At 39.6% G+C, this 141,927-nt stretch overlaps 12 protein-coding genes, 2 long non-coding RNA genes, 2 other non-coding genes and 1 pseudogene across 25 annotated transcripts in view; 7 read left to right on the top strand and 10 right to left on the bottom strand.

Moving 5' to 3' along the window:
- The window catches only part of LOC121779132 (receptor kinase-like protein Xa21), a 5,927-nt gene extending 3,399 nt beyond the window's left edge, over positions 1-2,528 (bottom strand). Inside the window, exon 1 of the mRNA XM_042176467.1 lies at positions 2,408-2,528. Coding sequence (XP_042032401.1) covers positions 2,408-2,528 — 121 coding nt within the window. The remainder of the gene's footprint in view (positions 1-2,407) is intronic.
- A 10,785-nt stretch (positions 2,529-13,313) lies between these two features.
- LOC121778342 (AT-hook motif nuclear-localized protein 9-like) lies at positions 13,314-17,098 on the bottom strand. Its single transcript, XM_042175670.1, has 5 exons — positions 15,904-17,098; positions 15,215-15,282; positions 14,776-14,907; positions 13,946-14,107; positions 13,314-13,869 (listed from the first exon to the last, which is right to left on the bottom strand). The coding sequence occupies exons 1-5, from the start codon at positions 16,418-16,420 to the stop codon at positions 13,639-13,641; spliced, it is 1,110 nt and encodes a 369-aa protein (XP_042031604.1). The 5' UTR covers positions 16,421-17,098; the 3' UTR covers positions 13,314-13,638.
- A 23,799-nt stretch (positions 17,099-40,897) lies between these two features.
- On the top strand, positions 40,898-42,432 carry LOC121779130 (serine/threonine-protein kinase BSK7-like). The gene is made up of 5 exons (XM_042176466.1): positions 40,898-40,957; positions 41,203-41,256; positions 41,513-41,704; positions 42,140-42,197; positions 42,254-42,432. Exons 1-5 carry the CDS (start codon positions 40,898-40,900, stop codon positions 42,430-42,432), a joined length of 543 nt encoding a protein of 180 aa, XP_042032400.1.
- A 2,053-nt stretch (positions 42,433-44,485) lies between these two features.
- LOC121779846 (tubulin beta chain-like) lies at positions 44,486-46,571 on the bottom strand. Its single transcript, XM_042177303.1, has 3 exons — positions 46,123-46,571; positions 45,477-45,746; positions 44,486-45,348 (listed from the first exon to the last, which is right to left on the bottom strand). Exons 1-3 carry the CDS (start codon positions 46,514-46,516, stop codon positions 44,657-44,659), a joined length of 1,356 nt encoding a protein of 451 aa, XP_042033237.1. The 5' UTR covers positions 46,517-46,571; the 3' UTR covers positions 44,486-44,656.
- Positions 46,572-49,483: 2,912 nt separating this feature from the next.
- On the bottom strand, positions 49,484-51,354 carry LOC121779796 (5-amino-6-(5-phospho-D-ribitylamino)uracil phosphatase, chloroplastic-like). The gene has a single exon (XM_042177224.1). The coding sequence runs from the start codon at positions 50,808-50,810 to the stop codon at positions 49,683-49,685; it is 1,128 nt and encodes a 375-aa protein (XP_042033158.1). The 5' UTR covers positions 50,811-51,354; the 3' UTR covers positions 49,484-49,682.
- A 4,852-nt stretch (positions 51,355-56,206) lies between these two features.
- LOC121780251 (T-complex protein 1 subunit gamma-like) lies at positions 56,207-62,372 on the top strand. Its single transcript, XM_042177793.1, has 13 exons — positions 56,207-56,364; positions 56,899-56,960; positions 57,756-57,828; positions 58,037-58,104; positions 58,302-58,371; positions 58,883-58,951; positions 59,029-59,100; positions 59,721-59,794; positions 60,030-60,692; positions 60,782-60,907; positions 61,385-61,489; positions 61,564-61,638; positions 61,869-62,372. Exons 1-13 carry the CDS (start codon positions 56,340-56,342, stop codon positions 62,055-62,057), a joined length of 1,671 nt encoding a protein of 556 aa, XP_042033727.1. The 5' UTR covers positions 56,207-56,339; the 3' UTR covers positions 62,058-62,372.
- Positions 62,373-62,889: 517 nt separating this feature from the next.
- On the top strand, positions 62,890-72,229 carry LOC121780463. 2 transcript variants are annotated; one of them, XM_042178098.1, is made up of 8 exons: positions 62,890-63,300; positions 68,224-68,286; positions 68,952-69,671; positions 69,790-69,924; positions 70,374-70,454; positions 70,956-71,015; positions 71,135-71,221; positions 71,711-72,229. In XM_042178098.1, the coding sequence occupies exons 1-8, from the start codon at positions 62,968-62,970 to the stop codon at positions 71,996-71,998; spliced, it is 1,767 nt and encodes a 588-aa protein (XP_042034032.1). In that variant the 5' UTR covers positions 62,890-62,967; the 3' UTR covers positions 71,999-72,229. The 2 variants fall into 2 exon arrangements, with proteins under 2 accessions (XP_042034032.1, XP_042034033.1); XM_042178099.1 differs by lacking the exon at positions 68,224-68,286.
- Positions 72,230-78,748: 6,519 nt separating this feature from the next.
- On the top strand, positions 78,749-82,534 carry LOC121779464. Of its 3 annotated transcripts, none has more exons than XM_042176792.1 (3): positions 78,749-78,889; positions 79,850-81,734; positions 81,853-82,534. In XM_042176792.1, the coding sequence occupies exons 2-3, from the start codon at positions 79,875-79,877 to the stop codon at positions 82,177-82,179; spliced, it is 2,187 nt and encodes a 728-aa protein (XP_042032726.1). In that variant the 5' UTR covers positions 78,749-78,889; positions 79,850-79,874; the 3' UTR covers positions 82,180-82,534. The 3 variants fall into 3 exon arrangements, with proteins under 3 accessions (XP_042032726.1, XP_042032725.1, XP_042032727.1); XM_042176791.1 differs by lacking the exon at positions 78,749-78,889 and adding an exon at positions 78,961-79,183; XM_042176793.1 differs by lacking the exon at positions 78,749-78,889 and adding an exon at positions 79,168-79,298.
- Positions 82,535-83,053: 519 nt separating this feature from the next.
- On the top strand, positions 83,054-83,125 carry TRNAD-GUC. Its single transcript has one exon. It is a non-coding gene; the product is annotated as a tRNA-Asp (tRNA).
- Positions 83,126-83,195: 70 nt separating this feature from the next.
- On the bottom strand, positions 83,196-83,269 carry TRNAV-CAC. The gene has a single exon. It is a non-coding gene; the product is annotated as a tRNA-Val (tRNA).
- Positions 83,270-83,338: 69 nt separating this feature from the next.
- On the top strand, positions 83,339-83,445 carry LOC121780496 (annotated as a pseudogene).
- A 279-nt stretch (positions 83,446-83,724) lies between these two features.
- Positions 83,725-91,704, bottom strand: LOC121780203 (kinesin-like protein KIN-14J). 2 transcript variants are annotated; one of them, XM_042177733.1, is made up of 19 exons: positions 91,511-91,704; positions 89,995-90,139; positions 89,196-89,260; positions 89,022-89,105; positions 88,823-88,900; positions 88,654-88,746; positions 88,536-88,565; positions 87,720-88,061; positions 87,563-87,644; positions 87,375-87,470; positions 87,122-87,301; positions 86,820-86,926; positions 86,556-86,734; positions 86,239-86,403; positions 85,900-86,153; positions 85,605-85,768; positions 84,353-84,909; positions 84,106-84,203; positions 83,725-84,024 (listed from the first exon to the last, which is right to left on the bottom strand). In XM_042177733.1, exons 2-19 carry the CDS (start codon positions 90,104-90,106, stop codon positions 83,951-83,953), a joined length of 2,760 nt encoding a protein of 919 aa, XP_042033667.1. In that variant the 5' UTR covers positions 90,107-90,139; positions 91,511-91,704; the 3' UTR covers positions 83,725-83,950. The 2 variants fall into 2 exon arrangements, with proteins under 2 accessions (XP_042033667.1, XP_042033668.1); XM_042177734.1 differs by lacking the exon at positions 91,511-91,704 and adding an exon at positions 91,298-91,316.
- Positions 91,705-97,912: 6,208 nt separating this feature from the next.
- LOC121779876 (GMP synthase [glutamine-hydrolyzing]-like) lies at positions 97,913-100,327 on the bottom strand. The gene is made up of 6 exons (XM_042177327.1): positions 99,693-100,327; positions 99,230-99,480; positions 98,728-99,103; positions 98,508-98,639; positions 98,250-98,425; positions 97,913-98,164 (listed from the first exon to the last, which is right to left on the bottom strand). Exons 1-6 carry the CDS (start codon positions 100,236-100,238, stop codon positions 98,041-98,043), a joined length of 1,605 nt encoding a protein of 534 aa, XP_042033261.1. The 5' UTR covers positions 100,239-100,327; the 3' UTR covers positions 97,913-98,040.
- Positions 100,328-100,583: 256 nt separating this feature from the next.
- Positions 100,584-104,364, bottom strand: LOC121778327. Of its 4 annotated transcripts, none has more exons than XM_042175653.1 (8): positions 104,212-104,364; positions 103,931-104,110; positions 103,565-103,623; positions 103,166-103,298; positions 101,847-103,073; positions 101,692-101,765; positions 101,401-101,590; positions 100,584-101,309 (listed from the first exon to the last, which is right to left on the bottom strand). In XM_042175653.1, exons 2-8 carry the CDS (start codon positions 104,079-104,081, stop codon positions 100,741-100,743), a joined length of 2,403 nt encoding a protein of 800 aa, XP_042031587.1. In that variant the 5' UTR covers positions 104,082-104,110; positions 104,212-104,364; the 3' UTR covers positions 100,584-100,740. The 4 variants fall into 4 exon arrangements, with proteins under 4 accessions (XP_042031587.1, XP_042031588.1, XP_042031589.1 ...); XM_042175654.1 differs by having other exon boundaries at positions 103,931-104,096; XM_042175655.1 differs by lacking the exon at positions 104,212-104,364 and adding an exon at positions 103,735-103,849 and having other exon boundaries at positions 103,931-104,033.
- Positions 104,365-112,533: 8,169 nt separating this feature from the next.
- Positions 112,534-113,078, bottom strand: LOC121779129 (B3 domain-containing protein At2g24670-like). The gene is made up of 2 exons (XM_042176465.1): positions 113,058-113,078; positions 112,534-112,893 (listed from the first exon to the last, which is right to left on the bottom strand). Exons 1-2 carry the CDS (start codon positions 113,076-113,078, stop codon positions 112,534-112,536), a joined length of 381 nt encoding a protein of 126 aa, XP_042032399.1.
- A 7,811-nt stretch (positions 113,079-120,889) lies between these two features.
- On the top strand, positions 120,890-138,342 carry LOC121778835. 3 transcript variants are annotated; one of them, XR_006045733.1, is made up of 4 exons: positions 120,890-121,583; positions 121,651-121,723; positions 136,165-136,552; positions 136,864-138,342. It is a non-coding gene; the product is annotated as an uncharacterized LOC121778835 (long non-coding RNA). The 3 variants fall into 3 exon arrangements; XR_006045734.1 differs by having other exon boundaries at positions 136,165-137,745; positions 137,817-138,342; XR_006045732.1 differs by having other exon boundaries at positions 136,165-138,342.
- Positions 134,985-138,021, bottom strand: LOC121778836. The gene is made up of 2 exons (XR_006045735.1): positions 137,886-138,021; positions 134,985-135,186 (listed from the first exon to the last, which is right to left on the bottom strand). It is a non-coding gene; the product is annotated as an uncharacterized LOC121778836 (long non-coding RNA).
- Positions 138,343-141,927: the final 3,585 nt, after the last annotated feature.

The raw sequence follows: 141,927 nt of genomic DNA, 5'->3' as shown, positions 1-141,927 counted from the left end.
GAGGGGGCAACACTTAAGCGGCCACAAAGGCGGCGGCCCAACGCTCATCCTTGAAGCAGTCGCCGACTATCGCCTGTGGATTTGACAAGCATATTTCAGCTCGGCCGGATCCAACAACGACTTGAACGTGCTCTATTCTTCACCCATCTTAAATGATCTTTTGAATGGTTTAGCACCGGTGATTGACTTCACCGTCAACGGAAATACATACCAAATGGGGTATCATCTCGCCGATGGTATCTACCCAAGGTGGTCGACTTTCGTGAAGACGCTCAACATGCCGCAAGACCCGAAACGGGTTCTTTATGCGCAACGTCAAGAGGCTGCTCGGAAATACGTCGAAAGAGCTTTTGGGGTCCTTCAAGCCCGATTCAACATTGTGAAGACCCTGTCCCGACTGTGCCGCTGTAATACACAAAGAATATTGTCGACATCATGTACACGTGTATTATCTTGCAGAACATGATTATAGCTGACGAAGGACCAAGGGCGACTAACTTTTCCGACGAGGATGAAGTCGGAAGCTCAACCGCAAGGTCTCCCCCACGTCAAGGTGTGCATACGACGGTGCGCGAGAGGATTGAAAGAAGATTGACAATGCGCGAGACCAAAGCCCATATTGAGCTACAAGAAGACCTAATCAAACACATTTGCGAAACGGGTTCTTTATGCGCAACGTCAAGAGGCTGCTCGGAAATACGTCGAAAGAGCTTTTGGGGTCCTTCAAGCCCGATTCAACATTGTGAAGACCCTGTCCCGACTGTGCCGCTGTAATACACAAAGAATATTGTCGACATCATGTACACGTGTATTATCTTGCACAACATGATTATAGCTGACGAAGGACCGAGGGCGACTAACTTTTCCGACGAGGATGAAGTCGGAAGCTCAACCGCAAGGTCTCCCCCACGTCAAGATGTGCATACGACGGTGCACGAGAGGATTGAAAGAAGATTGACAATGCGCGAGACCAAAGCCCATATTGAGCTACAAGAAGACCTAATCAAACACATTTGGGCGAAATTCGGCCACGAGTAGTGGGTTTTTTAATTTTATGAATTTAATTATGTAATTTTTAATTTTTAGGATTTTAATTATGTAATTTCTAATTTTTAGTAGTTTGTAATAGTATTTTAGGTATTTTTAATGCATTTTAATATTGTGGAAATGTTTTTAGTAATTGAAGTATTTAAATTAAATAATAGAATGGTGAGACCCTTGAGCATGCTCTTGCGGAAGAGCATGGATGTGAGTGTTGTGCTCTTGCGGAAGAGCAATAAAAGTGGGTCGGGCCCACATCCATGCTCTTTGGCAAGAGCGTGGATGGGGATGCTCTAATAGTCGACGTACCGATTTAATATAAAATAGATAAATTATGAGAAGGTGAAAAAGTACTAGTTTGGGTATTAGTACTCCCTCGAGTCCCTAATAAATATCCTACAAATCCTTATTTAGACGGATCCCAAAAAATATTTCATTTCACTTTAAATATGAAACATTGCGTTTCTGCATGAAATTTTATATTGTGTTATTTTCTTGAGTTAAGTGAACAGAGAATAAAGTGAGGGTGAAAAAATAGTGATGATATTATTTCAATTTAGGAAATATTTCATTTTTAGTGGGACAACTTAAAAAAGGAAAACGTCACTTTTATTGTGGGCATGGATTTTAAGAAATGTAAAGAAAAGTTTGTTGGAAAAGTTAGTGGAATGTGAGACCCACTTTTTATATTAGTTTTATAATAAAATGTGAGTGAAGTGAGTGAGTTAGTGGAATGTGGGACCTACTTACCATTTATGGTAAAAATGAAGTGTGACAATTATTGTGGGACGAGCCGAAATGGAAAAGAGTGACAATTATTGTGGGACGGAGGGAGTATTATATAAAAATAGCGCACACATTGTACTAACTTTTTTTTCACAAGTCATACAATTTCTTAAAACTCACACTGGTCAAACATGAGACATCTATTAGGGACCGAGAGAATATAAGCAAAAAAAAGTAGGAGATGAAGTGAAAAACAATGATGAGCCATGTTACCAAAAATGGAAGAATACTACTCCCTCCGTCCCATAGAAATAGATAATATTTTCTTTTTAGTCCGTCCCATAGAAATAGTCTATATTCATTTATGGAAGCCTTTTTCTCCTTCTCTTTTCTTTATTATTTATGGGTCCCACAATCCACTAAACAATTTTAACTACTTTTTCTTATTCTCTCTTACTTTACCAATTACACATTAAAACCTGTGCCGACCCCAAATAACTTATTTCTATGAGACGGAGGGAGTAGTAATTTTTGTGGATTGATAAAAATGAGAAAAACTAGATTATTAATTATAGAATGATGGGAGTATCATTTTTGATGAGATGATACAAGGAGCATGAAAATCACTAGGTCTTCTTACCTGTCATGCAGTTTTCGGTGATTTCAAACTTTGTTGAGATTGTAAGATTCCCAGTGAAACTGTTGCACCATAGTATTATCTTAGCCATGAAACATGCACCACTTATTTCACTTGCACACATCGCTTTTAGATTATCCTTCTTACTCTCTCACATGCAGCAGAGAATTCTTGCATTTTAATTATAGATGAAAGATAATGACAAATGAGATTTTTTATTTATTTTTATTTACTATTAGTGGTAGCCTTGAAACACCCAGAAAATTACTGTTCATGAAACATTCTCTCGACCCAGTAAAAAACACTCGGGTTTCAGGCTCCAAGTACTATCTTTGTATGCTGTTGTGAAAGTACGCAAAAGTTCGATGATGACAACCATGCGAAAAAGAAAGAACACTAGAGTTTTACGTGGTTCGATCGTAAGATCTACGTCCACGGCCAAAGGCAATATGATTCAGTATATTGAGAAATATGCAGAGATTTACAATCACTCAAGAACTCTCTCCAAGAACTCAACACCTCTAATCTAATTCTAAACCAAGAACTAATCAAGTGATAGTTTGGAGACTCTTTTCTTGAATACCGAAGTAGCTGATTAACTATTTCAGATGCAGCCTTCGTCTGCTTTATATCAGTCCCTTCATCCTCCAACGGCTCTCTTGAGATGTTAGTTATCAAATCAGTTATAACTGTTCCAACGGCCACTTCCCGTTTCTTGGTTTGCATCAACATGCCGAAGTGCTGCATGATGCCGAAGTGCTGCATGATGCCGAAGTGCTGCATGATGCCGAAGCTCAATGAAATGCTGAGCTCAATAAACCGCCGAGCTCAATAAAACACCGAGCTCACCGAGCTCAATAAAACACCGAGCTCACCGAGCTCAATAGAACGCCGTGCTCAATAATATGCCGAGCTCAATAATATCTTGAACGAGCTCAACCTCTAACAAATCTACAGCTGTTGAGAATGACATTGATTTTTAGCTTGCTGCATCCAACGGTGATTGTGAGATTATACTCCAACAAACTCCACCTTAATCTCAGAATCAACAATGAATCATAATCCTCTGACAAAACCTCAAACTCATCACTCCACAAGTCCCACCAGCCCCAAGCAGTATTTAAACTTCATGGCTGGCAACGGCTTTGTCAACATATCAGCCGCATTATGCTCAGTAGATATTTTCACCATCTTGACTTCGCCTCTCTGTATTTCATCCCTTATGAAGTGCATCCGCACATCTATGTGCTTACTTCTTTCGTGAAACACTTGGTGTTTGGCAAGGCATAAGGCGCTGCTGCTGTCACAGTTTATCTCCACTGTATCTTGCTTCTCCCCAAAATCTTCTAGGATTCCCTTCAGCCATATTGCTTCTTTCACAGCCTCTGTCATTGCCATGTACTCGGCTTCCGTAGTAGATAAAGCAACCACATGTTGTAATCCAGATTTCCAGCTTATAGCAGTGCCATTTAGGGTGAACACATATCCAGTTTGAGATCTCCTATTATCTCTATTTGATGCATAATCAGAATCGCAAAACCCCACCAGTGCTCCACCTTGATCCTTACACTCTGCCCTGTACAACAGACCATAATCTGAAGCACCCTTCAAGTATCTGAGCAACCACTTCAATGCTATCCAATGCTCTCTCCCATGGTCTGACATAAATCGGCTAGTAACACTTATAGCCTGAGCCAAATCTGGTCTTGTGCACAGCATTGAATACATTATGCTTCCTATGATGTTTGCATAAGGTATCTTGCTCAGCTCTCTCCTCTCTGAGTCATTCTTTGGTTTCTGATCCATGCTCAACTTAAAGTGACCAGCCAATGGTGTAGAGACAGGTTTGAAGTCATCAGCCTGAAATTTCTTCAAAACTCTCTGGATGTAATTCCTCTGCAACAACCTGAGCTCTCTCTTTGGCCTATCCCTCAGTATATCCATGCCAAGGATTCTCCTTGCATTTCCAAGATCCTTCATTTCAAACTTGGATTCCAGTTCAGCCTTGATTCTCTCAATCACTCCCAGATCTGCTCCTGCCACAAGCATATCATCAACATACAAAAGTAGGAAAGCAATTGGTACACCATTCCTTTCTCTGATGTAAACACAGCTATCATACTGTGATTTTCTGAAACCAATACTCATCATATGCTCATCAAACTTGAGATACCACTGCCTACTACTTTGCTTCAATCCATACAAACTTCTCTTGAGCAAACACACTTTGTCTTCATTCCCAGCCTCCATGAACCCCTCGGGTTGATGCATATATATTGTTTCTTCAAGTTCACCATGCAAGAAGGCTGTCTTGACATCGAGTTGGTGTAACTCCCAATCATACTTTGCAACAAGAGCAAGCAATATCCTGATGGAACTGTGTTTTACAACCGGAGAGAACACATCATTATAATCAATCCCCTCTTCTTGAGTGAATCCTCTAGCAACAAGCCGTGCCTTAAATCTGACACTCTCAACTTCACCAACTTCAATCTTCATCTTGAAGATCCATTTGCAGCTAATAAGCTTTTGGGTCCCTGGATTCTTCACCAAAATCCAAGTGTGGTTTTTGAGTAGTGACTGGATCTCTTCTCTCATAGCTGCAAGCCATTTCTCCTTTTCCTTACTCGACATAGCTTTAGCATAGGTGGATGGCTCTAAGCACTCCAATACCTCAGCAACACAGAGAGCAAAAAAACTCATCTCATAATCACTGAACCTAGCTGGCTTTCTGATCTCTCTTCTGTTTCTGTCCCTGGCTATAATATGTGATCTTTGATCATCATCAATCTGATCTCGTTGCTGGGGTTGCTGTGGACTTGAAGCTTCATGGGAACTTGAAGCTCCACCTCCATTCTGATCATCTGGATCACTAGGTGGTGGCTGGCCATGCTGAACTTCTTGATCAATAGATACTCTTTCACCCATCTGATCCTCAGTCTTCAAGAATGGCATATGATGCTCATGGAAGACCACATCTCGGCTCACAATTATCTTCTTGTTCCCCTCTTCAGTGCACCACAACCTGTACCCTTTTACTCCATGTTGGTACCCAACCATCACACATTTCTGAGCCCTTGCATCAAGCTTTCCCTGCTTGCAGTGGGCATATGCTCTACAACCGAACACCTTGAACTGGTTGTACTCTCTATCTCCACCATACCATCTGACATCTGGGATTTCATTTCCTATAGCTGATGATGGAGAGCTGTTAATTAGCACCGCAGCAGTACACACTGCCTCCCCCCAGAACATCTTTGGCAAGCCTGATGATAAAAGCATGCATCTGACTCTATCGAGGAGTGTTCGGTTCATTCTTTCAGCAACTCCGTTTTGTTGCGGATTAGCCGGGACTGTCCTATGCCTTTGTATCCCATTTGTTTTGCAGAAAGACTCAAAATCTTCAGATAAGAACTCCAGCCCGTTATCAGTCCTCAAGCACTTGAGAGTGGTGGATTTCTTCAACTTCATCTCTGTGCACCATTCTCTGAATTTTTCAAATGCTTGTGACTTCTGCTTTAGGATGTATATCCAGACCTTTCTGCTATAGTCATCTATTATCGACATGAAATACCTGCCTCCTCCCATAGAAGCAGGCTGAGCTGGACCCCATAAATCACAATGCGCATAGTCAAGAGGTAATTTTGAGGTGTGTTTACCAGCCTTGTATGGTAGCTTCTTGCTCTTCCCCAGAGCACAGTGTTCACATTCCTTGAACCTCTGATCACTTCCAGCCGGAATGACCCCTTTCTTGATCAGTTCTCTCATCCCACTTTCTCCAAGATGGCCGAGCCTCTTGTGCCACAGACCTATATCAGAGTCCTCTGCAAGATTCACTGAAGCAACAACAGTTTCTGCTACTAGATAGTATAAACTGTTTCTTCTCTCAGCAATCAGCAAGATTTTTCCATTAAGTGAGACATTCATATAGCCTTTCTCAGAAGAAAACCTGAAACCTCTAGATTCAAGCATGCCAAGTGAAATCAAATTCCTCTTAATCTCAGGAATGTACCTGACTTGAGTAAGCAGTTTTGTTGATCCATCATGAGCTCTCAATCTGATATCTCCAATGCCTTTGATGTAGCACATCTGATCATTCCCCAACATTACTGACCCGGTTGCCTCAGAAAGGTTTTCAAACCAAGCTTTGTTGGAACAAATATGGAAGCTGCACCCGGAGTCCATTATCCAAGAACTCTCTATCCCACCACTCACCACATTCATGATCTGGGGTGGATCTGTGTCTTCTGCAAGATCAGCCTGATTTTGGGTAGCCTTCTCTTCGTTTTGCTTCCTTTTCCACGAGTAGCAATCCCTTTTGAGATGCCCAGGTTTCTTGCAGTAATGACAGCTTCGCTTCTCCTCATTTTGCTTCTGATACTTAGGCTTTTGATTCTGATTGAATTTCTTTTTCTTGCCTTTGAAAGCCTTTACATTCAAGGCTTGACTGCCACTTCCTTCATTTGTCTTCGAAGAGTTCTTTTCAAGCTCCTTTGATCGAAGAGCACACTGAACTTCTTCATATGTGATGCCAGATTCTGCATTCCGGCCAAACAGCATTGCATCTTTAAGATGCTGGAATGTTTTGGGAAGAGCATTCAAGAGCAAGATGGCCTTGTCTTCATTCTTCATGGGGCCATCTACATTCTCCAAATCATCCAGATTCTTGCTGAAATCATCAATCTGCTCTGCGAAGGGTCGGTCTTCAAGAATCTTGTATGAAAAGAGGCGCTGCTTCATGTATAGGCGATTAGCAAGCGACTTGGTCATGTACAGCGCTTCGAGCTTCGTCCATACCCCATGCGCTGTGGTTTCCTTCGCAACCTCGCGCAACACCTTGTCCGTGAGATTGAGAATAATGGCGCTATGGGCTTTCTTGGCAATCTCAGCCTTCTTCCTCACGCTCTTCTCATCGAGATCTTCTTTTTCTTTCCCCTTCGGATCAATTGGCTCGATTGCTTCATCGAGCCCTTGCTGGATCAACAGAGCCTTCATCTTGATCTGCCACAGACCAAAGTCATTCTTCCCCGAGAATTTCTCCGCTTCGTACCTCGTCGTCGTCATCGATATCAACTCCGATTGCGTTTCCCACAGACGGCGCCACTTGTTGTGAAAGTACGCAAAAGTTCGATGATGACAACCATGCGAAAAAGAAAGAACACTAGAGTTTTACGTGGTTCGATCGTAAGATCTACGTCCACGGCCAAAGGCAATATGATTCAGTATATTGAGAAATATGCAGAGATTTACAATCACTCAAGAACTCTCTCCAAGAACTCAACACCTCTAATCTAATTCTAAACCAAGAACTAATCAAGTGATAGTTTGGAGACTCTTTTCTTGAATACCAAAGTAGCTGATTAACTATTTCAGATGCAGCCTTCGTCTGCTTTATATCAGTCCCTTCATCCTCCAACGGCTCTCTTGAGATGTTAGTTATCAAATCAGTTATAACTGTTCCAACGGCCACTTCCCGTTTCTTGGTTTGCATCAACATGCCGAAGTGCTGCATGATGCCGAAGTGCTGCATGATGCCGAAGTGCTGCATGATGCCGAAGCTCAATGAAATGCTGAGCTCAATAAACCGCCGAGCTCAATAAAACACCGAGCTCACCGAGCTCAATAAAACACCGAGCTCACCGAGCTCAATAGAACGCCGTGCTCAATAATATGCCGAGCTCAATAATATCTTGAACGAGCTCAACCTCTAACAAATCTACAGCTGTTGAGAATGACATTGATTTTTAGCTTGCTGCATCCAACGGTGATTGTGAGATTATACTCCAACATATGCAGTGTAACTCAATCAGGGGAAAGTAGGGTCGTTTCTCCATTCTACTGAAAACAAAATGTTTTCCCATTTTTGCCCGATTTAAAGATTGTTGCTCTCGACTCCCTTCATTTTTGCCCGTCGTTTCTCCAATTGACGGAATCGACATCGTCGTGGTTGAAATTTCAGTCCTTCGCTGAAGCGGAGTTGATATCCGAATCAAAGTTTGTGTTAAATCCTAATTTATGCGTTCAATTCCTATAAATCCAAAAATGTTTGTTTTAATTTTTACCACCATTATTTTGCTCAAATTAGAACAGATGCTTCGGTTGTCATTAATAAACCAAGTCTAGGGCAATTTATTCATATTGTACTTATTTTCACATCATTGAGCTTTCAACCAAACAACTACAATTGGGCTTCATGGATGCGTTTTTTTTTACCAAATGCAATATTATCACCAAAAAGCCTATCCATATATATGTGAAAAGCCCACTATCTCCTAAACCATGAAAATCACTTCCATGTACCAAACACCCCCTTAGAGCATCCACAATGGCGGCGAGCGGACCAGCTAGCCGATCTGCGGCGCTCGCCGGTTCGCTCGCCGAACCATTGTAACCGGTGAGCGCCATTTCGGCGAAAAAATCGGCTAGCGCACGCCGGTCCGCTCGTCGCCATTGCAGGCTCCGGACCGGCGAGCGATCAGCGAGCGATTTTTTTTAAAATTTTTGAAACAATATATATGCGCTTTGCACGTCATTTTCATTCGCACCACTTGTTTTAACGAGTACTCTCTCTATCTTAATTTCTGTACAGGATCAACAACGGGAAATGAGCAACGTTGGTGGTAGTAGTGGTGGTAGTGTTGGGGATGCTGAGGAGTACGAACGTCGAAAAAACGAAGCGTTAGAGGCCTATACGAACAATGAGATTGATCGGCTGATGCAGAGGGCCTTGCAGCCGGCGGTACCTCGACCTCGACCACGACCAGTTGGCCACCGCCGAACAGTGATTGAACGTGATCACGTAGCTGCACATCAGCGCCTATACGAAGACTACTTCACAAAGGAGCCGCGGTTCAATGCCAACCTTTTCAGGCGCCGTTTTAGGATGAGCAGAGCCCTGTTTATGCGTATTGTTAACTCCTTGGAGCATCGATATATGTATTTCCGCTTCAGGCACGATGCGGCTGGCATACCCGGCCACACACCTATTCAAAAGTGCACTGCGGCAATCAGGCAGTTGGCCTACGGAGGCGCGGCAGACATGTGAGACGAGTACCTCCACATCGGTGAGACGACTGCCCTTGAATATATGATGTATTTCTGTCAGTGCGTGATTGAAATTTTCCGTGATCAGTACCTTCGAAGCCCTACCCCCCGAAGACTACCAGGATCTGATGCAGATGCAAGGGGAGAAGCATGGGTTCCCGGGTATGTTAGGAAGCATAGATTGTATGCATTGGGAGTGGAAGAACTGTCCCGCTGCCTGGAAGGGGTTCTACACGACCGGCTACAAGGGAAAGAATCCCACGATGATCCTCGAGGTCGTAGCTGACTACCGGCTGTGGATTTGGCATGCGTATTTGGGGATAGCCGGGTCGAACAACGACCTTAACGTCCTCAACTCGTCGCCCCTTTTCAACGAGCAGTGCCAGGGCGTCAGTCCGGCCATTAGTTTTGTCGCCAACGGCAACCGGCATGATATGGGCTACTAGTTGGCGGATGGGGTATACCCTAGGTGACCCGTCTTTGTGAAGACGATCAGATGCGCATCAGATGAGAGGAAGGCGTACTTTGCAGAACGGCAGGAGTCGGCGTGCAAGGACGTGGAGCGCGCATTTGGTGTGCTCCAGTCTCGATAGGCGGCAATTAGGGGTCCAACGCGTTTGTGGCATATCGACTGCATTGCTGATATAATGTACGCCTGTATTATCATGCACAACATGATTGTCGAAGATGAAGGTGTACAACTGACTAGTTGGGCCAACGACGATAATAAAGTCAGTCCAACTGACTAGAGGGAAATGTTTGGGATCCAAAAATTCAAAAGATTTTGTATAGAACCAAAATCATAAAATGGGCATATGTTCAGGACCAGTTTTAGCCTTTACTCAAGTTATTAAAGATGTTGATGAGTAGGAGAAGAAGAACGACAATTAGCACGGCGTTGAGAGGAGCAAAATCAAAATAAATCCTTTAAATACTTTATAAGGGTTAGTGATTAATAGTTAACTAATTAGCAATCCTAAATTAAGAATAATTCTTAGCCATTAAATTAGGAGATGTAATAATTAAAATAATGTCAAGTAAATTATATTTTAAATTTAAAAAATTATTAAATAAATTTTAAAGGATATTAATGTCATTTTTTATATATGGTAGGTAAAACTAACCACTTTCTTTTTTCTCAAAATCATCTTAGAACTTTATATTTACGTAACTCTCTCGATTTAAATTATTTTTTCATAAAAAATATATCAAGTTAAAGGTAATTTTATAAGGATTCTAACGAGATATCAATTGCATATGTTCCGATGATCAGATGATGAAATATTATAATTTTTATTTCAATTTTTTGTATATGTTGATAAATATATTTTATATCAATAAATGCATCAACAAGTTTCAATACAATGCATGTATGAAGTTTTCGTGTACGTATGTTGAAATATCTATATCATTGTTGATATTTTTCGTATCTGTAGATAAATGCATGTTGATATTTTTAATACGATATGTTGATATCAGAAAAACCACAAAAATTATTATAACAGATTGACTTATTTACCCTTTTATTGATATTTTAGCTACTATTTATTGAAATCGGTGAGATTTAATCTCATCCACTAATTTTAAGATCTAAAGGTGTATGATTGTTCTTAGTTTTAGATTGGAATACTATATACATTTTAACATTACCCTACTTATGATATCTGAACTTTTACTATTATTTTGTTTTATTTAATTTTTAATTAAAATTATTTATTTCTATTTAATTTTACTATGTTACTATGTAGTAGTATTTTCTTTGTTTTAATTTAAAAGTAACAAGTTATTAGTTTATTCCAATTTAAAATTAACATTTTTGTCAATAAAGGAATACCACTCAATTATATCTAAACTCGATGTTTTTGTACGTCAGTCTTTTGAGATGAGGTTCCTATTAGGCCCATAACATAGATCACTTTTTTTTTGTAAAATTCAAAACGTTACTTCTTTCGGAAATCGATGGATGGATTAGTGAATGGCCTACAAGGAATGGAGGGATTCCTCCACCGCTACGACCTGACAAGCTTGTTCCACAATCCACACCGACGACGTAAATGACCATATTCTTCAGAGCTTAGCAGCTGCAACCATGCAAATCGTTCGAGCACAAGCAGTCATATTCAACACTTGCTCTAATTGACTATATTAAGTCATTGATCATAACTTGGTAAGCATTGGTAATGTAAATCTCAATTTTTTGTTTTTGTCACATTCTTGGGTGTAGACGGAAAGTATTACTTGTGATAAAATTAGTAAAAATAAAATGAGATAATTAATAAAAGATATTTTAAAATATTAAAATGAGTTATAAAAGGGGACCGAGCCCCGAGGAAGTATTGATTTTGGGCCGTTGTGTTGGGCTCTAGCATTGCAAAGAAATAAGAACAGGCCCACTAGTTCTAGCTTAAAGGGAGAAAATATTTCACGTTATTTTCTCTCTAACTCACTGTAGATACACACTAATCCTTCGATTCTCCGGAGAGGATCCCCTGCTGTGTAAAAAACCACAGCCGAGGCTGTTGTGGCTAAACGCAGACACTTTCAAATGAAACGTAGCATGGGTTTAGAGAGAGAATGGGCCAATGAATGAATATACTCCCTCCTTTCGTGAAATGTTGTCCAGTTTTGTCATTTTGATCCGTCTGTGAAAAGTTGTCCACTTTACTTTTTTTTTTTCTATTTTTGATAAATGGACACCACTTTCCACTAACTCTTTCCACTCACATTCTATTATAAAACTAATACTATAAATGTGGGACCCTCATTCCACTAACTTTTTCAATTCACTTTCACATTTCTTAAACTCGTGTCGAGTCAAACTTGGATAATATTTCATGAACGAATGGAGTAACAAACAGTGCATCTTTTGTTTCTTCTTTTTTCTCATTCCTTTATTTGATGAAATATCTGTCGGGTAACTTTTTCCATGGAGTAGCTGTTAAAAATATTATGGAAGACTTTTCTATTTTGTTTTATAATCATGATATAAAAAATTACTAGTATTTGTTATTACCTATTAAAAAATATTACTTTTAACACACTGAAAAACTAATTAATAATCAGACATATTAATTAATACCATTAAGTTAATTACATTAACCTCATTTGTAAAATACTCATATTTCACAAGCTATTAAAGAACAGACTACAATATTTTTATTTTGCCATATTTCTGTTATTCAAATAAAAATATATTATAAAATTCAATTTAAATTATTATTAAAACACTTATAAATTTTGATCACGATATAATAAAATGTACTCCTAGTACTTATAACTTTAAGGGAAAAGGGAGGATTATATAATTTATATTTACACTTTTCAGTGTTTATATATTCAAATCTCATCATTTATTTTAGAAAATATACAAAATTTATTACATATATCTGGTAAATAGCTAGACCCTATCGTTACATCAATTAATTAATATTAGTAATTCAACCAAATTAACGTTTGTGTTTGTGTGTTTAATGTTTATGCATCACTAACAAAAACTGCAAACTTGTGTTTTTGTGTTGGATATTTAACAAATGTGGAGCAATTTATTGTAAAACAAAATAAACAAGTCTTCCATATATTTTTAATAGCTACTCCATGGAAAAAGTTACCCTGGCTGACGGATATTTAATCAAATAAAGAAATGGGAAAAAAGAATGAACAAAAGAAACAGAAGAGTCTGTCTTACTATATTCTTTCATTTGGCCAATTTCTCTCTCTGAACCCATGCTGCGTTTCATTTGAAAGAGTCTGCGTTTAACTACAGCAGCCCACCCCCTGCTGTGTGTTTTTACACGGCAGGGGATCCTCTCCCGAATATGAGACATTTAATAGAGACAGGAGGAAATATAATTTAAACAAGATATAGTTAAGTGTTAGGATATGCAATGAACTCCTAAGTTGAACAAATCAAGTTAAATGCACGGTCTACAATTAGGTTTATAGCTACAACAATGGCCACAACAAGACACAAATCCCACCAATTTTACTAGATAAAACAACACAACCTATAAAGATGTCAATCCATCCTTTTTCTTTTTTTTACTTCCAATTTCTCCATCCATATTCCTACTAAACCCTAAAGATAAACACTAGTTAGCATGAAACTGGCTGGCTGGCCCGTCCCTCGCGCGCTTCATTTACAACAACACATATATACAGAAAAAACTTACATGTGCTTATTGTTATCCCTCTCATCCGCGCATCAGGTCAATATCCGTCTGGGAATTTTTTACTTCTGACCGAGCAACTGGCGGCCAAACACTTGTTCCAGTGTTAGGTGTATAGTTTTGACTAGAAGCAGCAGTTATTGGGGTCAAGGACTTCTCTGCAGATTTCTCTACCAGATGTTTGTCATCTTCAGCAGCCGACTCGACCTTGCCTTTTGGCTTAGTTCCACCATAAACGAAACTACATGCGACTACCTGCATGTGATAAGTTTAAGTTAGGGGTTATTACCGAAAAAAGGTAGGAATTTGCCGGTGAAAGCATGGACTATACCTGTACTGGGTTTGCTGCTACGAGTCTACCACCTATCGCACCCCCAATGATATGTCCGTCGGGACTGCAAACTGAAATGCTTATTCCACCAGTACGATTGCGAGGGCCACCGCTTTCAGCAACCAAGTAAGACCCCGATAAGCAAAGTATCTCGAAACGGCCCTGAAATAAATAACAAGCTAAATTAGCTCCTTCTAGACATAAAGCAAAGATCTCGTATGAGCTGGAATAACAGTGATTTCGAGAAAAGCTCATGAAGATGATTGGGGGAAAGACAACAAAGATATTTCGGAAAGTGTTCAGGTCAATATCTATCAGGCCAGATACAGTGAGTCGATTGTCAGAATAACTTAGATTATCACAATTTTCTGCAGGATGTTTGGAGTTCAACGCCTAACTTGTTTAAGTGCAAGATCCATGGAACACGTTTATTGATCCATTGCTCATACAAAACCAGCTTTTATGAATCATATACAACATTTGACAATATAAACAACAAGAACTTGGACTACCACATACACTAGCAGAATGGGTCTACTTACAAAATCCAAATTCACAGGCAGAGCGGAAGGAAAAACTCTCAGCTACTATTGGACTCAATTTGGTCAAATGACATTCAGAATAAGGTTAGCTCTTAAAGAAATATCAATGCAGTAAATTTTTAAATATTACTATCAAATATAATACTGTAAGAGCATTAGTAAGAAAAAGAATTTAGTGTAATATCTGTAATTCATCATCAACAACATTAGCACTACAAGTCAAGCAATTAAGATGCAGGGCCAGGATTACTGAATGTAACTAATGAACTGATCACAGGTGCTTCAAACCTCATAGGTAACGGTGCTATTAGAAGCTGTAGGTTGGCGCAGTGTAACTGCAGAAACTGATCCGTTAGCAGACATAATGCATAGAGCTCTTGGCCTCTGTTGAGCAAATGCCAGAATTTTTTCTGCAACATCCTGTTAGGAAGAGCAACCAATACTTATCATGACATGTAATATGATAAACATAAAATGTACTTTTGTACGAGTACGACCGGGGCGCAGAAACAAAACACCCCACATTTTTAAATAAGGAAGGGTACAGCTCTAAGATGGAAAGAGTATCAAAGAGATTTCACAGTCAAGGTGAACAGTGGATCACTAGGTATCGAACTGGATAAGATCTAAAAAGCGAAACATTTACCACACTATTTAATAAGAGTCCAAAGTGTATTTTGTGATAGCCAGAACAGAAATTATTAGAGAAACTCGAGATGAAATATACCTCACCAACACCAACATGCAAGACATGAGGTGTAAAGGCTAATCCAGCTGAGTTGTTCATCCATTCGCCTAATCAAGGAAGAAACCTTAAGCTCAGCAAGATACCATACAAGATGAAACATAAGTACAATTATGGATATACTAATACTATTGAGTACAAGTGTACAGCCAAGAATTCATATTGATATCCAGGTAACACATGGAGCAGCGTTATTTTAGGGTCAGGGTCGAAATGAAGGGGGTAATAAATGCATCATCAATAAAATATAGCATTTCTGGAAATGCAAAAATAGTGAAAATGAGGCACCATAATCATGAGATTGGTACATCTATTAAGGCAACTTTCTATAAATCACAGAAAATAATCTATATTGGGTAGTGAAAGTAACATCAAAACACAAATCATGGAATACAACCTTTGGATATTTAAATTGAATTTAAATAGAATTTAACATCTACATTAAATTGAATTTAACAGACATACAATACTACAATATTTTGGAATGCAAAAAACAAAAACATAAGGTTGGAGAGCAAACAAAAAACTTGAATCCACAATATCTTCTATTTACTCTTCTAATTATATCACACCATTAATATCTATACAGGTTGCAATCAAAAAAGGTAATGAAAAAGAACTACAGTTCATAGAATAAAATAATAAAGTAATCAACATGAACAAAACATTACCAAGGGGAGCAAGCTTCTGCTTCCATCCAGTCCCGGGAGGTCGGCCTCGTCTTGCTTTTTCCCCAGGGCTGACCACCAAAGTGGAAGAAGGCTTAGGTGCAGACATGGGGGATAATCCTAAGCCCATGTTAGCTCCATCGGGGGCATACTTCCTCGGCCTACCCCTCTTCTTCTTCTGCACCAGTTCGCCGCCCGGTAATGCAACCGCAATGCCTCTGCTGTAAGAAAAATGCTGCGATGGGTTCTCAACATGGAACGATGAACCACTCGCAGCAACAGCAGGACCACCACCACCACCCCCTGCATTGGGCTGCACCTGAATGCCGGAGTTTGCAAGATTCTTGAAAGCAGGGGAAGAGTGCATTAAGCCGGGCTGAGCAGAAGCAGAGCCACCACCGCCACCTCCACCGCCATGAACAGTATGGCCAGGCCCTGAACCACCAGATCCACCAATTCCCCCTCTATGGAGGTAGTATGATGCTGACCCTTGTAATGCCATCCCATCTCTCCCATCCATGAATTTAATAGGCCAAATTCAAACTAAAATGATCCAAAATTTCAAGAACTCCGCAGTGAAGACACTACTTCTAATACACTAACTCAACAAATCTGAAACTAACGCAGCCAAAGAGATCACACAAAATCCTAACAGAAAATGAAGAACATACACTAGAACTCATAATTGTAACACAAACCTAAAAAAGGCCGGGCCTTTAACATGGTTTTCCATGAATCACGGAAACTAACCAACTAAACCAACAGAAATTACACTACTTTACAGTCTCAAACTACAAAATTGCTGCAATACAAAGAAAAGGGAACTCAAAAGACTGAATTATTACTCAAATGACTGCCAAGAACACACGCCGAAGCTCATTGTGAAAAATGTAGAGGAGATTCCATACCCACCAGCTCCTCAAACACTCAGCTCAGAATTCCCCACTGCACTCACCCACATAAATGAAGAGGGGACAATAAATGAAACCCTAGATTTAGAATGTTCAAGAGAGAGAGAGAGAAGAAGAAGAGAGGGTAAAGAAGTTTTGAGAAAGAGGAGGGAGGGTAAAGACAAAAGTGATCATGAATAGAAAAATTAGAGCTTTTGAATTAAAGGTACTATGACTCCTTGACTACAATTCAAGAAAAGATTTTTCCAAAAAAAAAAAAGAAAAAGAGAAATTCAATGGGGCTGGTGTAAGTTTCAGACTCAGAAACCCATTGGAGTACAGTTGGGTGCACCTAAAGTACCAAGATGTCATTATCGAACAAGCACAAGTTGCAACTGTACTACTCAATTACTCCTACCATCTTCTTCTTCTCAGAAAGTATATTCAATTATTTCTTTTTACTAATTCATCAGTCTTTGACCAGATTCCTTGCATCAATGCTTTTCCTGCTATGAAATCAGGCAATGGACCATAGTTCAGGCCCTTTTTGTAGGTGGATTTGGGAGGAAAAATATTTAATTCTATCAACAATTTTAATTTTGTTCTCATATGACTGTCTGCGTACGACATCATATGGTTGTGCTAAATAAATTCTTAAACTTATCGCTTATTTATATTCTACTACTCCTTCAAGAAAAAAAAATTGAAATAATTCTAATTTTATTGGACAAATTATGATTATAAAACTTATTTATACTCTACTGCTCCTTCAAGAAAAGAAAATTGAAATAATTCTAATTTTATTGGACTAATTATGATTATAAAAAATGAGATTATCCACGGACTCGTGGCTGAAGGGATGACCTTGCCCGACAACTTCACAAGGTGCACGATCATTAAGAAGCTTCCTCTTAGTTGGAAGGACTTCAAGAGCTACCTCAAGAACAAGCGAAAGAGGATGACTCTCTAAGACTTGATTGTGAAATTGCGCGTTGAAGCTGATGTGCGCAAAACCGATCAAAAGGCTAAGGGCTACAACCCACTTGATGCAAAAGCCAATCTGTTGGAGCGGGGCAGTCCCTCCAACAAACGCCCTCGCCCAAGTCATCCCAATGAGAACGACAAAGGGAAGGGAAAGCAGCCTGCAAATAAGTTTGAAGGCAACTGCTACAAATGTGGCAAATCTGACCACTTTGCCAAAGACTGTCGCAGCAAGAAGAAGAAGTCGGCTGCCCATGTCGTTGAGAAGGAGTTCAAAGACTGGGATGAAAGTGACCCTGTTGCTGTGGTCACTGAAGAAGTTAACCTTGTTGATAACAAGGATGGCTGGTACATTGACACCGGCGCTACTGCTCATGTCTGCTCAGACAAAAGCAAGTTTGCCTTCTACACTGCTGTTGAATGGAGGAAGATCAATATGGGGAATCAAGCATCATCCGAAGTCCTCGGCATTGGAAATGTGATCCTCATGATGACGTCCGGCGTCTCAATCACTTTGAAGGATGTGTTGAATGTCCCGGACATCCGCAAGAACCTAGTGTCAGGATCAATACTAGTACTAGTTAATAAGGGGTTTAAACTTGTATTTGAGTATGATAGGTTCGCATTGTATAAGTTTGGGAAGTCCCTCAGAAAAGGTTATGTAACCGATGGACTTTTCAAGCTTAGTGTGGCTACACGCCTTGTCCCAAAGCCTTTGGCTAATAATAATAAAGCATCTACTTCCTCTTACTTGGTAGATTGAGACATGTAAATTTAAAAGCCATTAAAATATTAGTAAATTTAGATTTACTAAAGGCAAATGAAGTGGATACCTGATACGAGACGTTGCCATATCTTCCCATATCTTCCATATCTTTTATTTAGTCATCTTTTTGATTCATAGTATCTTTTCCATATCTTTGTTTTCTTATTCAATAAGTTATGGTAGTAGTATTCTAGTATTATAAATAGGAGATGATATTATCATTTTAATCATTCAATGAATATATGATTTTGGCCAAGTCCCTTGCATAATACGTTGAATCCTTAATCCCTACGCCACCTGCTGCCCGACGGAATCTCACCGCGCACAGCTGGGACGTATATCTGATCTGCAGTCGCTGCCCGACGGGTTGGAACCCGCGCACAGCCACCCAGATTCTTCCTCCGCCGACCCTCACGGGCGCCGGATTTATCTCTTCATAGTTGTTCTCCGTTCTACCGAACGTTAGGGATTTAGGTCCTTAACAACTGGTGCTTTCATTGAGAGTTGACCCTCCCACCATCTCGAACCGAAGCTACACCACTGCCCGACGGAAAACATTCCGCGCACAGCAACTGGTTTGGTTGTCGAGTCCCGCCTGTCCGCCGAGCTCTAGCCGCAGGACAACACTACTTCTGCAACGCCCGACGGGAAGGATTCCCGCGTGCCGCTTCGAAGTCAGACGATCATCAACCACCACAACCACGCCTCAGTCCGTCAACATGTCATACGACTACGCCGGCTATCGTCGTCGTCAATACGACTTCCCTCAGGCCACACAGCCATTCCGTCCCTACCAGCAGGCCCAACTTAGCCGTGTAACCAGTTGGGACCCTCCGAGCAGCCGGGTGGAAGTACTCCGTCCGCCGTCGTGGCCTGATCCAGAATCACCCTACGTCTCACACCACTTGGATCCACCTGATCGTCGCCCACGGCCGAGATACCAGCCCATCGGGTACCGCGATCGCGCGCAAGACGCTTGGCCCCGACACCGCGGTGGCTACATCGAGAGGGGTGGCATCCTATCTGATCGCGGAGATCATCAGACCCAATTAGGGTTTGATCGCTACACGTCAACCGCAACGCAGCGGCACCGCCCAACGTGCTGGGACCCACCGGCTCAACAGCAGGACCGCGGCTACCCGACCGTTGACCGGCCCCGACGCTCGGAGACATGCTGGGACCGACCTCGCCCTCGGGGGGAGGTGAGAGCGCGAGTCCAGCCCGCCTCCCACCAGCCCCGCTACTCCATCGAAAAGCCAACGCGGGACCTGTACAGTCAGCCTGCGCGTGTGACCAGTCAAACTATAGAGCAGCCACGCCTGCCGCTAATACGGGTCTCCCAAGCGGAGAAGTCAGAACGGTCCAGGTTGGGTCTCTGCTGGCACTGTCCCGAGAAATGGGTGAGGGGACATATGTGTAAACAACGCATTCTATGTTATGCGGATGATGGGGAGGAGTTTGAGGAGAACATTCAAGATGAAAATTTAGCCGAAGAGAAAACTGATAATACTCCCACGATAGTATTCGGTGATGATGTTCCCAATGACATTACTGATGTTCACAATGATGGCGCTCCTCTTGATGTTCTAAACAACGAGTCCCCTGGAGAGTTCGTCAAGAACAAAGGGATTGTCAAGAACGACAATGAGTCACCGCAAGTGCTCGTTGGGGTTAGACTTGCCCACGGTTCGAAAACCGGCGGTTCCGGTTCGGAACCGCCGGTTCCGGTTTTGGCGGAAGCGGAACCGGAACCGGACCGTGAGGCTATTTCACGGTTCCGGTTCCGGTTCGAAAACCGGGCGGTTCCGGTTCCGGTTCGGAACCGCCGGTTTTCCGGCGGTTTTGGCGGTTCCGGTTTTTGAACCGGCGGTTTCGCCGGTTCAATTATTTTATTTTATTTTATTTTTTTAAATTTGAAATTTGGCTTTATACAACAAATCGGAACAAGACAATGCATAATTCAAGCACAAATAAGACGAATAAGGAGAAAATGAAATAAATTTTATTGATTTTGAGTTGTAACGGACAACGATACATTACAATTTACAATACATAAGTATACAATACAACAACATACAACAATGTAATATAATTTACAAGTGTCGTCGGCTCGTCGCCTCGTCGGACTCGGAAGGTAAATTAAAAAAAAAATGAAATGGGGGGGAAAAAGGAAAAATTGAAAAGGGCTTGAGATCAACTTAAACTTTCAAAGTTAAACTTTTCAAATTTAAGTTGAGTTGCCTACGTATCCACAATTTTATTGAGGAATCAAAGCCCACGTAGTTCTCTTACCTTGGGATCAACCCTTTTTTCTTGCAAAATGTTGCCCATTTTCTAAGCAAACACATATCAACACGCTATATACACATTGCTGCATTTCTAATAGGGGCAATTTGATCTTCCAAAGCAATCAATGCATCTCGAACACACATAGTCAGAATATTATTCAAGCATCTAGCATGGAAAAAATTAGTACTAATAGATAGTTTGTTCTGATTTTTTCCATGCTAGATGCTTGAATAATGTTCTGACTATGTGTGTTCGAGATGCATTGATTGCTTTGGAAGATCAAATTGCCCCTATTAGAAATGCAGCAATGTGTATCAGTGTATATAGCGTGCTGATATGTGTTTGCTTAGAAAATGGGCAACATTTTGCAAGAAAAAAAGGTTGATTCCGAGAAAAAATTTCATAGATCATTCAGGATGCGGCTAAGTTGTACTTGAAGATCATTAAAATATATTCCGCATTTGATATTTATCAAATGGGGAATATATTTTAATGATCTTCAAGTACAACTTAGCCGCATCCTGAATGATCTATGAAATAGGGGGGAAAAAAAAAATTTGAAAAGGGCTTGAGCTCAACTTAAACTTTCGAAGTTAAACTTTTCAAATTTAAGTTGAGGTGCCTACGTATCCACAATTTTATTGAGGAATCAAAGCCCACGTAGTTCTCTTACCTTGCTTACCTTTTTGGTCGGCAGTGCTCGCCGTTCACCGCCCCCGTCGACTCATTGCTAATGTTGAGTGCTATCGCTTCTGACCTCGTCATCGCCATCGGAAGAAAATTCTTCACCATCACTCTCTACACGGAAGTCGAAATCCGGCTCTTGTGCTCTCATGTCCGCCTTTGCCCAATCGTCAAGTAACATAGTGGCTTCCATGTTCTTGGCGGAGAGATTGCTCCTTTTGTCGTCTAGGACACAACCGCCGACACTAAAAGCTTATTCAACGGCGACGGTGGAAGCGGGAACGGCGAATATCTCCTTAGCCATGATGGAGAGTATAGGAAACTCTTTGTCATGTGTTCCCCACCAATTAAGGACGTCAATTTGTTGAGTAGGAGGACCTGCATCTTGAAAAATAGAGCGCGATTCCAAATATATATCTAATTCACTAGTCGCTCTAGTCCTATTGGTTGTAGTACCGTATAGATCTTGCAATTGTGATACTACGTCGGGATCGATCATGACATTGGAAAAATCCCCTCCACCAAAATCAAATGTAGAAGGACTAGGAGGAGCACGTACCTGGTGAGCGGTGTTATACCGCATTTCATATTCCGCGTAGAGAGAACGAAGTGCACTATCTAACCTATGTTTGATTTCATCAACATCCGGAATACTTAGTTCGAAGCATTCTCCTCTTGTCAAGCCCATTTCGCGGAGTTGAGAAAAATCCAAAGCGTGCAAACAACCATAGTACATGTCTAAAATTTTATAAACACCATGCAACTTCCACTTTGGATCCAAGCATTTTGCAATCAAAAACACATTTGGAATACTTGAAAAATATTTTAACCATTTTTCAACCATGTAAAACAAAATAGCCTTCAACTCAACGAATTGAGTATTTTTCACACAAGTTTTAAAACCAATTGCCACATACATGCAATGCTCCAAAACGCGCACAGAAGTAGGATAATAAACACCGGATAATTCAACAGTGGCATTTTTGAAAGCGCGGAATAATCGAAATAAATCCATGCTGTGGTCCCAACAAGCGGGTATCAAAATCAAATCAGAAGGAACATGAGGACAACTTCTAAAAAAATCACATAAATACTCAATGTGGTTCAAAGTCGACTCCAACATATCATATGTCGAGTTCCACCGAGTTGAAACATCCAAACGAAAGTTGGTGTACCTGCATTGCTTACCATGACAATATCTCTTCCAAGCTCTACCAATAGGAGCTTTGTTATGAATCAACTTCACAGCAGTTCTAATAGGATCAACATACTTTTGCCACAAATCGATGGCATCTTGAACACACAAATTCAAAATATGGGCAATACATCGCACATGGAAATATTTACCATCAATAACAGGAGAACATGCACTGATTAAATCATCTATGCTAGCAGTGTTAGAGCTAGCATTGTCAAAACCAATAGAAAAAATTTTATTGATCATTTGAAATTCATTCAAAACTTGAATGATCAATTGAGCAATTGCTTGTGCAGTGTGTGGTGCGGGAAATTCCCGAAATGCAATCAAACGTTTGTTTAAAGTCCAACTGTGATCAACGAAATGCACCGTGATGCCCATATACGAATTTTTACAAAAACAATCAGTCCACACATCAGAACAAATAGAAACTTTATGCCCTAAGTTAATAATAAACGTACCTAATTGCGCCTTCTTTTCCATGCATTGTCGAACAACGGCTCGCGTCATTGAAGTTCGACTCAATTTTCTTGCAGCGGCATTATATACTTGCCGCATACTCGACTCAAAAGCATCGTTATCAAAAGCATTGAATGGAAAATGTTTCATAACGGCAAATCTAGACATCACATTAAGAGCATTTTTGTGATCATATTTCCAAAGAGTATTGCTACACATACCTGATGTTTGGGATGAACCCGTCGTCCCACTTCCGACTCCATGTTGAAAGTTGAGTTGAGTTTGGGTTGGAGCGATACCAAACTCGACCGAATGCGCTTTCTCCAGGTGACGGGTAAATGTACCGTACCCTCCACCCTTTCGGAATGTGTATACGTTTTCGCAATAGTTGCAATACACATTATAAGTGTTTGGATCGTTACTATCTTGTACCCTCTTGAAATGTTTCACGAAGATGTTTGAGGTTAAAGACCTTTCAGCTGGTCTAGGAGGTTGAGGAGGTTGTCCACGTCCACGACCACGACCACGCCGACTCCTTGGTGGTGGTGGGGGTGGCATTTCTTGAACCTCTTCTATCTCCTCCCCCTCCTCCTCGTCGTCATCATCATCATCGTCTTCATCAACATTCACAGGGGTTGGACTTTGTTGGGAATAGGCACCGCGACCGGGAGCACCACTACCGGTACCAACATAAGCATCGCCTTGGTATTGAGAGCGAGAGAGAGCAATAGCATGTGCCACATCTTGCTCTTCTCGAGCCTACAAAATAATATTTGTATTGTAAATACAAAATAAAATTATGAACAATAATGAAATGTAATTCAAAATTAATGAAATTAGTAGATAATAAATATTAACCTGCCACTCATCCATGTTCATTTGAGAAATTTCATCAATAACGGATCTCCGAGATGGCCTCTTGGCCTTTCCCTTTCCCTTATCAACACGACCTTCTCGGGATGAAGACATATTGGAATGGTATGTAGAAATGTAGAAATATGAAATAATATATTTTTTTTTGTTTTAGTAATTGAGAAAGAAAGACAACTTATAGAACTACGGGAACAAGTATAACTGTATAAGTGTATAACAATGCGTAATAAGAGTAGCACTTGCGTAATTAAATGGAAGCACAATAGCACAAATGAGAAATTGGAGACAAAGAGAGAGAATTGGGAGATTGAAGAGAGAAACTCTTATTAACACAAGAGTTGGGTGAATGTAAATGAGGATAGAGGGGGGTATTTATAGAAAAAAATGAGGGGGAAAATGGAAGAATTCGAATTTGAAATTTAAAAAAAAAAAAAATTGAAATTTCACAAAACCGGCGGTTTTGGCGGAAAACCGCCGGAACCGCCGGAACCGCCGGTTTCCGGGCCAAAACCGCCGGTTTCCGAAATAAAACCGCCGGTTCGGTCAACGAACCGTCTGCAAAAGCTGCTCCATTGTCGCCTCGTGCTCCACGCCGCCTCGAAAGCCACTAAACCGGCGGTTAACCGCCGGTTTTTCCGGTTAACCGCCGGTTAACCGCCGAAAAACCAGCGGTTCCGACCGGTTTGGAAGATCAGCACCGGCCCCCATCCCTCTGCCTCGATTTAAGCGCCGGAACCGGCGGTTCCACGGTTAACCGCCGGTTCCGAACCGTCCCAAACCGCCGGTTCGGTGACGGTTCCGGTTCGAAATATCTTGAACCTGAACCGGACCGCGAAACGAATTGCGACGGTTCCGGTTCGGGAATATTGCGCCGGTTCCGGTTCCGGAACCGGAACCGGTGGGCATGTCTAGTTGGGGTATATGATGAGAAGATTGGTGAAAAGGAGGAGACATTGCTAGAAGATAAAGAGGAGGATGGTTCTATTGGTAAAGTGGAGAAGATAATCACATCGTTCACTATTGCTCAAATGTCATCGACGGAGGTTACGAATTGTTGGTTTAAGAGAGGAAGTGTATTGTTGAGAAAATTTTCCAAGGATTCACTTTATGTTGATAAACGGAAATTTACATGCGATTCGGTAGTTGATGACAATGGATCTGCATTGGCTCGAATACAGCGACTGTGCACATTTACATTTGATCCCGGAGGAGATAAATCGCCAAAGCTTCTTCTTTCAACTCTTCGTTGCTTCGTGGTTCCCACATTGAGGACAAGGTGGATTTTAATCGTGGGGGAGTTGATACGAGACGTTGCCATATCTTCTCATATCTTCCATATCTTTTATTTAGTTATCTTTTTGATTCATAGTATCTTTTCCATATCTTTGTTTTCTTATTCAATAAGTTAGGGTAGTAGTATTCTAGTATTATAAGTAGGAGAGGATATTATCATTTTAATCATTCAATGAATATATGATTTTGGCCAAGTCCCTTGCATAATACGTTGAATCTTTAATCCCTACGCCACCTGCTGCCCGACGGAATCTCACCGCGCACAGTCGGGACGTATATCTGATCTGCAGTCGCTGCCCAACGGGTTGGAACCCGCGCACAGCCACCCAGATTCTTCCTCCGCTGACCCTCATGGGCGCCGGATTTATCTCTTCATAGTTGTTCTCCGTTCTACTGAACGTTAGGGATTTAGGTCCTTAACAATACCCAAGATAAATGTGAAATATGTCTTGAAGCAAAAATGACTAAGTTACCGTTTCACTCGGTTGAACAGAAAACAAAACCCCTTGAATTAATTCACACCGGATGTATGTGATTTAAAGATGGTGCAAACTAAAGATGGTAAAAATTACTGAAGGTTGTGCCCGCGAGTGCTCGCTAAGATATGACTCAGGAGCGGAGTGAGCAAGTGTGCACAGAGAAAGTTAATGCAGATACTCGGTCAAGACTCCGCGCTTCTTAAATCCACTGGATCACTAGGTCCAGGAACTCAAGGAACACAGAGTGTTTCTGTCGTTGGACACACTCGACTCCCCTTCAACAATTAAATCCCTCAACCCCAAATACTATGGATTAGTATAGGGAAGCGGGGTCGATCCCACGAAGATGGATTCGTGAAGTAGTGCTAGAGACTTTGGAAACAAGCGGCTGCTGCCACGCAAAGGGTTGAGAATTTTACCTAACTCTAGTCCTAGGCACGAAATGTAAATGCTAGACCTAGGAAACTGTAAACACACTGACAGCAAACATCGTCATGATCGCGAGGTATTAAAATCACTTCCTAGACCGTGTAAACGATTCACAAATTAAGACTAGACAGAGAGAATAAAAGCAGTGGGGACCACGACTCCAAATATAGCAAGTACGGTAAAAGCTGCAAACAACCAACTCATGCCCTGACTAACAACGACATACATTTCCCTAACCGACTCAAGTACGTAAATGGAGAAAACAGAGCACGTACCTAGATTCAAACAGGATATAGAAATCAGGACGCCGGAAACTTGCTACGAATCGGAAATACATCAGATCGACATAAACTAGGCGAAGCGAAATGAAAACACGTAAACTAGGCATGAAATTAAATCAACACTGCTCAGATTCACGTTGAGTGCTCAATCCACTCCGGATCCAAGCCACCCGAACTCAACAGCCATCAATATCAACTCCATAACTCTGATTCTTACAGATCTGCTCCGATCAACTCCGAATTCCAACAATCACAGACAATCCTACAATATCAGCAAGACAAAACCCCGATTCATCCACAAACAAACTCCATTCTCCCAGATCCAACCACGAACCTGAAATAATCCGCGAAAACAACCAACTCCAACAATTCCAACTCCAGAATTCAAGTAAACACAATCAACAAACAGAAATCAACACAATCAACATAAGCGAAAACAAAACTTGATAAGAGAAATATTCAGCAAAGTACGAAACGGAAATTAAATTATTTCTTCGCCCCACAGAAGGACGGTGTTACAACCCAATTGAGAACGTGAGAAAGCTAGATGTGAACCCAAGGTGCGTCACCCTAAATCTCCCCTCCAAAAGAACCCAAGTGTGTGAAAAGTGAACTAAGGTACAAGCTGTTAGTGAGGCCTCCAACCGAGAAGGTCCCTCCAGCTTGCATGCTTCTTCCTTTTATAGATGCGGACATAGCCTTCTAGAGTCTTCGTAGAAATCCCTATTCTACCCTTCAACTCCGAGGCTTCCTCTGTCAAGCAATTTTCTTCATAATGTCCACTCTTTCGCCAGTTTCCTAGGACCATGCAAGCGTTATCTTCCTTTCCTGGATCTAGCGAAAACCTTCACACACCTGGCTTTAAACATGCGTTAGACCCAGCGTTTTCATGAAATAAAATCCCTAGACCGATGCATGAAATTGGCCTTATCAAACTGCTCACACTTAAATCATGCTTGTCCTCAAGTATGAATGACAAGAAAAGAAATAAGGCGAATTTCAATGCACGGTCCCCAAGTACGACTCTACAAAACAACAACAGACTCCTAGACCTAGACAACTAACAGACTCAAAAAAAAATATCACAAAAACAAAAAACAACAAACATAACAGATAAACATGAACTAGTTTCAACTTTTAGGCGGCCGTCCCCACAAGCTTAAGTTCAATCTGATCATCTGCAGTCTTCAAATCCTCCCCCTTCCTTCTTCTATCTAAACGGTCTGTCAGTTCGTCAAGATACCCTTTTGATTTCCCAGCGGTTAGGTTCGCTCGATCACTCATTCCTCACCAGGGATGTTAGGATCAACACGCTCCACAGTTAAAGTTATACCACTGATGCGTTGGGTTATGAGAGTTTCCCCTTTCTATCATTTCCTTGCCCCCTTTTTTTTCCTGGGTCAGGTAATATTTTCTTCGTGCCCTTAGGTAATTAATCTTCTTTTTCCTCTTTTTATTTTCCGCTTATACCTCCATTTTCTTCCCCCCCCCCTTTTTTTCTATATATATATATATTTCAATATACTCCTCCCCTGGACTTCGTCCAGCTTATACCTCATGTTCTGGACTTCGTCCAGCTTATACCTCCTGTTCTGGACTTCGTCCAGCTTATACCTCCATAACCCATTTTTTCTCCTTCATACTCTACTCCCTAAGCATCAAGTGGTAGCCCATTTTACATGTTAGCACAAAAGGTGTTTAGGCTTACAACTCACTCTTATAGTAGGGTTGCATAGCTAGGTTATCTAAGGCTTTTCCATCGTCCTAACTTCATTCAGACCGCTTTTAGTTTATTAAGGAAGAAGGTGTCAAAGTTGACATGCATTCTCTCTTTAATCGCTCTCACTAAGGGAAACTTGTCTTATTATCTTGCTAGCTCATGCGAAACACACATCCTAAAGACTCTAAAACAGAAAAACAGACACCATACTTACTCCCCTCCCCCCCCCGCCCTCTTCACTCAAGCTTGTCCCCAAGCTATCCTAGTGAAGGGGGAAAAGGAAGTAAGAACAGCAGACAGAAACATGAAACAAAAACAAACAAGGCGCACAAACAAAACAAACTTCTCACACTTAGACCGAACATCGGGCTAAGTGGGAGAAGGCACATCATACAAAACCAAGACATGCAAGACAAAACAACCCCTTCTCACACTTAGACCAAAAATTGGGCTAAGTGTAGGAGGGTATATCACATATATACAAAACAAAGCATGCTGGCACATAAAAACACAAACGCAAGAAAAACGAAAAGTAAAAAAAACAGAAAAGTAAAGGTTACTTGGTTTGGGAGATTAATTCGGGGTCTGGCCCCCTCGGGAGCCAGACTTGGGCGGCACGGCCTGTTGGGTCTCTTTAGCTTTCTTTCTTGTCGGTGATTCCCGCTTCTCTGTCCTCTCTTCTGTCTGTCCGGGTACGATCTTCTTCAGGGTCATGGATTTGGGGATTGATTTCACAATCACTGGCTTGCTGGTAGACGGGGCGGTTAGAGGTTTTGTCGGCTGGGAAAGCTTTTGAAGAGATAAACTTCCCTGCCCCGGCGATTCCGAAGTGCTTCCAGGTCCAGGAAGCAACTCTGGTGCGTCTGGGAACTTCATTTTAAACCATTTTGCCATCATCATCATTAGTGCGACGGCCTCCGTCATCTTCTCAGTAGACTTGGCCGATGTAGCCACTAGATCGGAAACACGCCCTTTAAGGGCCACGATCTCTTCCCTAACTTGCCCAACTTCCATCCGCACGTTGTGTACTTCCGTTCTTACTCCCGTGACCTCCTTCCGTACTCTCTCACTTTCAGCACTGTCCTTTCCTTTGCCCCGTATGGCCATGATCTCTTCTCTCACCATTTTAATTTCGGATCTCATCCATCCGACTTCCTTCCTCATTACTTCCACTTCCACGACTGACTGTCTGGCTCCATCCACATCAGCAACTTCCTTCACTCCCGCCACCTCTTGCTCTTGTTTGATCTGGGCTTCCGACTTACCAACTTCATAGAAACAGACGTCCTTCCCGTGCGTGATTAGCAACCCCTTGTTAAAGAAGTAATACATGTTGAAAACTTCTGGGGGTAGACACATCTTCACTTCTCGTCAGGACTTGTGGATTTTCATAATCACATTCCGCTGTAGATACGCCCCAAGAAGATGGCATGTGTATAGATGCCGGGAAGGGTTGGCAGTTACTTGGTGGCAGGCTTGAGCTAACCAGTAACCCAAGTGGACACGCACTCCCGTGGCCATGCACCAGGTGAAGTACAAGTCGGGGGTCGTCAATGCGTTGTTGGCCGTGCCCATCAGATTGTAGCTAATGAAGGTTTGGGCGAACCTCAGGACCCTGTCCTCGATGTGGTGAGCCTTCGAAAAGCTAGTTTTAAATTGACCCACCCTCGGGTGAGTCAAGAATTCCCATGCGCTCTGCGCTTTGAAGCCTGGTGTGAACTTTGGTGGGCCAACCATTCTCTCGTTCCATAATCCTTCGTCATCTTCTGTACGCGTCAGCAGACCCATTCGTAAAGTCCACTCACGGATGCTCATCACATGCTCTTCATTGAAAAGCCGGAAGTTGATGGAATCGGCATCTAAGTCAGTGGTGGATTTAAACCGAGAAGTCGAGAAAAATTCCCGGGCCAAGTCTATCGGAACCTCAAGGGTGCTATGTTTTAGCAACCAGTCAAAGCCGATTGCTTCTATATACCCCCGAAATTCATCGTTGCTCGAGATCTCCTTTAGTTCTGCCGAGTTATACATCTTCCCGGACTTAGCAACCTTTCCTAAACCACTCTTCTCCGTGTATATTGTTGTGCGTTTGGATCCGCGAACTTCATCATCTCGTTCAACAGCTCTCTAGTAATCCAGATTTCTTTCGGCTCAAAGTTGAGCTCCACCTCTTGTTCTTCGTCGGAGTCACTGGACTCAGCAGCGTACGGTACTTTAGCAGGTGGAGTGAGAGAGTGTTCAACGGTCTTTCCTTTTGCTTTCTTGATCGAGGAAGGAGCAATCTGTTTTCCTTTCCTCTTTCTATCCACCGCCTGGCGGCGCTCCTCCTTGTCACTCTCCTCATCGTTAAGACTAGGAGAGATTGCCTGCTCAGGGGCTGCAGTCTCTAGACCCAGCGACCCTTCTTCCGTCTGCTGGACGGTTTCATCTATCTCATCAAGTAGGCTCCGGCGAGCTTGCCTCCTTGCTTCCCTTGCATTAACCGGCGAATCGGTCCCTTCGGGGACATCAGTCAGGTCCACTATCAAATTCATCCCGTCGCCGACGGGTTCCTGTACATTTCCAAAGACGAGGGCTTCTCCCTCTTCACGCAGTAAAGGGGTTGCCCCAGTGATGTAAATAGGGGTTTCTGTCCCCTCCAAACCATCTCTATCGTGGGCTTTGGCACCCACCGCTTGTACAGGGGTTTCCCCCTTACTAACGTTTTCTTGGGCGTCATCGCCCTTTGGAACATCATCACCAACAACAGGGGTTTCCCCCTCAACAAACTCCTCCAAAACAGGGGTTTCCCCCTCTGTACGACTATCAGTAACAGCAGAAAGATCCACACCCTCAGATTCAGGTAGGGATTCTCTCTCAACAAAATCCACAGCGGCAAACACAAGATTCACCTTTTCAGAAATGTCAACCATGTTACCTTTTACCTCTAAAACAGGGATTTCCCCCTCAGTGACAGAACCTAACCTGGGTTCACTTACGGCCAACAATTCCAACCCCACGGTCAGATCTGCTTCTTCTTCACGAGTTTCTGCGGCGGTGGTTTCTTGAACGGCAGTAGTGATTTCTGGAACTGCCTCCGGCTCAGCGGTGGCTTCTTGAACTGTCTTTGGTGGCGGTGTGGTGGATGTTGAAACGGCTGGTACGGATTTCCCCATCATAGATGCGAACATGGCGAACGCCTCCATAGCTTTTTCTGGCCCCCTAAATTTTTGTAGTAGATCAGCCATGAATGCCGCCGCGTTAGAATCGGCGGAACTCGAAGTGTTTCCGGTATTCTGCTTGTTATCCATGAAGAATTCTGTAGAAATTTTGACAAAAACTTGGACAGAAATTTTCTTGGATTAGGGTTAGAAAAAGAAAACCTAGAGAGAAATTTGGGGAATTCTGGATGTAGAGAGAGAGTGAGTAAGGAAAAATAAAAGGCAGCACACGGTTATTAGCTGATGGGTATGGATGAGGACGGTTTTGCAGGCATGACGCTAGCAACCGTACGTCTCCTCATAAAGGTGCCCATTTAGTTTTGAAATCCGAACAGGTGCTAATTCCCGCCAATGTTTTGCTCCCTGCCCCAGTAGATACTCTCTGCAGAACTACACATAAAAAGAATCAAACTAAAAAATTGAAACGCCAGACCCCCCAGATCTAGGATATGACAATATCAAAAACATTCCCAAGGAGTCTGGTATTTCAAAAATATTTTTGGAAGATTATTTTTTTTCTGATTGGTTTGGGTTTTCTTGATTTAAGGAAAATAATTAAATATTTACAAATTGTGTTCAAGTGTTCTCACGATTCCTAGGTCAGGTCATGATAAAACTTTTTGGATACATGGACCTAGGAAGTCCTTAAGAACACTCTCTTCCTAGACCGATAAGGCGATATCAGGGAGTGCGCGTAGTGGCATTTCGTCCACTACACACAGCTCCGAGTTATCCCTAAATACCTTCACACGATGACCGTTGACAAGAAAATGAGTTGAGTTTGAAGCACTTCCCTGGATCTCTACTGCTCCATTTGCACGAAGACTCACAATAGTGTATGGTCCAGTCCATTTGGACTTCAGCTTACCAGCCATTAACTTGAGCCGGGATTGGAACAGGAGAACTTTCTGCCCAACTTGTAGTTCCTTGGTCCGGAGATTCTTATCATGCCAAAGCTTGGTCTTTTCTTTGTACCACATCGCTGATTCGTAAGACTCAAGCCTCAATTCTTCCAACTCCTGGAGCTGCAGTTTCCTCTCTCCCTCACAGGCTTGAGGACTCATATTAATCTCCTTGACTGCCTAGTACGCTCTATGCTCAATTCCCACCGGCAAGTGACACATCTTGCCGAATACTAACCTATAAGGATACATTCCAATGAGCGTTTTATATGCTGTTCTATATGCCCATAGTGCGTCATCAAGTCTCTTACTCCAGTCCTTCCTTGACGGATTAACCGTCTTTTCCAGAATCGCTTTGATTTCCCTGTTTGATATTTCAGCTTGCCCATTTGATTGAGGATGATATGGTGTGGAAAGGCGATGGTGAACTCCGTACTTTCTCATTAGAGCTTCAATAGTCCAGTTACGAAAATGCGTCCCATTATCAGATATTATAGCTCAGGGCACGCCGTACCTATTAAAGATGTTAGCTCTAAGAAATTTCGCTACCTCTTTGGCTTCACATGATGCTGTCGCCTTGGCCTCGATCCACTTTGAAACATAATCAACTGCCACAAGTATGTATGCGTTCCCGTATGAAGACGGAAATGGACCCATGAAATCCATTCCCCAGACATCGAAGATCTCACACACAATCACTGGAACTTGTGGCATTTCGTCCCTCCTGGAGATTCCCCCTGTCTGTTGACACCTCTCACAGTTCTGACAAAACTCGAAAGCATCCTTATGCAATGTAGGCCAGTAAAAACCACTATCTAACACCTTCCTTGCGGTCTTCCTAGGTCCAAAGTGACCTCCACAAGCTAGGGCATGGCAATGGTTCAGCACATCCCTTTGTTCCCATTCTGGTATGCATCTTCTAATCACTTGGTCAGCTCCCATTTTCCACAAATACGGGTCGTCCCAGAAATAATACTTAGCCTCACTTTTGAGCTTCATCCTCTGGGCCCGGGAAATTTCCTGCGAACTGGGCACCTCTCCAGTGACTAAGTAATTTTCCAGGTCAGCGAACCATGGCTCATCATTTTGATGACATTTCCCTTTTTCGGCTTCCCCTGGACCTGTTAACGCCATAATCTCTTCCCAGCTGATAGGTCGAGGAAATTCTTTCACATAGTACAGATGTTCCTCGGGGAATGCATCCGGTATTGCTTCCTCGGTCTCTCCTTGAAATATCCTACTCGGGTGATCGGCCACCTTATTTTCTGTCCCCTTTTTATCTCTGACTTCCCAATCGAATTCCTGCAAAAGCAACACCCAACGGATTAATCTCGGTTTGGATTCTTTCTTCGCCAACAGGTACTTTATAGCCGCGTGGTCGGTGAAGACTATCACCCTCGACCCAAGCAAGTACGGGCGAAATTTCTCAAATGAGTACACTACAGCCAGCATTTCCTTTTCAGTAGTGTCATAATTTCTCTGAGCCTGATTCAGCGTTTTTGAAGCATAAAAGATCACTTAGCTTTTCCCATCGACTCTTTGACCTAGCACCGCTCCCACGGCATAGGCGCTTGCGTCGCACATGATCTCAAAAGGTAGATTCCAGTCGGGTGCTATAATAATGGGAGCAGAAACTAACCTGTCCTTCAACAACTGAAAAGCTTTTTTGCACTCCTCATCGAAAACAAAATCAACATCGTTATGCAACAGGTGAGTGAGTGGCTGAGCAATTCTCGCAAAATCCTTTATAAACCTCCTATAAAATCTTGCATGCCCTAGAAATCCTCTCACCTCTTTCTGATTCGTCGGGTAAGGCAGTTTTGAGATAACATCGATTTTTGCTTGATCTACCTGTATGCCTCTTTCCGATACCACATGCCCTAAGACAATTCCCTCGGTGACCATAAAGTGGCATTTCTCGAAATTCAAAACCAAGTGCTTCTCCTGACACCTCCTCAGTACTACATCCAAACTTGCCAAACACGAGTCAAATGAATTCCCGTACACGGTGAAGTCATCCATAAAAATCTCGATGCAATCCTTCAGGAAATCCGAGAAGATACTCATCATACACCGCTGAAAGGTGCCTGGCGCATTGCACAGACCAAATGGCATCCGTCTATAAGCATACGTTCCAAAGGGACACGTGAAAGTCGTCTTCTCCTGGTCCTCGGGATCCACATAGATTTGAAAATACCCACTATATCCATCCAGGAAGCAGAAATATTGCTTACCCGCCAACCTCTCCAACATCTGGTCAATGAAAGGTAACGGGAAGTGATCCTTCTTAGTAGCCTCGTTCAGCTTCCAATAGTCGATACACATCCTCCACCCAGTAACAAGTCGAGTGGGGACCAACTCATTTTTATCATTCTTAACCACCTGTATTCCTGACTTCTTTGGTACCATATGTACTGGACTAACCCATTCACTGTCTGGTATAGAATATATGATTCCAAGGGATAGGCAGCTTCAATACTTCCTTCAGCACTTCTTCCCTCATGTTCGGATTCAACTTGCGTTGCGGGTCCCTGCAGGCTTTTGCTCCTTCTTCTAGACGAATGTGATGCATGCACATATCTGGACTGATCCCAACTAAGTCAGAGAGTGTCCACCCAATAGCCTTCTTGTGTCTTCGGATCACCTTCAGCAATTTCTCTTCCTGTCCCTCGGTCAAGCTGCTGTTAATAATTACCGGGAAATTTTCATTTTCCTCCAGATACGCATACTTGAGCCCTGGTGGAAGTGTTTTCAATTCTTTCTTGGGAACGTCTTTTTCCTGGGGCAAGGGATTTTTTTCTGTTGCTTCCGTTGTCATTCCCTTCCTCGACCCAGCAGAACCTTCCACACTCACCACATAAGGTGTATTCCTTGACCTAGCTACCTCCGGGTTTGCACAGAATATTGTTTCAGCTAACTCTTCATCTGATAACTCACTTGTGTTCATTGCTTGACACCAACTGGCCACTTCTCTATCAATGGCATGACTCATCTCGGAATTCTCAATATGTTCCTGCATTAATTCGGTCTCAAGATATTCCTGGACCAAGGGGTTAATAACTTCCATAGCATGCAGATTTTCGACGTCAAGAGGTTTCTTCATTGCCTCATCTACACTGAATGTATATTTCTCCCCATTATAATCAAGGCAGATGGTTCCATCAAAGACATCAATGATAGTCTTAGCGGTACGTAGGAAAGGTCTCCCTAAAAGTACTCCGCCAGATTCTGCAGATTCATTATCGCTCATTCTAATCACATGGAAATCAACTGGGTACAAGAAGTCATGTACCTTCACTATCACATTCTCAAGTACCCCTTCAGGACAAATGCATGACCTGTCTGCCAATTGGATCACAACTTTCGTGTCCACCATGCCTACCCCCACTAACTTCTTGTATATAGACAGTGGTAACACATTTATCGATGCACCCAAATCACACATAGCATGCTCGATTCTCACATCACCAATAGAGATGGGTAAGGTAAACATACCTGGATCATTGCATTTCGAAGGCATCCTCCGCTTTTGAATCACTGCAGAGACGTTCTCGCTTATCAAAATTTTCCCACTGGGTCTAGCCTTCCCAGCTATGAATTCCTTGATGAACTTGCTAAACACCGGCAGTTTCAAGGCTTGTAAAAATGGTAGATTAATCTCCAATTTCCCGAAAATATCCATGAAGTCCACCGGTTCTTCGTTCTTCTTCTTGGCTTCCCCCCGGCTTGGGAAAGGCTTCAGTCGCTTCCCTGCTCCTGTAGAGCTTTCAGCTAAGAATTCTCCAGTTTCCTCCCTTACTGCCTCGTTCTCCAACTCCGGCTCTGGATCGAGGAAAAAAAACTTAGCTGACCTTGGCAAGGGTTTCTCCACATTCCCTGTCTTAAGGTCATCCTTGATCCAGGAAGTTCCTCCCTCCAAGTTCCTAGGCCTAGGAATTGTAGCTTCGTCCTTGCCTTCCTTGGGGCTTGTCGCTTCTTTCGTTCTTACCTCTGGCCCATCATATCCTTTCCCAGATCTCAAGGTAATCTGACTTATATTCGCTCTATCCGGTGGCCTTACGGGGGTGGGAATCTTCCCTTCATTTCCCCTCATATCACTAAAAGAAGTGGCTATCTGGGATAACTGCTTGGCCAGCATATCCATTGCTGCCTTTTGCTCCTGTTGAGCTTCTTGAAGCTTGTGCACTACGTCATTGTTCGATTGCAGGTTGTTTTGCATATGCTGCTGAGAACTGACGAGATCGTGCACCATATCATCGATACCCTTTGGTGATTTCGATGGCTGACTGGGCCCTTGCCCTATGCTCAGAGTCGGTCCACTCACTTGACCCTGACCAACGTTTCCTTGACCTCCTGAAGAGTTGTTGTATTGATTTCCTTGACTTTGGTAATTGTTCTAAAAATTCCTTTGGTGCGGTGGTACATAAGAGTTCCCTTGACTATTCTGATTTATGTTTCCCCAGCTCGAGTGGTCTCCTTGGTTCCGATTGATCCAGCTGCCCTGCCCCTCTTGATTCCTTCCTGACCAGTTACCTTGTCTTTCGGGCTGAGATGCAAAGTGCTGACTTTGTTGTGGTGCCGGCTGATTCTGCTCATTGTCAGTCCATCTGAAATTTGGATGGTTTCTCTAGGGTGCATCTCTCTGTCTCCCTGGATTCCAGCTCCCATCGGGATTCCAACTTCCCATTGCATTGACCTGGGCTTGATAATCTCCGTCCTGGGTCCCGTAATATTGCTGAATTTGATTATCTCCTGAACCAGGAGGTTTCTCCTTCCCTTGTGAAGCCAGTGGAATCGTCTTTTCAATCACGTTCAAAAGAGCTTTCTCGAGCCTATCAATTCTTGCTTCTACTTTGTCATCTTCCTGCTCTCTTACAGCATGCACCGATCCTCTCCTCACTGCATTCCCAGGGTTATCGTATGCTTTTTTAGCATCGATCAACTTCCCCAGGATTTCTCTTGCCTCACTTCCTCTTTTTCTTGTGAAATTCCCTCCACTCGAGGAATTCATTAAGTCCTTTGACTCAGGAGTTGCCCCTTCGTAAAACAGAGAGTAGGTCTCTGCCTCTATCATTCGGTGGTTCGGGCATGCATCCAACAACCCCTTGAATCTCGACCAATATTGACTCAGCGATTCCTCGTAATCTTGCTTACACTCTAGTATTTCTTTTTTCAGGGCATTCGTCTTGTTGGATAGAAAGAAATAATCTAAGAATTCCAACTTGAAGTCCCTCCATGTGCGGATAGAATCTGGGGGCAACCTCAATAACCACGTATTAGCTTCCCCCTTCAAGGTAAATGGAATTGCACGTAGGCGATAATCCTCCTCTATTGCATCATTCGGCCTCTTCTGAATACCACACAACTTACTGAATTCGTTTAGGAACTCATACGGACACTCATTCCTACGCCCAGAGAACGTTGGTAAGATGTCGAGTACGTTTGTCTTGATCTCAATAGTCCTCTGGCGTGGATTCATCACTATTGCTTGAGCTGGTTCTCCATCTAAATGGGCAGTGAGCGAACCGATCTCTAGATCTGGATCTACTACTTGCGCCATGACTACTCCCTCTGCTTCCCATGTTTCTGACTCTGTTTCTGATTCGGGTGGTGACTCTGGATCTTCGCGTCCTGACGACGTCCAAGATTCGTCGCTAGTAGATTCACTTGAAAACGGATCTCCCGTGGTGAACCCTGATCTGGTGGTCACAGTAGAGACTGTATCCTTAATCCGCCAGTTAAACTGGTCGTGCTTCCACCCAGATGAGTTGCTCCAGTAGGTAGATCTTGAGCCTCTGCTCATAAACTACAAATAAAGGAGAGAGAAAATAAATCAAAACTATTTACACCACAGGCTCTGAACACTATCACAAAGCACGCCATCCATCCTCGGCAATGGCGCCATTTGAAGGTTGTGCCCGCGAGTGCTCGCTAAGATATGACTCAGGAGCGGAGTGAGCAAGTGTGCACAGAGAAAGTTAATGCAGATACTCGGTCAAGACTCCGCGCTTCTTAAATCCACTGGATCACTAGGTCCAGGAACTCAAGGAACACAGAGTGTTTCTGTCGTTGGACACACTCGACTCCCCTTCAACAATTAAATCCCTCAACCCCAAATACTATGGATTAGTATAGGGAAGCGGGGTCGATCCCACGAAGATGGATTCGTGAAGTAGTGTTAGAGACTCTGGAAACAAGCGGCTGCTGCCACGCAAAGGGTTGAGAATTTTACCTAACTCTAGTCCTAGGCACGAAATGTAAATGCTAGACCTAGGAAACTGTAAACACGCTGACAGCAAACATCGTCATGATCGCGAGGTATTAAAATCACTTCCTAGACCGTGTAAACGATTCACAAATTAAGACTAGACAGAGAGAATAAAAGCAGTGGGGACCACGACTCCAAATATAGCAAGTACGGTAAAAGCTGCAAACAACCAACTCATGCCCTGACTAACAACGACATACATTTCCCTAACCGACTCAAGTACGTAAATGGAGAAAACAGAGCACGTACCTAGATTCAAACAGAATATAGAAATCAGGACGCCGGAAACTTGCTACGAATCGGAAATACATCAGATCGACATAAACTAGGCGAAGCGAAATGAAAACACGTAAACTAGGCATGAAATTAAATCAACACTGCTCAGATTCACGTTGAGTGCTCAATCCACTCCGGATCCAAGCCACCCGAACTCAACAACCATCAATATCAACTCCATAACTCTGATTCTTACAGATCTGCTCCGATCAACTCCGAATTCCAACAATCACAGACAATCCTACAATATCAGCAAGACAAAACCCCGATTCATCCACAAACAAACTCCATTCTCCCAGATCCAACCACGAACCTGAAATAATCCGCGAAAACAACCAACTCCAACAATTCCAACTCCAGAATTCAAGTAAACACAATCAACAAACAGAAATCAACACAATCAACATAAGCGAAAACGAAACTTGATAAGAGAAATATTCAGCAAAGTACGAAACGGAAATTAAATTGTTTCTTCGCCCCACAGAAGGACGGTGTTACAACCCAATCGAGAACGTGAGAAAGCTAGATGTGAACCCAAGGTGCGTCACCCTGAATCTCCCCTCCAAAAGAACCCAAGTGTGTGAAAAGTGAACTAAGTTACAAGCTGTTAGCGAGGCCTCCAACCGAGAAGGTCCCTCCAGCTTGCATGCTTCTTCCTTTTATAGATGCGGACATAGCCTTCTAGAGTCTTCGTAGAAATCCCTATTATACCCTTCAACTCCGAGGCTTCCTCCGTCAAGCAATTTTATTCATAATGTCCACTCTTTCGCCAGTTTCCTAGGACCATGCAAGTGTCCTCTTCCTTTCCTGGATCTAGCGAAAACCTTCACACACCTGGCTTTAAACATGCGTTAGACCCAGCGTTTTCATGAAATAAAATCCCTAGACCGATGCATGAAATTGGCCTTATCAATTACTTTATCACTTATATAGATGATTGCACAAGATATTGCTATGTTTATCTCTTAAGAAGTAAAGATGAAGCGTTCAAAAATTATAAGAACGAAGTTGAGAATCAACTTGGTTGTAAAATCAAAGCGATTCGAAGTGATAGAGGAGGCGAATATCTAGCCCAGTTTGAGGAGTTATGCAACGCAAGTGGTATAATTAATTAAACAACTGCTCCATACTCACCACAATCAAATGATGTTGCAGAACGCAAAAATCGAACTCTAAGAGATGATGAATGCATTGCTACTAAGTTCAGAATTACCCCATAACATGTGGAGGGGAGACTATCTTGACAATCAACTATATCCTAAATAAAATCTCACTCAAATGAAATGACATCACTCCTTATGAGTTGTGTAAAGGAAGGAAACCATCCTACAAATACCTCAAAGTGTGGGAGTGTTTGGCGAAGATGATGGTTCCCCGCCCAAAGAAGTTACAATTGGCCCTAAAACAGTTGATTGTATCTTCATTGGATATGCACTTAACAGTAGTGTATATCGATTTGTTGTTCACAAATCTAAAATATTGACTATTACAGTAGGAACAACAACCGAGTCAAGGAATGCCGTATTTCTAGAAAATACATTTCCTTGCAAAGACAAAGAAGATGTCACAACCAATTCTAAGACGAGAATTGAAGATGAAGCCACTAGTTCTAAATCAGTGGATGAAGAACCTCAATCGCGAAAGAGAGCAAGGCCTGATCCAAGTGATGCAGTACTAAGACGTGGTAGTAGAGTCAGAACACCAAAAATATTTGGTCCTAACTACATTGTTTTTATGTTGGATGAAGAACCAACATCAATAAAAATAGCCTTTGCTGGCCCAGACGGGTTACATTGGAGAGAAGTTTATCAAAGCGAAATTGACTCAATTTTGTTAAACCACACTTTGGTGTTGGTTGATCTACCCGAAGATGCTAAACCTTTAGGGTGCAAATGGTACTTAAAATGAAATTTAAGGCCGATGGAACAGTGGATAAATATAAAGTCCGACTGGAGATAAATAGTTTTAAACAAAAGGAAGGACATGACTTCTTCGATACCTATTCACCTGTAATGAGGATTACATCTATCCGAGTGTTTCGCGCGATTGCTGCTTGTAAAAACAGTACACAGGTAGCAGCCTGAATTTAATTCCTGCTTGTAGCCTCTTTTCTTTTTTTTTTGCTGATGGAAACCAGTACTCCAGTAGTAATAACTAATGAAAATTCTATAGCACAGACAAACCAATTAGCCAAACTTTTAGTGTATTTAATAATTTGGAGTGTTTAGTTTAAAGGAAATTATTAGCGTTGTATAAAGTGTTTAAGTGAACTTTGCAGTTATCTCGTTTTAATAGGTGTGTGAACTTTGTACTTTAGGAACTTCTTATGTATGACATTAGCAGTCCCAGAAAGGTTATTCCAGATTTGGATGTGAGGGAAGACATTACCAGTTGAAACATAATAATAGTAGTATTTACCAGTGCCAGTTTTACCCTAGGACACCCTTTCTGCCATTTCCTTCGAATGGAATCATAAGTCATTTGATGGATTGTACATCAAGCTGTCTCCATTAATTTGGTTTAAATATAATTCATCATTTGATAATTAATACTATTTCTTTTTTTTTAGTAGCTTGGGACTCGATCATTCAGTCGTATTGACATCACTATTTCTATAATTATCGCAGGCCCTTGATTTGATTAAGGATCGAAATCTTCAGATGTTAACAGATTCTTGTTTGGAAGGTCAATTTTCCAATGACGACGGAACAGAGTTAGTGCGTCTAGCTTCAAGATGCTTACAATATGAAGCTCGTGAGAGGTCAAATCCAAAATCATTAGTTGCTGCTGCATTGATTCCTCTTCAAAAGGAAACTGAGGTTGGTTACTTTCTAAAACGGGAATTACTTTTTTGTACACTAGATGATACCATCAAGAGTCTGCCTGCCCCTTGTGATATGTGTTTTCATGTTATAAGACATGCACATGCAGAGGAAATAATTGTTATGTAATTTCTCCTTAAAAAATTGTTTAAAACCTACACTTGTGGACTGTGGTCCCGTGAACAAAATATGTGACCTTAAAATGTAGATTGCAAAAATAACCCATCAGAATTGTCACAAAGGAATGGGGAAGATTATTATCATTGCCACTCCCTTCTTTTTATGTAAATCGACAAGTCTGGCAGGTTGTTTTCTGCTATCTATCTGTACATTTTATGTTACATATTTTGCGTCGAAGAGCATGAGAATCAAAGTTTTCCTGCTTAGCTGCACTTTTTTACTGCTAAAGTAATTAATTGTTTTCCATTGCAGCTTTCATTCCAGATGTGGACAAATCAAATGCAGGATACATTGAACTCAAAGAAAAATGGTGATGTGGCTTTCCGACATAAAGATTTTAGGGTTGCCATTGAATGTTTCACACAGATTTTATGACGAGTCGTATCTCCTATTCCCCGTCGTTTGTGCAGTTTATTGAGGTTGGAACAATGGTCTCCCCAACTGTTTATGCTCGCCGAAGTTTGTCACATCTCATGAGTGATGTGCCTGATGAGGCCTCAATGATGCTGTGCAAGCACAAGTTGTATCTCCTGCTTGGCATATAGCTTCATATTTGCAGGCTGCTGCTCTTTTTGCTTTAGGAAGGGAGAACGAGGCCCAAATTGCACTCAAAGAAGGTTCCATACTCGAAGAGAAGAGAAACGTAACATCCTGAGTGACAGGAAACAGCGTGCAGGGATTTTCCCTTGGTTCAGGGACAGACAGCATCATCAAAGTCAGAGCAACTCATAAGAACGTAATGTTATCGTTGTTGGAAGTATCTTTCTTTACGTGATGGATGGGCATGGGCTGTTTCCCTTGGATTGATGCATCAAATGTTTTCTTCGCTTTGCAGAATCATGCCAAATATGATTGGGGGCAGTGAAAAGGGATGGATCACTATGTTGATAAAGAGACCTGTTTTTCTTATTTTTATTGACACTCATTTCTTGTTTGTTGGTTTTTAGATAATTTTATTTGCTTCAGTATATTGTTTGTATTTGGCATTGTTGTTTCAAATGAGTGCTTGAATTGGGTTGAAAATAATTTGAGCCCCTGATCTCTTAATACTCTTATTCTAAACAACAATTTTCTTTAAGTTAATATATTCTGATGCCTATTGTGCTTTAAGCCATTTGACAACCTCGTGTGTTTTGTCACACTAATTGGAAGTTCATCATTCCTTATAGGTTTGTCTATATGTTAGATTTTGTAGTTATTTCATCCTCTAACTGTCATTAGTTCTGTCAAACAATCTTGTTAGTGTGTGGTGAAAGATCATTGAATGACTTACACACATTGTTTACCAAATTATCCTCATTTACTGGTATATTAGCATCCTGTAGTGATTGAATTGCCTAGAAAATCCTAAATCAAACACATTTGTTCTTCCTTATGAATCCATTTGATGAGGCAGCTTCTAGCTTCTACGAACTGTGTCTTTATACTCCGTGTTACTCCCTCCGTCCCACAAAGATTGTCTAATTTTTTCATTTCCATCCGTCCCACAAAATTTGTCTCATTTCACTTTTTACCATTTTTGGTAGTGAACCTCATATTCCACTAACTCATTTCTACTCACATTTTATTATAAAACTAATATATAAAAGTATGATCCACATTCCACTAATTTTTTCAACTCACTTTTCATTACATTTCTTAAAACTCATGCCCGGTCAAAGTGAGACAATCTTTGTGGGACGGAGGGAGTATGTTATTAGTTGTTCTCCAATGCGATGCACCAGCTATATGGAGTACGTGGTGGCATGAAAGCATGCGTGGATTTAGGGTGACAAATCGTTCGTGCTGGGTCGTTATTGGGTCAACATGATAACGACCCAACCCAATAAGTAAAGCATAATTTATTTTCAAAACAATAAAAATGATAAAATACTTCCTCCGTTCTGTCATAGTAGAGACAATTTTCATTTCGGCATGGAGTTTAAGGAAAAAAATGCTTGTTGTGTGTTAAATGGAGGAAGAGAAAAATACTACTAAGAAAGAATAAAGGGTTTAGGGAGAGAATAAAGTAGAAAAGTTAATAAAATAGAGAGAATAAAGTACTCCCTCCGTCCTAATGTCCCAACTAAGCGGACTCAAAACTTTTGGGCACAGAGATTAAGAAATTGTTTGAAAAGTAGGAGAGAGGAATAAAGTAGGAAAAATAAAGAGAGTAAAGTAGGTGATGAAATAAAGTAAGAGTGATTGGATGTTTTGTTTTTTGTCAAAAAAGAAAATGACTCAAATTAGTTGGACGTCCCAAATAATCAGGTTTTTAACACGTCAATCCGATAAGAACATGAACCCAATAAGGCTTGATCCAAACACATTAATTTCGTGCGGATTCGTGTCGTGTAAAAAATTGACAACCCTACGTGGAATGTTGGAGAGAATTTGTTGAGAATTCTTCAATCTCTCAGCATCTTCACTTTCAAAAATATTTGTGGGGTGCATTTTCTATTTTATTTATTGATTTTATACTAAAATGTTATTGAAATAAGTTGGCGGAACAAGAGGTCTATATGTTAAAAATATAGTGAAAGTGAAATAAAATATTTATTGAAAAAAATGTACTCTTTAAAATTTGGGCTCAAAAGAAATCAATTATGACTCCGGGAGTACACAAAATAAGCAGTAATGAATAAATTAGGAAGATATGATCACAAAAAACATAATTCACCACCATTATTCGTCGATTCAAGCATATACACGCACACGAAAATGAAAACCAGAATGAAAGCAGTAACGAAGCAAAGAAACGAAAGCAAAGGGGCGTGAATGATGAATCAATCAATTTCCAATAGCATCCTCTTCCTCTTCAACATCATCATCATCATAGTCTTGCTGCTCATTATCAGCATTCGCATCCTGATACTGCTGATACTCCGACACCAGATCATTCATGTTGCTCTCCGCCTCCGTGAACTCCATCTCGTCCATCCCTTCCCCCGTGTACCAATGCAGGAAGGCCTTCCTCCTGAACATCACCGTGAACTGCTCCGACACGCGCCGGAACATCTCCTGTATCGACGTCGAGTTCCCCACGAACGTCGACGACATCGCCAGCCCCGTGGGCGGCACGTCGCACACGCTCGACTTCACGTTGTTCGGGATCCACTCCACGAAGTAGGACGAGTTCTTGTTCTGCACGTTTATCATCTGCTCGTCCACCTCCTTCGTGCTCATCTTCCCCCGGAACATGGCTGACGCCGTCAGGTACCGCCCGTGCCGCGGGTCGGCTGCGCACATCATGTTCTTCGCGTCCCACATCTGCTGCGTCAGCTCCGGGATCGTCAGCGCCCGGTACTGCTGGGACCCGCGCGACGTCAGTGGCGCGAACCCCACCATGAAGAAGTGTAGCCGAGGGAACGGGATCAGGTTCACCGCCAGCTTCCGGAGGTCGGAGTTCAGCTGCCCCGGGAACCGGAGGCAGCATGTCACCCCGCTCATCGTTGTCGATATCAGGTGGTTCAGATCGCCAACTGTGTAGTAAAATGAGTGTAATGATTCAGTAGAGGGTGAGGTCTAGTTATTCAGAATTTTAAAAAAAAGTAAATGAAACTTTAAATTGACGGAGACTTTGACTTGGTCTTAGGGAATGGAGACTTACAGCTTGGGTTTGTGAGTTTGAGGGTGCGGAAGCAGATGTCGTAGAGGGCCTCATTGTCGAGGACCATGCACTCGTCGGCGTTCTCGACTAGCTGGTGGACGGAGAGGGTGGCGTTGTAGGGCTCCACCACCGTGTCGGAGACCTTGGGCGAGGGGAACACGGAGAATGTCAGCATCATGCGGTCCGGGTACTCTTCTCGGATCTTTGAGATGAGGAGAGTCCCCATCCCGGACCCTGTGCCGCCTCCCAACGAGTGGCATATCTGAAATCCTGCAATCATTTAACATAACTGAGGTGTTTGTTTTTGGCATGAAACTTAAGAAAGTGGGATTTTGTTAGTTAAGTGGAGGTAGTAAAGTATGATAGATCATAAAGTTGAAAGCACAAAGTAAGAGTATCGATTTTTGCCAAAAAAAAAAAAGAAAATTGAGTCACTTACCAAGGAACTTTCCAAAAAGAAATACGAATCATTTAATAAGAGACAAAGGAAGTAGTAAAATACATGATGTAACACGATTTGTAAATTCTTTGGTGACAGTGAAATACAACCATTATGATCCATAATAGTAGTAGAATATGAAATGTAACACGATTGGCAAATTGTGAACATGTTTTGAGTAATAGTGAAATACGAAATGTAACATACCTTGCAAGCAGTCGCAGTTCTCAGCTTCTTTACGGACAACATCGAGAACGGAGTCAATGAGCTCGGCTCCCTCGGTGTAGTGGCCCTTGGCCCAATTATTACCGGCACCGTTCTGGCCGAAGACAAAGTTATCCGGGCGGAAAATCTTGCCGTAAGGGCCGGTCCTGAGGCTGTCCATGGTGCCAGGTTCGAGGTCCATCAACACTGCCCGAGGCACGTACCTCCCTCCGCTAGCCTCATTGTAGTAAACATTGACCCTCTCGAGCTCATTTTTCGACGTCCCCACGTAGTTTCCGAGCTCGTTGATGCCGTGCTCTGCGCACACCACTTCCCAAAACTTGCCACCAATTTGGTTGCCACATTGGCCTGCTTGAATGTGAAGAATTTCTCTCATTTTTTTTCTGTGTGTAAATGCAATGTTTGTGTGTCTTTGATGGATGGAAACCAAATTAATTAATAGGGTGTGGAGATGATTATAGTATGCATGATTGAGACATTGATATTTATTTTTCATATATGAATATGAGATAAGGTTAGAAGCAATAATTTCATGTGGGCTTGTTTTTCAGCCACCATCAAAGATTCTGAGCTGGAAGGGAAGGAGACAAGGCAACTAACTGCATCATCATATCTCATGTGGGCTGCATAAAATTCCAAGATCATTCCATCTATCTCTTTCTTCCTATAGTCCCATTAAAGACCTTGTCTAAATATATACATTCAATCAACCATTTATGGCACCCACCATTTTCACGATATTTGTATGGTGAAATTTGATTTTTGTTCGATATCCAATGTTTTTTTACAGGCAAATAGGCCGCGTCACAGTGAAATCGAACACAAGATCTTTGACCTTGAACATTACCATTCTCCCGTGAGACCAATTTACACGACCTCGAACATTACCACTCTCCCATAAATTTTTTGGCTATTTTTAGATTACAACTCCCTCTGTTTTATAGTAGTGAAGCCATTTTGTCATTTTGGTACGGTCTATAATAGTGTAATCATTTCTCTTTTAGTAAAAAATCAATTCATTTCTTACGTTACTCTCTTTTACTTTATTCTCTCTTCATCTTTCTATTTTTTTTCATTTTTTACTTTATTATTTCTTTACTTAGCCCACCTAACACAATTTTTCTTAAATCACGTGCCGAAAAGAAACGATACCACTAATATGGAACGGCTTATTCATAATATAAATATAGTCTGTACTTATGATCTACTTTTGTTCATTTAATGGTCTAAGTCATAATTTTCAGCCAACTAATGAATACTTTTTTTTGTTGGTTTTAATCATTCAAAAAAGCATTTTATGTTGGCATATTGAATTTCATATTCGTACTTGTTTCTTAAAGTTTAAGTTGGTTGGAAATTTTAACTAAATAATATAGATAATTGCTTATCATATTTTACTCCTAATATTTTGAATATCAAGCTTAAAATCAGTAAGAAGTCAAGTGTATGGAGATGGTATGAGATTTAGAAATCATTATTTTGGAGGGTGGGATGTGATGTATATCAATCACTAATTTTAGGTGAAAATTAGTGTTCCTTAATGATAAAGAATGAGTTTAGACATAGTAATCGTCGGTTGCCAACTTGTGGCATCTTAATTAATTGAGAGAGAAGAATGTACAGGAAGCTTCAATTATTGATGCAAATCAATCAGTGTTGATTCATATCTCTATTTTTATTGCAAACTTCTCTCTCATCTCCAGCTTGTTAAAATATGATTATAGGAAAGCCATTTCATTTTTAGGCAAATTTAAGTAGCACTAGTATTTTTATAATCACGTGTTTCTCTGTTACATTGCATTTAGAGTTGATTTAATTCAACCGTCCTTTAATTAGCAGTAATGATATGGAAAATTTGAAAGTGTGGAGAAAAAAAATACTAGTACTATTAAAAGTAAATGTCTATACACATTGTCAGTGAATAACCAGAGAGGCAGATATGGCTTTGCTATATTCATTGTTGTTTTATTAAGCATGCCAGATATTTGGTTCCACAACTTGCTGCCTCAAATCACAGTCAACAGTTTTTGTAAAATATTGAGTACATTATTCACGAAAACAATCTCATGTACATGTATTAAAAAAAAATTAATATGTAGTATATATATACTCCCTCCATCCGCCATTAGGAGTCTCATTTGTAGGTGGTACGGGGTTTAAGAAATGTTAATAAAAGTGGGTGGAAAAAAGTTAGTGGAATATGGGTCACACTTGTATATATTAGTTTTAAATGAAATGTGAGTGGAATGAGTTAGTGGAAGGTGAGACCCTATTACCATTTATGGTAAAAGTGAACCGGGAGTCCTATTCGTGGATGGATAAAAATGAAAAAACGAGACTCATATTCGCAGACGGATGGAGTATTATATATAGGGTAGTCCCATTTGGTGAAGTGGTTCAGCCAACCAGTCATGAACTGTCGGTAGCAACAACAATCAACACTATATGATAATTACACTATTCATTATTTATATAAAATGTTTCATCGTAAATTCACACTGATAGAAAAGTTAGTTAGAAGTTTGTATAAATAATTTGTAGAAAAGGTTTGTTAGCATTTTATTTACTGTTCTCTCCGTCCATCTATACCTCTATAGTAGAGGCGTTTCCTTTTAGAGGCTCATTCTAGAAAAAAAAATAATACTCTCTCTGTCCATAAAAAATAGACTAGTTTTACTACTTTGGACTGTCCACCAAAATTAGACTAATTCTAAAAATGAAAAGTTTTAAACGAACACTAACATTTCACGTCGTTCTAAATATGGACCCCACAATCGACTAACACTAATTTTCTCTCCCTCTCTTTTACTTTACCAATTGCGCATTAAAACTCGTGCCGTTTACAACTTTATCTATTTTTTGTGGATGAGAGTAATAAATAGTTAACGTAAAGATATAGTAGTATAAAGTAAGCGAAAGAATAATGTAAAGAAGATTCTTCTTTACATTATTCTCCCGCTTACTTTATTTTATCTCCAATTTAACTATTTATTATTATCATTTTTGAAAAAAATGAGTTTCATTTCTTCTTTACATTATTCTCCCGCTTACTTTATTTTATCTCCAATTTAACTATTTATTATTATCATTTTTGAAAAAAATGAGTATTCAAAATGAAACGCCTCTGTAGAGGGCCTGATAGAGTATAGTATTTCGCTAGTTATTTAAACAAAATCAACTTTTTACCTATATGAGATAAAATATTTCAACATTGTTTCATATTGTTCAAACCTTCTCCACTATTCTAGATTCTTAAGAGCTTCATCCAGTATCTATTTATCCTATACAATGACCTTCTACTATAGGATAAAAAAGGAAATACGGATATTTGAAACAAATAGTGTAAAAGAAAGCATATACATAGTATTATATTATAAACATTCTACATACATGATAATGCACATGGTAACCCAATGTAGACTACCTTCTGCATTTCTACACACTTTTTCCTCCTTTACAGACTTGTATTTTGGTCTACAACACATGATAAAGTAGGTGTACATGCCCAAGAACTAGAACATCCTGTACATTTGGGAAGAGTATCACCAGAAATCATCATATACACCTACTGATGTCGAAGGCGGTTGGTCGTCTTCAGCCTCTACCTCCATCTCCAACTCCGGCTCCAGCTCCACTGCCTCGATGTCAGCAAGGTTCTTCAAGTCAACCACCGAGAGCTCATCAAGGTGCCGGACCACAAGGTCAGCCGCCCCAAGCTCGTACACGGGGTGCTTGCTGGCAACAGCAACACATTTCATCCGTGCATCATGTGCAGCCTCAACTGTCTGATTCGAGTTCCCAAACACTATGCACCGTTCGGGTATGAACTGCAGGAGCTGCGCTGCGTACATGAACATCTCCGGATCGGGCTTCCCTCTGTAGACATCCTCAGCAGTGACAATGACACTGAAGACTCCTTCAATGCCGATCACTGCAATGGCCCTTTCAAGAGACTTTCTAGGCCGGGTGGAGACCAAAGCCACAGGCACCTTGTGATGCACCAGAACGTTCAAGAACGTCTCGGAGCCAGACCGGAATCTGTACATACCGCCCTGCAGAGCTTGGTGAATCTCCTCCTTCCTAGACCCCATCCTTTTCAACACCCCCGGGTCCCTAGACCAGCAGAGAACCTCTGCTATAGCCTGCTCGTTCTTCATCCCTTCTATTCGCCTAAGCATAAAGGCCGGTGGTGGCGACTTCCCTTCTTCCTGGGCAAGAGTCAACCAAGCTTGCTTCTCAAGATCTGGATTGTCCTCAACCAGCACCCCTTCCCACTCAAATATAGCACCTAGCCAACCACAACCCATCCTCTCATGTCGAAGCAACGGATTCTTAAGGCCAGGGTTGTCAGCCTTGTTTTCCGGTGGCCACAGCCCCGGACGACTATCCACACCAGAGTCAATCCCGGGCCTAAACCCTCTAGGTATTCGGTCTTCCTCACGATAGGAGTGTGCCTCCCTAGTCAATTCAGCAGCCTGAGCCTTTATCACAGACCTAATCGGGTGTTTGACATGCCATCTTCGCACCGAAGATGAGAAACCATCCTTCCTATCCATTAACTTGGTAAAAGACAGGCGGCAGTTATGCTTGTTGGCAGCATATTTCCAATTATAGCTACTAAAAAACGGCCGGTGCCCTAACAGAGACGTTGCAGCTATTGAATCCACCATCCTTTTGTAATTAACAGAAGCCTAATTCTATAGTAGTATTTGTTTCGCAAATCAATTAAGTTCCTGTACCAACTATTTAAGCTAATTCTTCAAAACTAATCAATCCAAAGGTAATGATAAATCGCACGCAATAACCATACAATTCAAACCTGTAAAGATTCCAACTTCACTGATACTCCATCAAATTGAATATCCCAATTGAGGAATTAAGCTACGCCCCACCCAGCCAAGACAATAAATTACAACAATAGAAACGCCCCTAGATTCCTACAGCTTAAAAAGGGGGAATATCTTATATGCATATAAAAACTGAATGATTCTAGCTAATTGAACTCCGATCAGGTAAAGGAAACAATCGCCTATGCTTTGAATGTGTGTATAGAAGGAATTAAAAGAAGAGAAAAGCCTCAAACCTGGGTGGGTGGATAGTTTAGATGAGGGCCGGGGGAGAATAAATTACAGAGAAAGAGGATGAAAGAGGAGATTTTTATTTTGTGTTGAATGTAAACACGCATGCCTTTCCTTATTTGTGTGGTTTACAAGATGTGGAAGAAATACGACATTTATTTTTCCAATCGGTACCGTGTAGAATCCCCTTTTGGTTAGACAATGACTTCGAATTTAAGTATTGTCTCACAATACTCGGAAAATCCCAGCAGGGGCTGTGCTAAGATAGACAATTAAATAAAAGAAAAAGAAAAAGAAAAAGAAAAAGAAAAAGAAAAAGAAAAAGAAAAAGAAAAGGAAAAGGAAAAAGAAATAAGATAAAAGGATGAGGTCTTTCTACTTTTGTTCAAGTCGAATAATGGAATTTCATTTTAATGAAGAAGATTAGATTTATTCCGGAAGAGGGAGTGACGCATAAGGGTTATGCGTCGTTATTAATGAAACGCACAACCCTTATGCGTCTTTGGTTAATGACGCATAACCCTTGTGCGTCACACTGGTTAGTATTCTTGCCTGTCACGCGGGTGACCCGAGTTCGATCTTCGGCAACGACGCATTTTTTTAATTGATTAGTATTTGATAAAAATGAGTTATTCTAAACATTTGTTTTTGGCAAATACATATTACTCTTATAAAAGAATTAATTAAAGAAGTTAATTGGAATTATTTTACGAATTTGATAGACACTTCGCATAAGCTTCTTTTGTTACAAACATGTCTCAAATAATTTCATTTGAATAATGGCTTTGACTTGGCCAAGCTCCATTTAAAATGAAGTAGTATTAAATCAGAATAAATGGAATCTAACAATTTTTGGAGTCACCGATGTTTTATCTATTTCAATGCTTAAATAGACCCACACATGTTTTTGTGTCATATTAATGCATTTATAAGGTATTTCGCATGTTTTATCTATTTCAATGCTTAAATAGACCCACACATGTTTTTGTGTCATATTAATGCATTTATAAGGTATTTCGCATTATTTTTTTACACGTTGTGGGAATTTTATTTAAAAGAGGGCATGCTTTTGATTTTGTTTCAATGGAATCAAACTTCATAATTTTTATTAACTTCACAAATTAATTATTGTATTGTGGAATAAGATTAATTATGAATTTAAGTATATTTCATTTAATGGTTTTGTTATAATTATAGTTACTTTTTAAAGTTTGTGTTGATTTTAAAGTAATCGAGGGTGATAAACATAAATAATAAGAGTAATATGTATTTGCCAAAAACAAATGTTTAGAATAACTCATTTTTATCAAATACTAATCACTTAAAAAAATGTGTTGTTGCCAGGGATCGAACCCGGGTCACCAGCGTGATAGGCAAGAATACTAACCAGTGTGACGCACAAGGGTTATGTGTCATTAAGGTAAGACGCATAACTCTTATGCGTCGTTAAACGACGCATAACCCTTGTGCGTCATTAACCAAAGACGCATAAGGGTTGCGCGTTTCATTAATAACGACGCATAACCCTTATGCGTCACTCCCTCTTCCGGAATAAATCTAATCTCCTTCATTAAAATGGAATTCCATTAACATGATTTACCAAAAAAAGAATTGTTCCATAAAAGGATCCATACCTGCGTTTTATTCAATAAAATCTGTGTTTTGACGCACAGCCTCTGCTGTTCCTTGCCCCCGCAATACTCTCCCCTCCATTCTCAAGTTCAGATTTAACTTGGCACTTGTTTTGTAAAAATGTTATTCGCATAAATATCACCTAACTTTTGAAATTTTAATTTTATCCTATCAACTTTAAATTTAATAAATAATATCACGAACTTTGATTGTGAAGTCAAAATTTTCATTGATGATAGATTCCAGCTTATTAAAACGGACATGGCAAACGAGTTGATTGGTTTGAATTTTTTCATGGCATTTGAATTTATAGAGTATGATAAATGGTTATAGGGGTGACAAATTTAGTTAATAATGGGTGTAGTGAAAGGAAATGAGCTAGAATTAGATTGATATGGATTAAGTAATTATAGTTGAACTACAATTATATTAATTCATGAGCACAACAATCATAGAGCCCAAGTGACTTTTCAATTGCATGACTCTTCATTGTTAGGATCGTCGACTGCAACATTAGTTTGATATTGTCCGCTTTGGGTCAAGCCCGCACGGATTTGTTTTTGGGTCACTCCCAAAAGGCCTCATACTAATGGAGTTGGGGTAGCCCATTTATATGCTTGCAACTCTTGTCCATTCTCCGATGTGAGATATGGTTTGCTTCACCACAATTCACCACAATCCTCCCCTCAAACCAAGACCACCAGACCAAGACCAGGATCTCACACAGGTCACAGGCCCAACCCAAGGCCACCGGACCAAGATCACACACAGGTCACACAGGTCACCCCAGGTCTTGGTCGAGCTCACACACCACATCGGAGAACTTGCAAGCGCAACCCACCAAACCCCGACCCTAACCGGGGCTCATCCAGGCCCGACCCATAGCCATTGGGCTCTGATACCACTTGTTAGGATCGTCGACTGCAACATTAGTTTGACTTCCCTCACTCATCCGATGTGGAATAGGTTTGTAACCCAACAAACCTCCCCTCAAACCGAGACCACATCGGGAACGCAGTCGACACAAACATGGGTCGTTCCAACCCTGGCCCCTGGGTCATCCTGGGCGGCCCGACTCTAACCCGAGTCCTTCAGGGCCCGACCCTAACCGGGGCTCATCCAGGCACAACTCATAGCCACCTGGGCTCTGATACCACTTCTTAGGATCGTCGACTGCAACATTAGTTTGATATTGTCCGCTTTGGGTCAAGCCCGCACGGATTTGTTTTTGGGTCACTCCCAAAAGGCCTCAAACTAATTGGGGTTGGACATGAATTATATACACCTTCCAACTTCCCTCACTCATCCGATGTGGGATAGGTTTGTAACCCAACATTCATCTACTTAATAATGGTTATTTAGTCTTCATTGTGGAGAATGAATAAGGTGGTGAAAGTGGAGGGAAGAGAAGAGACACGAGATAGAAAATACGTAAAGCTTTGTAGAGAGAATTCCTAGCTTTCTTCTACATACCAATTGTACCGGGATAGTTTCTGCATCAGAATGGATTGTACGTGGACCTCGATAGTAATGGATTCAACCTGCAGAATTCAATCAATCGAAGAAAACAACACAACAAGTAAGATTTAATTCCGTTGTGTTTTACATGCTCAACTTGCAATATGATTATAAATCTAGATCTTTATTCTTGTATACTATTTCCGCTGCGCTCATTAAATGATTACAAGAATTTCTTACATATGCTTATTTAAAAAGCTTTGAACACATACACTAAACAAGGTTTTCATCAATTCTCAACAATGTTTTAACATAAGTTGTGAAAGAGAAGGTGACATTTAGTACAAGATTTCTCGTATATGAACAAGAAGAGGCGTTTCTTATTTTATTAAAGGTAGTAAGGTAGAAACATAACTTAAGATTAGAAGTTAAGCAAGATATCTTAGTTCGAGTTTTCAAAATGAAAGCATTGAATCATGACAAACATATGACTTATCTAAAGCACAAGAAAGTGTTTGACGAACACATTGCACGCAAGGTTTTTTTTTTTATCATATCAAATCATATTAGATAAAGTATTCTTTATTTTCTTCTATTATCACTCACTCTATAGAAAATATCAAACTACTTAAAAACAAAAAAATAGTTACTACAATGAAATATTTAATAGTATAATATTGGAATTAATTGAAGAACTCCGTAGACACTAATATACGAGCATGTTATTAATGACGTTTATTTAGTGTGATAGTGATTGATTAAAATAATTCTAGACTAATTCATTTGCTTTTGTAAATTACTAAATTAATTAATTATGGAGTAACTATTTTATCATTTTACTTCAAATACTGAATACTTATGTTCTATCAATTTATCATAGGAGTATTATACAAAGTACTATAAAACATCTTATAACTGATCAACTTAAAATAGTTTCACAGATTTAATTAAGACCAAAAATACTTTAAATACATACCAACCACTCAAAATTACTTCAGATCCTATTTATTTCCTATGTCTAATTTGAGATTTGTCCTAGAACAAAAAAATTAGTACTCCACCTCAATAGTAACTTATAGTATTAGTATTAAATATCTCATATTTTTATTTTTGAGTGTTCACTTAGTACTATTTTTGAGTATTCACATTACTCCATTAACTCATTTCACCTATATTTTAGGGCACAAATCATCTGATGTGCCTATAAACACAGCAGGGCGTGCTGTACTCCAATACGGTGCCGTTTTGCCCAAAAATGCTGCAATCCAAATTGTAAAAAAGATTTGCATTTCATTTTCTTCCCTACTATGACACACTTTGGTGCCGCTGTAACGTTGTTCTTCTCCAAAAATGCTTTCTTCCCTACTACACACTTTGGCTTGCTGTAACTTTTTTTTCACCCGTCCTCGTATTTAGGATCATATGCCACCCTCCATTCCTGTTATCCATGTTATGATAAATAAGAAATTAAAAAGCAATCCCAAAGCCCTCACATAGCTTATTTTTCCAATGTTGATAAATAAGAAATTAAGAACTATTCTGTATTCTATGTTGGAGAAGAACAAAGTTACAGCAAGCCAAAGTATGTAGTAGGGAAGAAAGCATTTTTTGAGAAGAACAACGTTACAGCGTCACCAAAGTGTGTCATAGTAGGGAAGAAAATGAAATGCAAAATCTTTTTTTACAATTTGGATGAAAGCATTTTTGGGCAAAACGGCACCGTATTGGAGTTTAGGCACAACACAGCAGAGGATCTGTGCCCTATATTTTACGGTAAAAATAAGATTCATGTTAATTTTTTATATGCCACCAAACTCGATGCTTATTCCATTAACAAAGGGTTAAATTTGAAAACACAAGTTTATTTTGATAGGGTCGCATATATATATATATACCCTCACTCTCACAAACATTAAGCCCTTGTTCAATTTCCAGGGTTTACAAAAGAAGCGCCTTTTCTTCCATTTGATTCCTCCGAATCGATCTTCACTCTTCTCTTACTGATCTTGCAATTTCAAATCGAAACTCAAGATGCATGCACCAGTCCTCGTCCTCAGTAACTCTTCTTCTATGCCTCACTTCTCGCTCTTCGCTTTGATTTTCGCTCTTCTTTTATTTATTATTGTTATTATTTCCTGTTGATTTAAGTAACCGTGGATCCAATTCACAAATTCATGCTACATTTTGAAGTATTTTTAGGATTTTGAGTGAGTCTAGGGTTTGTCGAGGCTCGCTCCTCAGCGACCTCTGTTCACGACACTCTGTAGTCCGTATTTTCTAGTTTCAGATGCATTGTGTGGTGCACCATGATGTGCGAGTTTTGAGCATTCAATGAACTGCTTGAATTAATCTGAATTGATGCCTTTTTTGGTTTTTGGTAAAATATCGAGAGCATTGAATGCCAATGTTAAAGATCTGTCATTTCTTTTTGCTGTATGTCGTTCATGTTTGTATGGATTGTTTTGTAAATGTGTTAAAATTCATGCTAGAGATTCCACATTTCCCTTTATTTTGCAAGGATACATAGTGATTCTTATCACCTGTTACTCTTCTCTTTATTTGCTAATGTATTTTGCATTCCATTGAGCAGAAGATTCGTTGAAGCGTGAGTCTGGAACCAAGGTTCACCATGCTAATATCCAAGCATCCAAGGTAGTACTGGCTTTCACCCTCCTCTCAGTTCTTATCCCCCTATCTGATTTCAAGTAATTTTGTATGTGTTTCATTGGAACCCTTCGCTTACCTCAGTCCAAGGATATTCTGGACATTTCTCCTTTTATGTTTAGTGATTTCAACTAACAGAAATTGTTGGTGCTCTTGACCATTTTCTACACTATTATATAGGATTTCTAAAACTGTGTACGTTGAAGTTTATCCTAGGCTGCTGAAGGTTCTATGTTACTAATTAATTATTGAAGTAGCATATTGCTATTGTCTTACAAAACAGTGGATCTTATATGACCAATCATATATCTCGTTAATCATTTTTTTATCAAGCTGCCTAAGTGTTTTGCATGATCTCGTTAATCATTTTTTATCAAGCTGCCTAAGTCTTTTGCATGATATCCACCACATATTTCTTGTCTTTCTATAATGTAATCTATATGGGAGATAACGAGACTGTAGTGGGAAAAGGGTTTTCCAATGGTTTCATCCTCCCCCAGAATTTTAGTTGGTATGGTTGTTAATTGTTATTGAACAATGATTTCTTCAACATGGAGCTTGCATTTTCATCCCATTTTGTTCCACTCTCCCACGAACCACCATACTCAGAGTCAGAACTCAGTACCCACTAGTTTAAAGAAGGTGTATGTGAAAACATGTATGCCAATTCGGCGAAGGTTAATGGGTTGTGCTTGTTCAATCTTTGCACTTACTGTCTTTAAAAGAACACATTTATTTTTTCATTCGTCTCTCTAATTAACTTGAGTATATCGCAATTTACAGGCTGTTGCTGACATTATTCGTACTACTTTGGGTCCACGATCTATGTTGAAAATGCTGCTTGATGCTGCTGGAGGTGATATCTCTAATCATTTTGTTTTCAACTGTGTAACTAGGGTGTGGAGAAGAGCAATACAAATTCTGTATCTATCGTTTTTTCTGTGTCCACCGCCTTAGTGAATATAATAGTATCAGGGAGGAGTTTCACTTCCAAGTAGTGACATTCTAGACATCACACCTCTTATGTTTTCATACTCTGAAATACTTTCTTTTAATATCTACAGGGATTGTAGTCACAAATGATGGAAATGCTATTCTTCGTGAATTAGATGTCGCGCACCCAGCAGCAAAGGCATAGTCTCTTTTTTCCCTTGTTTGGAATTAATTTATTTTATAGAACGATTTAGCTCTTTATATCATCAAATGGAATAAGTGGCTTACAGATGTATTATCTTCTATTACTGCCTGGTTGATATGCACCTTACTGAAGTAACTGAACTTTATCACTTGATTGCCTTTTGTTGTGTCTAACTCTTTCAATGGTCACAGTCAATGATTGAGCTAAGCCGGACCCAGGATGAGGAGGTAGGAGATGGGACGACATCTGTAATTGTTCTTGGTATGTCTTGACTATACTTGGAGTCTAAGTCTGATTATGATATTTCTTTCACATCATACATTAAGTCCGTGCCATATAGAAATGGCCTTAAGTGGGTGCATGTATGTAGTTACATATGCATATCCAATGCTGCAAATGACAATTCAGACTTCTGTTACTTGTTTGTATATTTATGCTGGTAAACATTATACTTCACCTCATTCACACCTCAGTCACCAACCTTTATTGCATGTGCGTGTGTCTGAGTTAGGGAGTATTCCTATCTCTCATTATCCTTCCAATTTTAAGGTTTTTCTTTATGCAGGAACCTATGCCTTTTAGATCGTTTATGGTTCAACGCGAGGTCCTCAAATGAATGACTACTAGAAATACTACATTAGTAGATTTGTGAATATGCATATATTTGTAAAGACGCAGACAACACTCACATATATGCGCATAAACACATTTTTAACAAATACTTCCTTGACATTAACTGATCTCTTCATCTTTGAACGATCTTTATTTGTAGCTGGAGAAATGCTCCATGTTGCAGAAGCTTTTATTGATAAGAATTATCATCCCACAGTCATCTGTCGAGGTAATAATAATTTCTATTAAATCCATAATACATGCACAGATATCTATGCTAACTAGTTTATTTTGATTGGGCTGCAGCTTATAACAAGTGTCTGGAAGATGCTATTGCTGTGCTTGACAAAATTGCAATGACCATAGATGTACAAGACCGTAAGTTCATTCCTCTTATTTTTATTTGCTTGTAATTTAATATAATATGTTATATCTAAACTGAATTATTGTCAGATGTTTGCCACATTAACTTAACTCATAAACATAGATAGTTTTAATTCATATAGATTAAAGTAGCTACCTCGTAACTATCTAATCATTCCAGCACTATAGAAATCTATACTGCTTGTTCAGGAGCGTAATTGCCCATCTGCTTTAGCCTGTGATAGGTGAGCAGAAGTTGTTTAAGACTTTCAGCCTATCTCCGTTTTGCAGGATCAAAGTGAAAAGTGTTCCTAATTTTTTGGAATTTGAGTAATTGCTTAGGCATGATTTTTCACATTACAAATGACTTTCTGCACTTGTGTTCGAATCCCCAATTTCTTCTTTCATCCAAATATCTTTGATGATGAGAAAATAAGTTCTCTCTCTTTATAGAGAAGAATGAAAGGATAAATGTGTCTCTTTTAAAGACAGTAAGTCCAATGCTAACCAAACTGAAATAATAGCTCAAATAAGGTGTTTTATAGCTGTTTCAGAGCTTTTTTCCATTATTTGTAATGCATGTGAATTTTACTCTCTCTCCAACCTCTAATTCTAGTATTTCTATCATTTTGCAGGCGTAACAATGTTGGGGCTCGTAAAGAGTTGTATTGGGACTAAATTTACCAGTCAATTTGGGGATTTGATCGCTGTAAGTAATTTGATAATTAATTGCTGCCTGTGGGCAGTAGGTCTATCTTCTCCTCCTTCCCAGCCTTTATCTTTCTGTCATATGCAATATATAGATGGATGTTGCAATTGGTGATTTGTACACTAGGAAATGTAGGGTTTGTTTTACTTGAAGTTCCAGGTTGTGTTTTCATTTTATATTGTTACTATTTGGAAATTGAAATGAAAGTTATATGGCATTTTGGTTGAACTTTCAGGACTTGGCAATTGATGCAACAACCATAGTAGGAGTTGAACTTGGCCAAGGATTGCGTGAGGTGGATATCAAGAAGTACATTAAGGTGGAGAAGGTTCCTGGGGGTCAGTTGGAAGACTCAAAAGTTTTGAAAGGGGTCATGATTAACAAGGATGTTGTGGCTCCTGGTAAAATGAGAAGGAAGATAGTAAATCCAAGAATCATTCTTCTTGATTCTCCCCTCGAGTACAAGAAAGGTGAGAACCAAACCAATGCTGAATTGTTGAAGGAAGAAGATTGGAGTGTCTTACTGAAAATGGAAGAGGAGTACATTGAGAACCTATGTGCGCAGATACTGAAGTTTAAACCAGATTTAGTAATAACTGAGAAGGGGTTGAGTGATCTTGCTTGCCATTATTTTAGCAAGGCTGGTGTCAGTGCAATCAGAAGGCTCAGGAAGACAGATAACAACAGAATTGCCAAAGCTTCTGGGGCAGTAATTGTTAACCGACCTGATGAATTGCAGGAATCTGATGTTGGTACTGGTGCCGGGCTTTTTGAGGTAAGGAAAATAGGCGATGAGTTCTTTGCTTTCATTGTTGACTGCAAGGATCCAAAAGCGTGCACAATTCTTTTGAGGGGTGCTAGCAAGGATCTGCTGAATGAAGTGGAGAGAAATCTGCAGGTATGTTTGTTGAGTTTAGCATCCCAAATTCTCAATACTTGTAACTTGTACAATTAGTGATTCTAAATTTATATGCATGTTTTCTACAGGATGCTATGTCTGTGGCAAGAAACATAATAAAGAATCCGAAACTTGTTCCAGGTGGGGGCGCTACTGAGCTGACTGTATCAGCTACACTAAAGCAAAAGAGCTCATCTATTGAAGGCGTAGAAAAGGTTAGCAATCACTCAGGATTTTATCTGTTGGTTGCTCTTTATTTGTCTTGAACATTTTTCTGCACCTACAATTAGGTATGTGAACCCCACTGAGAATTTTGTGCGAAACATTAGATGCTATCTCAGATCCTGAATGTACAATCTGGATAGCATTGTTTTCACTTTTATACTGATTGCAGACATATTGGTTCGTGATATCATTGGTAAGGATCATGAATTTTGTAATCGGTAAACCATAAACAAGATTTACAAGGATGTAGCGGTAGCTGTCCTGGGTTGCCAAAGAAGTTACTCCTTCAAATTTTAAGCATGATAAATAGTTGATCAGTCTGTCTTGCATCTTTGAAATGAATGGTCATTAAAACCATTCATCCTAGTAACTCATTCTTCACTATTCAGTAAGGATAAGGAGACTTTGAATGTCAGTTTCCTGATGTGGTTTTGACATTCTGTTTTTTGTTGTTTGAATCTGAGCAGTGGCCTTATGAAGCTGCTGCAATTGCATTTGAGGCAATTCCAAGAACATTGGCTCAGAATTGTGGAGTCAATGTGATTCGGACCATGACTGCCTTGCAAGGAAAGGCAAGTTATCCTTACTATGTATGTTCTGGACAAGCTTCAAGTTCTCTGTTCTTATCTATATGTCTCTTTTTTAGCATGGAAGTGGTGAAAACGCTTGGATTGGCATAGATGGAAATACTGGTGAAATTACTGACATGAAAGAACGAAAGGTGAGTTTTGGGGGGTACCTCTCTTCCCTTCCCTTCCCTCCCCTCCCCTTCCCATGGACTTGAGTTTCTCCTATCCTTTTGAATTGTTTTGTCAACAGAAATAGCTCATATGTTAAATCATGCATAGTGCGTTGAGATGAGCCTCTTGGATCTCTAACATGATTTTAACTTTTAAATCATCCTGAATTAGTGCCCCTTATCCATTTGATCAATTTCCCCTGTATGTATAGATATGGGATTCATACACTGTGAAGGCTCAAGCATTTAAGACTGCCATTGAAGCTGCTTGCATGCTTTTGAGAATCGATGATATAGTGAGTGGCATCAAGAAGAAGCAAGCCCCTGGAGCTCAGGGTCCCTCAAGGCCTACAATCGAACAAGAAGGTGATGCAGACAATGAGAATATGATTCCAGAGTGAGAGCTGACTGGTTCGCATCATTGGTCTGTAAATGAAATTATCTTATGATTCTCAACCAAGGCTGGTTCTCAAGAAAAGGACAGACAACATTGCTATCGGCTGCTGTTTTGGTTGGATGCAGAATAGAATGGCTTGATCAAGTCAAGTGTTGAGATAGTGCTGATTTATCCCCAAAAAAACTCTTGTTCCTTGGCTGACATGTTAAGTTTAATGTGGGTTTTTTCCTGATGTACTACGAATTTTGTCCTCGAACCTAATTGTCTTCTAGAGACTACCTTTGGAGTGCATTATTGATTTTTTGACAGTTGAAGGTTATTTATGTGGCTTGAGCATGAGCAAATTATTGGTTATGTTTCTTTTCCGAATTCCTTTACGAGTATTGAGATATACCTATATGATGTAGATGGTTTTCCTAGTAATTGTCCAACTAGATAATAACATATCAGCTCGTTTTTTATATTTATTTATGAGTAAATGCTAAAACTGGTCCTGAACATATGTCCATTTTATGATTTTGGTCATATATTTTATTTTTTGAATTTTTACATCATGAACATTTCAACTCGGATCACAATTGGTCATATACTAACAATTTCGTCAATTTTTAAACGGTTTTAACCCGATTTTGATGGTTTTAACCGTCCCATCGGGTTGAAACCGTTTAAAAATTGACGGAACTGTTAGTGTAAGACCAATTGTGATCCGAGTTGAAATGTTCATGATGCAAAAATTTAAAAGATAAAGTATAGGACCAAAATCCTAAAATAAGCATACGTTACGGACCAGTTTTGATTTTCATGGAAATAAATTCAACCACGTTTTAAATCGCGAAAAATGGGATGTAGAAGCAACGAAACAAAACCGAATAGAATACAGCAAAAAAACGGCTCTTTAATTCCGCCCAAATCAAATGAGGAATCGACGGCAGGTGCCTACAAGCGACGACGACGACGACGCCGCACTACCGCCTCGCCGATCGAATGGAGTTATTCGGAAGCGAAAGAAGTTCCATCTCCCTTTTGACGAGGAGGAGGAGGAAATTGAAGAGGCCAGGATGAGAGAGCAGTACAAGAAAAAGAAGATGAAGAAGAATAGCGACATGCCGGAGCCCTCAAGTGAGACTGAGGAGCAGGAGGAACTCGAGGCGATACCGGTGGGAGAGCCGATTAGGTCCTCCGGCAAAGGGAGAGGGAGGCGGACTCACTTCGACTCCTTTGAGTACGATGGTTTTCAGTATCAGCTCGTGAGTTTGATGTTTCCTTTTCATGCCAGTTTTGAAATTGCACTACTTTCTTTTTGTTGCTTGTAATTTCCTTTTTTTGGTAGAATTGATGAGTAGACAACCACGATAAATTTCTTATCTAGATTAGACATGGATCTCTTTGAAGAGAATGCTTACATGTGTAATACTATTTGTGAAGAACGAACCTACGGTTGTGATGATCGAAATGCAAATTAATGAAATGACAACATGCAAGGAAGAACACAAGCGAATTACGTGGTTCGGCGTAAGCCTACATCCACGGGCAGAATCTGGTGTGTTTCTTTATTGATCACTCGAGAAATTACAAACATAAGAGCACTCAAAACTCTCAAGAATTTACAAGATGGAAAACCCTCAACTCGCCCGAAAACTTCTTGCTTCGAGAGCTAAAAACGCACAGCTGAAAGATAACACTTCCTCTCTTGAATTCTCTCTCTATCACTTTTGATTTCTGTTGTTGTTAGTTCCGGAATGAATCGCAACTCCCTTAAGAAGTATCGATCAAGAAAACCGCCGAACAGCTTCCTTTGCCGAACAGCTTCCAATTGCCGAACAGCTTCCAATTGCTGAACAGCTTCCTTTTGCCGAACAGCTTCCAATTGCCGAACAACTTCCAATTGCTGAACAGCTTCCTTTTGCCGAACAGCTTCCTTTGCTGAACAGCTTCCTTTTGCCGAACAGCTTCCTTTGGCCGAACAGCTCCTTTTGCCGAACACGGTTATAACCGTTTCCAACGGCTAGTTCCTGTTTTGGTTCCCAACGGCTATTTCCTGACTTGATTCTTCCACCAGCTCAATCCGATCTTGATGAGCTCAAACACTAACAAATCCTCCACCTTTGAGCAATCTAAGATCCATCACCACCAGTTCCACCTTCCTTCCCATACTTACAAATTTCGGACCACCCCAACCAAATCCAAGCAATGTCGGAACTTGGATCTTGGTAGGGCTTTAGTAAGTGCATCAGCCGCATTGTGCTCGGTGCTGACCTTCTCAATCTTCACCGCACCCTTCTCAACCTCATCTCGAATGAAATGCAGCCTCACGTCTATATGTTTGCTGCGTTCATGATATGTCTGATGTTTCGAGAGACAAATCGCGCTATTGCTGTCGCACTTGATCACAACATTCTCTTGCTTCACCCCAAAATCACCAACTATACCCCTAAGCCAGAAGCTTTCCTTTACTGCCTCAGCAAGAGCTATATACTCTGCCTCCGTCGTCGATAGAGCCACCACGGATTGGAGATTAGACTTCCAGCTCACCGCGGAGCCGAACAAGGTAAATATGTACCCAGATTGTGAGCGCCTATTATCCAGGTTAGCTGCATAATCTGAATCGCAAAACCCAATAATGCTATCCTTATCTCCTTCATTCTCTGATTTGAACATTATTCCCAGATCACTACTTCCTTTGAGATACTTGAGAATCCCTTTCAAAGCCAACCAGTGCTCTCTTCCCGGACAGGACATGTATCTGCTCACCACGCTTACCGCATGAGAAATATCAGGCCTTGTGCATATCATCATATACATCACACTCCCAACTATGTTGGAATAAGGTATCTGGCTCATCTCTCTTTCTTCTTGCTGATTTCTGGGACATTGTGATTTGGACAGCTTAGTCTGTTGTGATAGTGGCACTGAGGTTGTTCTACTCTTGTCAATCTGATATTTGCGCAGTACTTTCTGAATGTAGCCTTCTTGGGACAACCACAACACCCTCTTATCTGCATTTCTGAATATATCCATTCCCAAAATCTTGCTAGCACTCCCCAGATCCTTGATTTCAAATCCCTTTTTCAATAAGGCTTTCACCCTATCTAGCTCCTGTCTATCTGGTCCAGCAAGCAAGATGTCGTCTACATATAATAGCAAATACACAGCAGGTCCCTCAGACTTTGATTTGAAGTAGACACAACTATCATATCTGGAATTTATAAATCCCATACTCTGCATATGTTCATCAAACTTGATATGCCATTGTCTACTTGCTTGCTTCAAACCGTATAGACTTTTCTTTAGTAGACAAACCTTATCTTCACTCCCATGTATCACAAATCCCTCTGGCTGATTCATGTATATAGTTTCCTCAAGCTCTCCATGAAGAAAGGCTGTCTTCACATCAAGTTGGTCCAAAAACCAACTTCTTTGAGCAACTATAGCTAGCAAAATTCTTATTGAGGCATGCTTTACCACTGGAGAAAATACTTCATTATAGTCTATTCCCTCCTCTTGTGTGAACCCCCGAGCTACAAGCCTAGCCTTGAACCTAATCTTGTTCCCAACCTCCAACTTTTTCTTGTATATCCACTTACAACTCACTGGTTTTTGTGTGGAGGGTCTCTTCACAAGCACCCATGTCTTGTTCTTGATCAGGGACTGTATTTCATCTATCATAGCCTCCATCCACTGCTTGCTCTCCTTAGAACTCATAGCTTCCTTGAAGCTTGAAGGCTCTGCATACTCTATGTTTTCTGCAACACATAGTGCATATAGCAAGTATTCTTCTTCACTGTATCTTGTAGATGGTTTAGGGATTCTTCTGACCCTATCTCTGGCTAGAACATAGTCACCCAAATCCTGCTGCTCTTCTTCAGGGTTCAAGACATCAGCATCCGCTTCTTCTTGTTCACTATGATTTCCCATCTGCTGTTCAGGCTCAGCAATTCTATCTGCTCCAGAAACCTCCACCTGAACTGATTCCTCAGCCTCCTCAGGTTCTGGAACACCCATCTCCACCATCCTCTCAGCCATCATAACAACATCACCATTCTTGACGATGTTCATAATCCCATCAGATAATATGCAATTATATCCTGCTGCATCCAACACTCCAATAGAGATCAAATTCCTCTTAATCTCTGGAATAAACCTCACACCAGTGAGTAACCTGATGGAGCCATTATGAAGTCTAAGCCTGATGGACCCAATTCCTCTGATTCTGCATATCTGGTCATTTCCTAACAAAACTGATCCAGCTGCATTCTTGATTTCCTCAAAATGACTTCTAGTTGGACACATGTGGAAGCTACATCCAGAATCCATGATCCATGGAAGTTCTTCCATGTCCTCAGTCACACACAGAGCCTCCGGGACCACCAACTCTTCTGCAATATCAGCATTGTTCTTGCCATTCTCTTCCTCGGCCTGCTTCTTCTTCCAAACCCAACAATTCTTCTTTATGTGGCCTGGTTTCTTGCAGTGATGGCATGATCTGGTCTCTTTCCAGTCAGCTGTCTTGTTTTTCCAAGGCTTCTTCTGTGACTTTCTTTTCACATTCTTCTTGTGATCAGCAACATTCAGACTCTCAGACACCATTTCAGTGGACTTTGGATTAGATTTCTGGATTTCCTTGAGCTTTAGAGCAGAGTACACCTCTTCATATCCAATCTTGGACTCTCTACCAAGAAGTATAGCATCCTTGAAATGCTCATAACTTGGTGGCAAGGAATTCAACAACATCAGAGCCTTGTCCTCATCTTTAATCTCTTCATCAATGTTCTCAAGATCATCGATGCATTTCCCAAATTCTTCGAGTTGTTCCAACACACCTTTTCCATCAGCAATCTTGAAAGTGAGAAGTTTCTGCTTCAGGTGCAGCCGATTTGCCAAGGATTTGGCCATGTATAATGACTCCAACTTGGACCAAACTCCAGCCGCTGTCTCCTCCTTTGAAACTTCTCTGAGGACTCTGTCATTGAGGTTGAGTATCAAGGTACTATATGCCTTGTACTCTCTGTCTTGAGCCTTTGCCTTCTCCTTTTCATCAGGCTCGGGCTTCTTCTCCTCATTACTGCCTCCACCATTTAGGGTTTCCCATAAACCCTGTTGCATCAAGATTGCTTTCATCTTCAGCCTCCATAGGCCAAAATCATTTCGGCCTGTGAACTTTTCAACATCAAACCTTGCTGCAGCCATTATTCAAACAGGTTGAGCGCCTTCTTGAGGAAACAAAGAAAGAACTCCCAAAACTTTATGCCTTCTCGATCAATTCAGTGGACGAATTTCCCACAGACGGCGCCACGTTGTGAAGAACGAACCTACGGTTGTGATGATCGAAATGCAAATTAATGAAATGACAACATGCAAGGAAGAACACAAGCGAATTACGTGGTTCGGCGTAAGCCTACATCCACGGGCAGAATCTGGTGTGTTTCTTTATTGATCACTCGAGAAATTACAAACATAAGAGCACTCAAAACTCTCAAGAATTTACAAGATGGAAAACCCTCAACTCGCCCGAAAACTTCTTGCTTCGAGAGCTAAAAACGCACAGCTGAAAGATAACACTTCCTCTCTTGAATTCTCTCTCTATCACTTTTGATTTCTGTTGTTGTTAGTTCCGGAATGAATCGCAACTCCCTTAAGAAGTATCGATCAAGAAAACCGCCGAACAGCTTCCTTTGCCGAACAGCTTCCAATTGCCGAACAGCTTCCAATTGCTGAACAGCTTCCTTTTGCCGAACAGCTTCCAATTGCCGAACAGCTTCCTTTTGCCGAACAGCTTCCTTTTGCCGAACAGCTTCCTTTGCTGAACAGCTTCCTTTTGCCGAACAGCTTCCTTTGGCCGAACAGCTCCTTTTGCCGAACACGGTTATAACCGTTTCCAACGGCTAGTTCCTGTTTTGGTTCCCAACGGCTATTTCCTGACTTGATTCTTCCACCAGCTCAATCCGATCTTGATGAGCTCAAACACTAACACTATTAAAACTGTTTTAGTATTATTTCTGTAGCTAGATTAAACATGGATCTCTTTGTGCTAAGTGTGTAAAACCCTAGCTCATATGGGAAAATTACATTTCATGTTTGGATGTCAATCTTTTGTATGACACAACTCAACTCAAAACCCTAGACCTCGTGCTTCTTTTATTTAAAGTTCATTTTTGTTACATTATCTTTAGGAGGATCCGGTGCTTTTGGTCCCTGAGAAAGGAAATCAGAAGCCTTACGTTGCCATTATAAAGGTGATCTCTCTTTCTCTTAGACACACCCACACATGTACGCAACTTTTGATGACTATCTGGTGAGTAGAAACTAGAAAATTCTCAGTAATTCATGATGTTTGATGAGTGCTGTTCAATATGATAATTTAAAGATGTTTCCTCATTCCTGTTCAATAATTTAAAGATGTTACTTGAATTGGCAGATCCAAGTTTTGGCACTTGGTGTAGTTTAGCAACTTAAATAACTCATTACTGCTTCTGGATTGTGATGATAGTCTTTTAGTAGGAGTATATCCTATTTGAAGTTTCAAGACAATTGAGTTCCCATAAATTCCCATTATGATTTTCTTCCCCGGAACATTTGAAGGTTCAAGTGAGTTGAAGTGGCAGGATCTCTTTATATTTTTCATTTGGTAAAGGTAGCTAATATGTTCTCTACATCTGTGTTACTTGATAGATAAAGCCCACAATCTCTTGGGCTTATCCCGCGCTTGGAAGAACAAGTAGACTACCAACATCATTTTGCTCTTATTGGCTTCTTTAGTTTATTGCTTCGTTTTCTTAAAGTTATTCACGTTACGTTGTTTCAGAAACTTGTTTTTATTACATGAGGTTTTCTGTTTTCTTCTTGTGCTGTCCTTTTTATGCCAATTGTATTTGTTTAAAGTTTTTGCTTTGGTTTACAGGATATTGCTCAAAAACAGGACGGGAGGAGTATGATGGTTACAGGGCAGTGGTTCTATCGTCCAGAGGAGGCTGAAAAAAAAACTGGTGGAAATTGGCAATCACGAGATACTAGGGAACTGTTCTATAGCTTCCACAGAGATGAAGTTCCTGCAGAATCTGTCATGCACAAATGTGTTGTGCACTTCATACCTCGAAATAAGCGAATCCCTGACCGCAAAGAACACCCTGGTTTCATTGTGCAAAAGGTATACGACACTGAACAGAGGAAGCTCTTTAAGTTAACTGATAAAGACTATGAAGATAACAAGCAACATGAGATCGACCTCCTTGTTCAAAAAACTTATGCACGACTTGGAGAAATACCTGACATTGAGCCTGATGATGCTAATATGGATCAAGAGGACCAAACTAAGAATAAGCGTCTTTTAAGGAAGAAGAATGTTTCACCGTTGGATGTTTCCAGGGAAGATGAAGGCAACAAATCATTTTCTCTCAAAGCAGAAACTCCTGGAAGTACCCCTGCTGGTGCAACAGAATATTACACCATTCTGTTAGAACTTAAGATGTTGACTGGGGAAGCACAGCGTAATAGGTGGCTGGAAAAACTTCTTCAGTCAATTCAGTTCATGTGCACTCCAGCGGACTGTAAGCAGAATAATGAGGAACAAGGTGGGATAACAAATGGTGCCCCATATCAGAGCAATGAATTCCCGAATAAGGTTCCAAAATTTATTTCAGAATTGTGAAAATTTGCTCAAATGCTCTTCTGACATATATTATGTTGACCTGACTAGTTGGAATATCCCTTGATATTTTCTCTTCTTTATATGTCTGTAGGGTGATGTATTGTTTGACTGGCCTGATGCTGCTGTTGCGTCTGTGGTTGCTCTTGAGAAAGCGGCACATGAAGCACTCTGTGCAGATTTTCAGAAGTATAACCAAAAGATGCGTCAATTAGCATTCAATCTTAAGGTCCGTTGCTACTTTTCATAGTGCATTTGGTCATGCAGTTTTCACACAACTCAATATACTTAGTTTTGAGTTGTTTCTGATGATATGTTGTGTTCAAAACTATAAAAAGCAACTATACAATATCTTAATTTTATAAGTTTGTTGTCTTCTCACTTTTCCAAGAACAACTTAAAGATCGTAATGCCTTATTTTATTTCATTGAAACATTATTTTCCAAGGGTCATTATCTATTTACCTTGTTAAACAACTCATGTTGGGAAATTATAAATAGCTTCTAAATGATAGGGTTGTAAGCCATCAAATGTCTTGTCTTATCTGGCTGGAAAGAGTCTACAAGCTTATAAGACATCCTGATGATATGTATTTCATTTCTTCTTATGTTTCATTGTATATGCAAGTCTTCTTATTGTCTTTTGTTTGTTTTTTGAAATTGCTAATTAAATGTACAGAATGCTGTACTAGCACGACGTCTTCTGAACAAGGAGTTGGAACCTGCACAAATACTTGATATGTCACCTAATGAGTTAAAGGTTCTTGCCTTTACCCTTCTTTGGGTTATGTTTTCAATATTTGTTGATTCATGTACTATCTGTTGCTCCCTTTAATATTTGCCATTACATTGGATTTATGGTCCACCAATGTGGATGCTGGAACATCAACAACTATTGGCTGTTTTTGTTACTCTTATGCTGTTATGCAAATGACTGACAGTTTTCTGACTAGGATACTTGTTTATTGGTTTCTTTTATTGTTATCATTTGTTGAATGTGTCTATTCTATGTACACATACATTAAGGGAGCACTTCGCTAAATCATTTTACATATGAACTATCTTCGATGTCCTCTCCCCCCTGTCTCCAAAGAAGAGAGGAACTATTTGAATTGATTTCTGGCACGTTCAGAGAAATTGTATTGCTTCAAGCATATTGGGCATTCTACAAACCTATAGCAAGATCTAGCATCTCATATTTGGTGAAGCCAAAATATGCAATTCAAGTGAGACTTCATTCTCATACTTCTACTTTCCCCAGGAGGGGTTAACCGCAGAGGAAATAGCTAAGAAAGAGCCAGAGGAAACAGGGCGCGTACAGGTTCCTGCTCCTATTTAATTGACTGTTGATTAAACTTCATTCTTAATAGCAATGCAAAGATAATATTTTTTCTGAGGACTTTTAAGCTATTTTGATTGGTGTTTGTTTGTTGTGATCAGATGACGGATGCTACTTGTACAAGATGCTCAGCGAAACAAGTGGGCTTGACAGATATTATTCAGACTGGGCATGGTGACCGCTATCAGGTTTTGAACTTCGCTTTTAACTTATATTCTCTAATATCAATATGTGACAGTAGTAGAAAGTGCATTTGATATAGACTGAACTCGAAGCGTCTGGTATTAGGGATTTCGAAATGTAGATTAGCATATGATGCATTATTCACTATACATTTTATAGACTGATATTTATCTTACAATTGTTCTTTTAGCAATTGTAATTGATAACATTCCTTTCCGTGAACCCCAGAAAAAATATGATACATGACATGGGATTTTTCCCATTTCTTTTATTGTCTATACACATTGTATATGGGTATTTGTATTACTGGCCAGCTTCATAATTGTCCTAAACATTTATTCGTTCTCGAATCAAGTCGTGTCATGTGCGGTATAAACAATTTATGCTCATCATTAATCAACCAACAAAGAGAACTAAAAACAGGCTATCTAGAAATTTTCTGATTTAAGCAGTCCATCTGCCATAACTATCTGAACTTTATCCTGTGTCCTCAGTTGGAATGCATTTCCTGTGGTAACTCTTGGTATGCTTCGAGAGATGATGCCGCCACATTGACCATAGAAGGGCCTAGTTCTGGCAAGACTGTTGCTGGTACTGCACCATTGGCTACTGCCAAGTTTGAAGATATCGAGAAGACTTTGGTTAGTCCGCGTGGAGCTGAGGAAGGAGCAAGTGATGTGTTGAAGAAAACCGCAGAAGCAGTCATTCCAGTGATGGAAAAGCAGCGCTCTTTCAACAAAACCCGGGTGGAGGAAAGGCCGGCAACCAACACGGCCAAGTAAATGTATGTTGTCGTACATCCTCTAGTCGCTAGTGTTTTCCGACATGGTTTTTGTACATGGTCTAGTTGTGCGTATATATATTTATAACATAGTGTTGTAGTGCCTATTAACTGCTGATAACTTTGTAATCTAGATGGAAGGAAATGGTAGAGAAGACTGTGAGGTCACAAGCTAATACTTAACCTGATTTTTACGCTTTCATATGCTATCATATTTGAGACTGTTTTCTTACATTTTTCTTGGGACTGTAACAGCATTTTGTGATAGAGATATTGTATTCAAGCTCTAATCTAAGTCTGTTTTGGTGAGCCTTAATAATGCCCACATCAGCAAAAGTAACTCCAACCTATTTATGTACTACTACAACCGAAGTAATTCAATTTGACTTCCAACCTATTTTACAGCCCTACCTACTTTCATTAAAGGGGTAATTGAATGTAAAATTATGAATTTAGGTTGAATTCCTTACTTTTGATGTTTCATAAAAAAATTCGATTGCCCTACGGTAAATTTTTTCCAGGTAAATACGATGTGAAATCGGTGCATGGTGATGTCGATGAATCGTGACATAAATATGTATTAATGTGAATTTAGAGACTTCTTTTAATTTTACTTCAATTTGTAGGATATGTAGAATACATTAATACTCCTTTGTCCTCCAAAAATAAAGACTTTGGAAAATACACGAATTTTATTACGAAATTGGTAAAGTATGAGAAAAAATGGTGTTAGATGATAGTGAGACCAACCATTAGTAGTGTAATAATATGTGACAAAAAAAGTTTCTATAAATAGAAAAGAAGCGCATTAATTTTTGGGGACAGATTAGTTGTTAACCTCGGTTTGTATTGTCTTTTAATTACAATCTTGGAATGACTTGGTAATAATAATAAAAAATGGCAAAAAAAACATGAAGTTTGTTCAATTTGCAGTCTAGCAATTTTTAAAAATGAACAATTATATCACAAATGATATTTTTCTCAATTGTCCCATAGCAAAAAATTCCATCGTGCTACGTTTCTTAATTTATCAATGTAATGCATACATATGTAAAAATTAAAGACATATATAATTGACTAAAAATATTAAATGAAGTCGTTTAAATAACGGAATATTTTGTTCGCATGATATTTTTCGTTTGCCAAAAGCAATACATAATTTCCCAAAATCATAGACTATGAGACAATTGAGTAAAATGTCAAAATTATGATAGAATTAGCAATTTTAGAAATTTGCAGATAGACCAAATTTTATGACTTTTTGTCTATTTTCCCTAAAAAAGATTAAAATTTTGCTCAAATTTAGTTGTTTTTCCTTTATTTAAATTCTTTAAGTCTAAATGTAACATACCCCACTTTACTAGAGTTGGAATGCCAATTATTCTAGGTTTTGAATCATATAAATTTTAAGGATGAAATTATTTTAAGACAATTGTAACACCTAGAAATAAGTTTACACAAAAACGTATTTTGAGAAGGAAATCGTCGAATTAGAGTTAATCGATAAATACTTTGAAATTGTGATGGGTTGACGAGTCAAACTCATCATTTTTGCATGACGTGCACTGGATTTTGGCCACCTAACATCGTTTGAGAGTCGAAACCGACATTTATCAGTTTTTTCGAATTTTATTTTAATATTTAGTTTTTTATCTACTTGAGTTTCTAGGGTTTCCAAAAAAAATCTGTAAATAGTAGGTTTCATTGTTTTATTGTCAATTTTGATATTTTCAATAAATTTCAAATTAAAGAAACTAGTGTTTGTGTGTTGTGTTATTCAGTTTATGCACGCTTAGATCACGAAAGCAAAGTTGATATTAAGTTGGTTTGGGAAGAAGATGATTTTTTTTTATAAAAAGGAAAAATAATAGTTATCCATCTATACCATCATGACTTGAATCCTTGACCTAATGGTTAGGAGAGGACCATCTTATCACATTAGTTGTACTTCCATCGTCTTTGAGAAGAAGATGTTGAAAGAGTTAATGGTGTTTAGTTCACTCTAAACTTAGGTTTTATTTTGTTTTCATTTTATTTTGTTATCCTCATTATGGATGGCTACTACAAAAGGGTGTTGGCTCTGAAACATTTGAAATGATAAATATATTTTGTATGTTTGTGGAACATGTGGATCCAAAAAGCAAAATGTAAGACTTCTACAAATTATTTTTGGATTAGTACAAACCTGAAAATAGAAATATCTACACATTTGATAAAATTTTTAATCAGTTAATAATGGTCGTCAGATATTATCAAATGTGTTTTAAAGGTTTTGATCACTAGTTTCATGCATGTGTCCTCCAACTATAAAACAAGTTTTCTTATTGTATGTGTCGACTATCGAGGGACATGTTTCGAATATGGTAAAAAAAAATTAAATACATACTAGAATTTTATCAATTAGTTAGAGCATAATTGTAGTGCACTAATTGTGCGAAAATCAATATATTATGTTTTGGAAAAACATACTAATATAATTTGCAAAGTACTACTAGAGTACTAGTTATTTGTGATTGTTTTCCAAATATGTTGTTTTGGCACTGCTTGTTTCTAGACCATTTAACCCTGGGTGAAGAGCAAATTCGTCTGTAAACTTACTTTCTATATATACATTTACAACCCATTTATCAAAACAAAACTTTTTTTAAATAAATCCTCCACACGATTCTCTCCCACTAACCATGAATTAATTAATCAAATTCAAATCCACAAAACAAATAAAAAAATGAAAAAAATTAGAAGCTCCACTCCGGCGGCAAAGCCGACGAAGACACTGCGACAGAAGGTGTTGCGGAAAGGGGATGACGCACCTCTCCAACCTCGTTCCCACCGAGTTCGTCCTCACATTCCAGTTCCTGTCGCCGATCGTGACAAATGAGGGGAAATGCCGGTCGATCGCGAGCTAGGGCGCCACCGCTGCCATGCTGGCGCTTTGCGTCGCCACGTGCTTCGCGATGAGCTTCACGGGCAACTTCTCTAATCCATGGTTTTTTTTTGTTCTCACAATATAGAGATAAAACAATGTTTTTTTATAATGAATCCTAATACATGAAAATTATGAAAAGTAGATCCAAATTATGAAGTGATTAACGCTAATAATTAATTATCTACCCCTCCATCCCTGAAAATTATGAATATTTAGTTTGGCACGAGCTTAATGCATAATTGGTAAAGTAAGAGAGAGATGGAGAGAAAGAGGAATTAAAGTATTGTTAGAGGATAATGGGTGTCACGTCACCTCTTTAGAGAGAAAAGACTTTTCAAAACTAGAATGTTCATACTTTTCAGGAACGGACTAAAAAGGAAACTGTTCATACTTTTCAGGGACGAGTGGAGTATTCAAAAGCTAAAAATAAGGAGTATAAAATTAATGAATCCTAGCCAATTATCTTTACACCTATATATAGGGAGTATAACATAAAAACTGTAGTTAAAAATAAATAAACCATAATGAAATTAAAACTGAGACAAAAAAAATGAGAAACGATTTAACTCTATAAAAAAGATTAATAAAACTTCCATAAAATTTATAGAGTTGACAGAGAAAGTAAGTGCATGGACGAATTTTTACTTCACCCCTCAAAGGATTAAATTGTCCAGAAATAGTGTGCGTAACTACTGATGATATTTTTTTTAGATACCGCAAAGGTGAGACGCTACAAGTCTAGGGCCTAATTAGGCAATTCACTCTTGTAATAATTGGTCATGTAGTTTAACTTTTTAAATGCAGATCTAATAAATTAGATTATGAATATCTACCTAGTTGAATCTAACACGTTATTACATCAGTAGAACTTAATGGATTCGATGATGATTGGTGTATCTTGAACCACTTTCAAAATGCAACTTGAAATCATTCGGAGTACATACAAGAAGAAACTAAAATGCGAATTCTTCAATTAGAAATTTACTAGAAAAACTAAAATGTCAATTCTTCTGTTAGAAAGGATATTGGAAGTACGTACATTAGTTTCCATCCTAAAATCAATTGGTGATAGGAGGAATGACCCACGAGACTTGTATAGTGATTTTAGTTTTCTCTTGACACCAATTTGAGATAGTTATATGTTAGTATTTTTTAGTTTTAACATATTTTTTAGTTTCAATCGTCAAAAATATGTATGTACTATGTCAAAAGATCTATTCTCATATATAATAATCATATTTTATTGGCATATCATATTGTTTGTGTGAAATACTCTATTATTCATCAGTAAATGTCGAGAATTCATTTTTTTTGGATTACATTTTTGCATTGAAAGATGCACCTAGAATTGGAGGCAAATTCTCGATTGGCAACCTTCTCTTTCCTCTCTCTTTCTCATTAATTTTGCAATTATGGAGCTGAATAATATTCAACATATTTTTAAAAATTAAATTAATGGTCCAGAAGTTTTCTATGGAATGGAAAGACAAGAACTGCAAAGCTATGGAGAATTTATTTGTGGTGAGCAGTCAGCTTGGCGTCGGCAGTAGATTGCTCATCCTTCCAGCTTTTACCCAAAATTGCTGAAAATTTGATTTTTAAATTGGAGCCTTTTTGGTTATTTTATGCATTATAGTAATATTCTAAAATACACCCAAAATTACAAAGCAAACACACGGACTAGTTTGCATTTCTTCACATAATAGTTACTCAAATCTCTACATATACAAATCTTCTCATTTCTCTACTAATAATATATTTATGTATAAATAATTTGTGATTGTTAACTAGGATTTATTAATATTCATTTTATATATAAGAATATATTCATGTATAAATAATTTGTGATAGCATAACTAAGAATAATACAGTCATTTAACTTGTGACAAAACTTTAAATATGATTACTTATTCATTTTTCTCTTCTAAAGGATATTTCAAAACTTTTAATTTCATATAACTCTCTCAATTAAAATTACAAATCAATATGGAGTACAACATAAAATAATTTTATTAGACTTCTAAAGAAGCATATATTTATATGAAAGAAATATGCATGAAAAAAATGGATTATGTAATTATCTTAACTTACTTTGTATCATATTTCAACACAATCATATGTGATGAACTATGATTCATTTGTGCTCAAGTATGATTCAGTGATATGATGGAATATGATTTATTGTTGTGCTGATATAATGCATTGCATTGTTGCGCACTTAAGTATGATTTGAATTTTTGGCATACCGATTCAGTTTCAAAATAATAACAACAACAAACAACATAATAATGCTAATAATAACAACAACAATAATAATATTGATACTTAACATCACAAGCTTTTGGTTGAAATTTGGCAATTTTCAAGAATTAAAAATTTGGTCACACAAAATATATTCTTGTGGTGAATTTCTCACGAATTTAGGAAACTTGTAGAATATCCACTGCAAAGCCTAAATTTATGATTTTTTCAACCAGTTTGTAGAAAATATTGCAAAGATAAAAGAGAGAGGATGGGATACAGAAATGAAATATATTTTCATTTATTGATTGTGTAACATGTGTATACAATACATTTAAAATTCGTATACACATCTCCATTCATTTACATTAAACTAGCTCATCCCCATCATTCATCAAGTTGCTACTCTTTGTTGTCGATCATCTTTCTTCCTCCATACGTACCAAATCTGCCCCCTCGAAATAAACCTTGACCTCAACTTTTGCAATTCGGAAATTTCCTGCACCAAATTGTATAACTACTCCTTCAAATTATTGAATTTGAAGTGGTCCGCTTTCATTAATAAAACAAGTAAGATGGTACGCTAAAATCTCAATCTACAAAACGAATCAAGGAAAATGAATACTTTTCTACCGTTTTTCATAATCAATGTTTGATCTAACTATGATTCAATGGATTTTAAACTTCTCCTTTCCACTCCACCTCATAATGAGCATTCAAATAAACCATTAAATGCACAAGGATAAAGAAAAGTTAAATATGAAACCTTAACTATAATAGATACTCCATTTATCAATTTTTATAATCGTTTTTTTGCTCCTTCATCACGTAGATATACTTTGATTTTTATTCGAGGTGTTTAACAAATATCGATAAACATTTCTATGTAGTTTTGTGCGGTACGACGTATAATGAATAATTGTATGCATTAATATATAAAAAACAACTCTTTAAAGATTAATCGATTTTGGTAAAACGTCTTTGGTGATCGAAGAATAAAAATTTAGTGGTCTAAATATATTATCATATGGTATGTATTTTTTTCCTATTTTTTCTTTTATTACAATTGTAGTAATTTTTTTACTACGAATCGAACTAGTAAGTAATTTAGTGACCTAATTAAGTGATTGGTTGGATGGCGGTTCGAATATTTTGAAAGAGTATCATTTGTATGGAAACAAAAGCCAAATTCAAAGACCGAGGTCAGTTAAGTAACTTCAACAAATCAAGGCACATTGAATTTGAATCAAACAACTAATATTGGAATAAATTAAGGTGAACATAAATGTAGGAAGAGGGATTCCATTCAATATTTTAATCAAACCATTAATTACCGATAAGTGGCATTAATTAAACAAATTTTAATCTGCGTTTCCCAATACCACTGATTCCCCATTTCATTATTGAGACCACGCCCCCAGCTACTAACAGAAACCCCAAAATACCCCTGAGTGAAGACAAAATTAAATGTTTTACAAGGCCATTTCCGTCTTTCCAGGGATACCAATATTGCAGGTACTCAAAAACAGTGTCCTAAAAAGCAACGTCAAAAAATGGTCACACAAATTCACTCACTCACAAACACACAAATGGTGAGTCAAAGAAATTGGCTTTTGAAGTGGACAGTTAAATTGGGCTTCTGCAGCTCTGTGTAATGTCCCTCCATGTTGAACTGTTCATGTGATTCGAGTAGAGAGAGAGAGATCCCTTCATCTACAAACAAAGGCATGCATGTTCACTTTTTTTAGTCCCTATCATTTAACTTTACTGTTGGTGTGCTACTTCAGTGGCTCTAATTGATTCTTCTGAATTCACAATTTACACTAATTTTTCTTGATTCTTTGGTAAAACTTAATAGAAATAAAAAAATCTCACTGGTTAAAGCTGGTATCTACAACTCTACTCTTATATCGAAGTTGCTAAACAAATGCTGCTTTTTACATTATCTTTGTGAATGTATGGGACAGCATCTTTCTTTGGGGTTTTCTATAGCTTCAATGCTTTGAGATCTCAAGTGGGGTATGGTCTTTTTTTTTCTTGGGAACTTCTTATCCCTTTATTGGGTATAATATGCAAGTTATAGTAATGGTGCTTTTGTTTAGTTCCTTAATTATCAGTTCCAATGTCATGAATGGTAAGATATTTTGCTCCCCTATTAGAAAGTTTTAGATTTGTCGAGGGTTAAAAATTGGATCTTTGATGGGTTTAAAACTTCTTGAAATGATAATGCGTCTTAAAAATTGGATCTTTAAGGTTTTGCACTAATTTGACATTGTGGAGTGAGATCTTGAGATCCGCAAATGTTTGATTCTTTGCTTTAAGTTTGTTAGTAGCTTTTGTGTTTTTCTACTTCAAAAAAAGGGAGGGATTCAGAATTCGAATTCACTTCTTATTTGTAGTGTTGTTTTCAAAGATCTCATTTCTCATTATTTTTTAGTCAAGAAATGGGGTATTTCTGTGTAGGAGACGAGCTGTTGATATCAGTTATGCCATGCTTCTCTGTTGCCTGTTTTGTCTTATCTTGTCAGAAAAGATAAAAACTGTATGGTTGGGGAAGTGAATTATTTTGTGATAATTCTACATTCCAAGATGCATTATTGACATTTTGTGGCAGAATTCTTGAATTATGATTGTTGGTATTTTTCATTTGTTGTTCAATCCATGTTTGTGAATGTGGCTTTGCAGGAGGAGGATCTATGAATGAGTGACTATGGAATTAGACTTCGACAAATATTGTGTTGTAGATGGGAGTCCTACTACCGTACTTCCAGCTCCACGACGTCGATCTAGGAAATCGAGCAGTAAGCTCAAGTGTGGGAATGAGCTGCTCAGCCTCAATGAAGAGTTCACTGATATTGGGTTTAACCGTTACCGTAGTGCATCGTGTAGAGATGCCCCAAAAATCCCTCGGGAAGGTCGGCATCAACTGCTGAAGCGGGGCTCAGTTTATCAGAGCTCCAAAGAAGTGGGATTGCTGAGGAGAAATGAGGATGTTGTTCCAAGGAAAAAGATTGAGTTTTCAAGAGGGAGTTCATCTGCATTCTCTGTTGGAATCATTGATTCCTTATGTAGTTTGGATAAAGAAAGTCCCTTAGTAGAACGGGGCATGCCCCTCTCTGAACAAAGTACTAGTAGCTCCTCTTGTAAGAACCGGCAAGAGTTGCACTCTCGGAACTCAATACATCGATCTTTAGATCCTATTCATGAAACAATACCCTTAAAGAAGTCTTCGTCCTCGTGTAAAAGCAAGAAGCAATCTGAATTTGAAGTTGATAAAACGGATGATGATAAGAGTTCTCTAGGGCGGGATAAGGCAGTTGGCAATCTGCACAAGTCATTATCTGCGAAATTGGATTTGCCTCATTCGCCTGCTCATTCAGATACCGATGGCTCAAAAGCAAGCAGTCCGAGGGGCCGGCTTCATCCTGTCCTAAAAATGTTTGATCATTTTGATAAATCCAAATCTCATAGAAGTCCTTTAAATTGTGCCAAGGAAACTAGGTTTGAGGCAGTTGACAAGAGGGACATTGGTGTGAATTGCAACGAAACCGTTTGTAGATCGTTGCTGACTGATATATCAGACAAGGCACACAGTGTTGGAGTTGGAAGTATCCCTCAGCTTCAAAAGAAAGGCATTCATAACTCACTTCCCCCGTCCACTCCTGCACACCTTCGAGGCCTTCTCAAGATGGAATGGAAGCAAGGGATGCTGTTCTTCGAGTTCTCAGTGAATTCACCAGAAGATGTCTACGTTGCAAAGATGTGCAAGGTGGATAACCCTCTATCTTGGGCCTACACGTTCCACTCGCTTCATCACAGAAGGAGGAGTAGTTCTAATGCTTGGGGATTGAGAGAAAACAGCAAAGAATCATCTATGGTCGGGCAAATGCTAGTGTCATGCTATACATGTACGGAACTGAAAGGTGCTGGAGCTTATAACGATTCTATGGTCACAGAGTTTGTGTTGCACGACGTTTCCCATTTGAGAATGAGTGTTTCCTCCCAAGATAGCTCTTGTTGCTCGCCTGACCTCACTAAACCACCCATAGTTTCTGATGAGGTATCATCCCGGTGTGATGGCGAGAAGCATGAAACACCGGCCAAGACAAGGAAATCCAAGAATTCACGCGACAATGGTCACTGTGAATCTTCTCAACCCGTGGCAGCAACTGAACTGCATCCAGGGCTAGAAATCGCAGCAATCATTATGCAAGTTCCATTTGAGAAGAGAGAGAGTCTCAAATTCAAGAGTGGGGATAGGCAGATGGACAAGCCACTCTTGAACTTGCTAGATCTTTGTCAGCTTGAGCAGGAGAATGACGACTCCTTAACCAACACTTCAAATCCCGGGAAGCTGCACGTTGTGATCCCAGCAGGAAATCACAGCTTGCCAAGTACTCCAAGCCGTGGCCCTACGCCATTGCTTGATCGATGGAAGCTAGGCGGAGGGTGTGATTGTGGTGGATGGGACATGGCATGCCCCCTCAACGTATGTGGAAACCCTAATCTTCAGATTTCCGAGGGCCAGCCCCTCTTTGACACTCACCATTCACCACAACTTTTTATTCAGGTAACTTTCATTTATGAAGATTTTGCCAGTGAAAGAGTTGTTTCTTTCGATATTGTACTTGTAAATTCTTTGCTAGTAGCAATGGGTGTGATGCTTGGCTCTGCCTAAATGTGTGCAGGGAAGGAAAGATAAAGAACCGGCTTTCACAATGAGGGCAATCGAGGATGGGAAATACGTTGTTGATTTTCATGCACAGTTGTCCTCTCTGCAAGCATTCTCCATCTGTGTTGCTCTTCTGCATGCTGCAGAAGCCTCCACCGGTGCTGGACGGGAGAGGAGCGAGCAAATGCTGCAGAGCGACTCGCTGAGGGTATTCGCGGAAGAGGAGATGAAACATCTCATAGACACAATATCAGAGGAGAAGTTCAAGGCTGGCAAGATGGAAGATGCCTTGCCATCATCGTTCGCGCTGAATCCACCATTCTCTCCAATTGCTCGTGTATAGGCTCGTGCAACGAGCCACGGGACGAATAAACGTGGAGAGGTTCGCCTCAATGGAGCTGTGGTTGCATTGAAGATGGGAAAAATATATCTCCTGGTTAAAATTAGAGTTCTTTTTATAGATAATTTTTCAAGAAATTTACAATACTGTTTATATTGGTAGAGAATAGGGAGGGAGCAAAGTAGGAGTTAAATTTTGAGTTATTTGTATTCTTTGGTTAAATTATAATGTTGTAGTTTAGTGGTGAAGGGAATATTTTTTCAAGAAGGTTAAGTAGGAGAGAGATTTTTTATGTTGCCCACCTTACCTTATTTGTATGTACCTATACAATAAATGAAACACCCCTTTTAGTTTCTTATCTTTCTTTCTTTTTGACATTTCTTAGCTCTTTGAAATTTGTTTCGTTTCATGAGATATGGTGCTAGGATGTGTTTACTTTGGTTACATGGGATGGGAAAATGGAGGATAATATAAATTTCACCTTTTAAATTTCTATTTCTTTTATATCCTTATTTATATAGAAAATTCAACGTTTTTAATCCCTTCTTCTCACTGGACCGACAGATGAGAAAGGTGTGGAATTTTTAAGAGGGAGAATTTCTTTTTATCCCTCATTTTCTCTTACAATCAATTGTTTTTTTTATAAGAAAATAAAATAAATATCCATATTTTAAAAGAATCCAGCAAAGTGAAACTGGTGAGGTGTTGAATAGAGCAAATATATCCATATTTAATATTGAATAGAGTATATCATATCGAAATAATTTGTTGGTCTATGGTTCAAGGTGTGTATTACTTCCATTTTATACGAATAGATTTGATGGCTACCCTTGTAAATAATACTACAGATTTATTTATAATGAGTAATTAACATTAAGTCGTTGTAGTATAGTGGTAAGTATTCCCGCCTGTCACGCGGGTGACCCGGGTTCGATCCCCGGCAACGGCGATTATTTTTCGATATCTTTTTAATTAATCTTTTTGTTTCAAAACAAAAGAAATTTGTTCAAATAATAAAATGTCTGAGCCCGGGTTTGAACCGGGGACCTCTAGTGTGTGAGACTAGCGTGATAACCGACTACACCACCCAGACAATCTTGTTTTGTATCTACTATTATATTTACATCTACTGAGATGGTTAAATTCACTTGTTTCTATTGCATAAAAGATGAACGAACTCATTTAGAACTATTCTTTCGCCTTTTATTAAAGAATACCGTGATCGATCAAGTGACTTTTCAAGCAACATTCGCCCAAAATTCTTTGGAGGGATGTTTTCTCTACAAGGAAGCCCCAAGCAATACTTAATTTTAAGTTTAATTCTACTTATGGTTTATCATGTCATTAATAATTTGTAGGCATAATCTGCAAGTACAATAGTAGTGTTGGTTCTGCTGTGAATACATAGAACTAACTTTTAAAGTCATTGTGTGTCGTTGACATTGTTGAAATAAAGAAAATAAAATCACATGATATTAATGTCTTTCCCCTTTCTCTTCTTTGTTTTAACTTTACCATATTAATACAGTGTATAGACACTTGAAAATGGGGCAGGCTCTGAATTTGTTTTAAATAAATACCAAACATGCATCAATACTTGATTAAATTTGGTTGGCTTCAAAAAAGAGCACCACCAAATTCCATTTGACATCCTCATTCTAGAATGATTTGCAGCACTGACCTAACTCCTACATATTTTACAGCATAAAAAGGCTCTAAACGAACTCTTCCAATACAACAATTCTAATCTTACACCTAATTCATCATCAATATCTTAATGCCATTTCTTGGAAGGTTTCATAGCTGAAGAACTGCCACCCGTTGCAGCCGTGGTGGCTCTTCTGTAGCCTGTGGAGCATATAAATTCAAATCCAGACTAGGTAAAATGTTAACCAAATTCAGTGCAGTTTATAGAAGACTTGATCATACTTGGAATTTTGGAGGCGCTCTTGCTCTGAGACAATCGAGCAGATCCTGCTTGAGCCTGCTTCGTTGGTGGTTTCAGATGTTTACCAGGCACACATGATCTGAGATCAATAAAGAAGATACACGTAATTAATGCTAAACTCAAGAATCAAACCTTGATGCATCATGACAAGTACTATAATTGACACACTTCATTTTGATTTCCAGAAACAGCATAGGAGAACACAAAAAGTGCAAAGGAAATGCTTACTTTTCAGCTGTCTCTCTAGATAGCTTTGATTTATCGGGGAAAAGGGTGTACTCAACTATACTGTTAATTGAACCCTCAGTTTCGGTTCCCATAGAAAGAACCCCATCTGATATGTCACTAAGTCTCTCTTCAGAGTCATCCTCTCCTAACCCCAGAATCTCTATATCATCGTTGGGATTCTTTTCTCCATCCACTGCATCAATATTTAAACTAGTGTCGTCCGGAAATCTGTCAGCATCTAGAACAGAGAGTCGTGATTGTTGAAAGAATTCTTTGTGGTGCTTAAATTCATCAACTGATTGCTGAGAACCAGCCTCTGAATGCTTATCACTATACTCGGAGTTATTTTCCTCATCTGTAGCAACCTTCTCGGAAGAACTTTTCCCTTGTGAAACTTTTGGGCTTGGCCGTGCTCCTGCAGAGTGTCTTCTTGGAGAGGCAGAGCCACACCTTGCTGAGTTCAAACTACCTCTTTCACCATCTCCACTAGCTTTGAGTGACCGTAACCGCCCTATTTCTTCATCCTTCTTTGCAACAGCATTCTTTAGAGAAGTTACCTGTACGATTAATACGACTTTAATTAGCTTATTTATCTATTTTACAGCGATAGATAAAGACAATCTTGTTGAAATAATACATAGGTAAAAGGCTAATCATGCGTAGTGAATAGATACAATATCACGAGCATAGAGATTTTCTGCAGACCTAATTTATATAAACAGCATATGAACGCAAAGCAACGTTACCGAATCCAACATCTCAAATAATACTTTTACAGACATAAGAATTTCATCATTTTGGGAGATGCATCACATGATGACAATTGCTAGTTACTCTCTATTCTCCAGAAACAGGAATATATATGACTAATATCAAGTCAATGTATATAAAAGAAATCATAACTTGCAAACAAATGGAGCAAGCAAATAATCAGTACTCAATAATAATCGCAAAAGAATAAAACAAGAAATTGTCATCCTGAACTAAATGAGATGATCCATACGACCACAAGCAACATTTTGCTAGCTGATAGAACGAGAGTTCATGTAGAGCATCCAAGATCCAATAGCATTTATTTATGTTTATAGTTAAAGTTGAGTTCAGTGGGAGCAGAGTAAAATCTGGATCCAACAATTAGGGGATGATCAGAACTCCAATTTAGCATACAAGGATGAAGTTTGCCAAACATCCAAACAACAAACACTAGTAAAATTATAACATGAAATATTGGCAAACAAAAAACAGTAATAACCTGTTCCATAAGTTCTCTGACACCCCTGCTCTCCTTATTACTTTGAGCAGCACCCAATTCAACACCAGAAACTCTCTCAGCAAACTTCAGTGTACTTATAGTCTCTGAGTAGGACTCTACATCAGGATTAAGTTGAACAAACATAAGAGTCTTTGCTTGGCCACCTGTAGCAGAAACAGAGGAAGTATAAGTATTCACATAAAGGAACAGACCCACTGTAAGGGGACTGAAACAATTTCATAGATAACATTAATCTCAACTGAAAGCTGTGATTAGTGAAGCATAGTTACAATACCTAAAGAACTTTGTAGAACTTGAGTTAATTTGCTATTCCTGTATGGTACATGAGAATTTTTTTGTGCAAGTGCAAAGATCACATCTCCCAAGGCCGATAGAGACTTGTTGATGTGTTGTGCTTCACGCAACCTGTCGCCTGTTGCTTCAGATCGATCAACCCTTTCGCTGCCAGCCAGATCAACTAAATGAAGACAACCACGTAGAACAGCATTGGTCTCCAAATCTGTCCCTCGGACATGAACAGTGAGTATGCTGTCTCATTGGGAAAAATCAAAATTAGAACTCATAACCCACTGATAAAAACGGAACTGAATCAATAATATTGCGAATCACACACCTGTGAGATCGGCTGCTTCTTTCATTTAAAGCAGTAGCACCTACCGCCCGATTCATTAATCCAACACTCATCAGTTCTAATACATCATCAGTTGATTTTACAGGATGCAAGCTAGCATCGGGCACAGCTAACCCATTTGGTTGGGAAATGTTCCATATTCCAAGTGTACGCAAGTCAAGGGAAACAATTAGATTGAGCCCAGAAGTAAAAGAAAAGTAGTAGTGAGTCTTCACTCAAGTGATCAAGAATATTTGCAATTTCAAGAGAAATTGAATGCTTTCATAAATGTGTGCCAGAAAAAAAATCTGGAAGGATATCTCTTTTGAAAGCTGTCATTGCAGAGTAAGTCACGCACTTGCTCATTATAAATTTCTACCATTTGGACAGCAATCTCATAAGCAATGGAGCTATGTCTTCTCTGAGAGATATTGAAAAGATCATTCAGAGCCCTATAGTTGACTCCCCAATCCGCAACTGATGTCAAATTAGGTCCAGTCTGGAAACATTTCAAAAGGCATCATCAAAATAATCCTGTAGGGCTGATAACACCTCATCACAATCTTTAACTACAATATTCTTACCATTGTATAAGTTTTCCCAGAACCAGTTTGGCCATAAGCAAAGATGCAAACATTGTACCCATCAAGGACAGACCTGATTAGTGGTTGAGTATCGTGAAATACCTCCTCTGCCAACAAGAATCAGATTTCAGAGTCAAAAACCAAATTATTAAAAAAACAATGATATATACATACTATATATATATATATATATATATTTATAAACACGCACATTTGTGTCTATGGAGAGAGAGAGTCAGAGAGCACAGCCAAACAACAAGCATAAATAGACATTTCTATCGACATTTAATTAAAGTCACAACCTTGAGTGGATGCAGGACCAAACACCTTGTTGAATTTGAATAGACGATGACTTTCTTTTCCAGGTTTTGAGGGGTTCATAACAACTAATTCTCCATTCTCACCAAGGTATTGCATGGTTGTTTGTTTTGCACTTTGTCCAGAGAGGAACGGTCTTACACGACAATAAACTCTAATGTTTCCTACCAAAAATAAACCAAGACAAATGAGCACTCTGTTTGCACCTGAGCATATATGATATCTGAAGTAACTTACCTTTCAAATCTTGAACCTCATTATACAATTTCCGATTTTCATCAAGCACACTATGATAATTTTCAGCAGCTTCTACCAAGCCTTTGAGATTTAATCCTGCTCAAATCAATAGAATAAAGATAAGGGATAACCAAATGATATTAAGCGTAAGTTGCAAGCATTTGAACAAGAAAATGACTATTACCCACCAAAGTTATAAAATTCTTCAGCATAGACATTTTTTATCTTCGAGAATTCTTGCTTTATGGAGTCAGATGCCAACCTTAATTCCTGAGAATTTTTATAGTATGGAGAATCAAGAGAGGGACATTATGTTAGATTTATAACATTAATTTTGAAACATACCTGCACCGATACAACTTTAGAATCTATGAACTGCCTGTATCTCTGTTCTTTTCTTTTCCATCGCATAAGTTTTGATTCTGAAGAGTCCTCAAGCTCTTTTACTTTCTTCCTTGAGTCAGTAAGAAGACTCTCAATATTCAATATTTTCTTCTCCAGCTTATCTTTGGATTCCTCAGCCTTAGACTTCAATTGTAAGATATTCTCTTCATATGAGATTTGGGCTAATGTGAGTTTTTCGTTTAGTGACAAAATTTGACTCTCACAGACACCCCTTTCTTTCCTCAGCTTAATTAATTCTTGCTCTTCATGCTTCTTATTCTCCTCAATTTTGGCCTTCTCAATCTGTCACGGAAAAATAAACTTGAAGACTAAGACGCCTAAACAAAATCTTCAAGATAAACACATAAGGATGAAGGAACTAGAATACAATGAAATTTAATAAAGATTTAAGAAAGGCAAATTTTTGTTTTGGGAGACAATTGCAAGCAATAATCTAAACAGAGTTATCAAAATAACACTGTGGTTTATAAAGCTAGCATGGAGTAAATTATTTTAAGGTGATAACTATTTGCTCTGAGAAAAACCACTAACTATAAAGATGGGGAAAAACATATAGGTAAGGAAGGTAATGAATCCTGACAATGCTCAACCACCAATCTAGAAAGCTTATTGAAAGGTGAAAACAAAGTCACAAATCTATTGTCAAATAAATAATTTCTGCTCAATATCCAACTTCTAAACTTGTTGGTATATCATTGTTAACATCCAAATTGTGAATGCTCCAAGATTATTATTTGCCTTCAGTAAAATATTCACCTTCATCTGTTGAAGCTGGGTCACAACAACCTGCCAAAAAGTTAAAAGGTGTGAAGAAAAAAGAAAAAAAAAAGAAAAGAAAACCACACACATTTCACAATCAAAACTATATTAATACCTCGTTTTCTTCACTAGTTCCAGTTGCAAGTGTTTCCAATACTTTAATTTTGGAGCAATACCTGTCTTCACGAGACTTGTGCAGACGGCTTTGCTGCAATTATAAAATAAACATAGTCAGAAAGGTTCAACAAGGAAAACATGGTTTTGAATTGCTGTTAATGTGTTACCTTCCTCGTGTTGTCTGCTTGTTTCAAAACCCGCTGCTCAATTTCTTGCACAACTAGTTTCAGCACAGATGCGACACGCTAGTGAAAAGGAAAGAAAGAAAATGGCCAGTGAAAAACAATGAAAATGCAGTTTAAAATGAGCAACTTAATTGCCACATGTTTACAACTGATCTTATAAGGTGATATTGCTGCAGCATACCTGAGGAATGTCCTCATCCTTTTTCTCAATTCTGTCATCCAATATCTTTTTGACAATAGTGAAAAGTGAGTGTGTGGAGACCTTCTGCAGACATCGAGCATCTTAAAGCATAAGAACATGCACAGTATGCCGAATAATTATTACTGTATTCTACTTTGAGTGGAGGAAAGTTACCTCCAAATCACCCAATTTCAATTCTGGAATCTTGAAAGCTGGTAGGTCCCAGAAATGCCCATTCCCTACATGAGGAGATGATGCAAGTAAAAAAATAGTATCAAAATAGCTAAACTGGTTACCATATCAAATTATCCATATGGGGTATCCAAACACCTAGTTCAGTAGTTCATTGACTTGAGGCAAGTGAGAACAGCTACTGAATTAGTTTTACAACTAAGCCAAAGGTCAAGTGAGAGATACTTCTTCTTGATAGAAAAAGAAAAAAAACTATGAACTAGTTTTCATGTCTACACCAAGGTCAGGGATTGTTCATCATGGAAGACAGATCAAAGAGAAAAAATAGTGTGAACTGCTTTTCACATTGACTTCATAAGTCTATACAGAGGGCCTGAGGCCAAGTAAGAGATTGTTCAGCATGAAAGGAAGAGAAAGATTCTGGGAATATTCCCCACTTTGATTCACCTTTAATAAATAGGCAATTAACACATATATTATTTCAGATTAACTGGAAAAGTTGCCACGGAAAGTTTAAGTTGCTCAAAATTAGCAAGAAGGAACTTAAAAACTTATTAACACAGCTAATATCAATTCATCTGGAACTTTAAATATAAACTTTTGTGCTAACTTCGGCAGATTGAGAGGTTAATACTTATATCATGGTTAAGCTCCTCTCATTTTCCAGAGGTCACACCATCAGCAAGAGCACCAGGAGAACAATAGGGGGAAAAGTCATAGATATATAGGGAAATCTATTTTACAAAGTATACTTAATGAAAATACTGTAAACAACTTTTACCTTCAGCAAGACCATTAGAAACTTCTACTCTTCCAGAAATATTGCCATAACAAACTTCACTTAAGGCACCCTCCCTGTGTTCGGTTGGATGAATCTCCGACTTTGGATCCATGACTAATTAGATAGTTGCTTGGAAAGTCCAGTACTGAACACAACACTGAAAACTTTAGTTCATATGAAATATACTACTAGTCAAATGCTAAACAACTATAAGGTCGCACAAGAGGAATTAGTAGCCATGAAACATCAGTTGGTTAAAAAGAAAAGAAAATAAAGAAATTGGTTATCCATCCAAATCAATGTCTTTATTTAAACTAGCACCATAATGGAGTATAGCCCAATATCTCATAAGGTAAAATCCTATAATCACAACTATATGGATTATCTCAAACTTTAATTCTTTGCCAAATGTAGCTAGAGCCAAATTTAATGCTTTGCCTGGTAACTGTTTTCTAGTAGTAAATGATTTCCATCTCACAGCCTACTTGTGGCCCTAAATCGTGTTTTGAGTCTTTTGACCATGTAGCTTTAAACGAACTATACAAAAAATAAGCACCTGCACTACATCAATACCTAGAGAGCTATATGAATCACATGTAACGAAAAACATTTTCTGAATTCATTTCTTTTGGGTCACAATATGAGAAGCTTTCCAGCAAAACAAAGTAAGCTGAGCCATCAAATTTTGGAAAAAAAAATGAAAGAAAGAAATGGAAAAGATGAAAAAAAAGACTAGAGGTGACTAAGAAGATGAATTATCAGCTATGCATCTGCATCACTAGCACATGACAAAATCAATTTTATTTCAGCATGGACTAGCTATGACCAGACAACCAGTTCACAATAGTATCAATCAAAATTGTGGTAAAGAAAGAATCAAATAAATCAAGGCATAGTCTAGATAAGTACAGGGACCAAAATGCTCCGCAGAAAGCATGACTACCAATAATCTCAAGAAAGGTCACTGAAAATAAACACTCATTGCTTACAAAACTTAGTCCAGCCAAATGGCAGCAGATTCACATTGTTCAAACCAATTTATAACAAATGAATTGCATCTTTTCTAGCTATAAACAGTGGCACCGAAACAATTCCTGCATTTTTATCCTGTTCCATTATAATTCTTGCTATATATATACAAGCTCTCGTATTTTAAATGACCCATAACCTCTATAACAAAAATATTTTTGAAATGCAAGCAGATCTACAATGCCGGACAGTAGCAACATTCAAACATACTATTAAACAGAAATCAGAGAATCCCACATTACCATTCAAATGGCAAAGCACAAAAAAAAGTTACCCATTAAACTTCGAGATTTGTGTTTTTTTTTACATTTTCGCTCCTAGCCATACTGATGCCAGAACCTCCAACTAATCATTCATACAAATTCCAAAAGGTTGGGTTGGAAAAAAAGAGACCTTGGAAACATAAAAGGACAATTGGCGGAACATTCAAAAGTAACGGATAAAACCCTAAAAAAACAATTGAGAGATTCGGGGAAAACTCACAAACCTGGATAGTTGGGAAAATGCAGAGGATAAACCAAACCGCACTCGTTAAATCGTTATTTCCTCTATGTTTCCGGGATGTGGGGAAAGTGAGAAAAGCAGCTGGTAATTGAAGGGGGTTTTACAAGTAAAGGCAAATCGATAGCGTGGGACTCATGATTCAAAATAGAAAGCTCATTAGCTCAAATGATGTGAATTCTTTCTTTTCTTTTCTTTTCTTTTCTTTTCTTTTTTTTTCTCTGTGAATTCTTTTTTTATTTATTTAATTTGAAAATATATTGGTGAAAGAATAATGGTTGGAATCGTATTCCCGCCTTGTACTGTTCGCTTGTGATTCAATTTTAACATGTAGAGACCATAATTTGGTCAAAAGAGAAATTTTTTAATGTGTTTACGAAAATCAGCATTCCCTAATTTCGATTACTAGTAAATAGGAGTACACTCTTGCCTAAATATTTGCGCTTATTTTTATTATTATTCGTCCCTAAAAATTTATCTTTTTTTAATTTTTTATAGTGGACCCCACATATTCTCACTCACATTTTATTATAAAACTAGTACTCCATATAAAAGTAGGATTCAAACTTTTCCAACTCACTTTCTATTACTTTATTCGTCCCAGAAAGTTTGTCACATAATTTCATTTTCGTCCGTCCTACAAAATTTGTCACATTCATTTTTTTACCATTTTTAGTAGTGGACCTCATATTACACCAACTCATTATCACTCACATTTTATTACTCCCTCCACCCGTAAAATATTGTCCAGTTTTGCGCTTTTGTCCCGTCCTTGAAAAGTTGTTCACTTTGTTTTTTTCTATTTTTGTTACATGGACCTCACTTTCCGCTAACTCTTTACACTCACATTCTATTATAAAACTAATATATATATGTGGGACTCTCATTTCACTAACTTTTTCACCTCATTATTCTTCACGTTTCTTAAAACTCGCATCGAGCCAAACTTGGACAATATTTCATGGACGGAAGGAGTATAAGAGCATCCACAACGGCGAACAGGACAAACAATATAATCAAATGAAAATAAGAAAAGTAAGTTTTATTACAAAATTAAAGAAAATAACTGTAATGTCAAACAATATAATCACAACACTTAGGCACTTTTGAGCTTCCATTTTCGGTAATTTTTATTGGTGGTAGTGGATTACACATTGGTGGTAGTGGATTACACACTTTTCCCTCGAATTCCAATTTGATCCATCAAAATAAAAAATTGAGTACAACTCCTTTTTGGTCCAAAACATATAGTCAAATTACGAATTTTATCCATAACATTCATTTTCAGGTTTTCGGGTCCATAACATACGAAAATCGCTCTCGGTTAGATCCTTTTTGGACGGCTCCGTTAAAATACGCAAGTCAACCGTTACTTAGCAAAAGTTTGACTAAATTAAACAAAAAACTAGATTATTAGTGACTAAATAATTTGCTAATTATTTTCTTAAAAACCACCAATTATCTTTTTTTCTTAAAAACCAATTATCTGCCTTCAACTCTCATTTTCAAAAGAAGAAGGCAAAGCGTCGTTCTCACTTTCAGGGCGATACATTCCAACTCTTAGGCGATCTTCCGGTGATTCGAGGCGATATACCATTGTTCCAGCCATGAGTTGGGAATCGCCGTCGCGAAACCCACCTGAACCTGAGAATGAAGGCGAGAAGGGTCATGGTTCGTGTGTAGCTAACCCTAGTCCCGAAGGTGGGTTGGCCTCGTCGAACCTTAGCTCCGTCGCGGAAGTCGAAGTGGAGCTACATTCCGGTAACGACGGGTCTATGTCAACCCCTAATTCTTCGAAGGCTGACCGACGACCTCTGACTGGCGCCAAATTTCCCAAAGTAGAGAGGAGGACGGAGATGAGACTCGACCGCTCGGTTTCTCTTAAGCCCCCACTTCCTCCTAAGGAGAAGGCTGCTGCTTCTTCTTCGAAATCCAATTTGAGTTCGCCAGTTGAAATCCTCAGAGATAAGCCGCCATTTGAAATTCCAGTTCCACCCCCTCGAAATCCACTTCGAGAAGGTTAGTTTCGAACTGAGCATATGAGTTATTCGTTGCATGTAAAAAACTAGGGTTTGTAATAATTGGAATAGATTGAATTGTGGTCCCATAGAATATGTATGTAAGTGTGGTCCCACCGAATATAGATAGAATTGGTGGTGGGGAAAACAAGTGGATGGTCTGGTTGTAGGGAAACCAGACGACAGGGATGAATTTTTTTGTCTTGATATGTGTTGGACTAATAGGGTTTGTTGTGTATAAATGTTGGACCACTTTATGTTTTTATTGTTTACTTATGGTTGACACCTTTGCTTACAGATGATACATTCACTACAAGGATCCACTACAATGGTGTTATGGAGACATTGGAAGAGGGTGGAAAGCGGTATGTAAATGGTGAGTGTGATTACAGTTGAATTCCGAGAGGAGGATGATGGAGGGAAGAAAATGTCTAAGAAGGGCCTGATGGCAGATTACAGTTGTCGTCTTTGTGGTGAAAAAGGACACAACAAGAGGAGATGTCCCCAAGCCACTGATGCTGCCGATGCGCCTAATGGTATTTCACTAACATTGACTCTTCTTGAATTCTGAGTTTTTTATTTGTTGTGCTATAACCTGTTCACAAAATTAGTTTGATTCATTGATTATTGTTTTGTAGAGCCAACTGTGAGAAAGAAACGGAATCGTGCCGAGGAACAACCAAAGTGCAGTTTGTGCCGCCAACCGGGACACAATAGGGCACGTTGTCAAAGTACGATCGCGAACATGCTTCCCGAAGGCGGTGGCTCGTCCTCTAACCCTCTCAACAAGAAACGTGGTTCATCCTCACTCACTCGGAAGAAGAAAGGAGGGAAGAAAACATATTGATGAAGAAAACAGATTGATTTAGTGTGATCGATTTTTTGTCATGTAACATATACAATGAATACTTGCTGGTTTTCTTGCCTGTTGCTGGATTGTTGGTTTTTGGATTTGAGTGTTGTTTTGTTTTGGTATGTGAAGATGCAACCAGCTGCAAGTAACGTAACGTTTGTTTAGGACCAGTTTGAAGTACTTTATGAATATGAAGGATGGCTTTCGCATGTATATTTATTGCATATTTATGCCCCAAATTCCAAACTCAATTTCGAACAAGAACAGGTTCGAATGCCAAAGAAGAAGAAGCAAGCAAGCTAGCTCAAAAATGCATCAAACTCAAAATACAAAATTCAGATAAAACGGTATGTGAAGATGCAACCAGCTGCAAGTAACGTAACGTTTGTTTAGGACCAGTTTGAAGTACTTTATGACTATGAAGGATGGTTTTCGCATGTATATTTTTTGCATATTTATGCCCCAAATTCCAAACCCAAAATGCCAAAGAAGAAGAAGCAAGCAAGCTAGCTCGCAAATGCATCGAACTCAAAATACAAAATTCAGACAAAACGGTATGTGAAGATGCAACCAGCTGCAAGTAACATAACGTTTGTTTAGGACCAGTTTGAAGTACTTTATGAATATGAAGGATGGCTTTCGCATGTATATTTTTTGCATATTTATGCCCCAAATTCCAAACCCAATTTCGAACAAAAACATGTTCGAATGCCAAAGAAGAAGAAGCAAGCAAGCTAGCTCGCAAATGCATCGAACTCAAAATACAAAATTCAGACAAAACTAGGATTTTCATCAAATTAATTCGCCATACAAAATTACCCAACAATAACTACAAAACATAGAGCATATACAACAACATACACTAATTTCTCCAATTTTGCCTTCATTTCTGCTTTAATTTCGTCCAACATCAACTCTACAGCCTCAATGTTTTCATTAATTTCTGCTAAAACCAACCCTAAATCAGAAGCAACAACTGAGGTTGACGAAGAAGAGGCTTCGCCTTGATTAATGTCGCTACTGACGATTCGGAGTGCCGCTACCTCCTTACAAAAGCAGCGCAGGGTCTTAAATCGAAGGTCGCGCCAACTGCCGTTGTCGCCGGAATTGCCGCTGGAAGTCGACCGATGCATTTCAAACGGTTTGTCGGTGTGTTGTAGGGATGGGGGAAACCAGACGAAGAATTAGGGTTCTTCGCTAATTGTGTGGGGAAGAAAGTGAGTAAGAGTAATACAAGAACAAAATGTTAGTGTTTTTATTTTTTAATACAATTAATAAATGTTAGTGTTTTTTAAGAAAAAAAGATAATTGGTGTTTTTTAAGAAAATAATTAGCAAATTATTTAGTCACTAATAATCTAGTTTTTTTTTAATTTAGTCAAACTTTTGCTAATTAATGGTTGACTTGCGTATTTTAACGAAGCCGTCCAAAAAGGACCTAACCGAAAGCGATTTTCGTATGTTATGGACCCAAAAACCTGAAAATGAATGTTATGGACAAAATTCGTAATTTGACCATATGTTTTGGACCAAAAAGAAGTTGTACTCTAAAAAATTTTACTCGTAAGAGCATCCACAATAGCGCCGGCGCTAGGCGGTGCGCTAGGCGATCTATTGCAATCGCCTAGCGGTTTTCGGATTTAAAAACCGCCTAGCGCTCGGCGGTTCCGTGGCGCTAGGAGGTGCTGGGCGATCCGCTCGGCGCTATTGCAGCGTCCGGATCGCCTAGCGCACCGCCTAGCGCGATTTTTTTTCCGAAACACTATATATACGCGCCTTGCACGTCATTTTCATTCGCACCACTTGTTTTAACGAGTACTCTCTCTATTTAAATTTCTGTACAAGATCAACAACGGTAAATGGATCTCAACAACGAGCCTACTTCAGTGAGTAGCGGGTCTCAAGCTCAAACTCCCCCGGTCCCCGTGGGAAGTGGATGGAGTCAGGCGACACAGGGGACGCCGGGGGACGTCTATCGCCCCAGTTTCGATTTTTTGACTGGTTGGTCGCACACATCGACCCCAACGGAGGCGCAGCCGTTGCCCCAATTTGACACTTTCTCTTCGATGAATTGGGGTTAGATCTTCTCGGTGTCCCGGATGCTCCCGTTCAAATGGGGGGGCGCAGGGCGGGGTCGTGGCGCCCCAAAGAAGAAAAACAAGGGGAAGAGGGTCGGCGAGTCCTCGCAGCCTGGTGAGGACGACAGCTCGGTACGAAGGAGGTGGACGGACGCGTAGAACGTCGCGCTGGCCAAGGCGTGGGTGAGTGTTTGCGACGATCCTCTCGTTTCGAACAACCAGAGGATCGTCAACTTGTGGGGCAAGATAGCAGCAGCCTACCAGAGGTTTTGCCCGGAGGGGAGGCGATGCACCGGGGAGGATTGCCGGAAGGGGTGAGACCGAATCAGGGCTGCGGTCTCCCGATTTTCGGGCTTGTATACCAACGCCCTTCGCATGATGAGCAGTGGCCAAACGGATGAAGACTGCAGGAGGATAGCGGAGAAAGCCTTCCCCCTGAAGGGGGTGTATAAGGACTTCACCTACTGGAACTGCTATCTTGTGCTGAACGACTCCGAGAAGTTCCGAATAGGTGTCGACGCTGGCTGGCCGAAGAAGCAACGACTGAACTATACCGGTGATTTCAGCGGCAGCAGCAGTGGTTCCCACGACCTCCCCAAGACGGCCCAGGAGGTCCCGACCCCTCGTTCGTTCGCTCGTCGAACTCGCCCGGTTGGGCACAGGCGGGCTCAACGGGAGGCGAGGGGGGTCGCCGGGGGTTCCCAGGAGGTCCAGTCGGCATCCCCCCTTGGCCAATCCACAGCGGATCTCAAATTCTTCGCGCGTCAACAAACGCGCGCTCAGATGGTCAAGACGATGGCCGAATGGCGGGCGACGGTGGACCCCGTGGAGAAGAGTTTGCTTCAAACATTGCTCCTGAGCATGCAGGAGGATTTGGAGGCGGCACGGAGGGAAGCCGCCGAGAGTAGAGGCGGCGGCGACGGAGGCGGAGGCGATGGTGCCGACAACGACGGAGGAGACGACGACGGAGCAGAGGAGTGAATTATTGTACTTTTTTGTTAATTATTGTAATTTTTTAAAACTATTGTAATTTTTTTAAATTGTTGTACTTTTTAAAATTTTAATAGTATTATTAATGTTTCCCATATATGTCTCGTAAATTAAATTCTGTATATTGTGTGATTGTTAATTATTTCATTTTTATATAATTGTTATTAGTGATGTGGCTATTGATGTGGCTAAGCTATTTATGATGTAGCTAGGCTATTGCTGGGCTATTTATGATGTGACATGTGGATTTTTAGTGTTGATGATGTGGCAGGAGGAGTTTGTGACTAGGCTATGGTTGCGCTATTGCTGGGCTATTCCTATTGCGGATGCTCTAAGATTGTCTTTTCATATAGTACAGACACGATGCCTCATTCTACATCTTCACTTTGACTGTTGAGTCTGTAGAACTGCACTTAGAAATATAATCCATCATGCAAGAAAAGAAAACTGTAAAATGCAAAGAAACACTAATATACCACAGAAGTTGTCTTAATTCTCAATCAACATCTTCATCAAAATAAATTGCATATTACACTTCCAACATAAAATCGGGACAGATTTCATAACTTTTTGATCACTCATTCCCATTCAATAGTCGATGGAGGCTTCGAAGTAATGTCCATAAGAACTCGATTTACACCAACCACTTCGTTGCAAATCCTTGTGGATAACTCAGCCAGAAACTTGTGATCAAAGTCATACCTGGTTGTTGCAACAAAAGACAGTTCATTTTTCAGCAGTCTATATATGAGCAGAAAAGATTGTTAACAGCGAGGAGAATACGAACCAATCTGCAGTCATTCCATCATGACTGGTGACGGCTCTTAGTGCAATGGCATGACTGTACGTTCTTTGATCTCCTTGCACACCAACAGTTAGTACAGGCAAGAAAACAGCAAAGGCTTGCCATATGTTGTCGTAAATCCCAGCATCTTTGATCGATTGAATGAAAATCTCATCCGCCTAATACAGATCACCAGTCAGAAAACTACTTACAATGCAAGCTCAGTGCCTTGTTGATGTGCAAGACACGATTATTATATACCTTACGGAGGGTGTCCAAATGGTTTCCCAATGTAACGTCACCAGGCACACGAACTGCAAGCCCAGGCCCAGGGAAGGGGTGGCGCTTCAAGAAGCCCTCTGGAACACCCATGATTTTTCCCAGTTCACGAACCTGGCCAAGTATTCACATAAAGCATCAATATATCAACGCAGAAGAAGCACAATACCAAACACACAAAAGTAAAAACCTAAACTCATACCTCGTCCTTAAACAGAAGTTTAAGGGGCTCGATGAGCTTCAGTTTCATGTTCTTGGGAAGCCCTCCAACGTTATGATGACTTTTGATTGTGTGAGAGTGAGTGCTTCCACTTCCAGGAGGAGGGCAGGATTCAATCACATCAGGGTACAAGGTTCCTTGAACCAAATACACAGGTTCCTTTCCATATTTCTGTTTCAATTCTTGACCAAAAGAATCAAATATATTGATGAATTCCTCCCCAATGATTTTCCTTTTCTTCTCAGGCTCTGTAACACCCTTTAGCCTGCTGAGAAATTTCTCTGATGCGTCAACACACGTAACAGGTAAATGAAGATCTCTCTCGAATGTTTCCATCACTCTCTCCCTCTCACGCCACCTATAGAAGAATCAAGGAGCGAACTAAGAGAATCAGGATAGCAATAACCATCAAACATATCATCAAGAACATGCATAAAACCAAAATCACTTATATAAATTGAATAAGCATCCATAGCAAGAGAACCTCAACAACCCATTGTCAACAAAAAGACAATGAAGCCTATCACCAATCGCCTTATGCACAAGAGTAGCCGCAACCGTTGAGTCCACCCCACCAGACAGTCCACAGATGACAAGATCATTGGGACCGACTTTACTTTTAATCACCTTCAGCTCCTCATCAAGAATGTCTTGCATCTTCCAACTAGCACTAATTTCACAAATATCAAACAGGAAGTATTTGAGTGTATCCATTCCTTCCGGTGAATGTGTTACCTGCAAAGAATATTTATATTACCCAAAGCACCACACTCACTTTACATCTCAGCCGACAAGAACAGATAACAAAAGAGAAGCCAAAAAGAAAATTCATTTTAAACCAGCTGACAAATTAGCATTAACATCTCAAGCAACTAACTTTTTCAATTAAAAAAACAGAGTAACCTAAAATATTCCAAACAAAATCGAAACAGAGGGGAATTGAATACCTCGGGATGATACTGCAATCCATAAAAACCCCTAGCTCGATTCTCAATGGCGGCAACGGCTCCTTGATTGCTCCTTGCGACCACCTCAAACCCCTCAGGCAGCCTGACAGCCTCATCGCCGTGGCTCATCCACACGCTCTGCTTAGCCCCAACCTTCTTATTCCCAAACAATCCGTCAGCCTTGGCCACCTCAATCTCCATCCTTCCATACTCATGCTTACCGGCAACCTTAACCTCGCCCCCCAATTTCTGCACGATTAGCTGCAGGCCGTAGCAGATGCCCAAAACGGGGATGTTTTTGGACTCCACGTAGTGGATGAGCTCGGGGGAGAAGCAGGGCGCGCCCTCGGCGTGGACGCTGTGCGGGCCGCCGGAGAGGATGATCGCGCTAGGGTTCAATTCGGCGATGGATTGCAAAGTGGAGGTGCCGCTGATGCAGAGGGAGAAGACGTTGAGGGCGCGAATTCGGCGGGTGATGAGATGCGTGTACTGAGAGCCGAAGTCTAGGATTAAGACGAGGTTGGATTTGATTGATTGAGCGCCCATTGTTTGTGGCGGAAGGTTGCAGAGGATGAGAGAGAGTGAAGGGTTTAGGGAGAGTGGAGGCTAGGGTTTTTTTTTCTATATATGGCGGGATTGAATTGAATAGATTAGGTACATATAGCGACATAGTAGTATTACTTTGAACACTTTAAAAATTCATAAATATTCAGTATTTGTATAGCCGTTTATAATCAAATATGGTTTTTGTATTTTTTTTTTGCTTTGTAGAATCATATTTTTGAACGATATTACTTAATCCGCCACTCATTTAATATTATCATTAAATGTCTCATTTACTATTTTTGATCAATGTTTCATTCTCATATTGCTCACATATTTTAAAAAGAATAGAATCCCCAAATATTTTTTTTTATAAAATGGAGCCCGCATATATCAGTCTGTATATTCGTATCAGTAGTATATTCACAGCAATTCTACAAACATGATGATTCACATTCAACCCTCAACTCAAGAAAAGTGAAAATAATTTTACAACATGAGGAGATCAAACTTCTGATGCATGAAACTCAAGTAATGCTTCCTCCAAGATGGCTTCTGAAATCTCAGCCACAATGCGTTCTGTATCGAGTCGAACATCATCAAGCCACGGTCCACATTTCGCGCCTTCTGAGACAATCTCATCCAAGCTTCTTCTCTCACTCGTGGGTAGTATGAAATACACAGCTTCTGCCAATATCTCATCAAGCACTGCTTCAGCCAGTGGCCCCGACCTGGCCTTTAACGGGACAGGAAGTGGTGAGCAGTGGTGGCATTCGTACATCTCCAGTAGCAATTGGTTTATCCTATCAAAGAGAAGCTTAGGGTCATAGTAACAGCCGAGGGGTGGAAGCTCAACTTCATCGAATAAGGATTCGTGAATCAGCTGCAGTTCGGGTTGGGGTCTGATCTCTGATAGGTGTTCCCAATCTAAGGAGGAGGCATCCATCACCAACTGCACGTATTGGCAGAGTTGTTCTTCCATGCAGGGATGTGCACTAGCCGGTGTGTGCTGAGGGGATGACTCGAATGAGCACTCTTCAAAGACAAGGCGATGTGGCTGCAGTGGCTTTCTGCCTGAGAATTGATTTGAGTTTTAGTTAGTAGATGCAGCTGCGAGTACAGAAGGTGAGGAAGGGGTCTTGAGTTTTCGCAATGGTGAGTTTACCTGTTTGAAGTGAGATTGATGGTGGACTGTTGGCGTCTTTTACGAAGAAAGGCTCAAGAACGGAAACTGGGCTTTGATGCTCTTCTTGAAATTTGATGTTTTCAGCCGAATCTATATGGTGGCCGTATGAAGAAGTGGATGGGAAATCATCCAATGTAGAAGTAACTGCCTCATTTTCTGCTAGTGAAGCCTGCAAAGTTACAACATTTTAGATGGTAAATAAAAAGTTTATGTTACATTGTGACACCTCATGGCAAGAAAGGGCAAAGAGGAGAGGGATCGGGCACTTACCAAACGCAATACAATACCATCGTATTTCTGTGCTTTGACAGTGTCTGTCGTCTCCGAAGGTTTGGTTGATTCCCCTATAAAAGTGTGATAAAGAATTAGCAAAAACACAGATAGATAAAGCATATGATCATGGAAGAAATAGGAAAATTTCCTACCATCAGCTTGCATTTTGTCTGAAGTGGGAATATTATTATCTATGGACGCTGCCTCAGTTCTTTGAGTCACAGAATATGCTGTTGCGTCAACTTTGTTCGGCCTTAGTTCATTTTGTACATGACAACTGCTTTCAATTACTCTGGGTGAGGTGTTGTAAGGACTAAATCTCATCTCTGCAGAGCCAGGGCAATACAGGCTGTCCCTTCTTGGGCTGAAGGGCCACGAGTCGTGTACGGGTGAAGAGAGGATCCGCTCCAGGGTTATCGGGGATTTTCTACTTGTCACTCCCTCGACAGAGTTCAGATTATTCAATCTTGTGGACAGGTGCCTCTTTGCCTCCAAAATCACGCCTGATTCCAGTTTGTTAGAAGATCTATCACTCGAGACGTATAATTTTCTGCGCGTGGTATCAGCCACACAAGCTATGTCGGATCCCCTACTGGATTTGAGCACTTTATTCTTCAACACCTTCCTTTCCTTCTCAGCAATAGTAGAAGAACTGCAGCAATTTCTGGTTTCCTTTTTGGTGACTCCAAATGAAAGTTTTAGTTTTTTCTTGATCTCTCTGAAGGAGAAGGATGCTGTTTTCTCCTCGGATACTCTTATATTCGATTTGTAAGGATGCTGCAACGACGAGCAGCTGCAGGTCCTGTTCCCCAAATGCTTCCCATTTCGGGGAGCTGGCCTCAGTATTACTATTTTATCTGAAGGCTGGGCTGTGAAATTTGCTTTCGAGGAGCACATGAGCTCATAATTTATCCTCTGCAATATATTATTGTTCATGATGGCAGCCTCGTCCATCACCAACGTGCTTCTAGACTTAGCAGAAATGCTGTCCTCACTTAGTTCTGACTCTATTTTATCTTTCTCAGTCATATTCTTCGAGCGCCTCGCTATCATCGAGTTGGGATCTGGGAGGAACTCCATATATAGGTCCCTTTTAGAGCTAAGCACTTCCAGTGCATTGAAGAAAGATTTGGACTCGGAGTTCCTTCCCTCTCCAAGAACGATCCTTCTGTCGATGTACATTTGATCAACGAAAGCCTTGGCCCTCATCTGCACTTGCTGAATGCAAATGTTATCAACCTTGTCATACTTTTCAAGTAAGCTATTTCTTTGTAGATATTCTGAAAGTTGAATCTCTTTCGGGTGATTCTCAGCACACACCGCCCCTACAGTTGAATCTCTTTCAGTTGAAGTCGAAGGAAGCTCGTTCATCGACCTAGCTGCATTGTTCAAACAACATGAAGAAGATTAGCTGCATTGTTCGACCTAGTTTTTGTCAGCCGATGGTCTACAAGTTCACAATCTGTTTTACCATATTGCTGTCTCCTGGCCATGTCTCGTTTGTTTCTGTGCTGCTCAACGGGCATCTTGTCTCCAATGCAGCTCCTCGTGCTTCTGCCTCTACAATCAACACGAACGCTGTCACTTCTCTGACCTGCCCCATTCTGAAGCAGAAACAATGCTAAACTAGCTCAGTATCCTTTCTTGAAATACTAATGAAGATCTCTCTTCAAGCCGAGAAAGCTTCAAGAAAACAATTCGGAAGAATTTAAGTAAATACATCACTCGAAAAGGGACAGAGAGAGGGGAGGACTAAAGCAACATATTCAGTCATTTTGGATACAAAAAAAATCTCTCAATCTGAATAACTTGTGTAATTGAAACATAGCTCTAGTTTGCAAGAAAAAAAGACTCTAAACTGAATGCTTACATGAATCTTTCGACATTCTTCGTCAAAGCTAGCAATCGTGTCAAGTGCTCTTGGATAATCTGTTGAAAAGTGTATTCAAAGTATGTAACAAATCATTGACAGTACAAGGAGGCATGATGTTTTAAGATTTTCCCACAAATGGTTAATAGCTAGTTGCATTCAACAAGTACCATTCAGGAGAGGCATTTATGGCATAAATTCCCCACAATCATCTAACTGCCACTGCCATTGCCATTTTATCTCTCTATTCATAAATAGCATCAGCTAACAATTTGACTCATAAACCTACCATCAACAATTACAGTTCATGTATTGCTAAAACAGAATGCACAAAACTCAACATGATACCGATAATATAAGATATACCGATGATGTTTCTACTTGCTGGCCTCCCGTTGGAGATGACCATATGGCCGGGACGGCCTTGACATGATTCGAGGATGCTGAACAACCCTCCCATACATCTCAGTCCACTTTTCTCTCCTACTTCATGAATTCTTGATGATCTTCTTGCCATAATTGATTTGATTCTCTACAGTAGTATGTCTGAATTGTAAAGAATCATACAAAAACAGAGAGAAAATGATAAGAGGAGGAGTGGAAACATTCCTCAAATACATAGAGTGCAGGAAAAGTTAACAACTCACTCAAATTTCTCAGCATCTTCCCCATTTTCATGAACTTTTTCCCAACCATGTCAAAACACCTAATAAATACTAATATCCTTCACCAATTCCCTAAAAACAATGCAATCATGCATATGTTTGAGCAGAAAATAGGGTGTTGGGGTGGAAATACTAACTTAGTCCTATCAAAAACAGCTCTTGACAATGAAGGGAGAGTAAATGCCACTAAAAGGGCATCATTTGTTTGTTTGTTTGTAGCATTTGTACTGATCCAACTTGGCATAAGTTTATGAGTTCTTGTGACATTGACTATAATTTATGGCCAAAATAGGCAACACCATATATTTATATCATTCAACTCGAGGTGGATCTTAAAATAAATTTATTTGTATTTTTGTTACATGAAATCTTCTTATATTAATCTCAACAGACATGGTGACAAGGCGCTGTTAGTTTGTCTGATTTTTTTTATCAATTTTTAACCAAATAGTAAATAAATGTTTCATTTTGTCCAGTTGTTCAGCTCTCTGGCACACTTGTATCTCATTTTGAATAAAATAACTATTGAATAAATAGGGGTTATTTTTTATTCCATCTTCTTTAAACCTCACCAACTCACAGTCTGCACTCCAAACTCCAGCCTTTCAGTGAAAATCCTCAACTTGTTAAGTTTTTTCATAGTATAAGTGAGTGGAAAATTGAACATAAAAGGAAGATTTCAAGTTTGACTTCTTACCAACTGAGTATGCTAAAATAATTAGGATGAACTAAAATTAGCAGTTTCATCTCATTCTACTAATTTGTACTCAACAATGCAATGCCATGGCCGCTTGAAATTTTGAGGTGGTCTGATAGATAGGCCGATGCTACTTACAAACGACAACTAACTGAAATCGATTTGAACACAACAAAATTTGTACTAGTTGTTGGGTAAATTATTGCGAGCTGGTGGTGTTGAAAATTATAGTATTATTATAAATACTAGTTGTATATACTCCATGTCTTTTGTTTTTCGTTACTTGAGAATTCCGCCCACATTTAATTTGTTGTCTGTGGATCCCCATTATATTCCTATATATTAAATCTGATTAATACATTTTTTTTCATTTTGTAAATTCTTTTAAGTGCACTATTCCTAAAAAAATTGTGTAATAAAGGAATAAGTCTCAAATCTTTTTCAGATCCACCTACTCCTACTCCTACTCCTACTCCTACTCCTACTCAAGGCCCACATCCGTTATTTCATGACTTTTTTGTTGGTGTGTGCATATAGAGATTGATAAGTATTACTTGTTAAGGACTCAATTCCTCAACGGTGATCGGCAGCGGTTTTGCTCGGCTACCAGGATCTCTCCGGCGTCCTGCAACAGGATTGGCGGCGACTTCTAGCAGCGGTTGTGCGCGGGGGGTCTACGACCACCATGATTACCGTGTAGCCCCGAGAGTGAGGCAAGCCCGTAATAAAGTCCATGGACACGTCTTCCCAAACTTGGGATGGAATTGGAAGTGGCTGTAGCAACCGGGCCGGCTTTTGGGTAGAGTACTTCGTCGTCTGGCACACGATGCACGCTTCCACAAACTTCTTAACCTCTTTCTTCATGTTTGGCCAATAAAAATCGGCAGCCACTCGACGCAACGTACGCTCGAACCCGGGGTGACCAGCCGATTGCGAACTATGATATTCCGTTAATATTGGCGTCCTCGCCGACGACCGGGAGCTCACAAATAAGCGCCGGTTGTAGTACACCTGCCCGTCCACTAAGGCCAAATGAGGTGGTGCCCGTCCCTCCTTTACAGCGGCTGTGATTTCCCGCATCTCCGGGGATGACGCGGTTTCCCGTCGATGTAAATCCAGCAGCTGCGGGATAGGATGTGCCGCGGCTGCCAGAATTTCGCCGCTACGCTCTGCATCGGGGCCTTCTTCGATCTCCGGTTGCCCTACCTCATGCACGTCGGACGGCTCGTCTGCCTCACGCCTTGACAGCGCGTCAGCTGCTCGGTTCGTGATCCCCTTCTTATACTCGATAACGAACTTATACCCCATGAGTTTTCGTGCATACAGCTGCTGCTCCGGCGTCTGCACTATCTGCTGGAGCAATTCCTTCAAGCTCTTCTGATCACTCCTAATGATGAATTCTCTCCCAAGAAGGTATTGACGCCATTTCTACACCGCCTCGACAATCGCGTATAATTCTTTGTGATAAGTGGACGCGACCCGGCGGCGAGGGCCAAGTTTCTTGCTAAAGAAAGCAATCGGGTGATTATCCTGGAGTAACACCGCGCCAATGCCCGTGTCAGAAGCGTCCGTCTCGACGCAGAAAGTCCTCTCAAAATCTGGTAGACGAAGCACCGGGGCTGTCGTCATGGCTCCTTTAAGATCCAAGAAACTAGAATCCGCCTCCGGGGTCCATACGAACGCGTCCTTTTTCAACAGATCCATCAAGGGTGACGCAATCAGCGCGTACCCCGCTATGAAACGATGGTAATATCCCGTTAGGCCCAAAAACCCGTGGAATTGCCTAACATTCTTCGGCTTCGGCCAAGCCGTCATCGCGCTAATTTTGTTGGGGTCGGCCATCAGGGAGCCATTGCTAATCAAGTGCCCTAAATATTCCACGGTAGCACTGCAGAAAGAGCATTTGGATAACTTGACGAAGAAACTGTTCTCTTGTAAATCCCTCAATATAGCGGACAAGTGCTCCCCATGATCCTCCAGAGTCGGGCTGTAAACCAGTATGTCATCGAAGAAAACAATGACGAACCTCTGTAGCATAGGCTGAAAAATTGCGTTCATTGCTGCCTGGAAAGTCGACGGGGCATTCGTCAACCCAAAAGGCATCACCAGGAATTCGAAATGGTCGTCATGTGTCCGAAAGGCCGTTTTAAATACATCCTCATCATGCATCCTGATCTGATGGTAGCCCGACCGTAAATCGAGCTTCGTAAACACCCGGGCCTTACCCAATTCATCAAAAAGCTCATCCACCGTGGGTATTGGAAAATGGTCCGGTACAATGGCGGTATTCAGCGCACGATAATCAATGCAGAAGCGAAAAGATCCGTCTTTCTTACGAATCAGTAGCACTGGTGAAGAGAATGGACCGTTGCTTCTCTGAATAATCACCTGGTCCAGCATGTCCTTGACCTGCCATTCTATCTCGTTTTTTTGGAAATAGGGATAGCGGTACGACCTGACGTTGATCGGTTTCGAGCTCGGTAACAGATGTATGCGATGATCATAAGGGTGCGATGGGGGCATCCCGGACGACATGCTGAAAACCGGTCTGTAAGTCTCCAAAACCGCTGTTATAGCTGGTGTAAGATCCACCGGAAAGTCCTCTCGGGCCTCGGAGGTGGTGGTAGCCGTTTCCGGTTCCAAGAGCATGATCTCAAATACTTCCACTCCTCCCGAAGGGGACATCAAAGCCGCTAGTGAGGCTCCATCTATGTTACGGGCAGGTGGCGTAACCCCCGTCAAAGTAATACGACTCTCCCCGTGCACAAATTCCAATGTTTTCCTGCGAAACCAGCCGTCACCTTTCCCAACGACTCCAGCCAGTCCATTCCCAGAATCACATCTGGACCGTGAATAGGCAGAATATGGAGATCCACCATGAAAACTGAGCCCTGCACCTCCAATTTTGTCTGTCTGGAAACGTGTGTGCAAAGAAGGGCTGCCCCGTTGCCCACAATCACCTTGAATGGACGAATGGGTGAGAGCGATAAGTGTAATGATTCTACAACCTTCGGGTGGAGAAAATCCCGGTCGCTCCCTGTGTCAATTAGGACACACACCTCACGATCGTGTATAACCCCCACGACCTTCATCGGCCGAGATCGACGACCCCCATCCATTGCGTGGATATGCGATACGTCCGTCGGCACAGTCTCATCAGCCGGAAATCCATCCGACTCATCATCGTCCCCCTCTTCTTCCTCCGCGTAGCATAGCAGTCTCTGTTTGCACACGTGCCCGACACTCCACTTCTCGGGGCAATAGTAACACAGACCCAGATGAGCGCGCTCCGTCTTTTCAGCTTTGGATACCCGATTCGCGCCGGGCCGCGGCCTTTCCCCACCGCGACTCACTGAACCCGAGGTCTGGCCCGCGACGGCTGTGCCTGTTGCCGATGTCGGTGCCGCTGAGGTACTTGGCTGCCCTCGGCCCTCACGGTTCTGCCAAGGCCGACGTTGTGCGACTGAAAAGGCAGGCTGCGGTCCGCTCTCAGTCGTATCTTCCGTCCACTCCAAAATCAAGGCCATCGCGGCAGACAAAGACTCGGGTCTGTGTAACCTCACGCGCTCCTGAATGTCCGGTTTGAGGCCCGCTACAAACAAAGTGAACAACTCCGATTCCGGGACCCCATGGACCCGATTCAAGTACTTTTCGAACGTATTGTGGTACTCCAACAGTGGTCCCGTTTGTGTGAGTTTCGCCAACAGCCCAAAACAATTTTGAAAACTCCTCCTATCGAAGCGATGGCGAACATCTTCCAGAAATTCGTTCCACGTAACGAACTCATTGTTAGCACAATAATTAAAAACCCATTCTGCCGCCGGTTGGTCAAATAACATCACCGCATAATGCAATCGCTAAGCCTCGGGCATCATAAGGTGATTGAAGTAATATTGGACTCTAGAGATCCAATTAGTCGCGTCTGACCCGTTGAATCGCGGTGGATCCATTCTCACCCCTTGCTGTCTCTCGAAACCTTGCGCATTACCCTGATATCTTTGGGGGGGGTCCCAACACGTCGTCGGTCGAGTATAAGCTTGGTCGAACCCCCCATAAGGCTGCCTTGGATAGCGGTTGCCTTGTGTCATCCATTCGGGCCCGTTATGACCGAAGTTATCTCGTCTCGGCCTGGTGTCCTGCGAGCCCTCGCGGAAACCCCAATTAGGGTTTCTCCCGCGACCAGCCCTATCTCCCGATCTCATGCGACGCGCATCGTCAGACTCCCAGTCATCTCCGGCGCCAAAACCCGAAGGTTGTTCCTTTTCACGTGACCAAGAAGGGTCAAGATTCTCGAAACGTCGGTCTGTATCATCTCTTTCTGGCGCGGATTTTACCAATCTCTCCAATCTCTCCAATCTTTCCAACACATGATCGAGGGTCGCGGGGCCGGTTTCCTCAAGCCGTGCCTCCTCCGGATAGTGAGGCTCTCCCTCGCCGTCGTCCCCATGGTGTCCCCGAAAACCCCCACCCTCGCGGTGGCTCGCCCTCGGAGGACGACACCCAAACCTAAACGCTGGGTAGGAATTGGGGCGGCCGGAGCCCCAAACGGCTTTACCGTTATTGTGGTTGTAGTTGTTGTTGTCAAAACGTTTCATGAGTACTAGATGAAAGCACCAGATGTTAAGGACTCAATTCCTCAACGGTGATCGGCGGCGGTTTTGCTCGGCGATCAGGATCTCTCCGGCGTCCTGCAACATGATCGGCGGCGACTTCTAGCAGCGGTTGTGCGCGGGGGGTTCCTCCGTCGGGCAGCGGCAAGCTAGGGTTAACAACACGATTGCATTTTGTGGGCAAATAACGTAATTCTCATATATCCCAAAGTGTACGAACATAGCCCTATTTATAGACTAAGGACCCTAGGGTTGGTTCGACTCCTAATCCTAATTCATCTCGGGAAAGAACCAACAAAAAAAACCTGAAACGGAGCTTATAATTACGCTCGACTCTTTAATGTAATTAAATCGACAAAATAAATAATGTCCAAAAATAAAGAATAACTAAAAAAGGAAAATAATACTCCTAACTACTTCGGGACGTAATTGAAGAGTCTGGCAGCGGAAGCGTGCGTATCAAAACGGATCACATGAATTTGATCTATTTAGCAGATTATTTAGACAAAATCTATTCGTGTAATTATCACATGTATCATGCTCATAACTTGAATTAAAACATGCTTTAGCACATTAAATTCCTAAAACATACTTACTACGGAATTAGCCAATTTACCTCGTTGATTCAATCAAGAATCGATGATGGCTTGCTCCGTCTCCACGTGAAGATCTTCAATACAAGACCTCGGATCTTCTGACTGGTGTCCCGGACTATACGCTGATATTTGTGTGGGCAAACCTCACCAACGTACTAGGACTCGAATAATGGAAGACAGAACTCAGCTCACGGAGGAGAGCACAATTTTCGAAAATTCTCTTAAAGGAGGGGGACGAAAATTTTATGAATAAATTGTTGTGTTTTCTGTCTCCTTTATTCTCCTATTTATATAAGTCACATATTGGGCCCAGTCAGGGATCTAAGGAAGAATCTAGAACATGCCTCACCCAATTAGCTTTTTACTAATTAAATTGAACCCACAATTTAATATAAGCTTATATTGGAATATTACGAGCAGCCACTACAGAAGTAATATTGTACTGCCTTTCAAATCCGAAATTACAAGTATTCCGGGTTTCCTTTAATTGTATTTGATTTATTTCCCGCGCTTAAGATGGAAAAATCCATTAATTAATTAATGTCTGCTATAGACTTAATTAATTAACATATTTCGAATTCCAAGAGTGGACTTAGCAAGAAACTCTTATTTATTATTCATAGAGTAATCAAACTCCAACTAGCTAGGTTCCGAATAATAAAACCTCGTTTCGATCTCCTCTTGTGGATGTTATCAAACGAGACTCTCCTCGCGCACGTTTCAACATAATAGCAATCCTAGCACCTCTAGATAATGATCACCACTACCCAATATACCTGGATCGTTGGGTTACGAAAAACCCGCACCTTTGGTAAGTCAAAGTAGTGGATACTCAATATCGTATGCTCAATGCTAACGTACATTGATTAAGAAATTAATTCTCAAGACCTCGTCTTTCAGTAGATAGCATAAAGACTCGTCTTGCTGTTAGATCCATTCAGTGCTATACCACACCAACGTCATCTTATTTCAATAAGGTTTAGAAATAATCGGACTGACATTGCAACCTTTCGCGATAGGTAGTCTAGGCCTATCTAGGTTGTGAAATTCTTATTTTTCTTTGTTTAGAGTGACCGTGTTACCTTAAATTGGACGACGCCCACAACCGGTCTACTAAAACAAAGACTTAGACTTTGTTACGTTTGCTTATACATTTAAATATGCAATAAACAACCATTAAATGTAAAACATAACAACATTATGACAAAAATAATCTGTTGCATTTATTGGAAAATAACCATTAGAGTTTTACAGTATCCAATCACTCGAAAGGTGATTTCTAGTATACAAAACCCTAACAGTAATCACCGAACAAGACGGGCGGACGTCGGTTCCTCCTTGCTTTGGTCGTCGCGATCGACGTGTGCATGTCCTTCTCCCCCGTCGTTGGTGCTTCTCGAGCTGGTTCTATCGCCGGTGCCGGTCCCTCGCTAGCCGGCTGTTGCGGCTCCGGAACAGGGTCCGTATCATTACTCCAGTATAAATCATTTTTAAAATAAGAATTTTAGAATGTTACACACTTTCATAGAACATACTCCAGTATAAAATAACTTATTTATAAATACGCACAAAATAACAAAAGTTACAATCTCAGGGGCATATTATAAACGAATAATTACACTGAGAATTTGGAATGTTTACAATTGGATCTAAACTGTAATTTAGTGGAAACTAAATCGGATGAAACATATTTTTTGGTTTATATGGTTTGGAAATTTGGTTTGGTTTACAGTTCAAAAAATTGAAATGATTTTTCAACATATTGTCGCCATGTCAATATCCTTATTATTAAAAAATACTCCAGGCTATACTATATCTTGTTCTAAGATTCAATTTTCATCAGTGTAATTTTATTTAATATCTTAAGTAATTAAAACTATGGCTATAGTTTTACCTTTACATATCGTTATCATTATCATTATACTTTATAATTCATTTCACTACCATTGGTTTATTTAATTTTACAAATTTAAGATTGATTTATTAAATTTCATCATAAGTGACAATTTCATCTTATTCCCTGTGCTATAGCCAGTTAGCTAAGGTATAATTTCTCTCTCCCATTGTTATCCTTCTCTCTCGTCTCTCCACTTCGTCTACCCTAATCACTCTTCTATCTCAACTAGTGAGCCAATTTTTTTTAAAGTTCTCTGTTCTAAGCCAATTTAAACTTTATAATTTTTATATATATATATATATATATATAGGTCCATGATCAATTGAGATTTTTTAGGCTAATTGAGAAATGAGATGCAATATTAGCCACTCATTTTTATTAATGAGTGATCCAGAATTTGCCACATGAAAAATATTTTTAGATTAATTAATTATAAAAGGGCGGAATGGTAATTTCATGTTTAAAATGGGTTGTTCAGCTTGTGTTCTCCCTCTCCTTCCCAAATCACCGACGCAGATCCACGACCCTCACGTCCACGCGGCCCTTCCTCCTCGCCCTGAGGCGGCGCCGCTCCTTCTCCGTCAGGAAGCCGTCGCTGATCTGGCTCGCCGGGATCGAGAGGCGGTTGTGGTTTTTGCTCACGTCGGTGCGGAACAGCTCCTTCTGAATCACCAGCGTCGCCGGCGCCGTCAGCTCCTTCCCGCGCGCCATCTCCTCGATCGCCCTCCTGAATTCCTCCGGCAGCTGCGGCTGCAGCGGCCGATCATGTTCCTGATGCGGCGAATTTTGCCTTATACTCCTCGGCGGCGCTAATTTGGATTGCGCGCTGCGCGGCGGCGGCGAGTACGTCGAATTTGTGGCCTTCTATTGTGAACAACAGAACAAGTCTTCCACATCTTTCAATGTTAAATCCCTAAATCCCATGAAAATCTGTCTCTGCGGCGTTTCTCGGATGTTGTTTATTTGTTGAAAATCTGCGGCATTGGCTGTTGGTTTTTGGGTGAACAAATTTGCTGTTGACATTATACTGAAACTTCAGTTGTAGACATTTGCTGTTGACATGTTGAAATGTAGGAGATGCTGGTTTGTTGACATTGTGAATTGAAGATGAAAATTTAGGATGACATTTTGTAGGTGCCTTTGGAGGTCTGTTGACATATTGACATTTGCGTTGCTAGTGACATTTCTCTGAAATTTATGAATACATTATGGGATGTTTTTTGCTGACATTTGTGGAATTAGCATGAGAACATACCTTGAGCTTCGTAAGACATATCCATAAAATACCAATTTGGTAGATGAGATTGTATAAAATATTGACATGTCATGTCAACTACGGTACATATCGTGTCAACTACACGTACAAGCCATGTCAACTGTGTTACAAGTCATGTCAACTACACGTACAACCATGTCAACTGCACATAGAAACCATGTCAACAACAATTATAAGTCATGTCAACTAGACATACAAGCCATGTCAACAATCCGACACATTAAAACACGAAATGACACTTATACCCCCGTGTTGACATAATGTGATAGCTGTTGACATGTCGTTAATCTTGTGGATTAGTGGCTGAGATTGCATCTCATTTCTCAATTAAGCTAAAAAATCTCAACCTAACAGGACCCTATATATATATATATATATATATATATATATATATATATATATATATATATATATGATAGTGATCAAGATATAACTAATCTTAAGTGTATAACTAGAGAACAAATCTCAGCCACACATCTTAATGGAACAAATATTATTTATTTTAATAATATAAAATAGGCAAAGGGTATTTTCGTAAATTACATTATGAAATTTAAATATGGGATCAAATTACTCGGTTTGTTCTCTCCCTCACGTCTAAAATGGCAATCTCCCTCTCGAGCATCTCCCCCGTGGAGGCCGGGTCGCAGCCGCCGCGGTCTTGCCAGCTGCTGCGGCTGCCTGCCCGGCTGAGAGGGCTCCAGCTGGTGCAGCACGCGAAGAAGTTCGTGGCGGACGTGGGGCGGCGGGAGATGGTAGACTCCACTGTCGACATCAGTGGCACCGCCAAGGTGCTCTGGTGGAACCACGGATTCAAGGTCCACGTCGACAGCCGCGTTTTCGTCGATCCGGTCTATCTTGATGTAATTGATCAGGAAAATCAAGCTAAGTTGGAATTGTTTGTCGATTCCTGAAGATTAATTTCAATGTTTCCATTCTGCAATGTTGTTTTCCAATCTGTTATTTCATTCATGTAATACTCCATTAAAACCAAATTACATTCATTTTCGACATCCTATCACGTAAGACTGTGATGACTTGTGTATCTATTTGTTTAAATATGAGGTTTAACGATTGTTTCTCATTCGTATAAGAATCAATGAATCACAATTAAGGAGGTGGGTGTGTTTCTCATTTCTGGTTTGCTTTTGAATATCACGTGGAGTTGGTAACAATTGTTAACGGGTCGGGTTTTCAGTCCTGGAGGCTCGTTTTGTTATGGGCCTCTACCCAATATACATCACTCTTAGCATGATTTTACTTCACTCTTGTTTATAAAACACATCACTCTTAGCATGATTTTACTTTACTCTTGTTTACAAAACACATCACTCTTAGCATGATTTTACTTCACTCTTGTTTGTAAAACACATCACTCTTAGCATGATTTTACTTCACTCTTGTTTACAAAACACATCACTCTTAGCATGATTTTACTTCACTGTTGTTTACCAAACACATCACTCTTATCGTGATTTTACTTTACTCTTGTTTACAAAACACACCACTCTTAGCGTGATTTTACTTCACTCTTGTTTACAAAACACATCACTCTTAGCATGATTTTACTTCACTCTTGTTCACAAAACACATCACTCTTAGCATGATTTTACTTCACTCTTGTTCACAAAACACATCACTATTAGCATGATTTTACTTCACTCTTGTTCACCAAACACATCACTCTTATTATGATTTTACTTCACTCTTGTTCACAAAACACATCACTCTTATTATGATTTTACTTCACTCTTGTTCACAAAACACATCACTCTTATTATGATTTTACTTCACTCTTGTTCACAAAACACATCACTCTTATTATGATTTTACTTCACTCTTGTTCACAAAACACATCACTCTTATTATGATTTTACTTCACTCTTGTTCACAAAACACATCACTCTTATTATGATTTTACTTCACTCTTGTTCACAAAACGCATCACTCTTAGCATGATTTTACTTCACTCTTGTTCACAAAACACATCACTCTTATTATGATTTTACTTCACTCTTGTTCACAAAACACATTCATAATCACTTATTGCCATTTTTTCTGGTCGGTGATATTCTACTAATTAATCTAGTTTTTGTGTCAAAACAAATGCTTCTTATTAAATACAAATTTGTTAACTGAAATCGATATATTCTCATTTTTTGTTGACACATCAAATAGAAGTATTTAATTTCATCATCAATAATGTTCTCAACTTTCATCATTTTGGATGATTCCACTGCCACGACAAATTCACGGGCTCATCATATTTTGCGAAGACAAACCAGTCAACCACGCAGCAATTATTAAAATAATGTGATGATTAAAGAAAAAGTATAACATGAATAAATCAACAGATTCAATAAGCAAATGGATGAATAAATCATCATAGCATAATGCAAAATGGAACAAGAATTCAATCTCAATGTCATGAATACTAGTAGTAAGAAATTCGGTAGGGATGAAATAAATAAACCTATATACCGAAATCTAAAGAACTAACACCATCCTTCTCACAAAAAGTTCCCTTAATCCGGCCTTGCTCTTAGAAGAGAGCGAGCGACGCGGCGGCTAAGACGAGCAGGGAGACAGAGGCCGCGAGGGGGGAAGCGGCCGAGTGAGTAGAGGCCGGTGCCGGGGCTGCTATCTCGATCGAGTTCTTCTCGCGCTGCAGCCGCCGAATCATCGCCATCTCTTCCTCAGCCGCCGTGGCAAAGGTCGCCCTCTCTCTCTCTCCACCTCCGCGCATCCGCTCTCCGCCGCTCCATCTTCACCAATTTCCTCAATGCCGACACCTCCGAATCGCAATTTCGCCTCTCTCCGATACAGAGTCATGCTTTCCATCTGATTTTCGCTTCAATTTCGCATCAATGACCTTTTTTGATCTATCAACACTAGAAATATCAATTGGAAACCAGAGAGAAGAGAAGGTTTTGAAGCCGAAGGAAATCAGCAAAAAGAGCGTGAAAATCTCGGATATTTCTTTGAAATTTCAAACGCAAAAAATCCGAATCCGAAATGATAATAAACAGAGGATAGATGATCCAAACATATTACAGAATCCATTGGATCCGTGTGATACTAATTGATTTTGGAGAAGAGGGAAGAGGAGAAGAGAAGAAGAGGAGAAGATGCGACGTTGTTTCTTTCGAACGAATTGAATTTGACGTAACCTAATTTTGGTTTTCAATGACCATTATACCCCCGCTTGGTTATTGTGGAGTAAATTTGTGAGAGAGATAACTAATTTCTCCTTTAAATTCTAAACTTAGAAGTATTAATACTAGCCCTTGATTTTCTTAATCTTGTGGCTGTGATTTGTTCTCTAGTTATATGGTTAAGAGGTGTTTGCCATAGATCATGACCCTATATATATATATATATATATATATATATATATATATATATATATATATATATATATATATAGGAAAATGATCAATACAAAACTTGATCTCAATACAAAATCCAGACCAAATCTTGATATATATATATATATATATATATATATATATATATATATATATAGGGTTTTGATCTATGCAAAACCATTCTTAATACAAAAATGCAGAACCAAGCATACAAAAGTCATTTTTAGGTCATTGTAAACTTATTTTTACGTCATTATAGTAAGGATGACATGAAATGATCTTAACATGACCTCAAACCCAAAGTTTATAATATGACCTAAAACTGCTTTACAATGACCCTCCGTGTTTTTGTTTAATTATTGACCATTGGATTGTCAAATCTCATGGTCAGGATTTGGTCTGGATTTTGTATTGAGATCAAGTTTTGTATTGATCATTTTCCTATATATATATATATATATATATATATATTAATAACAAGGACATATTTAAAATTTCACATCTTACCTATAAAATTATAAACCAATCTTACAACTTATTCACCAAACACTATTATAAAATCAGCAATCTTGTTATATCTTATTGTGCAAATTAAAATAACTAGAATTCTTTGTAATATCATGCATATTATATCTAAATATATATCGTAGATCTCATAAGTAATGGATATGGATTTATCATTGACTGTGACCCTCTTTGAACCTGAATGCAAATATATACTACTCCCTCCGTCCCCTAATAGGAGTCGTTCTTTGACCGGGGACGAGTTTTAAGAAATGTATAGAAAAGTTGGTTGAAAAAGTTAGTGGAATGTGGGACCCACATTTTTATATTGGTTTTATAATAAAATGTGAGTGGAGTGAGTTAGTAGAATGTGGGGCCAACTACCATTTATGGTAAAAATGAAGAGTGACTCTTAATGAGGGACGACCCAAAATGGAAATTAGCGACTCTTATTCGGGGACGGAGGGAGTAGTACATAAAGATATTTGAAGTGTGGCCCATTAGCAAGAGGTAAAATATACGTGCATCTTCCATCATCTCAAACAAAAATAATAGTACTAGTAATAGACAGAAAACATAAATTGTCCCGTCCGCATTTTCTAAGGATAGAAAACACGGTTGATCGCGACTAGGAGAGGATTACAGAAGCGGGGAAGAAAGGGAAAAACAACACAACTCAATCATAGCTCAAAATATATGGAAATAGCTCAAATAAAATCAGAGTATCATTTCCACAATAATCAACTAAAAAAGGAATAGTATCTCAACAATACTTGAACTCAAAAGAAACAATATTCAACGGAAACATTCGAGAGAAGAATAGTATTATGTATGATGACATATTATATTCGGAACATTCTATTTGCTATCTTCTTCACTTTCATGCTCAACACCTACCGCGTTTGTCACCGCTCAATCTGCACATAGGGAAAACACATGCATGGCTGAGTACTTGCATGCTGATTTACTCAGTGGACTCATGCTGAAAACATTTTATAAAAATTATTTATCATGCCATCAACGATAGGGTCTCACCTTCCACTAACTCAGTCCACTCACATTTTATTTAAAACTAATATATACAAGTGTGACATTTATTCCATTAATTTTTTTCCACTCACTTTTCATAGCATTTTTTAAAATTCGTGTCGCCCATAAATTGTAGTATTAATGGAGGACGGAGGGAGTAATGATTTAAGTCAAAAAAATGTGGGGCACTGTTGACAGTTTAAATATTGAATTCATTGACGTATAATGATATAAAGTCAAAGAAGATGCCCTACCTATACCATCAGAGAAACTGTGGGTAAGCTGCAACGATGAATAAGCCACATACCGACAATTTTAATCATTGACCTACGTACTAACACGTTAAGCCCCATACCGATATGTTAGGTTTCACAAAATCAGATAAATATCAATCATGATTTGTTTTGCATGTCCAAATCAAAAATGAGAGAAAATAGAAAACCTAATTACTTCAAATATAGATCTATAAATGCTGAATTTGTTAGTTGAATTAACCTTTCACATTCACTAATTTAAAGTCACAAATTTAAAAACCAACACAAACGAAGTATATTTAGATAAAAGTGCGGAATCTCAATTTTTTATTTGGTGAAATAATGAAGAGAGGGTGGTAGAAAACAGAAATTAACTCAGAATCTACCTTCTTGCACATGAGATGATGGAATATGCACATACTTCCTCCGTCCATGAAATATTGTCCAAGTTTGACTTCGGCACGAGTTTAAGAAATGTGAAGAAAAGTGAGTTGAAAAAGTTAGTGAAATTAGGGTCCCACATTTATATACTCCTATTAGTTTTATAATAGAATGTGAGTGCAAAGAGTTAGTGGAAAGTTGTGTCCATTTACTAAAAATAGGAAAAAGCAAAGTGAACAACTTTTCACAAATGGATCAAAATGGTAAAACTGGACAATATTTCACAGGCGGAGGGAATATATTTTACCTCTTGCTGATGGGAACACACTTCAAATGGCTATACCTTTATATTAGCATCCAAGTGAAAGAGGGTCAGAGTCAATGAGAAATCTATACCCATGCTTAAGAGGGAATTTGTTAGTTGAATTAACCTTTCACATTCACTAATCTTCATAACATGCTTAAGCTAGGCGCTTTAAATTATTCCTAATTTATATTTTGTGTGGTTGGTCGAATTAAATACTAGATGAAAGGTAAAAGATACTTCCTCCGTTCAAATATTAGCTCTTTTCTTTTTAGTCCGTCCCTAAAAAGTATAGACATTTTAATTTTGAACACTTTTTGTCTTTTTAATAAGGTGAGATTCATTCGCTACTAAAAATAGGTGAATTTTTTTTATAGTTCACAGAAGTAATGGGTATAGATTTCTCATTGACTCTGACCCTCTTTTACTTGGATGCTAATATAAAGGTGTAGCCATTTGAAGTGTGTTCCCATCGGCAAGAGGTAAAATATATTTCCCCCGTCTGTAAAATATTATCCAGTTTTGCCATTTTGATTCATTTGTGAAATGTTGTTCACTTTGCTTTTTACTATTTTTAGTAAATTGACCCAACTTTCCACTAACTCTTTGCACTCACATTCTATTACTCCCTCCGTCCCGCACTACTCGCACTTATTTCCTTTTTGGGCGTCCCAAGTTATTTGCACTCTTTCCATTTTTAGTAAAAAATTTCACCTACAACCGTCATTTTTTACTTTCCTATACACTAATTCCTTAATCTCCGAGCCGAAAAGGAAATGAGCGAGTAGCCCCGAGACGGATGAAGTATAAAAAAGGCAAAATCACTGAGTGAATTAAATTTCGAACCAAGGTCAAATTCTGAAGAAAATCCATTTTGGCTCTAACTCTAATTCCACTAACTTTTTCAACTCACTTTTCTTCACCTTTCTTAAATTCGTGCCGAGTCAAACTTGGACAATATTTCATGAACGGGGGAAGTATATGCATATTCCATCATCTCATGTGCAAGAAGGTAGATTCAGAGTTAATTTCTGTTTTCTACCACCCTCTCTTCATTATACCACCTTTCTTGGAAGAACTCTTCCCGGCCGCCAATGTATTTGCGATGTGGAGAAATAGCGGTCGCCGCATGCAGAAACGGCGATGGAAGTAGGTATCTCCCCACACCGGGTTATCGCTGAACTAGTCGCGGACTAACCTTGCGGCGGCTTCCTCCCGGTTACGATGGATGTAAGTCCGGGAGCGTCTTTGGGGCGGCGCGGCTTCCTCCGCCTCCTGGTGTCGATCTTCTTCAAGTGATTTTTCCATTGTGGTGTGGGTCGGACGTCCGGGTCGGACGTCCGGTATTAATTTTTTTTTTAAAAAACTCTATATATACGGCTCGTTGCACTTCATACGGACGACGAGGAGTGAGTCGAGTCAAAAATTTTATTATGTAATTTTTTCTTTTTTATTATGTAATTTTTTTTCTTTTTTTATGTAATTTTTTTTAATGAAGCATTTGCAATTTTCTTATATTCCGTGTCAAAATTATAATTCCGTTACGTATATTTGTGAATTTGTGATTTTTTTTATTACGGAAAGTCCTAATGGGAAGGGCGATGAGAATGGCGGATTGTGAAGGGGATGTCCTAGTGACGTGGCAGGATGTGTTTTTGGGATTCCTGCGACCTTCTTTCTCTCGCTTTGGAAACTGCCATATTTTTTATCTTTTGCAACTTTTTTTTCTCTCTCTTATTTTCTATTTCACCTCTATCTCCGTATTTAATCAATAGGACCACTGTCACTCGTTGGCGACTTGACCAGGCTGGTGCTGGAGAAGAGGGGAGTGAAAAAAGAGGAATTCATGTCAAAAACAGAGAGGAGAGGAGAGGAGAGGAGAGGAGGTGAATAAACCTAAGCAAAGTTATTCAGATCAGAAAAAAAATTCTCTGAACTGGTTCGACCATTTTCAGTCCAACCGGCCGGTTTTCTCTGATTGAAGACGGTCTAACCTTCCAGCGGTTTTATGTGACGAATCAGACGGAAAGAACTAGTTCGTGGCCGATCCGGTTTTAAAATTCCCCACCTCAATATTTTTGATCTTTCCCTCTCTTTCTTCTCAATCTGTGTTCTACTTCACAATCCCCTTTTTCAAGCTCTATTCTATTTCTCCGTTCTTGTTTATCATTCTCTAAACCTGCTCCACCTCATTGTACTCCACATGTAAATTAATTCTGAGTTGAAGGGGGTTGTGGTGAAGAGAAGGATGAAGAAACAGGGGCTGATGCTCAGCTGGAGGTGTTCATACAACGATTCCTAAATAGCAGAAAAATGAGGATTTGAAACACCGATTTGACCGGGCCTGGTTTATCCGGGCTAAAACAGCTCAATAGCTTGACAACAAGCGGGTCCTGCCCAGACCGATCGGTTTCTCCTGAAAATTTACATGAGTAATGGTGAGATTTTTGTATAATACCCTATCTTATACCTTAGTGTGTAAATTTTTTGCTCTTCATTTTGTAGGTATATTTTTTTGAAGCTAGCAGGCTATCAAGTTCCTTACTCATCAGCACCTTCCTCCTCATTTTTGTTGAAGGTAAATTCTCTTGAATCTATGTTTATTCATAGCATTTTCATGTTATTATACAAACATGTTCAAGAACTTAAAACTTAACGGTAGGAAGGGCCAAGTGAATCTTGAAATTGAAAATTTACTTAAGAAAATGAAGAAAGTAAATGACCGACGACCTGTGTAGGAAGAAGAATAGAAAATGACTAAATATGGTATTGTTATATTGTATAACAAATTATTTTTCTAAAAGTGAAGTATAGTTACCTTTTATTTTTGAGAATGATGTGCCTAATTTGTTGTTGACATTTCCAAAATGATTTTCTTTTTACAAAATATATCCTATTATATAGGTAATTGATCCACCACAAAATTCATAATATGAGCACATAATCCATAAGTTAACAGTGTAAAATGATTATGCCCCGCCAATGACGAACAAGTCCACGTTTCTCTGGCATAGACATGACAATGGACATAACAACTGTGTACAAAATACCCTCAGCTTGAAGAATTGTCTAGACTCTTCAATGTCTGCATTAAAGTGGTCCAAAAATCTACAAAATTAAGAATATAATTGTTACACACATAGTTTGTTAAAGTTGCCAACATAAATAAATATTTATGCGAATGTAGTATTTTAATGATCATCTTTCATAATTTTGTATTATGTCCAATTACATTGAGATATTATGATGGTACTGTTATGGTTGCAAATATCTCATCTAGCTAAAGTATCAGGTGGTATCAAATTTTTAGTTTGTAACATATGAGATTGGAATGTTTACAAGAAATGTATTGTAATAAAAGAGTATGATAATCATGATGTCGTGTAAACCTAATTAAACTAGTAATAAACTTAAATAATCGTTCTCGAGATTTTATTTAAAATGAACACTTTTATAATATATGTCAAACGTAAACAAATACCTTTGGAATGGAAAAAAATCTCACCTGCCACAAGTCAAAAGTAGATTCAATTAAAAATAGGGACGTCTGGATATCGTTGACTAAGTTTTCTGGAAATAGACATTGATTAATCTGATTGTCAGCATATTGCTATAAAAAACATTTGGTGGAAAAAATATTAACCAACTTATATTCTTACGTACCAATGCTAGATTCATCCTTGTAGTACATGATGTAGGCACTGAATTAGTTAATACATATGTGCAGAAATTGTTAAAATTTAACAAATTAAAGTAAATGCTCGGTCTATCAATTTCAAATTTTGGTAACAAAATAGTACTGTGTTTTGTAGAGAGGGCAATGAATCATACAATAACCACATTGAAATATCATTCTTCTCTCCAATCCGCTCCAATCAAACCATTCATATTAGTAAAATGTTTAAATGAAATTAAAACTTCAATTTGGTTATGTATAATTTAATTTGATAAAATTTCATTTAATGTATAACTTAACCACGTATAAAAAAACCAGAATCAGAAATACATTTAACTGTTGTGTTTTGGGAGAATTGGGCCCTAAACTTGTCACAACGCAAGATTGTGGTTAAACCGCCTAACGAGCTACCAATTAATATAACCTGTAAAAAAACGTGAACGTGAAAATTGATTTATTTAACTACATAAGCAACACTAAATATTATGAATCTAGGAGATTTTCTATATGTGTTGAGCATTGACTATTCTCTTATTTAGAAATAGCTCTTCCAACATAACATCATAAATCCGAGCACCCCTAAAATAAATCACCTTGCCATTGACATTTATTGTCTAAACCAACCATTTATCATTATAATATTGATACGAAATTAAAACTTAATAACTAAGTTATAGTATAAAAATAGTATCTGTGTAGAAGAATTTAAGACTTACTTGATCTATATTTGACATGAAGGAAGATCCATCACAGTGTAAAATGGTGAAAATGTTCCGGTTATAGAAGACTGGAATTAATAATGAAGCCAAGTTATATTTTATGAATGGTAAAGAAGATGGATATATGAAGAGTAAAAAATATGAACGTAGATTATATGTAGCATTATCGTCGAACATCCCGTCAAATTGGATTGGGAAATAAGGATAATAGACAATCCTCTTCCTCCTACTCCAATAATAACTCATTGTTCTTTTACGACAATAGTCCAGCGAGATGCATCATCCACCACCATATAACAAATCAATTCTTTTAGCTAAACAATTACTATTAATTTTTTTCCCTCAAGAATGCAATATACTTGGATAAAAACAATCCAGTTATTAACACTTTCTTCACATCTCTTAATATAAACATATGCAGGTGGAGATCCATTTAGACACATTGTGTGTCTCAAAACAACACCAAATATTATAAATAAAAAATAAATATGTTTCTCTAATATGTTTATGAATAAAAAAATTGACCAGCGTCCTTAACAACAACACTCTCTAGAAGAGTAATGTTTTTGAATTTGCGAGCACCATTTACTTGAGTTGTTAGTGCAAGTGAGAACATAAGAAACTACAGCAAATGACGAGAACCAGATTATTTATTCAATGAAAATCGTGGCTCGTCATTTGATGTTGTTTTTTATGTGCTCACTTGCACTAACAACTCAAATATATGGTGCTTGCGATTTCAAAAACATTAATCTTCTAAAGAGTGTTGTTGCTAAGGGTGTTGGTAAGTGTTTTTTACTCATAAATAGATGAGAATATATTTATTTTTTATTTATATAATTTGGTGTTGTTTTGATATACATAGTGTGTCTAAATGGATCTCCACCTGCGTATGTTTATATTAAGGCATATGAATAAGGTGTTAACAACTGGATTGTTTTTATCCAAGTAAATTGTATTCTTGAAAAAAAAAGAAATTAATAGTAATTGTTTAGCTAAAAGAATTGATTTGTTATATGGAGGTGGGTGGAGCATCTTGCTGGACGATTGTCGTAAAAGAATAATAAGTCACTATGGAAGTAGGAGGAGGAGGATGGACTATTATCCTTATTCTCCAATCCAATTTGACGGGATGCTCGACGATAATACTACATATAATCGATGTTTGTATTTTCTGCTCTTCATATGCCCATCTTCTTTACCATATGTAAAATAGAACTTCGTTTCATTATTAATATCAGTATTCTATAACTGGATTAATTTCACCATTTTATACTGTGATGGATCTTCCTTCGTGTCAATTGATCAAGTAAGCCTTAAATTCTTCTAAATAGATCTACTTTTAAACTATTACTTAGTTTTTAGGTTTTGATTTCGTATCAATATTACGATGATAAATGTTTGGTTTAGGAAATAAATGTCAATTACAAGGTGATTTATCTTAAGGGTGCTTGGATTTACGATGATATGGCGGAAGAACTATTTCTAAATAAGGGAATGACCAATGCTCAACACGTATAAAAAATCTCCCGGATTTGGAATATTTAGTGTTGTTCATGTAATTAAATAAATAGTTTTCGACGTTCATGTTTTTTTAGGGTTATATTAATAGGTAGCTTGACAAGTGGTCTAACCACAATCTTGCGTTGTGAAAAGTTAATGGCCCAATTATCCCAAAACACAATAGTTAAATGTATTTCCGATTCTGGTTTTTTTATACGTGGGTAAGTCTTATACTAAGTGAAATTTTATCAAATTAAATTATACATAACTATATTGAAGTTTTAATTTCATTAATACTTTTTACTAATAGGGAGGGCTTGATTGGAGCGGAGTGGAGAGAAGGATGATACTTTAATGTGGTTTCTATAGCATGTACGATTCATTGCGCTCCATGCGAAACATAGTTCTATTTTATTACCAAAATTTGAAGTTGATAGAACGATCATATAATTTAATTTGTTAAATTTTAACCATTTTTGGAACATAAGGATCAACTAATTCACTTTCGACATCATGTACAACAAGAATGAATCCAGCATTGGTATGTAAGAATATAAGTTGGTTTCTAATTTATCCACCAAAAGTTTTTATTTATAGCATATGCCGACAATCATATTAATCATTGTCTATTCCTGGAAAACTTAGTCAATGATATCCAGACGCCCCTATTTTTAGTTGAATCAGCTTTTGACTTGTGGCAGGTAAAATTTTGGTCCATTCCAAAAGTATTTCTTTACGTTTGACATATACTATAAACATGTGTTCATTTTATATAAAATCTCACGAACGATTCTTTAATTTTATTAGTTTAATTGGTTTTACACGACATCATGACTATCATTACTCTTTTATTACAATACATTTGTAAACCTTCCAGTCTCATATGTTCCAGGTTCAAAATTTGATACCACCTGATACTATAGCTAGATGAAATATTTACGATCATAATCGTACCACCATAATATCCCAATGTCATTGGACATAATACAAAATCATGAAAGGTGATCCTTAAAACACTACATTCGTCTTAAATATTTATTTATGCTGACAACTTTGACGAGCTATGTGTGTAACAATTATATACTTAATTATGTAGATTTTTGGGCCACTTTCATATAGACATTGAAGTATTTTGACAGCTCTTCAAACATAGGGTATTTCGTATACAGTTGCTATGCCCATTGCCATGTCTATGACAGATAAATGTGGACTTGTTCATCATTGGCGGGGCATAATCATTTTATAGTGTTAATTTATGGATTATGTGCTCAAATTATGAATTTTGTAGTTAATTAATTACTTATAGAATAGAAATGTGTCGTGAAAGCGAAATCATTTTGAAAATGTCAACAACCAATTAGGCACAACATATTCCAAAATAAAAAGTAACTACACTTCACTTTTAAAGGAACAAGTTTTTTATATTTAGTTACCTTCTATTCTTCTTCCTTCACAAGTGATCGACCATTAGTTTATTCATTTTTTTAGTAAATTTTCAATTTCCAGATCTACTTTAGCCCTTCCTACCAATAAGTTCTAAGTTCATCAACATGTTTGTGTTGGTTTCTGGGATTACAAAGATAACTACCGGGCGTAATACAACCCAAAAGAAAGGAAAGGAAGAACTGAACTTAAAAATACAACGTATAATCGAAACTACTAAACCAGTGTGATTAGCCGAGTCGAGGAGGCCTCTTCCCGCAAGACGAGATACGCCCCGGTAGTGCTCCTCGGTTTGGCGTGTCGTCCCCAAAGGTAAAACGGCTACGTCTCTATTGATGCAGCACCGCAATCAACAGAGCTCCGGCGAACTGGATGGAGGAGAGGGCAGAGCTTCGACAGAAAAAACTATGCAGGGAGAGGGAGAGAGCTTATGATGCAGAATGCTTTTTGAATTGTGTAGTGATGCATGGAATGGCTGGCCTATTTATAGGCTCAGTCCACTGCAGGGGGTCAACAGCCATGATGGCTGTCATCATGGCAATTCGTAACCGACGTCGGTTACAGACGTGTGGCAGGAGTGTGCCATCCGTGTGTGGAGCGTGTGGATTTCTCACGTGGCAACCGTGACTGTGCCTCGCTTGACGACGTGTCAAGCCACTTGGATTGCTGACTCGGCGGTGGTCCAAAAAGAATAGTTTGGGCCAAGCACCAAGCCCAAAGACCACCCAAAGACCAATTGCCAAGATCCAAGTCCAAGTCCAAGTCCAAGTCCAAGTCCAAGTCCAAGTCCAAGTCCAAGATCAAGATCGAGATCGAGATCGGGCCCGGGCCCGAGGCCCGAGGCCCGAGGCCCGCGGCCCGCGCCCGCGACCACGAGCACGAGCACGAGCACGAGCACGTGCACGGGCACGGGCACGGGCTCGGGCTCGGGCGGGCGGGCGGCGGCGGCGCGCGCGTGTGCGCGCGTGTGGGCTCTTTCACCCATCTTGGTCCACTATAATTATTAAGTAACATAAAGTCACTTAATTTATACACATTAAAGATGTGTTAATCCTCCAATGTGGGATAATTAACACTAGTTAATTATTCCCTAAGCTCCATCTCCAAGCTTTAATTAAAAGCTAATTATGCCCAACTTTAATCCACTATTTCTCACTCACCGGAAATCGGATTTGAGAAAGTGAATATACTACATTTACCTACGTAAAATGTAGATCGACGCTATGTCATTTAATTTCACAAAATTAAATGTCTCGTCACATTTATTATTTGGTCAAAATCCATTGACCGGGCATATTTAATCCATGATTTTTTACAATCCCCCACATGAGTGGAAATAGCCGAATGCATATGCATGCAGACACAAGCTCAACCCTCGCGAGGTATATAAGCATAAGGATAGGTAGTTGTTGACTTTGAACCCTCCATAGTCGACACCATCGGATACACAGGCGGCTTAGTAGCGCGATGCTTTGAACTAATCCCCCACGGCGTGCACCGAGACAATGGTGTTAACACTTAAACACCTCAACCTCATCCGTTCTCACGTTTTGTGTCCATTGCGGTCTTGGACACCACTTTGGATTCATAAGTGCGTTTTTTTATGAAGCGACCACACTTCGCACTTACGTAGGTGATTCTTAGTCAAGTACCTTGCCATACTTGGTCTCTTTGAGAATTCCATCTCTTTGAGATCCTTAAGAACCATTAAAAGTCATAGACTTAGCCTTTACCACGAGGCAAGTTCTCCAACACTCTATTGCTCTCTAGGGAATAGATATAGTTTGAGTGTTTTTCCATGAACTCTCATAGCTTAGTTGTCCCTTTGAACCAAGTTCTTGGGATCTCCAGTCATCATGGTTGGGTTACCACTATGACAATTCTTTAGTTTGTGGATTTCAAACCCATTCCCTCTAGCAACTTATTCATTTGATCACGGTTTAACCCTTTGGTTAGCGGATCCGCTAGATTATCTATTGACTTCACATAGTCAATTGTAATCACCCCTGTTGTGATCAAATGTCTCACGGTGTTATGTCGTCGACGTATATGTCGAGACTTACCGTTATAGAAACCATTGTTTGCCCTTCCAATAGCCGCTTGGCTATCGCAGTGAATCAGCACTGGTGGCACTGGCTTAGACCAACATGGAATGTCTTCAAGGAAGTTCTTAAGCCACTCGGCTTCCTCACCAGCCTTATCCAAGGCAATGAACTCCGATTCCATTGTTGATCGGGCTATACAGGTCTGTTTTGTGGATTTCCACGATACAGCACCACCCCCAATAGTAAAGACATATCCACTTGTTGAAAGTGAGTCTCTATTATCGGATATCCAATTGGCATCACAGTACCCTTCAAGCACCGGGGGGTATCTCGAGAAGTGTAGCCCAAGATTTTGAGTGTGTTTTAAATATCTCAAAACCCTCACAAGAGCTCTCCAATGCTCTTTGCTTGGATTGCTCGTGTAACGACTTAACTTGTTCACGGCACAAGCAATGTCAGGTCGAGTGCAATTAGTCAAGTACATAATGCACCCGATGACCCGTGCATACTCTTCTTGTGCAACGGGCTCGCCTTTGTTTTTGCTCAAGTGAACGTCGAGTTCAATTGGAGTCTTAACCGGCGCGCCATCATAGGCTTTGAATTTATTCAATATCTTCTCAACATAATGTGATTGTGTTAAGATGATTCCATCATTCGTTCTTAAAATCTTCATTCCAAGAATTACATCGGCTAGACCCATGTCTTTCATGTCAAAGTTTCTCTTTAACATGGCCTTTGTATCGTTAATTACTTGAGTGTTGCTACCCAAGATTAACATATCATCAACGTAGAGACACACTATAACATGACCGTTATTAGTGCTCTTGATGTAGACACATTTGTCGCACTCGTTGATTTTAAACCCATTTGATAACATCACATTATCAAACTTCAAGTGCCATTGCAATGGCGCTTGTTTCAATCCATATAGGGATTTCACGAGCTTGCATACCTTTTTCTCTTGTCCAGGTACTACAAACCCTTCGGGTTGTTCCATGTAGATTTCGTCTTCTAGTTCACCATTCAGAAACGCGGGTCTTTACATCCATTTGATGAATCTCGAGATTGTGCAATGCAGCAATAGCGAGAAGCACCCGGATAGATGTAATCCTTGTTACAGGTGAATAGGTATCGAAGAAGTCATGTCCTTCTTTTTGTTTAAAACCCTTTACTACTAATCGGGCTTTATACTTATCAACTGTTCCATCGGCCTTAAACTTTCTTTTAAGAACCCATTTGCATCCTAAAGGTTTAGCACCTTCGGGCAAATCAACCAACACCCATGTGTGGTTTAGCAAAATTGAATCAATTTCGCTTTGAACAGCTTCTCTCCAATGCAGCCCGTCTGGGCCAGCAAAGGCTACTTTTATCGATGTTGGTTCTTCATCCAACATGAAAGCAATGTAGTCAGGACCAAAAGTTTTTGGTGTTCTGACTCTATTACCACGTCTTAGTACTGTATCTTTTGGATCGGGCCTTGCACGCTTGCGCGATTCAGGTTCCGCATCTGTTGATTTAGAACTAGTGGCTTCTTCTTCCACTTGTTTAGAACTAGTGGCTTCTTCAATTCTTGTCTCAGAATTGGTTGATACTTTTTCCTTATCTTTGCAAGGAAAGGTATTTTCGAGAAATACAGCATTCCTCGACTCAATTGTTGTTCCTACTGTGATAGTCGATATTTCAGACTTGTGAACAACAAATCGATATGCACTACTGTTAAGTGCATATCCAATGAAGATGCAATCAACCGTCTTAGGTCCGATTGTAACTTCTTTGGGCGGAGGAACCATCACCTTTGCCAAACACCCCCACACTTTGAGGTATTTGTAGGATGGCTTCCTTCCCTTCCACAACTCATAAGGAGTAACATCTTTTCCTTTGAGAGGGATTTTATTCAAGATATAGTTTGCTGTCAAAACAGCTTCCCCCCACATGTTATGTGGTAATCCTGAACTGAGTAGCAGAGCATTCATCATCTCTTTTAGAGTTCGATTCTTGCGTTCTGCAACACCATTAGATTGTGGTGAATATGGAGCAGTTGTTTGATGAATTATACCACTTGCGTTGCATAACTCCTCAAACGGGGCTACATATTCGCCTCCTCTATCGCTTCGAATCATTTTGATTTTACAACCAAGTTGATTCTCAACTTCGTTCTTATAATTTTTTGAACGCCTCTATTGCTTCATCTTTGCTTCTTAAAAGATAAATGTAGCAATATCTTGTGCAATCATCTATGAAAGTGATAAAGTACTTTTTACCACCTCTAGTTTGCAACATCTTTAAATCACATACATCCGTGTGAATTAATTCAAGGGGTTTTGTGCTTCGTTCAACCGAGTGAAACGGCAACTTAGTCATTTTTGCTTCAAGACAAATTTCACATTTATCTTGGATATCCAATTCATTAGCCTTTAGTAAATCTAAATTTACTAATCTTTTAATGGCTTTTGAATTTACATGTCCCAATCTACAATGCCACAAATTTGAAGACTCAATCAAATAAGAGGAAGTAGATGCTTTATTCTTATTGGCCAATGGCTTCGCAACACTTCGAGTTGCTACACTAAGCTTGAAAAGCCCATCGGTTACATAACCTTTTCCGATGGATTTTCCAAACTTATACAAGACAAACCTATCGGACTCAAATACAAGTTTAAACCCTTTATTAACTAGTATTGATCCTGACACTAGGTTCTTGCGGATGTCCGGGACATGCAGCACATCCTTCAAAGTGATAGTTAGGCCAGACGTCATCATGAGAATCACGTTGCCAACGCCGAGGACTTCTGACGAAGCTTGATTCCCCATGTTGATCTTCCTCCCTTCAACAGCAGTGTAGGAGGCAAACTTGCTCCTGTCGGAGCAAACATGAGCAGTAGCGCCGGTGTCGATGTACCAGCCTCCCTTGTTATCAACAAGGTTAACCTCTTCAGTGACCACTGCAATGAGGTCGTTCTCATCCCAGTCCTTGAACTCCTTCTCAACGACGTGGGCTGCCGGCTTCTTCTTCTTGCTGCGGCAAGTCTTTGGCAAAGTGGCCCGGTTTGCCACATTTGTAGCAGTCGCCTTCAAACTTCTTTGAAGGCTGCTTTCCCTTCCCTTTGTCGTTTGGACGGTTTGGGCGAGGGCGTTTGTTGGAGGGACCGCCCCGCTCCAACAGGTTGGCTTTGGCTTCATTTGGGGTGAAGCCTTTAGCCTTCTGATCACTTTTGCGCACGTCGGCCTCAATGCGCAACTTCACGATCAAGTCTTCAAGGGTCATCTGCTTTCGCTTGTGCTTGAGATAACTCTTGAAGTCCTTCCAACTTGGAGGGAGCTTGTCAATGATCGTGCACCTTAGGAACTTATCGGGCAAGGTCATCCCTTCAGCCACTAAGGAGTGGATGATCATTTGGAGCTCTTGGACTTGCTCCATGATGGGTCGAGAGTCGACCATCTTGTAGTCCATAAACTTGGATGCTACAACCTGTTCAGTCCCTGCAGCATTGTCTATGCTATATTTCTTCTCTAGGCTTTCCCACATTTGTTTAGATGTGGTTACATTGGAGTATACATTATAGAGGCTATCATCTAATGCACTTAAAATAAAGTTTTTACATAGATAATCCCCTTTTCTCCAAGCTTCATAGTCCGCCATGACTTCGAGCCTAGTCTCTTGGTCGCTTGGCGCGGGCGGCTCGTTCTCCGTGAGGAAGTTGGCGACGCCCAATGTTGTCAAGTAGAACAACATCTTCTGGTACCACCGCTTGAAGTCAGATCCTCCAAACTTTGGTGGCTTCTCGGCAGGTGGCATCATTCTTGGTGCCAAAGGTGCCGCAGTTGGTCCTTGGAAGGAACCAATTCCGTTGCCCCCGAAGGAGCCAACAACTTGGTTGGGCATAGAGCCCCCACCATTCATGTTGGGCATAGAGCCCGCCATGGTCGTACCAGCCCCGAAGGGACTAGCACCCGCATGAGACCCGAAGGCCCCAGCATTCGTGTTGATCCCGAAAGATCCAACACTAGTATTGAGCCCGAAGGCACCAACACTCGATCCATTAAAGGATCCGAAGGAACCACTAAAAGTGGAACCAACCGAACCACCAAAGGTGGAACCAGTGGACGCCCCGAAGGGGTTGTCCCAAACCCAAGGGACGGTGGATGAAGCGGCTGGGAAGCCAGGAGTTGGCATCATCGAGGGAATCGATGAAGTGTTGACCGGTCCAGTGGTCGCCATGGTGGAGGGAATGGCGGCGGCGGTGGTGGCAGCGGCGGTGTTGGAGTCGGTAGACATCTCCAGCAAAGGTGTTTAATATTTCGAAAGTTTTAGTTCAGTTTAGAAGTCCAAATTCCTTCAAAGGCAAGTTATCTCGTCTTGCGATTGTTGGTTTCTGGGATTACAAAGATAACTACCGGGCGTAATACAACCCAAAAGAAAGGAAAGGAAGAACTGAACTTAAAAATACAACGTATAATCGAAACTACTAAACCAGTGTGATTAGCCGAGTCGAGGAGGCCTCTTCCCGCAAGACGAGATACGCCCCGGGTAGTGCTCCTCGGTTTGGCGTGTCGTCCCCAAAGGTAAAACGGCTACGTCTCTATTGATGCAGCACCGCAATCAACAGAGCTCCGGCGAACTGGATGGAGGAGAGGGCAGAGCTTCGACAGAAAAAACTATGCAGGGAGAGGGAGAGAGCTTATGATGCAGAATGCTTTTTGAATTGTGTAGTGATGCATGGAATGGCTGGCCTATTTATAGGCTCAGTCCACTGCAGGGGGTCAACAGCCATGATGGCTGTCATCATGGCAATTCGTAACCGACGTCGGTTACAGACGTGTGGCAGGAGTGTGCCATCCGTGTGTGGAGCGTGTGGATTTCTCACGTGGCAACCGTGACTGTGCCTCGCTTGACGACGTGTCAAGCCACTTGGATTGCTGACTCGGCGGTGGTCCAAAAAGAATAGTTTGGGCCAAGCACCAAGCCCAAAGACCAATTGCCAAGATCCAAGTCCAAGTCCAAGTCCAAGTCCAAGTCCAAGTCCAAGTCCAAGATCAAGATCAAGATCGAGATCGAGATCGGGCCCGGGCCCGAGGCCCGCGGCCCGCGGCCCGCGCCCGCGACCACGAGCACGAGCACGAGCACGAGCACGTGCACGGGCACGGGCACGGGCACGGGCTCGGGCTCGGGCGGGCGGGCGGCGGCGGCGCGCGCGTGTGCGCGCGTGTGGGCTCTTTCACCCATCTTGGTCCACTATAATTATTAAGTAACATAAAGTCACTTAATTTATACACATTAAAGATGTGTTAATCCTCCAATGTGGGATAATTAACACTAGTTAATTATTCCCTAAGCTCCATCTCCAAGCTTTAATTAAAAGCTAATTATGCCCAACTTTAATCCACTATTTCTCACTCACCGGAAATCGGATTTGAGAAAGTGAATATACTACATTTACCTACGTAAAATGTAGATCGACGCTATGTCATTTAATTTCACAAAATTAAATGTCTCGTCACATTTATTATTTGGTCAAAATCCATTGACCGGGCATATTTAATCCATGATTTTTTACAGTTTGGCTAATAGATGAAAAGTAGCCCTTCCTACCAATAAGTTCTAAGTTCATCAACATGTTTGGCTAATAGATGAAAACGCTATAAATAAATTTAGTTTCAAGAGAATTTATCTTGAACGAAAATAAGGATGAAGGTGTTGATGGGTAAGGGACTTGATAGCTTGCTAGCTTTAAAAAATATGCCTACAAAATGAAGAACACAAAATTTACATACGGAGGTAGTAAGGCTTGAAGATAAGACATTATACAAAAAGCTCACCTTTACTCCGGTAAATGACCAGGAGAAACCAATTGTATGAGCTAAGAGACAGTTTCAGTAAAATATGGATGTTAAAATATTTTTTTGTATCGCGACGTGCTTCGATGTGGGAAAATTAATACTCCTATATATTAAGATTTTTCAAAAATTATTTTCATTTGTTAAAGATTGTGCATTAAAAGTACTAAATCGAAATTTTTTTCCTTTGTATCGTGTTCATATCAACTTTTTCCTAAAATGGTTTTTGGAAAAACACTAGTACCATTTTTAATGCCTCAATACATTGCAGGGCAAAATCAATTTTCCTCCCTCTCCTACTGTATTCAAATTATTGCAGATATATATATTACTTCAAATTATTGCAGATGTATAGTACTACTATTATTGATTAAGAGGAAAGATGTGCAGGAGAGATAAAGATAAAAAGTGAATAAAATAAGTAAACAAGACCTAACATTTTGCATGAAATAAGTAAAGAGCACTTACGATGCTACTCAATATATGTCACAAGCGAACTTTTTAAAGACCTAACATTTTGCATGAAATAAGTAAAGAGCACTTACGATGCTACTCAATATATGTCACAAGCGAACTTTTTAGGGTTAATAAATGTAGATGGTCGTGATTAATGAGACATTAAGAACGGAAAATTATCTAAGATTTTCATAAAGAGCTTGACCGACAGATTTAATATTCAAATAAACAGAGGAAATATTAAAGTAATATCTTGACATTAAATCCAAAGACAACTGGCATCATATTCAACACTCGAAATTAAAAAAGAAACCAACATGACTTCAATTTTAGCTCAACACAACCAAGTTCGTCACCGCTCAACCTGCATATAAGGAAAACACATGCAATGCTGAGTACTATAAATACTTAGTGGACTTATGCCGAAAATATTTTAACTATTATGACATCCATACCATAGTGAACTTGATTTTTTTTGTGTTATGAAAAGAATATCATCGACAATCACAAATAATTTCATAGACTGGCCAGTCAAAATAATCTCTCTGTTTCCTCAACAATCCATCAATCACAACCTTTCCGTAGTGCGACGAATGTGTGGCCACACTATTCGCCCAAGAGACCGGCGACTAGCAAGGACGACTCCCGATCCCAACTGTATACACTAGTCTGTTAGGGTATGCGACCCTACTCAAACCCGAATTCGTTTACATAGTCCTATTGCCTGATGGAACGAACTCACAAACTAGGCATCAGACAATATAGCTCTATAGCCTAATAGAGAGAACTCACAAACTAGGCATTAGGCACACAACAACATCATCACAATAAAAACAATCACAGACATGACATAACATTTAAACCAAACTTATAGCACCAAATTATGATTTCAAAATATATGAATTATGCTAGGGTTTTGTATTTGGAACTTGAATACACTATAACTATGAAATCACATCCATGGAATTCCCTTGTATCTTTTACCTTTTCTCTGTGTTTTATGCTGCAATTGTTCATTGCTTTCTGTTTACTTATTGTTTTTCAAAACGAACCAAAATCGTGTCTCCAAATAGTGAAAGAAACCTAGTCTTAGATAGTCAATATGTAAAAGCATTCCCTGTGTACGATATCCAAGTGCTTACCCTTAACTATACTGCACATATCTTATATTCTTACAAGTAGTTGTAGTGCTAAAAAATAATGCATCAGGTTTTTGGCGCCTTTGTCAGGGAATACTTTGATGTTTTATGATTGATATCTTGAAATGGAAACTTTTGCTAATTTGGATTTTAATTGCATTCTGTCTATAATTTTTTGTTTTATTTGTTCTTGTTTCCTACAGGTTGAGCAAACCTGTAGAAGAATAAATAGGGGTAAACGCAAGATGGGAGATAATGACCGAGATGAGCTCGCACTTCTGTTCTGTGCAGACAAATGCAACTACTATTAGATGAAAGAGTTGCAGAGAAAGGCACTAGAGAGGAACAAGAGAGACGCAATAGAGAATTAGTACCAGATATGAAATGTTTAATCATGGTAATATGGTTACCGTCCCTGCAGGTGCTTGTATTGATGCTAACAACTTAGAGTTAAAAATACCTCTGATCAGCTGAGTTTAGCAAAACCCTTTCGCCGGAAGAGCCACAGAGGATGCAAACCGCCACCTCACAATATTCATGGGAATAACCAACACTCTTATGCTAAATGGCGTCGACGAGGAAGCAATAAAGGTAAGACTTTTTTTCCTTTTCCTTAATTGATTTGACAAAAGAGGTATGAATGTTGCCAGCAGATAAAACTTCCACTTGGAAGGATATAATGGCGCTCTTCCTCGACAAATACTATCCGCTAAGCACTATCTTAAAGCTAAAGAGTGAGATTTTTCAATTCATGCAAGGACACGATGAGCCTCTTAGTGAAGTTCTCGCACGCTTTAAAGCTTACTTTCGAAAATGTCCCAATCATGGTTTCGAATTAGACTATAAGGTGTGGATCCTCTATAATGGATTTACTGAAAAAATTGTTGCTATGTTGGATTCAGACGAGAACAGAGGACTAAGGAAGAGTGGAGTAGGTGCCATGGAGGTCATAGACGCAAATAGCAGATGATGGTCAAAAGAGAGACACAACTTGACGAGGGTGGCAGCCGTGGATGAAGAGGATAACATGTCCTTCGCCAAAGAATTAGCATCCTTGAGAGTTAGGGTCGACAAAAGGGATGGACCAAAGAACGAAGAAACCATTCAACCTATATCAATTATCGCCCTTCATCAAAATGATACCCCTCCTCTTGAGGACGTTAACTATGTCCAAAATGGGAGTGGTCCCAATAGGCCTTATCTTAACAATTATCACCCTAGTTAGGGGGCGGTGGTTAAAATAATTATAATGGGAATCGTCCACATCCAAATATCTCTCATATTCTAACAATAACTTTCTCCAACTGCCTGCATGATTTAATGTGAGAAAATGGGGAGTAGTGGATCCACTAAAAAAGGAAGAAAAGTAAGAGCAAACCATCAAAAAGATTTTGGAAGTGTTAGGAGAAGATAGAAAAGTCAACAAAATCAAAATCGGTGTCGTTGAAGCAAGATTGAACAACCTCGAGGCTGGGTTGAATACCATTGCCTCCACCTTCTTGATCATCAAAACTCAAATGGATCAAGTTCAAAAGAAGGCAGAGGAGAAGAAAGCTAAAATTGTTGCACGGATCGCCGAAATCAATAAAAAAATGGGTTACCAAAAGCCGCTGGATGAACCAGCACCAAGGCATGAAGATCGAGGACTGTGGGCATCCCAACGGGCCGCTGGACTCAACACAGCGGGCCGCTGAGAAGACAGAAGCAATGCCTTCAAATTAGCCTGTGCAACACAATGCGATACTTTTGCCCTTCCAACCTAAGATGAAGTTCAAGCTTGAGAAGTAGTTTAAGCAATTTCTTAATATGTTTTGTAAGGTTCATATTAACCGTTCCTCTTATTGGTGCATTACAGGAAATTCCTAGGTATGCGAAGCTATTGAGGGAAGTAGTGATGAAGAAGTAAAAACTCAAGTAAACCGACCTTAAGTTGCCAGTACACAGCAGTGAGATGATCCAAAAGCAAAGGGCCATGAAGCAAACTGATCCAGACCAATTCATCATTCTTTGCTCCATTGAAGAAGGCAAAGTAGACAAAGCTCTCTGTGACCGGGAGCTAGCCTCAACATTATGCCTATGGAGTAGTACGAAAAGCCTAACTTTGGGCCACTCAAATCCACAAACGTTTGCTTAAAGATGGCCGACAACACTACAACAAAAGTTGTGGGGTAATTGAGAGTGTATTGGTAAAAGTAGATGACTTCATATTTCTTGCAGATTTATGTGTTGGAAGTTGTCCTTTTTTTTATTTTGTTCTTTTTTTCTTTTAAATCGTTTTTATATTTTTTTTGTTAGAACTATAAGAAAACATAATATAAACTAATTGTTTTAATTTCTAAAAACGAAATATTTAATTAGAAAATCTAAGCATTTATTTTTTATATTTAGTTGAACGTATTATAATCAATTCCATAATTAACATGAGGGGTAATAGTGTAAAATTAAAGTAAAATTAAAATATATAAATTCCTTAACTTTAACAAATGATAGAAATTGACAAATATACCCCAAAATTAATACTCCCTCCCGCTTACAATAAGAATCACACTTTTCCTTTTTGGTTAATCCCATAATAAGAGTCACACTTAATTTTTACCATAAACGGTAAGTGATGAACTATTTTTTAGCACTACAACTACTTGCAAGTATACAAGACATAAATAGTATAGCTAAAGGTCAATACTGAGATATCGAACACATGAAATATAATTGCAACTGACTATTATATACTAAGCGTCAAATACTATCTAGAGAAACAAGAGTTGTGGTTTAACTAAGCAAAAACAAATTAAGCAAGTAAATTAGGGAAAGAGTAGAATTCCAAGGATAGTGGTTTCACAATTATTGTTACACAAAACACAGTTATGATACCCTAGCACAGTTCATACTTTGATAGGACGAGTCACATAAATTTTTCCCATGTGCACAAGCGTTGATTACACCACTAGGAGCGTCAATCTTAGATTCGTAACTCCCTAAGCTCCTGATGAGGCTTGTTTCATGCATGTGTTCCGTGGCAAAACTGCACTAAAATCCATGAACTAACGTCTATTTTTGCTCCAGGTGATTGTGAAATCTGCCATTTTCAGAATAAAGAACAAATCAGTTGGGCGAACGAACGGGTCAAGAAAAAAGGAAAAAAATTGCGATATTGAGTTGATTAAGTCAAAAATCAAGCGGAGCCAGTAGGAGTTCTGCATTGAAGATAGAGCTGAAGACCCCACCACCAATTGTGAAGGGTAGGAACGACATTTCAGAGAGGTGGTACCCCAGGGATCAGAGCCCTACGCCTATCTATATAAAGAAAGCCTGACACAAGAAAAAGAGAGTCCCAACCGTAGTTAGAAGGGGGGTCTCACATGCTTTCTTAGTTATAATATCTTTAGGAATTCAGCTCTCTTCTAGGGCTGCAATCAGAGCTCATTTCACTTCATCTTCTTGATTCCTTTGAACTCACACACTTGGTCCTAGCTTAGTTTAGTTTAGTTGGTGTTTGGTGTTGTTTCTTGCATATTTAGCTTTCGGTTCTGTATTCCTCTCCGAGAAGGGGCGATGAGACAATTTCCTGTTTCATTGTTTGTTTTCTGTTTACCTTTGATGTTATTGATGTTTTGATACTTTTGATTTAGTAAATCTGAAGTTATGTTTCCACTTTCTGCTTTTGCTTTCTGTTTCATGCATGATATTTGTAATCTGCTTTAGGTTTCCTTTTTATTTTGCATATCTTAGCTCAGAAATGTCTAATTCTGTTTTGATTTGGTTAGATATGATGTTTTAAGTTTGAAAGTGTTTAGGATGTTTTGATCTAGTAGTTTCTGTTTCTGCATGAGTATGGGTTAGTTTTCTTATTTACGTAGTTGTAGCTTAGATCTTAGGAGTAGATTTAATTTTATGAGTTGTCCTCATGTTTCGCCTTCCTTAGCTTTTCAGATCTATTCTTTACTCTGCTTTCCATATTGATTTTGTGATGAAGATGAAGTTGTTAGAAATTTTTTACGTTACAGTGCTTTTTGCAGGGGACTGAAAGTCCCTGTTTATTCTGTTTTCCACTTATGGAAAGTTCAGTTAAGTTGATCAAGTAGACTAGTTATGTTTTTATGAGTTGATCAGTTTAGATAGTTTACTTTTCCCAAAGTCAAGTAGTTTAACTTAACCCACCCCCTAGAAGCGTGGCAGCAGCCATCCTCAAGTCGTGTCATGCGAACAAATCGCCAAACGCCTCATCTCTGTGGGATCGATTCTTACTTCCCTATACTGGTTAATAGTATTAGTGGGATAAGGTTTTGAAAACACACTTTTTAGATCTTCGGTTCTTCTCACACGAGTCGGAGTAAGTCGAGTTGATCAGCATGAGCTTTTACTGGATCCACTCACCCGCGTTTTGCAGGTAGCATGCATAATAGGCTGGCTGGATATACCAAAAGAATGAGAAGAATAGAGAGTGAAAAGTCCAGCTTTCAGCTCCTAAGAGCTTTGAAAAGTCCTTACTCTTAATTAACAGTGTCAAAAAAAAAAAAAAAAAAAAAAAAAAAAAAAAAAAAAAAAAAAAAACTCGCTAACCTCCTCTCACGAATATGTAGCAAGTCAATAGATCATCACCGAATGTGTCACTCAAACGTGAAGCAGTTATCCAACACTTAGAATATGAACAAAGTAATGAACAAAACGGATATAAAAAACTGAAATTATATAAACCAATAAAAGTTACTAATACACCCAAAGAATTCTTATAATTTAGCTACTCATAGACAAATAGCAAAAACTACAAAACATAAGAAAAAACAAACAAAACCCAAGGATGAATTTTTGTGCAATCTTTAGTCCTCTCTTGCCTTACTCCAATCCCCAATAATGGTGGATGGAATGATAGATGAAGGATTAGGGTTGGAGGAGGAGCCTTGGGGGCTCCCCAATTTTGAAGGCTATGAATTGATGAATATTATTAATTAGGTTATGGGGTACATATAGACTTGAAAAAGATTTAAACTTGGTAAAAAATGTCCTCCAAGTTGGAAATTTCGTGCCCATAGGTTAAGGAAAAGATTTGGCTTCACAAGGTAATACTAGTTTTTTACTTCCTTGAATTTCTGCCTATATTCAGCACTTTGACAGTTTTGCGCGACTTTCGTAGAATAGTCATAACTGTTTTCACAGAACTCCAATTGTGATGATCTTGGTACCAACAGAAATCTATTTCAAAGACAAAGAGAATGATATGTAGCACGCCCTGATCAGACTTCAGAATTACCGGAAAAAGGAGTTTAACGTGACTATTGTGCGCAACCGGGCCCTGCAGGCCGCTGGAGAGCTCCTGAACTCTCTTGACTCCGATTCAGCGACCGTTGCATTAGGTCCAGCGGGCCGCTGGGTTGGGCTTCAGTTCCAGCTTCTGGATTTTTACCTTTTATCCTTTTCAGCTCTATTTTGCACATTTCGCACAAAACACGTCAAAATACCAAAATTGATAAAATATTCAAATAATGGACGTGTAATGCAACTTTGACACTCAAAACGAATCAAATAATGGCCTTAAAACACTGCAAAATCCGAGCGTATCAGTAAGTAGATCCCAATTACACTAATTTACTTCACTCACATTTTATTATAAAACCAAAATAAAAAAGTGGGTCTCATATTCCACTATCTTTTACAACCTACTATTCTTTATATTTCTTAAAACTCGTTCCCACAATGAGAGTGACTCCTATTGTGGACGGGGGTATAAAATAATTCAGACATTAAGTTTGATAACCCCTAAATATTAATTAGTTGCATTAACTCAAATAAATGGAGATTAAGTTTGATAACCTCCTAAATATTAATTAGTTGCATTAACTCAAATAAATGGGAGGTGGATGAAAAGTACATATACATGCAAACTATATAGATTAAATTCATCATCAAACTTTCCCTTTCTCATAGAAAATTTGGTAATTTCTAGCAAACATGAAATCGTCAAGAATGGG

This window comes from Salvia splendens, chromosome 19 (assembly GCF_004379255.2).
Source record: "Salvia splendens isolate huo1 chromosome 19, SspV2, whole genome shotgun sequence".
Classification (NCBI taxonomy): Eukaryota; Viridiplantae; Streptophyta; class Magnoliopsida; order Lamiales; family Lamiaceae; genus Salvia; species Salvia splendens.
Note: the sequence above shows the minus strand (reverse complement) of the source record. Positions and strands in the feature narration are given on the sequence as shown.

Excerpts from the sequence above, each read along its gene's own strand:
- LOC121779796 (XM_042177224.1), bottom strand. The coding sequence starts at position 50,810 with ATGGTGGATTCAATAGCTGCAACGTCTCTGTTAGGGCACCGGCCGTTT.
- LOC121779130 (XM_042176466.1), top strand. The coding sequence starts at position 40,898 with ATGAGGATTACATCTATCCGAGTGTTTCGCGCGATTGCTGCTTGTAAA. Across the intron at positions 41,705-42,139 it reads CTCTTCAAAAGGAAACTGAG|CTTTCATTCCAGATGTGGAC; the intron begins GTTGGTTACTTT and ends TTTCCATTGCAG. Across the intron at positions 42,198-42,253 it reads ATTGAACTCAAAGAAAAATG|ATTTTATGACGAGTCGTATC; the intron begins GTGATGTGGCTT and ends TGTTTCACACAG.
- LOC121780251 (XM_042177793.1), top strand. The coding sequence starts at position 56,340 with ATGCATGCACCAGTCCTCGTCCTCA. Across the intron at positions 58,105-58,301 it reads TCGCGCACCCAGCAGCAAAG|TCAATGATTGAGCTAAGCCG; the intron begins GCATAGTCTCTT and ends CAATGGTCACAG. Across the intron at positions 59,795-60,029 it reads AATTTGGGGATTTGATCGCT|GACTTGGCAATTGATGCAAC; the intron begins GTAAGTAATTTG and ends TTGAACTTTCAG.
- LOC121779876 (XM_042177327.1), bottom strand. The coding sequence starts at position 100,238 with ATGGGCGCTCAATCAATCAAATCCAACCTCGTCTTAATCCTAGACTTC. Across the intron at positions 99,104-99,229 it reads GTTGACAATGGGTTGTTGAG|GTGGCGTGAGAGGGAGAGAG; the intron begins GTTCTCTTGCTA and ends ATTCTTCTATAG. Across the intron at positions 98,165-98,249 it reads GATGGAATGACTGCAGATTG|GTATGACTTTGATCACAAGT; the intron begins GTTCGTATTCTC and ends TGCAACAACCAG.
- LOC121780203 (XM_042177733.1), bottom strand. The coding sequence starts at position 90,106 with ATGGATCCAAAGTCGGAGATTCATCCAACCGAACACAGGGAGGGTGCC. Across the intron at positions 89,106-89,195 it reads TGAAATTGGGTGATTTGGAG|AAGGTCTCCACACACTCACT; the intron begins GTAACTTTCCTC and ends CGATGTCTGCAG. Across the intron at positions 84,204-84,352 it reads TCTAGAGAGACAGCTGAAAA|ATCATGTGTGCCTGGTAAAC; the intron begins GTAAGCATTTCC and ends TATTGATCTCAG.
- LOC121778342 (XM_042175670.1), bottom strand. The coding sequence starts at position 16,420 with ATGGATGGGAGAGATGGGATGGCATTACAAGGGTCAGCATCATACTAC. Across the intron at positions 14,908-15,214 it reads TGCATGTTGGTGTTGGTGAG|GATGTTGCAGAAAAAATTCT; the intron begins GTATATTTCATC and ends TCTTCCTAACAG. Across the intron at positions 13,870-13,945 it reads TAGCAGCAAACCCAGTACAG|GTAGTCGCATGTAGTTTCGT; the intron begins GTATAGTCCATG and ends TATCACATGCAG.
- LOC121779846 (XM_042177303.1), bottom strand. The coding sequence starts at position 46,516 with ATGAGAGAAATTCTTCACATTCAAGCAGGCCAATGTGGCAACCAAATT. Across the intron at positions 45,747-46,122 it reads GAACTGCGACTGCTTGCAAG|GATTTCAGATATGCCACTCG; the intron begins GTATGTTACATT and ends AAATGATTGCAG. Across the intron at positions 45,349-45,476 it reads CAAACTCACAAACCCAAGCT|TTGGCGATCTGAACCACCTG; the intron begins GTAAGTCTCCAT and ends TTTACTACACAG.
- LOC121779464 (XM_042176792.1), top strand. The coding sequence starts at position 79,875 with ATGGAATTAGACTTCGACAAATATTGTGTTGTAGATGGGAGTCCTACT. Across the intron at positions 81,735-81,852 it reads CACCACAACTTTTTATTCAG|GGAAGGAAAGATAAAGAACC; the intron begins GTAACTTTCATT and ends AAATGTGTGCAG.
- LOC121778327 (XM_042175653.1), bottom strand. The coding sequence starts at position 104,081 with ATGGCAAGAAGATCATCAAGAATTCATGAAGTAGGAGAGAAAAGTGGA. Across the intron at positions 103,624-103,930 it reads AGCAAGTAGAAACATCATCG|ATTATCCAAGAGCACTTGAC; the intron begins GTATATCTTATA and ends ACTTTTCAACAG. Across the intron at positions 101,310-101,400 it reads ATCAATCTCACTTCAAACAG|GCAGAAAGCCACTGCAGCCA; the intron begins GTAAACTCACCA and ends ATCAATTCTCAG.
- LOC121780463 (XM_042178098.1), top strand. The coding sequence starts at position 62,968 with ATGAGGAATCGACGGCAGGTGCCTACAAGCGACGACGACGACGACGCC. Across the intron at positions 68,287-68,951 it reads CTTACGTTGCCATTATAAAG|GATATTGCTCAAAAACAGGA; the intron begins GTGATCTCTCTT and ends TTTGGTTTACAG. Across the intron at positions 70,455-70,955 it reads TGTCACCTAATGAGTTAAAG|GAGGGGTTAACCGCAGAGGA; the intron begins GTTCTTGCCTTT and ends TACTTTCCCCAG.
- LOC121779129 (XM_042176465.1), bottom strand. The coding sequence starts at position 113,078 with ATGTCTACAACTGAAGTTTCA. Across the intron at positions 112,894-113,057 it reads TGTCTACAACTGAAGTTTCA|AAGGCCACAAATTCGACGTA; the intron begins GTATAATGTCAA and ends TGTTCACAATAG.